This window comes from Apodemus sylvaticus, chromosome 17, assembly GCF_947179515.1.
Source record: "Apodemus sylvaticus chromosome 17, mApoSyl1.1, whole genome shotgun sequence".
NCBI classification, from domain to species: Eukaryota; Metazoa; Chordata; class Mammalia; order Rodentia; family Muridae; genus Apodemus; species Apodemus sylvaticus.
Window position 1 is genome coordinate 43,643,208 of NC_067488.1, and position 140,813 is coordinate 43,784,020.

The 140,813-nt window shown below is 53.4% G+C and overlaps 2 protein-coding genes across 4 annotated transcripts; one reads left to right on the forward strand and one right to left on the reverse strand.

The window, feature by feature from the left end:
• Window positions 1–17,419: 17,419 nt before the first annotated feature.
• Window positions 17,420–76,717, forward strand: Adgrb1 (adhesion G protein-coupled receptor B1). 3 transcript variants are annotated; one of them, XM_052160788.1, is made up of 30 exons: window positions 17,420–18,203; window positions 26,527–26,688; window positions 27,404–27,514; window positions 27,898–28,062; window positions 28,258–28,422; window positions 28,668–28,865; window positions 29,387–29,551; window positions 29,649–29,750; window positions 31,004–31,110; window positions 31,264–31,458; window positions 32,022–32,090; window positions 32,705–32,813; window positions 35,373–35,516; window positions 36,022–36,097; window positions 36,268–36,370; window positions 37,623–37,666; window positions 51,744–51,885; window positions 57,517–57,620; window positions 59,005–59,107; window positions 59,715–59,865; window positions 60,457–60,526; window positions 61,830–61,896; window positions 63,561–63,646; window positions 68,351–68,522; window positions 70,217–70,312; window positions 71,684–71,723; window positions 74,046–74,746; window positions 75,432–75,467; window positions 75,630–75,737; window positions 76,094–76,717. In XM_052160788.1, exons 1-30 carry the CDS (start codon window positions 17,420–17,422, stop codon window positions 76,289–76,291), a joined length of 4,773 nt encoding a protein of 1,590 aa, XP_052016748.1. In that variant the 3' UTR covers window positions 76,292–76,717. The 3 variants fall into 3 exon arrangements, with proteins under 3 accessions (XP_052016748.1, XP_052016749.1, XP_052016750.1); XM_052160789.1 differs by having other exon boundaries at window positions 60,457–60,508; XM_052160790.1 differs by having other exon boundaries at window positions 28,701–28,865.
• A 15,041-nt stretch (window positions 76,718–91,758) lies between these two features.
• On the reverse strand, window positions 91,759–118,167 carry LOC127667480 (maestro heat-like repeat family member 5). Its single transcript, XM_052160496.1, has 24 exons — window positions 118,078–118,167; window positions 116,852–116,944; window positions 116,530–116,646; window positions 116,188–116,307; window positions 114,885–115,007; window positions 114,715–114,791; window positions 114,011–114,146; window positions 110,598–110,693; window positions 107,346–107,450; window positions 102,551–102,686; window positions 102,310–102,404; window positions 101,093–101,242; window positions 100,508–100,662; window positions 99,415–99,559; window positions 98,090–98,274; window positions 97,745–97,882; window positions 97,481–97,592; window positions 97,139–97,282; window positions 96,453–96,629; window positions 95,340–95,495; window positions 93,808–93,930; window positions 92,311–92,413; window positions 92,046–92,120; window positions 91,759–91,859 (listed from the first exon to the last, which is right to left on the reverse strand). Exons 1-24 carry the CDS (start codon window positions 118,165–118,167, stop codon window positions 91,759–91,761), a joined length of 2,952 nt encoding a protein of 983 aa, XP_052016456.1.
• Between the last annotated feature and the right edge of the window lie 22,646 nt (window positions 118,168–140,813).

Here is a 140,813-nt window from a genome sequence, read left to right on the forward strand (position 1 = left end):
ACAGAGGAGGCAGTGCCTCGAGGGCATTATCTGGGAGAAGCCTCAGTAGGGTATTTGGAGCCTGCAGGATCAGCTCCCGAGGGCTAGGGCTACAGAAAGCTGGAGCTCTGGGGGGGTGGGGGGGGGGGGCTTTGCTCACTTCCCTGTTTAGGGATCACTCAGGCAGCTGGCCCAGTCTCCAAGGGGGTGTCCCATGGGGCTGGGAGTTAACCGGGAGGGCAGTCAGTTCCCAGACTCTAAAGGTGAGTAGGGGCAGGGAGTCTGGGTTGGCTTAGAAGAGCTAGTGGACTATTTGCTATAGATATGTCTGCTGCTCAGGCAAAAGGGTATAGCTCTGCAGACTGCACTGAGTCACTAGAGGACAGGGGTATCGGAGAGGTTGCAGAATCTGACCTGGCTGGTGGCTGAACTGAGACAGAAGGACCTGTGAAAAACCCAGAGCCACATAAGGAGACCAATGAGGCTTCCTAGACTGAAAGCCTCAGATTTCAGAATCATTTGATGTAGAGGAAGACTTCATGGACTAACCAGAGACCTGTTGGTATCTGGCCTCGCCCCCATGCCCACACTTGGGCCAGAGAACCCATGTGCTCACTTGGGGCTGTCATAGACCACGTGAGGTGGGGAGGCATCAGTACTGCCATCGTTTGCAGATGAAGCAGATAAAGCACAGATAAAGTGAGAAATACTCCTGAACTCACAGGCCTGGAAGACCGAGACACTAGGACACAGCCCAGCTAGCTGCAGGATTCATGAAGGTGTCATACCTTTACCTGGTGGTCCGGATGCAAAAGGGAAAGAGAGTTAGTGCTGCTACTGCTCAGTCATCTGAAACCATAGGATTGATAGAGAGAAGGACAAATGTCAGGCAGGCTGCCCTGCAGCCTGTGAGGAGGGGGCATGGTAGCACCGGCCCCAGCCAGAACACCAGTCCAGTCCAGCCGGCACCAGCTATGTGACACATGAGGCTGTTTACATTTAAATGAACTTAATGTCAGAAAAATGAATTTCCATCCTCAGGCCACAAGTGACATTTCCAGTTTGTAGCCACTGTGGTACGTGGAGCAAGCCAGAGTGGACTCTAGGCTTTGCCACTATCTCAGTAGGACAATGTTTATCTAGAGGCAGATGTTTCCCTTGATGCTGGGACCCAAAGGCAAAGCCCTCTCTGCCCTTTGTCACCCTGGGATCTAAGGTGGGGAATTTGGGAAGAAGGGGACTTGGGGGGACAGGGCTACAAAGGCCAGACTCCTATCTCCCCACATCTGACCCAGAACCCTGGGATGGTGGTTGTGAGGTGATCACTTCTTGGGAACTTCTCTTCCCTGTACTCGCTCTGAATAATGATGGTACCCAGAAAGTACTCCTTAGGCCCCAGTCTGTCCCTGGGGTGGATTGGTGGTACCAGAGATGATGAAAGAATTCTGTGGTGCATCACAGAAACAGAGCAGTGGTTGGGCAACTTCTCCTGGAACCCCTTGGGGTGTTTTGGCTGTCATTAGCCCTGGCTAGCCTCAAGGTGCAGAACCTGGAAGGTCTATCACCATCTCTCTCTGGGCCCAGGCAGGACCAGAGGTCCTTGGGCAGGGGGCACCAAGGAGATTGCAGAATCTGACATGTCTGGTGGCTGGTACCTGTGAAACACCTGGGACCACATAAGGAGGCCAGTGAGGTTTCTTAGGAGAGTCTCCAAATTCAGAACCTCCTCGACAAGGGAGCTCTTAGCATCAGTTCCACCAGCATTACATCCTGGCATTCTCACAGTTCAGTAGTATTAAGGCAGAGCTGGGTGGGGGTTGGGGTATCTGTTGGGGTGGGGCAGAGCTGGCAGAGGGCAGGCCTTGCATCTGCTGAGTTTCAGAATGGAAGCAGCACTCGGAGCCCTAGCTGGAAAGTTTACTGGAGGCATTATCATCGCTTGCTGCATAATGGGCTCAATAATCAGTATGTTATAGGATCATGGCCGACTAGGGTCAGAGTTCAGCTTTTGAACAGGATAAGGGCTCTGTGCAGCCCAAATCAGGACTCTGAGTGTGACTAATATCAAGGGTTTAGAGTGTGATCAGGGTCAGAGTTCAGGTTGGAGTAGAGTTTCTGGTTGGTGAGTTCAATGTCATGGTTGAGTCTAACTGTGGCCCTAGTCTGTTTTCTGGTGCTAAGAAGGTGCTAAGCTAAGAGTCTCATTCTCTCTGGCTTTATGAGACTCCTAGTCAGGACCCACCTATTGAGGCTTGCTCAGGAGACCACTCAAGGCAGACTCAGCAAGGGCCATATCCTTGGAATGATTTGGATATAGAATGGTACCTGGTGGATCTCGGCTAGTGCTGGTTATAAATTGGTGGCAAATCCCCTGGTTTAGAGTTGTAGGATCCTAAAGTAATTTTGCTGGAGGAATGGTTTCAAGTTACTTGTGTCTGGTGGAGGGGGCTCACAGGGGCTCACAGGGGCACCGGGTCAACTGAGGTTGTAGTTGACTTGGCCAGTGGCTGCTTCAGGCATTCCCTGCCTCTGCCATTGTTCTCAACTGCAAAGATATAAGGGTGCCCCGTTGAGGTCTTACCTTACACTGTCTGGACTCTGGATCAGAAACTTGGGTGAGAGAAAACTGCTGAACGCAGCAGTCAGTGGGGCACGTAGGGAGAGGAGTGGTTAGCCCTGTATCCCCCAAGAAGCCCCAGTGTGGGAAGAGAGACCACTTTGCCCTGATGTCCCAGGTCAAGCAGGTGTCATCCTTGCCCCAAGAACCTCCAGGCCAGATCCCCATATCCCTGCCAGGGACTTCTGCTGCCCTCTCTTATCAGCAAGAAACAAGTGTGGAGAGCGTTTGGATCCTGACTCATACATAGCCTAGCTGCGGCTCAGCTGCCTCTTGGCCTGATATCAGAGGCCCCCTGGTGACCACAGGCTGTTACTGCAGCAAAGAGGCCAAAGCAGGGCTAACCAAACTCCAGAGGCTGGAAAATTCAGAGGCCCAGCGGGAGCAGATGAGGGTCGTGAGAGGCCTCCTGCGAGGGGTACTGCCTCCTTTTTGTGATTTCAGATACCTCGGGAAGAAGGAAATTTCTCAAGAAGTCTAGGTGAATAGGATGGACTGGGAAGGACATTGCTGGACTTCAGTGTGGTCCTGCTCTAGGTTTCTCAGGAAACCCTGCAAGGTGAGGCCCTGCAGGAATAATTGGTATGCAGAGTGCCACGTTCAGTGCCTGAGTACCTAATTGGCTTGAGGCACTCCCCAACACACACACACACACACACACACACACACACACACGCAGGAAAAGTGTTGACTGCGATGTTGATGGAAGAAACTGATCAGATGTTTGGGTGGGGTTACAGGACAGCAGTGTGGGTCCTGACACCCCGCAGGGAGAGTGTTGACAGTGGCTGTGAGTTTGTACTGTTATCGACCATGGCCCTGAGGAGAGATGCAAACATCTGGGCCAGATGTGTTCCTCGGTAACAATGGTACTAGTGGTCTGCTCAAGTGCGCAAAGTAGTGGACTCTGTCTGTACAAAAGGTCTTGAATTCAGGGCGGATCACAAGTTGCAAAACGGGAACAAGGGCTCTGATGCAGAAGCATCCTGGTAGTATACGAGGACATGAGGCAACTTTCCCGAGGCCCGGGTTCCAGGACTCTTGGTTGTCAGTCTAGACCCTGGAGTGTGGAACCTCTGACATTGGAACATGGCACTGTGGCCTTACACATGTGTTGGGTCACATTCATTGCTGTCCTGGGATATATGGAACTGGCAAGCTGCTGGGTGAACATGCCTGAGAGAGAGAGGGACCCCTCTGGGCCCGACAGAGGGGGAACCAGGGATCTTATGATGGAAGACAAAGCAACTGAGGGGTCTCTCTCCACCTTTGCATGGAAACTGGCACTTGGGGACACTTTAAAACCCACCCCCTTTTGACTCTGTCCCCGGCGGGCTCCTCTCCCCTCAGCATCACAGGACAGGAAGTCTAGACTGGTCAGACCCAACTGAAGTGGTTCAGTGCCCCACCCCTGCTGTCCCTGGAAGGGCCCCAGTCCCTGCCTCTGACTCCATCTCTTTACCCATCACTCATCCAACCCTCCCACCCACCCACCCACCCACTCATCCACCTATGTGTGCATCATCCTTCCATCCGCATGGCCCACCCATCTATGTAGCCCTCCCCATAGTGCCACCCACCAAATCCACTTTCTTACCCTCACCTGCCTGTGTAATCCACCGACCCTGACAGCTATCTGTCCATCCATCTCCCCTCCCGACAGCCTCTACCTCTATTCACCTGCCTCCGCCACCCACACACCTATAGGTCTGTACACAGCCCTTAACTCCTCTTCTCCATCCATTCGTTTGTTGGTCCACCACTTGTCACCCAGATGCAGCCACTCCCCTGCTCCTGGAGCAGAGCACAGTCCCAACTCTTAGCTTTCCTGCTGCGTGGGGCAGGAGTCTGCTGTCTTAGGTGCGCGCGCCTGAGCGTCGCACCCCTTCTCCGTGATCCCGCTCCCCTCCCCCCCCCAACCCGCCCCCCGCTCGCGCTCCCCCTCTAATGTGTGATCTGGAAGCTCTATAAAGCCTGATGTAATCCGTAATGCAGTCTCTGGCTCCCGATTCGGGATCCAGTTTCAGAGAGCGAGAGATTGGGGAGCGCCGGCAGCCGGGCGGGGGAGCAGCTTGCCTCTCTCCTCCTCCTTCTCCGCGTCCTCGGCCTCCTCCTCCTTCTGCCCGCGCCGCCCCGCCCCCGGCTCCGCTCCCCCCCCCCCCTCAGGAAGGGAAAAAAGGCGAGAAGAGCCGGGCAGGCGAGAGGACCGGAGCGGCGGCGCGGCCGGAGAGGGAGCGGCGGGCGCAGGCGGTGGTGGTGGCGGCGGCGGCGGCGGGCGCGGCGTTGGCGGCGGCCCCGGCAGAGCGAGGGGAGCGGGCGAGCCGGCGGCACAGGCGTCCGCGCCGCGTCCTGGCCGGGCTCCGGGCCCGCGCGCCCAGCACAGCCCGCAGCCAGGGCATCCGGACCCTTCTGGCACCCGGGGGGCTCCGCCAGGCAGGGGGTGGGGAGGAGCCTGAGAGCGCCCGCGGGTGCGCTCTGGGAACGTCTCGGCGGGGCCCAAAGCGAGTCGGGGGCGGCAGCGACAGTAGCCCCAGCTCGGATCGGGCGCGCGGCTTGGCTGCTGGCGACGCGGTGCGCTCCGGGGGCTTTGCAAGTCGCTGGATCAAGTCCTTGCTCGCCCGTGGGGCCTCTGCTGCTGGGGAAGGTAAGAAAGGCTCCGAAGGGGGTGGGGGCGCGGCGAAAGGGGGCGTCTCGCGTTGGGAGGGGGTCGGAGGAGGGGTAGCCTCCCGGACTTCCCAACTTCGCCGTTTGGGGCTTCGCAGCTCTCAGGATTAGGCTTGGAGCTCGGGAGTTTGAACAGCCGCCCCCCCTCCCCAAGCCTCATTCCCCCAGCCCCCTTCCTCTTCCAGCGGCGGCAATGGAATCTGGCAGGTCCCTGCACTCCCGCATTGGGCGGGCTGAGGAGGGGGCGCCCTGGACGTGGGAGAGGCTTCTTGGTGCTCCTCACCTCCCCCTCATCCCTACCAGGCAGAGCCTGGCCAACCTGGCAGGCTGAGACAGAGAAGGACCCCCTGCTCTATCACCCCCACAGACCCAGGACGCGCTGGGGAAGGCGTTCCCGTGGTGCTCCGACACAGGGATGCTAGCAGGGATCTGCCCCACCTGGCTCCCTATGCCGGCCCAAGGAGGCTTGTGAGAGACAGCCCCATTCGCTGATCTTACCCAGAGCCCGTTACATATATTATAGGGCCCGGCTGCATCTCACCCCAACCCCCAGTACAGAGCTGGAGGCGGGCAGAAAAAGCCCCCAGACTTCCCGTCACAGCTCTCACCTACAGACCCGACAATGGCAGAGGAGACCCCCGGAGGCTTATCTCCAAATTCGGAAAAAGGGCTGTCCTCGCGCCCCCACCATCACAACTGCCACGCGCATACGCCCTAGCTCTTTCCTTCCCGGTGTTCTTTTCTGTTCGGTTGGACAGGCGGCGCAGATAGGCTGCCCTGAACTTTAGGTCGGCCCTCTGCCCTCTCCGACCGAAGCAGCGGGGCTGGGCACCGAGCACTCCCGGTTGCGTTTCTCCAGTGGCAGAGGCCACCAGCCTCCGCTGCCGCTGCGCTCTTTCGGAGCTGCGTGCTGCTGCCTCTAGGAATGAGCATGGCCCCCGCCCCCTCCTGAAATTCTGAGGGCTCGGGATCCGGGCTGGGAGCCCTTTGCTTTGGTCCTCTGCGCAGTCTAAAGCAGAACAGAAATTATCCCTGGCCCCGGGGAGGTGGGCGGCTGAATGGAGAATCGCGGCGAAGCTAGGTGGCTTGAGGGTTGGTCGGAGACTGTGCATCTGAGCTTAGGTCCCTTTGCCTGGCCTGGTGGCTCCTGCTTGGTCACTCCCAGGCAACCCAGAGGGCTGCACCAGCTTGGCATTCTCTCGGGCCTGTTGGGCACCCTTACCCTTTCCACTTTTATTTTGGGCTTCCAAGTTTCTCAGAGCGCGCGGACTGGTCTAAGACAAGCCTAGCCCTAACCCACTCCTTCCGCGCCCTTCCCTCCCTGAAGTCCCCAGTACGTTCCTCTCCCTTGGGTCTGGGGCGCAGATTCCTTAGTGGCAACTCGGAGGGAGTTGAAAGGCATGGAAGACGCGTGGGTGGGCACGGGGCGCGCACTCCCGCCCCAGAGGAGCAGCTCAGCATACGTGTTGGGGAGGGGGTTGGGAGGTCTGCGTGTCTGCACCCTGGGGGCCCAAGGAGACCCTCTGTGCTCTGTAGCCATAAACATACGCCCCTCGTGGGAGCTACTGCAGGGACACAAACAGCAGGCGGAGGCGTGGGAGTGAGGCTGGGGTCCTTTTTCTTTATCTGAGAGGCGGTATCCCGTATTTGGGATCGGAGAAAGCCAGTGTAACATCTCCCAGAACCTTCAAGCCTTCCATTTCTCTGAGACCCTTGCAGCAGCCGCAGCAGCAAGGGAGGTTGAGGAGGTAGCTGCTCCTTTCTCAACCGCGGGTGGCCTCAAAACTCTGCTCTTGGACGCCGCCGGGGTGCCATAGGGTCTGGCTTTGAGTACCCAAGCAAGGTCAAGCAGGCGAAGGAGGGGGCAGGGGCTCCTGGGCGCGTCCTCGCGCGCGCAGATTTTGGGGCCTTGGAAGGGGGTGTGGGTTGCCCGCCGAGTCAGTCCCGCGAGCCTGCCTGCTGGCTCCCGGTCCCGAGAGGTGGACGTGGCGCGAGTTCGGAGATCCCGGAGCGCCTCACGCCGGGCACGGGGCCCTACGCCCTCCCTCTCCCCTTGATCGCAGCTGTTCGGCACTGCCTTTAGACTTGTTGCGCCTCAATCGGGGGGACTGGAAACCGGCAGGGTAGCTCCATAGCCCTTGAGGCCGGAGCAAATCCCCTAAGGCCAAGGGATGTGCCAGGGCCCGCGGACGCGCGATGCTCTGGGAGCGCGACCAGGGAGTTTGCTGCCTCGGATCAGGAGAGAAGGACGCTTGTCCCTGCCTCGATCCCGCGCGGGGGCGGAAAGGAGGCGATTTTGTTGCATTTGGCTTCATACCGCACTCCTATAGACCTTGAGCCATGGAGGGGCCACCGCCAACTTGCTGAGCCCTCCGAGACCCTTCCTTTGCTCATAGGCTCTTGGGCCTCGGTAGCTGGGACCGCGAAATGGGAACGCGCTTTATGTTCTTGGAACGTTTGCAACCCCGACCCCCGGCGCTCATCTGGAGATCCGACGATCCGGGTCCGCAATGTGCTGGGTCTGCGGCGTCCAGGCCGGCTGGGTTCCGAGGCGGCTCTGCGCCTGCGGACACAGCGGTTAGGCCAGGGAGCAGCGGGCCCCAGGCAGGGCCCAGCGAGCGACAGGGGCCTGGGCAGCTTCCCATGGCGCCCTGGTCTCTGGCTGCCCGCCTGGCCCAGTTCTACCTCCCAAAGCGGGTCTGGGGACGCGGAGTCAGTCCCCAGGGGATGCCGCGGGCTCCAGGCCCAAGCGACCGGCGCCGGGCTGCGGTGGTGGAGGGCGGGAGGGCCCGGCGCGCTGCTGCGGACGACCAAGAGAGGGCGCCCGAGCTGCGCTGCGCCGCGCCGCGCCGCGCCGGCCCTGCCCGCCCCTTCCGTCTCTTCCGCTGCGGACCCGCGCTCCAGGCCCCATCTTGGGCAACCCCTAGCCGCCCTCTCTGGTCCCTTGGCTCCTGCTGCCAGAGCCAGTGACGCATCTGGTGTCTCAGAATGAGCCTGCATCACCCTCTCCCAAACTCGCCTTGCCTAGGTGTGCAACGCACAAGCGTGACGGTGTGTTCGTGGGCACGTGTACATACGTGCCCATGGATGCACGTGCTTATGGAACAGTCTGCAGGCTCCAAACATGTGTGTGTGAGCCTGCAGTCTTCCACATGTATGCAATGTACGACCACTGCATGAAATAGACAAGCACCTCCCTCCCTGAGTAAGGGGAGGGTTCTGTAAACCTGACTCTACAACATGAATGGTGCTGTAACACACACACACACACACACACACACACACACACACACACTGAAAGTTCATTTGCATGGCCCTGTGCTGCTCCGGGTGCAGCTGGCATAGACCTGTGAATTCGGGGTAAACAGAGAGCCTGTAGGACCCTGTGCACAGCCCACATACACACAGAGAAAGAGTTGTACAGCAAACGCTGGGGTGCCCATCTTCAAACATGCTGAAGGTATAGGGTTGGGCAAAGCCCCTACACACACACACACACACACACCAAATGCTTTGGTTAATGGGAATATAGGACAGGGACCTGACTATCTCCCAGGGGCTGAGGTAGCCCAGAGGTATAGCTCCCCTAGGAACGTCCTAGAAGGGCCAAGACTAAAGGGCCTTGAAACAGGGTTAAGATGGTTGAGAAATAGCAGTCCAAAGGCCCTGGGAGAATGAATGCAGGTGTGAGGACTAGTCAGAAACTGGTCAGGAAGGTGAGGGACAGGCAGAACCCAAGAACCCTAAGGGCTTTGGCCTGTGCTCTGGAAACTAGGAGGCATCTGAGAGCCATAGACAGGACTGGTCACTTGGGCTGATAGACCCACCAATACATACCCCTTTGGGTGGTAGGTCTCAGGGACACGAATCAAGAGACCAGATGTATGTTCTGTTGTATGGGGCTGCCATACCCCAGCTGTGTGGCACAGAAGGTATAGGGAATTATATGACCCAAGGTAGGCCATGTGGCAGTGTGCAACAGACCTAGAAATATCCCACAGAGAGACACACAAAGGACTCGCATACCACTGCCCAAACCCTGTACCTACTGTGGGCTCGCTGAGATTCATGTCCGTGTAAGCACACAGCAAGTGGAACCTATTTCCCATGTGCCCATGTGTGTCCACATATGTACACAGTGGGGTGTGGGAGCGTGCTCCAGGCTCCAGGGGATGTACTGGCCGTTGGGAAGGCCCGGGTTACTAGCTCCAAGATTATCCAGTCTGGGGAAGAGCATGCTTCTGGCCTCCTGCGCCCTCTGCCAGTCAGGCTGTGGCGGTTTCCACACTGCAGTCCATACACACACTCAGCCCCTTGCACCCTTCCCTCCCTCCTTACCAACATCAGCTGGCATCATATTGGTCTCTGAGGTTCTTCTCACACCACCCATCAGCCCTACCATGCACAAATGCCCCTCATTGTCCCACACCATCACCCCTCGGTGCCCTCCTTCAGAACTGTTTGAGGTCCCCAACTTGTCTACCACCTATTTTCCCAGTCCCAGAAGGTCTAGGGGTCCATGCTAGGTCAAGCGTGCTGTGCCCCCGCCCCATTCTTGCTACTATAGGGCCTGTCTCTTCCTTGAAGCCGTCCTCTGCCCAGGCTCTTTGTATGGCCCAACCCTGCCTCTCAGTTCCCTAGAATCCACCTGGCTGAGTCAGCATGTCACTTGTCCCTGGAAAGACCAGTGGCTTCAGAAGATCAGCAGTTGAAGGCTGTTCTTCCAAAAGCAACTGCCTATGCCTTTGTGTGTGTGTGTGTGTGTGTGTGTGTGTGTGTGTGTGCGCACGCGTGTGTGCACACGCGCGCAGATAGGTTATGAATCACACAGTTCTGAGTGTGAAGGTGTACCTACAGTATATATGAAGATGTTTGTATGCGTATTAGTGTAGATAGCATATGTCTGCTCTCTGCGTTACAAGTATGTGATCCTGCTTGTGTGAGAGTATTGTGCGTGCAGTGGTATTGTGCATGTGCTACCACACACATGGGTGTAAATCCAAGTGTGCAAACACAGTATACTGAACAGTACATGAGAGACTGACCACTTGGCAGGTGCAAGGAACCCAGGTGACAAGTCTGTGGCATGCTGGGGCAAAGTTTTGTGCTCTGGGGGTGAGTGTGCATAGAGTGCCCAAAGTAGGAGTGGAAGACCAGGCGTGGTGGACGGACCTCTGAGAACTCATTAGATGTTTTAAAATCTGAGTGGAAAAGAATACAACGTCAGGGCTGGAGAGATGGCCCCCTGAGCCTGTGTCCTGCCTGTCTTCTACACGTTGCTGCAACCCAGCCTGAGACTCAACCTCCATGCAGCCCAGGTTACCATGCCGATGGCTCTGGCAGCATCACCCAACCCCCATCCACCTGCTGTGGCAGAACAGTCGCTTGTCTAAAGTCACAGTGCCAACAAACATGCCTAGGTTTCTGTTCAGTGACTTCCGACCTGCTGAGGGTTCAGAGGTATGGAAAAGTCTGAGTATAGATGTCAGAGACCAGGCCTGGAATTTTGTACCCTTCCCTCAGCATCCCCACATCTGAGCTTGTCAAGGTCGGGCACAAGAGTCCAGGATGCCCCTCACATGACCTGGGGGAATTCTGAGGTCATACCTTGGGGTTCTTCATCTATCTGTCATTCCACGTGTCCTTCAACGCCCCAGCTGAAAGTCAGCTCCGCAAAAATGGTCAGCACAGGCATATACATCCTAGGCCCTCAGGGCTTAACCTGCAGAACACGCCCTGTCTTCCTCAGCCATGCCCTCCCTAGCAAGATGCTTCTAGTTGCCGTTGGTCGTGGCTGGGGTGGGGCCTGCTCTCAGGCCTCCCGTTACACCCCCATCTGAGCACTGACTTAAGGGGAGTCCTGGTTGCAGCTGAAGAGAGGAGCGGCCACTAAGAGACTTGCCAAAGATCCTGGTTCAAGAACATCCTCCCTTTTCCTCTTCCTAGCTCCTGGGCTCTTCCAGGAGAAGCCCCAATCGTCCGCCACAGCTCAGACCTACCTGGGATTTCTTGGGCCTGAGCAGCAGGGAGGAGACATGGTATAGGCACAGGCCAAGGGAGTAGGGCACTTTGAGTGCCTTTAGTGCCAGGTGGGTTGGGGTGACGGATAGCACACAGGAAGGAGGGCAGTAAGGCAGGGGTCAAGGTGCAATGGGCGGGGCGGGGGAGGATAACAAGGAACGACAGCCTTTTTCTTCTGATGGGACCTGGAGCAAAGGCTTGGCTTCCCAGCGGTGGAGGTGACTGTTGTGCTGCCCCCCTCTGGGTGGTCTAAGCCAAGGCAGATTATGCACTGGCCTAGAAAGAGCTGAGCACAGGCGAGCACCTCTAGATACTGGCAGAGTGGCCTCATGTTCCGTGGGATCTTTCCTCCCTGCAGCTCAGCACGGTTTCCGGCACATCCCCTTAGTGACTCCTATCTCTATTTCAGGGTCTTCTGTCCCATGTCTCTTGTGGGACTGAGGCGTGGACCACCTCACATCTCTGCTTGAAGGGGCCTTGCTGGCCCAGGCTGTGCCAGGCAGGTAGACCTGAGACCGTGCCTGGGCAGTAAGCCACGCAGATGCCCTGTCTTCTTTGTTTTTGTACCTCCTGGAAGGGCCTTTCACAGATTCTTTGCTCCCTCTGACCCTGTGCCCTGAGGTCTTCACACAGGTTGCCTTTAACCTACATAGGAGGCCCCAGTAGGGCCCCATAGGCAGGTGGCAAGGCCACCTCTGTGACTGGTGACTGAGGCTTGGGAGACCCATTGGAGTGGGGGTAGAGAAAGCATTGTGAGTAAGAAGGACACCCCCGGCCCTCCCCCGTCTCCTGGGCAGTCCTCAGTGCCCAGGGCGCCTGCCCCTCCCCCATTGCAGCCTCATCTAGTACACAGGCGGGCACTGTTTAGATGCAGCAGGATTACAGAGTGGCTTTTGTGGCTGGTGTCTAGGATGCCATTGGCAGCCTGGGGCAGGGAGGGAACACCAGGCGCAGGCCCCTGTTTGATCTGTTGATATGGGCTAGCGCAGGGCCTTGAGAAGAGATGGACATACTGAGGCTGGAGAAGGATCTCTGACAGCACCCCTGGAACACGATGTGGAGACCAAGTTACTGGGCCTGATTGCTCTGTGTGTGTGCATGTGCGTGTGCGTGTGTGTGTGTGTGTGTGTGTATTTGCACTGAACTGGTTGCTTCTTAGGCTTGGGTGGATCAAGGAGGGAATCTCTGGTCTTTGGATATAGCTTAGAGCCCTTAGCTGCCGCCCCCACCCACCTCCCAAAGACTTGAATCTAAGGTCATGAGGTGCTATGCTTCTTCCTGCCTGCAGGTGGCGCTCAGGGAGCCAAGTCACCACTTCCCCTTTCTTTTTCCTCATTTCTGCTCTTCCACTTGCTGAGGCACCTATGAATTCCTTCAGTGGGACCTCCCCATTGACACCCTCCACCACCTCCTACTCCCTGAGGCTTCTCTGGGGGCCGTAGAAGATGTCTTGCCCCATAGCCAGCCTTCTCTGCAGAGCAATGATGGCTAGACAGTAGGAAGAACTTCCTGGAAGTAGCACAATTGAGCCTTAGGAAAGGCTGAGAGGAAGAGGGGCCTGTGGAGGGTCTGGTGCAAACTGGACACTTCTTCTGGGAACCAGAGTGGGTAGAAGGCTTATATGCCACCAGTGTTACTCAGACCTGGAGATGGCTACTCTCTACTAGAGATGTGGCCTTCGCTCTAGGAGGCCAAGGTCACCTCTCCTTTTCTCAGAGAGAAAGAGAGAGCCAGTGGTAGCTTTATATTAAGTTGGGAACATTTAGCCTGAAGATCCCTTAACACTTGGGATAGGAGACACGAACCATCTCTAGCCTGTCCTGAAGCTTATAGGCTCTAAAATTATGTGGGGTGCCCACGACAGGCCAGGCTGCAGCTCCTTTCAAGGTTCCTGGCAGTGCTTGGAACATCTCTGGGGAATGCAGCTGTTGAGCTCCTCTGAGGGCTGCGAGGCATTCACCAGGGAAGTGGGAAGCATGAGCTTAGGAGGTGTGGAGCTTACGGAGCCTCACCCAGTCCTGGGGAGCCCAGGTACCCTCTCAGGGTACTCAGCCTGTGTACCAGCTGCGGCAGAGGAGAGGGACACAGGCTACATAGGGCAGAGGATCTGTGTGCGCACCAGAGTGCCTGCAGGGGTCACTTCCTGTGGGCAAGCATAGGACTCAGCTGTCCTTTTAGCCTAGCTCCTGGCCACCAAGGTTTTCTGAAACTTGCCGCTCAGGTAATTGCAATGGTCCCAGCCTGACTGGCTCAGCTTCCTGTGGACAGCCCAGTGGGTATACCTCTGAGGCTGGGTCCCCCAGCACACCTTGACTGTGTGTGTGTGTGTGTGTGTGTGTGTGTGTGTGTGTGTGTGTGTGTGTGTGGTGTGTGCCTCACTTCCCCAGCCATTATTCACTGCCTGTAACCCTCTGTCCCCGCTGAGGAAGGCCTCCCCCATCCCACCTCTTTCTCTGCCATTGTGTCCCCTAAAGCCACAGAAAACTTGAATGAAGATCCGATGAGGCCTGAACTAAAACTTACTCTCAGAACCCCCCTTGGCCTCTGCCCTCCAAGATGCCAGCCTTAGGTTGAGCTTGACCTAGCCCCTGCCAGCAGGGAGCCAATCTTTGCTGAGTCCTGCGCAGAATTCTCTACTAGAGGACTTGTTTGGGCTGAGGGGGATGAGAGAGGTCTTATGGGAAGAGCCTGGCAGGTGGGTGCAGAGGTCACTGGGGACAGACTGGAGTGTAGGCAGAGGCCCAGTGTGCTGGTGCTGACATCCAGACTTCTTCCTCTTCCTACCTAGCAACAGAGTCCAGCCAGGCCGTGCTGTGGCTCTCTCTTGCCTTGGCTGTGATGCCCTTGGGCGAGCTGTGACTTTTCCAAGGCCGAGGGTGAAGCAAGCTCAAGAAATCTGAGATGATTTAGGGCAGCAGTTCTCAACCTGTGGGTCGTGACCCCTTTGGAGGGGGGTTGCATCTAGATATCCTGCATATCAGATATTTACTTGACAATCCGTAACTAGCAAAATTATGAAGTCAAAATAAAATACTGTTATGGCTGTGGGTCACCACAACTTGAGGAAGCATACTAAAGGGTTGCAGTATTAGGAAGGTTGAAAACCACTGCTTTAGAGGATGCCTCTGGAAGAGGCAGAGGCCTCAGCACCTCCCTCCCTTGGTGGCCCCATTCCCCTCCTATAGGAGTTTTAGGAACCCTGTTTGAGGACTCTGTAGGTGGTATTTGTTGAAGGCTTTGGGGTTTTCCAAGGGTTAGGGAGCCCGAGAGGACATTGGGTATCACTCTCACCTGCCCCCCTTTCCACCTCTCTCACCGTGACCTCCTACATCCTTAACAACCCGTCTAGACATGTTTCCCCTACCTTAACTGTCTCTGAATTTAGGCCCTGCTTCCTGCCTCCTCTGTATCCTCTTTTGGTCCCCAGCCTGCAAGTGAGCCCTTGGATGTCTGATGGCTCAATTAGGGGACAGCTCTGTGCCTTTACTGCCACTGGCCTCCATGGCCACCTCCTGTCCCTGGAACAGACACTGGGAACCTATGTCCTTGGCCAGTACTCAAGGAGTAGTTGGCCATCTTACAGGAGCTGACCGATGACAAGAATCTGGCCAGCAGGGACATTGGAAGGGCCACTGCTCAGCCGGTGCTCTGAGGTCCTGGGTTGGTGGCACGTAAAGGCAAGGCAAGGATCTCCCCTGGACCTTACTGGCCATCTGTGAAGTGGGTCCCTTAGGCTCTCTGCAGCAATAACAGAATGCCGGCATAGAGCAATGTGCACCATGCACTGTCCTTCCAAAAACTCAAGATGAGCTTGCCTGTGTTTCTCACCAAGCTGACCCTTGGAGGCCAGTGTCACTTGGCTCCGTGGACACCACTGGTACCCTCACACTGCCTGGCTAGGTTGGGAGCTCAGGATATATCCCAGGCTGTGCCCATTTTCCAAATGGGATACTAGAGGCCTAGGGGCTGGTGATTCTATCTGACCTCAGATCTGGAGGTGGGGGTTCCAGAGCCAATGCCCTCCTATGAGGAGAAAGCCCAGGAACTAGTAGTCCTTTCAAGCTATATAGACCCCTTGATAAAAGGGAGTGGATTTGGAGATCATCACAGCCATCACAAGATGACCTGAGCTTTCGCAGTACCATGAGCGAGGCAGAGCGAGGTTGGCTTGTCTGGGATAGAATACTGAGCATGGGCAGTTGTACCAGGCTTGGCTAAATGTCTCCTGCAGACCTTACCAACGCTACCCTGGGCCTGGAGCTGAGCTCTGCTTTTCATAATGGGAGTGTATGGCCCTGGGCAGGGCTCTGCTGAGGGACTGGTATCAGGAACAACAGCAGAGTAGGGGACACACTGTGGGACTCAGGCCATGACTTCTCTGGTTCTGGAACGGGGAGGGTGATCAGGGAGGCTCTGTGAGGCCTCATCAAAGGTCACCCCTAAAGTATTTACCTCAGAGCTGGCAGAGGTAGAAAGAGGAGACAAGGAGAGGCCTTCCCAGGGTGTGTGGGGTTGCCATGGTTATAAGTTAGCAATGCAGGTTTAGACTTCTTAAAGACCATGATGGGACTAGAGTGTGTGTGTGTGTGTGTGTGTGTGTGTGTGTGTGTGTGTACTTTGACCCTCCTTCTGAGGGATAGTTGGGATCCTACCCATTCTACAGAGGCACAAACAGAGGCTTCTGTGAGGACTGTCCAGCTTCTAGCATCCTGGCTTCCATCACCTCAGAAGCCTCCACCCAGGTTGGGGCTGAGCCTGGAGGCTGCTGCCTGCTCAGGAAGCAGTCCAGGAAGGACACCAGGATGGAAGGCAGAGCTGGGACTCATCTTGAATTGCTGGTCAGTTGGGCCCAGGCTGCAGGACACGGAGAGTCCCTGGGGTGGGGCAGGCTGTGATGTACACAGAGTCAGCAGCGCCAAGAAATCTGCATCCAGAGGCTGAGAGGACAAGGAAGGAGGAGCCCAGCAATGACCTCCCTTCTTCTCCTACTGGTTCAGCTGTGGAGGGACAGTGGGGAAACTGATGTCTCTAACAAGGCAGGTCTGGGCCAGGTGGCTTCATCCTGAGCCCAGACTAGCTCTCAAGCTTTTACCCTCAGGGGTGCACGAGGAATCTCCTTGTGGTGCCTGCCAGTCCTGTGGATGGACGGCCTTCCCCAGAGACACCCAAACCCATGGTCAGTCCAGAGTTTTAGGTTGTGTTCTCTTATCCACTTCCTGTGACCTTGAGGAAGCCACATATTCTCTGTGCAGCAGCGCCCACATCATGAAGTGTGGGGTAACTGTAGCCACACAGAGCTAGAGGTAAGGCGAAGGCACAAGAGGCAGACAGGAGACTGAGGAAGGGAATCCCCAGCTGTCGTGCATAGGGCGGGGACGGCCGTGGATGACAAACAGGTAGTGAGTGCTGTCATAGCAACACCATCTCCGGAGCCCTTCACCTCCAGGGCTGTATCCTACCTCCCTTGATGGCAGTCAGTACCTGGTCCAGGTTTACGGGAAGGTATTCGGTCTGTCGGGACCCTGGGAATACCATAGCTACCTCTCTCCTCTTCTCTTCTGCCCGTTTTCGTGCCTGTATGATTGACAGATTTTCAGGAAGGCGAAAGGCCACTGAACTGGAAGTGAAGGTCGAGAGAGGGTCCGAGAGAGTCAGGCTCTGACTCCTGAGGCCCAGAGTATGTGAGCAGATTCAGGGCCCGTAATTAACCAGGCATGGCAGGAAAGACCCGCGGAGCCAAGCTTGTCCTCCTGACTCAGGAAGGGAGAGGAGGAGGTCCCTTGGGTTGGACACTGGTGGAGACACAGGAGCAGGCAGACAGAGGAAGTGCCATACTGTCCAAAGTCTCATGCCTCACCAGCAGACTAAGTGTCTGCCTTTTTAAGCCCTGAGACCATGATTTTTCTTTCAGCTACCATTGGAAGCCACAGGCAAACACCAGGAGCCTGGACTTTAGAAGTCATCGCTGCCCTCACTGTCTCCTGAAACCCTGCCCTGCCCCCACCTTGCCTTCACCCAACCCCTGCCTCTGGCTCACTGCCCTGGACGGCCCTGCCTGCTGCCGGACCCTGGCATGTCAAGACCTGGCCTGCACTTGCCTGCCCAGCCCGCGGAACCCCAGCGGCCCCGCGAGCTAGGATGAGGGGCCAGGCTGCTGTCCCGGGCCCCATCTGGATCCTTACTCCACTCCTGCTGTTACTATTGCTACTGGGGCGCTGGGCACGTGCTGCCTCTGGGGCGGACATAGGGCCTGGGACAGAGCAGTGCACCACGTTGGTGCAGGGCAAGTTCTTCGGCTACTTCTCAGCGGCTGCCGTGTTTCCAGCCAACGCCTCGCGCTGTTCTTGGACCCTTCGCAACCCAGACCCTCGTCGTTACACGCTCTACATGAAAGTGGCCAAGGCACCCGTGCCCTGCAGCGGCCCTGGACGAGTTCGTACCTACCAGTTCGACTCTTTCTTGGAGTCCACACGCACCTACCTGGGTGTGGAGAGCTTTGACGAAGTTCTGAGGCTCTGCGATCCCTCTGCACCCCTAGCCTTCCTGCAGGCCAGCAAACAATTTCTACAGATGCAACGCCAACAGCCACCCCAAGACAGTGACCTCGGTCCCCAGGGCGAGTTCCCCAGCTCTGGTGACGACTTCTCTGTGGAGTACCTGGTAGTGGGCAATCGAAACCCCAGCCATGCTGCCTGTCAGATGCTGTGCCGCTGGCTGGATGCCTGTCTAGCCGGCAGTCGCAGCTCACACCCATGTGGCATCATGCAGACTCCTTGTACCTGCCTGGGTGGAGATGCTGGAGACCCTGCTTCCAGCCCCTTGGTCCCCCGTGGGGACGTCTGCTTGAGGGACGGCGTAGCTGGTGGCCCTGAGAACTGTCTCACCAGCCTGACCCAGGACCGGGGTGGGCACGGCTCAGCAGGTGAGTGGCATCCAGAGAACTTTGTACATTTTTTTGCAGCAGATGGGGTGAGAGCACGCGGGAGAGTGCAGTCCTCTAAGCTGGGGTGTGTCCAGCATCTGGGTTGAGAGACCATGCCGTGCATAGACTTCAAATCGCCCGTGGCTCTGCATTCCCAGGATAGAAAGCCTATCCCACATGGGGCGTGGCATGGGAGTGAGTGAGGAAAGCATCAGTAGCCAGTTTCCTCAAGCCACGCCCTCAGTTTAAATCCTCCCCAGTGGGAGGACACTAATCTTCAACAATGGCATTTTCAAGCATCCCTAGGCTACAGTAACCTGGGGTCTGGGGGCTAAAGTGGAGGTCAGCACCGTCTCCAGGGTGGCACATGGGAGACAGTAATCATAGGGCTGTTGCCAGGAGGAAAGGCTCAGTGTAGCGTGTCTGCAGCAGCTGCCACTGAGGAGTGTCAGCGAGAACAGGAACAAAATGCCATCCTCGGCCGGTGGCCACAGGAAGAAGACACACCACCCAACAGTATGTGGCCACCATAGGCAGAACCAGGGTGTCAAGGGCACCCAGAAGCCCAGTGTGGAGGAAGTCATCGTCTTTACTCAAAGCTAGAGAGGTCTCATGGGCTGGAGACCTGAGGGCGGTGCTCTGAGGATGGCAGGGTCCAGGCCTGATGGGGGGGGGAGGGGTGTGGGGCTGGTCCTGGAGCTATCAATGTATCTTTATGAGTGCCCTGTCTGTAACAGAAGGTAGGCCCTGCCTGTGGTGACCCGGAGGAAAGACGAGGTAGGGGTGTCCAAGATCTGAGCTGGACACAGCAGCTGAGTCAATATCAAGAGGACGCTAGGAAATAAGAAGACAAGTCTATTCCCTGCCTGGTGTGTAGGGCCAAGGCGAGGCCTGGCTGAGGACTTGATACCAGGAGACTGAGCGGGATGTTGATGCCCTGGGGGCCTCCAGCAGCCTTAGCATTTCGGAGACCATGAGGCCATACAGGCTGCAAAGGAATTTTCCAACCCCAGGCACATTTCTGGTCAAGACCCTATGACAGGTCCCAGGTCTGGATCTCTGTGAGGCCAAGGCTGAGCCGACCTCTCCAGGGTCCTCAGAAGAAATTCTGAGCACGTCATTGTGAGGGGAAGAAGGGTGGAGGACCAGCCTTCCTGCTGGCTAGGCTGGAGGTCATGGTGACCTTGACAAAGACAGGTTTCTTTGTGTGACAGGAATGGGAGTGGGCCCAAGGGGGAGCCTCGAGGAATGCAGTGTACACTCCCTGGAAGTCTGGAGAGATGGGGTGGGAAGACGCAGGAGGACAGGGCCAGCTGTCACAAACAGGTCTGGCCATGTCCCATTCTCTGCCACTCCCCATCATTTAACTACCATGAGCCTTGGTTCCTACATCTGCAAAACTCTTCTCCGGTTGCACCATCACCTTGACTTGATTTGTTTCTGGCTGGGGGCCACAGTCATACCCCCTGGGCAGGAGCCTGTCCTCGGTGGCATATTGGGGCAGCTACTGTGCCAGGGAGCTGCTGAATGCTGCTCCAAACCCCTTGACCCAGCTGCCAGCAGCCAAGGCCTCCGGGGCTGGCATGATAGATACTGGGGGCACCAAATGGAGGTGCTTGTGTGCTATGGGGCCAAAGGCAGTGTGTTGCTGCATTTATTTCCAGAGGAATGAGTATGTGAGCGCCTTGCTGCGGGAGCCTTGATGTGGCCAGGTTTCTCTGTGGAGTGTTTACATGACCTTGAGAACAGAAGGACTTTAGGAGGCTCAGTGCAAAGGAATGATGTACCGGGGCTCCTCACAGGAGCCTGGATGGGGAGGTGACTGCTGTTGGCCTGGTCATTCGCAGTGGTAAGGAGGAGGGAGGACGAGGAGAGCTCTTGGTGCAATTGATGGACTGTGGATGAAAGGGTGTGGGTGCGGAGGCAGGAAGAGCAAGCCTGGCCCCCAGCATCCCGTCAGGAATGAGGACATCCATGTGGGACAGAGGAAGCAGGACTGCGGATGCAGTTTAAGGACAATTCTGAGGTCAGGGTAGAGCTCGAGGCTGAGAGACGTGTGTGACACAGGTCGTAGGGTATGTGAACATAGCTCTGGTCCCCGGTGAATGCGAACAGGCCCAGGCTGGCACATTGGCCTTGGAACCCCACTTTGGAGTCTTGGGTCTGACCCTGGCTCATCTGTGTTTCTCTGACAGCCCCTCAGTTCTCATCTCTGGGGGCCTGAGAATGCCTTCTTCTGTCTCTGTGGGGATAAGAGTGGGGCGAAGCAGCCAATGGTGAAGGATTGGTGTTCTTGTTTACTGCTAGGCTGACTCTTGGGGCCTAGGAGCAGAGGCAGACAGAGGCAGGGGTGTGGACAGGTTGAGCTTGGACAATTTGAGGATCAGGTCAGTATATGGTTTCTGACAATGTTGGCAAGTAGGACTCAGAGGTAATTGGGAGGTATGTGTGCATGAATGTACATGCATGAATTATACAAGTGTGTATGGTACAGTGCACTGTTTGTGTGCACACATGTACAAATTATGCATATGTGTATGGTGGCTGCACCCGTATATGTATATGTGTATGTGTATGTATATATGTATGTATGTATGTATATATGTATGTATATATATATATATATAAAGTGTATTTTGCACAATGTGTTCATATAATCACACGTTCACATGTATGACACATGAAAATCCAGTGGGTATACTAATTTGATTGTTGTGTTTACTGTTTCTTGCATATGTGTGTACAGTCTCATGAGTGTATGTCAGCATTGTGTGAGCCCACCTATGTTCTTATTTATTGATAGGCAGACTCCTAGTAATACACACACACATACAAATTGTATGTGTATATGTGTGAACACATGGGTGTTCTGTATATGTATCTGTAGGTATATGTATATATGCCTGGTATATATGTACCATGCACTGAGCATGTAGGTTCGTGTGTGCATAGTGAGTATGTGCATGTGTGTCCAGGGTAGACTCTGACTGTTTGACTTGCTTGGCTGCTGGTCAATTGGAAGATAGTTTAGAGAGCAGAAAGGCTGGGCCCCAGCATATGAGGCAGGGGAGTGCGTTCTTATGGGTAGGGTAGACTGACCACTTAGCTCACAACAGATGCCTGCATCTTGCATTCAGGCTGTGTCACTTCCTGGCCGTGGGAGGGGAAGGAGCCCAACAGTGACAGCAATGGTTGGTCACTGAGTGCAGACTTTGTTCTAGAAGTGTCGCATATAGGTGAGTTTCCTCTTCACATGACCATGAGTCAGGCTCCAGCAGACGCTGTCCCTGCCCTGCTCATCTTTTTACAGTTGTTCTGCCTCCCGAGGATCCCCTCCGCAGGCCCTCCCTAGGCTCTTCCCTGCAGCCTGGTGTGCCCTGCCCAGTAAAGCACTCTCCCTTCCTGCCTTCTCTGAGAAGTATCACTTTCCAACATGCCGTATAACTCCTCTAGTGGGCCTTTTACCCGCTGTCTGTGTTAATATGCGAGCACCACAGACACTGGGCACACACCACATTCACTGATGCTTCCCAAGTGTGGAAGACTAGGCCCAAAGGAAGCACTTAGCACATGCTTGTGAGATTGGGCCAGAGCTAGGTCAGGTCAAGGGATGGACTAAGAGCAAACTTCCAGATGACATCCTATGTACCGAGTTCTGCCTCGGTGGTGGCAGCAGCAACTCTTGATGCTGAGTCAGGGTGTGCAGCTGATGCTCTGCTCTTGCCCGCTGAGCTCTGTGCCCAGGCCTTTGTCCTCGCCATCTTCCGGGAGGGGAGCGGGCAAGCTTGAGCACCCATCCTCTCCTAAGTCAGGCAACGGATGGCTGGCATGTAGAGTCAGCAGGCACCCCACTGAGTGTGTGGCCCGTTCTCCGCCCTGCCCCCACACAAGGCCTGTCCAAATGCCACATGGCCGTGCCACCCGCTGGATTCCAGGCCAGGGCAACTGTCCCTGCTGCCTAGTCTTCTAAGGCCGCCAGGCCCTGGCACCGACCCTTATCACACACCGTCCCCAACTCTCTGTCTCTCCGTTTCCTCCTCCATCTCTCTCATGTCTCTGCCTCTGGTGAGATGGATCATTTTTCTCAAGGGCTGCTTTAAATATTCATGTTTTAATTAAAGAATATTATTGCAGAAATGACATGTAAGATAATGAAAAAGCAGGATTCTGGGGTGGGGGGGGGGTGCTGGGAGTTTCTGGGAGTCTGTGAATGTGTCTCTGTGTGTTCTTATGTCTCTGTGTGTCATTGTATGCCACCATGAGTGTGGCCCATGAACCCTTGTATATATATATGTGAGTCTGTCCCTTCGTGTCTTCATGGGTCCTTGTGTGTATGTCTCTGTACCTCCCCATGTGTTCCCATGCCGGTGTCCCTGTGTTTCCCTGTGAGTACCCTTGGTTGTATGTTCTTGTGAGTGTGTCCCTGTGAGTGTTGCTGTGGGTGAGCACCTAGCATATGTGTGAGACCCCGTGCGTATGCATTGCTAAATGTGTCTATGTGCACATGCCTCAGGCGGAAGGCTGGGCTAAGTCTCCACATCAGGGGGTGTGCACAGGCTACCGTGGCCTGAGGGCCCTGGAGTGCTCAGGGGCTCGAGACTTCCTAAAGACTAGAGTAGATCCCCCTCACAGTGCCTGTAACCCCTGGTCCTACCTGGCCAGGGATCCCCCAAACTGTGTATCTCAGCCCCTCAAGACACCCAAAGGGAGGTGAGGCAGTGTGTAGAAGTAGAGGCTGGGCCCAGGGAGAGCCTTGGGGTGTGGTTTGGGTTGCAGTAGAGTTTGTAGGGATGATAAGGAAATAGAGAGGTACCATGGCCCATCTGTTGCCATCTTGGCTCGTGTGTGTGTGTGTGTGTGTGTGTGTGTGTGTATGCAAGCTTAAGTGCACATTACAGACAACCCTCCTAGAAGGAAAGTACAGGACAGGACCCTGTGGAAATGCTGCATGTGTGAGTACCATCAACCACTGGGAAATTCCTTTGTGCTCCTGCTGTGACACCTGCCTCGGCTCTGTGCCAGAGCTGCACCTGCTTGGCTAGGGGCAAGAAGTCCTTGTGACCTGAACTTAGGTCATGCTTCCCACGATGATGGGAGGAAGGTCAGCAGCCTCTACCACCCACTCTGGAAACTGACGACAGAGGCCACTTGTCTAAGGTCTCCGACACAGACTAAATGTTTTGAGCCTTTAACTAGGCACCATCTCAGGACAGGAAACACCCAGCAGCAAGGGTTTCCTACAGATGTGGCTTGCTCGTTCGTCTAGTGCCTTGTTCCCTCCCCCCCCCCTGCCCCCAAGAACTGGGGTTGGCACAGTACTCGTTAGCAGAGTCTGCCTAAGGCCTAAAGGAGATAGATATAGGGCTATAGGGGACCAGGGACACCAGTGCTGCACAGTCGACCGTAGACTTGGCCTCTCAATCTACCCTGGGGTCTGAGTGCTGCTCCCTGTCGACCCCGACAGTTGTTGGCAGCTTGCAGCTGGCTGAATCAGGATCTGACCAGTGAAAGACTACCGGACAGGTTCCTCTGCAGCTCCTGGTTTTACCCTTAGCATCTCCCTGGTTCCTGGTCGAGGAGCTCCAGACTCAGCTGTTGGTACCAATGTCTAAGTACTTCGTGGCAGTCCTGCTCCAGCTGGGTCTTGCTAGCCCTCTGGGCCAGGACTGTCCCTGGATCTACCACCACCAGAGTCTGGGGAGCCAAGTGACAGTGTGCAAGAAAGATCTGCTGTTCAACTTGCTGGAGTAGGGATCCCTCTGCTGGACGAAGTTGGAAGTGCATGGTTCCCCTCCTCCAAAGGGGATCCCAAGAACTGAGGAGAGACTGGCTGGGGGAGGGGAATCTCCTTTCTTCTCCCTGTTTCAGCTCAGTTGGGGTGCAGGATCAGGGGAACCCACCACCCTCAAGCCAGGGCATTAGGGTGGGAAGGGTACCAGAGCCTCTTCAGTACACACCCTCCCTCCTGGGTGGCCGGCCTGCCTGGCCGATAATTGGCTCTATTCATGCCTGTAATGAGATGGAAATGAGGCCGCCAGACAGAGGAAGCATTGAGCTAGGAAGAATGACAGCTTCTTTCCGGGCCTGGAGGGGCAGCCCACCCCTGAGCCCTGCTGCTCCTTCACTGCCCTCTTGTGCCCACCCAGCCCTGACGCACCTCTGTGTCCCCCGGTGCCCTTCACTTTGGCCCCGGGGCTTCTTCCTTCATAACGCTCCCTCTGGCACGGATACTTTCAGTCTGGGCAAACATTTATCATGTCAGCTGTGTGTGAGGACACACATTAAAAATGAAAATGATAATAAAAACAGCAGTTACCATTTTCTGAACATTCATTAGTGGAAGGAGTGTGGCCAACGTTGGGGAATCAGTCTGTGGCTGAGATCAGAACCCACATGAGTATGTAATAGAGGATCAGGGATCATCTGCCTAGGATCCAAGGATCAGGGACTAGTGCGCAGGGCCAGACACAGGTCTGTGACCAGGGTGAGGAATCAGTATATGTCTAGGATCAGGGCTTAGTATACAACCATGGTCAGGACTCAGTGTATGAACAGGGTTAGGAATCAGTGTATGGCCTGGATCAGGGTTCAGTGGGGCCAGAGTCAGGGGTGCGCCAGAGGAGGGCATTCACCCTCAGACACAGGGTCCCCTCTCCCCCAGCTTCTGATGCGCCGCCTCACCTCTTCTCTCCCTCCCCCTCCCACATCCTCACCACCTGGGTCACCAAGGTAACCAGCCCCGAAATAGTGGGTGTTTTGGCAGCTGAGGCCTAACCTGGGTCTATCCTGAAAGGCTGTGTGCTGCAGTAGTTGCCATGGGAACTGAGTGGCATCCTCCGATTAGCCCAGCTTGGACACCCTCTCTCCCACCCACTGCCAGTTTTCACATCACTCAGGCTTCCTCGTGGGGGCTGGGCTGTGGAGCAGTGAGGGGGCACACGCAGGATACAGAGCCCTGACCCCACCCTGGGCCTGCCTCAGAGACTCCTGGCTCCTTTGTCTGGAAGCATGCAGTGGGAATATGGCTGCGGCAGGTGAGACTCCCGAGGCCAGAACGCTGAACCATGGTTGGTCCTGGCAGGTAGCCTTCCTGGGACTGGCGGGTGGGGCTGAGATCTGGAGTCAGATTTGGTTCAGGACCCGGGGAGTCTGACCTGCTTGAGCTGCTCCTGCTTGCCTTGAGTTAGAGCATGTGACCAGCAGCCTCAGAGCGGCCACCTGGGTCCGTTCCGTGAACAGCTGCTGTCCTGTCTTCCCTATTATGCATGCGAGGCTGTGCTGGAGACTCTCTGCCCTCTGCTCTCAACTTTGTCTTGGTTGGGTGGGGTATCATGGCTTATCTTTTCCTGTACCCTGGTTGTGCCCTTGGCCCCACCCCTGGGACCTTCTGGTGAAGGTGAAGACGGTATTGATGATATAGCTATTACTCAGATCTTGCAACCCTGACTCGTTAGCTTGGCACCTTGGCAGAGGTGGAGGTTTGGGGAAGGTAGCCCTTTCCGTCCTACCTACCAGCCTCAGAAGAGTGAGCTCCCACTAGACGGCCAGTCACTCCCTGGAATCCCAGCGCCCCCTGCTGGTCCAGCTGAACACAAGCAAGGGACTTGGGGCCAGCTCTAGCGGTGGTCCTTTCCAAACGCTGGATTTGGCTCTCCTTGGGCAGATGATAGTGCCCAGGGAGATGCCCATGGTCCGTGGGGCCATCAGGTGGGACTGCTCACATTCTGGAACCTACCGTCTCGAGTTCTCAGCTCAGACAGGGCCTCTTCCTACCACCGTGCAAGCCAGGTGTGTAGGCCAGAGTGGCCTGGACCCATTAATCCCGTTTTGCTCAGTAGGTGGGCAGATCTGTAATCTAAGGGAGGTTTCGAGGCTACCCTGGCTCTGGAGTGAAGATGTGCAGGAGACCTTGGCAGTGACCTCACTGGATAGGAATACCAGGGAACAATGTTAAGGTTTGAAGGCCCATGGGGGGAGGGGCTAGATCCAGACGTTTCTGTATGGTAGCCCACATTGATCATGAGGCCTCATACTAAGAGGCAGCCTAGGATGAGCAGGAAGTGACTGTTTCCTCAAAACGTCAGCCTGGAACCACCGTAGGTCTTATCCCAGACCTACGTAAGACCTCCTGGCTCAGGGCGGACACCAACTCTCTAGAGGGAGTCTGGGGTCAAAGTTTCCCACGGCCTTTCCCTACCTTGCTGTCTACCCCTGCCAGACATGGCTTTTCCTTACCCTTTCAAAGCCCATAGCTACGCTTTCTGGCCTCTGCGGGCCCCAAAGATGGCAGGGCCCTGAACCTCTCTTGTTCCCCCCTCCCCAGGTGGCTGGAAACTGTGGTCCTTGTGGGGGGAGTGTACGCGGGACTGCGGGGGAGGCCTACAAACGCGAACCCGCACTTGCTTGCCCACCCTTGGTGTGGAGGGCGGAGGCTGTGAGGGCGTTCTGGAAGAAGGTCGCCTGTGCAATCGCAAGGCCTGTGGTCGTAAGTGGGCAGGGCAAGGGTGGGGCTGAAGCGGTGGGTGGGACTAAGTGGGGGAGGAGCCAGAAAGGGGGCAGGGCAGAACGTCAATGGGAAGAAGGTAGGCGGGGTTTTGATGAGACAAACTTGGTTGGGGACAGGGATGCCTTAAAGGCATCCTGACTAGGTAGAACCCCGGAGGAAGCAGGGTACCTGGAGGTTCCTGTGAGTTCGGATTCTTCTAGAAGCACCACAAGCTAGCAGCAGTCAAGCCAGTGAGCTCCAGCAGGATAGGCCTCCGGGATGTATTTCTCTAATAAGGTTTTCTAATGACCTCATGCATTTTTTAGCTGCTTCCATAAAGTTAAATCAAGTTCTAATGAGACTGTCATTCTTCAGGTCTTGTTTTGCTTTTTTGGATGCTCTTTCCTGAGGAGACAACTCTTCTCAGGAGCCGGGAGAGGACCCTGTGTGTCTCACACGGAGGGAGGCATGGGATGCTGGGTAGGAGGAGGCAGCAGACACTCTAAGGAGCTGTCCTGTAGGCCCGGAAGCTGAAAGGAGGAGAGGCAGGAACCTTATAGATGGGCCATAGTGACCAGAAGAGCGGGGAACGTGCTCTGCATGAGGCCTCCCAGTCGTCCATTGGGGTTAGACTGCTCTGGTGACAGTAGGTGGCCAGCTGTGGCCAAGGACAGGGGGAATCCCACTGGGAAGCTGACCTGAGCCCATCCCACAGCCACTGGGCGCAGCAGCTCACGGAGCCAGTCCCTGAGGTCCACGGATGCCCGGCGACGTGAGGAGTTTGGGGACGAGCTGCAGCAGTTTGGGTTCCCATCTCCCCAGACTGGTGAGCTGGCAGGGTGGGTAGGGCTGTCCTACACACAGCCCAAGGCAGGGAGGGGAGTGTTGACTTCCGGGACCAGGTCAGTAATGGCTGCTAGCTGCCAGTAGTAATTCTAATAACTTACTGCTATAATGCACCTCATCTAGTTGGTGCCAGACCTCCTGTTCCAGGCAGACTGCCTTAGGGGAGCTGATAGGAGAGTTAGGAGCCTGCCCCAGCCAGACCCAGACCTTGGGGAAGTAGGCCATTTTGAGATCTACAGAACCCCAGCCTGTGGCCTGCTGCCCTAAAGCAAGGTCCTGCCTCCCCAATGGGTCTTCAAGCCTGGCACTGCCCTATGGGAAGGGGCATGGCAGGTCCATGATGCTGCAGGACTGGACCCACAGGTGACCCAGCAGCTGAGGAGTGGTCCCCATGGAGCGTATGCTCTAGCACCTGCGGTGAGGGATGGCAGACGCGCACCCGCTTCTGCGTGTCGTCCTCATACAGTACTCAGTGCAGTGGACCTCTGAGGGAGCAGCGGCTCTGCAACAACTCAGCCGTGTGTCCAGGTGGGTGGGGCCGACCCTCGAGTGGGCGGGGCCGATCCCCGGGTGGGAGGGGCCGATCCCCGGGTGGGTGGAGCTGAGCCCAGGTGGGTGGGGCCGAGCTCTGAGTGGGTGGGGCAGAGCCCAAGATGAGGCTGAGGATGGTGGGGTGGGGCCTCTGGGCAAGAGGACCAATTGTGGTTTCCTGTCTCTCCACAGTGCACGGAGCCTGGGATGAGTGGTCACCCTGGAGCCTCTGCTCCAGCACCTGTGGCCGGGGCTTCCGTGACCGCACTCGCACCTGCAGGCCCCCTCAGTTTGGAGGCAACCCCTGTGAGGGTCCTGAGAAGCAAACCAAGTTCTGCAACATTGCTCTGTGCCCTGGTAGGTGAGAGGGAGTGAGTGGCTGCGGGTTGGGAGACGGGAGAGGAGACGGACCCAGCAGGCTCGGCAGTTCAGGACCCCAACTTAATCCACCTCAGGTTCACCTCAGGGTGCTCACACCATACTAGTTTGAATAAGACCCTGTGGGATTCTTTCCCTAATCCCAGGTGGGTTATTACATGGTACCCCTGGGATGTTCTTGTGTGTCCCAGGCCAGGCCTTGGGGTTCTGGGTATTCACACCAGATTCGTGTTCCCTTCCTCCCCCGGGCCGGGCAGTGGATGGAAACTGGAACGAATGGTCCAGTTGGAGCACCTGCTCTGCCAGTTGCTCCCAAGGCCGCCAGCAGCGGACCCGAGAGTGCAATGGCCCTTCCTATGGAGGCGCTGAGTGCCAGGGCCACTGGGTGGAGACTCGAGACTGCTTCCTGCAGCAATGCCCAGGTCAGGATGCCTGCCCTCTCGGGGCTCAGGGGGAAAGGGGTGAGGTCCCCTGGGGAGGAGGTATGGTTGTTGGGGAATGGGATAGGGTAGAAATGGGGGTGGAGTTCAGGTTCTGGTGTCAGGATGAAAGTACAGGGCAGAGAAGGTGGAGTTGAGGTCAAGGGTAGTATGGTTAAGGATCAGGGTGCAGGGTAAGGTTTTGGGGTCAAAATGCAGGACAAAAATGGTGGGGTTGAGTGCAGTTTAGCATGTGCTTGGGTGGGGTGAAGTGTTAAGTAGGTTCAGGATGGAGTAGTGGAGTAAAGGTCAGGTGACAGGGCTCAGCTGCACGTGAGATCCGGCTTCTTCTCAGAGTCAAGCTCATTCCAGACCTCTCCTCCACTGATCTCAATTCTCTGTATCCTCATGTCTCATCCCCATGTCTCTGTTTCTCTATGTCCCCCTGACCCCACTTCCCTGGTGATCCTGGGCCCTACCTCCTCTTCCTGCCATCTGTGCCCTGTGTTTGGCCACCCTCGCAGTGGATGGGAAATGGCAGGCCTGGGCATCATGGGGCAGCTGCAGCGTCACGTGTGGCGGTGGAAGCCAGCGTCGGGAGCGTGTCTGCTCTGGGCCTTTCTTTGGGGGAGCCGCCTGCCAGGGCCCCCAGGATGAGTACCGACAGTGTGGCGCTCAACGATGTCCTGGTGAGACCCTTCCCACTGCATTGTGGCTCAGAGGGCTTGGGAACAACTGTATCACAGCTCCGCGACCCTGTCCACCTCATCATCTGGCCCTTTGCAGAGCCCCATGAGATTTGTGATGAGGACAACTTTGGGGCCGTGGTCTGGAAGGAGACCCCAGCTGGAGAGGTGGCTGCAGTCCGGTGTCCCCGCAACGCCACGGGTAAGAGCAGTGGTCTGAGAGTCCCTCTTGTCTTTGGACAGCTGTCCCCATAGGCCTTGTCTGAGACCCAAAGCTCGTGCTGCTCCTGGTATCCAGGACATCATGACGTTCATTGTGTCCTGAGTTCATAGGAGCAGGGCACATGCCCTTCTGCTCGAGAGGCCTCTTTGAGCATAGACAGCTCTGTGATCCTTATACCATTGCCCCTGTATATGAGGGGAAGCAGGCAGAGGGCAATCAACATACCTACCCTGGGATTGCAATCTACAGGACAGACATTAATCCCATGTCAGCCCAGAAGGCTGATGAAGTACTTTCGGAGAATATGAACAACAGAGTAGGTGCCTTGCCCAGCCACATGCAACACATTCTTCACATTGTTGAAAGAATGTGGGTAGTTTCTGTATCTGGGGAGGCCTTGAGGAGGGAGGTTGGGAGCCCAGTTGAAGGCCCTCCTTCGCTGTATTACTTTGGGGGAAGTAATTTAGCTTCTCTGAGCTTCAGTTTTTTGTAAAATGAGGACTTGAGGTGATCCTTTGCATTGGGCTGCTGTGGGCAGTGGGTAAATTGGCCCACAGGGGCAGGGAAGGTAGCGGGTGCTGAGAATTGTGAGCCATGCTGGCTGTTCTCGGCCTTGGATACACCTTCTAGCTGGCATATAGAACAGAAGAAAGGGGACACCCATCCCTCATGGCGTCCTTTCCTGGCCTCTCTACATTCATGGCCACACAGTATTCCCCTCATTTCTGTGCATGTTTCTGCATCAGGGCACACTGAGGTTCCTGTCTGGTAACAGCTTAAAACACCCCGTGTGGTTGTCTTGTATTTATTTACTCTACTGTCCCTGCTCAGAAGTCTTCTGCGGGCCCTTCTATCTGAGAGTGGCACTTTATGTTTTGGGGGTGTTGTTTTTTTGGTACCAAGTGGCTCCTAAAGGCTGTAGGAGTGTCTGGGGGCCAGGAAGCCCCCTGAAGCTCCGTGAATGTGCCAGCATATGGCAAGGAGCTAGAGGGCAGATGTCCCTAGGTCTCTAGATTGCAAAGAACTCCAAGAGTGGCTCTGGATGACCCCAGAAGCCCCTGCTTGGCTGAGGATCCCGGAGTAGGGCTGAAGTTTGTGGCACACAAAGCCAGCACAGCCTGCTTCTAGGTCCCTAGGGTCCCAAATAGAGCGCTTTGCCTGCCTGAGGGTTGTGGGGAGGATCCCCAGTGCTTCTTGGTGAGCGGTCATGTGAGGAAAGGAGGTTTCCCCAGGCCTCATCCTGCGCCGCTGTGAGCTGGATGAAGAGGGCATTGCCTACTGGGAGCCACCCACCTACATCCGCTGCGTCTCCATCGACTACCGGAACATCCAGATGATGGTGAGGTTGACCCCTGGGGCTCCAGGGAATCGTTCCCACTCTTTGGACATGAGGTTGGGGGCTGTAGGGACCTTCGAGAATCGGAGGTCCCTGGCCCTGACCTGGCTGTGACCTGCAGCGGTGACAGCACCCAGCTCTTTTCTGTTTCCCTAGACCCGAGAGCATCTGGCGAAGGCTCAGCGGGGGCTGCCAGGGGAGGGGGTCTCAGAGGTCATCCAGACCCTGCTGGAGATCTCGCAGGATGGCACCAGCTACAGCGGCGATCTGCTCTCCACCATTGATGTCCTGAGGAACATGACAGAGATCTTCCGCAGGGCTTACTACAGTCCCACGCCCGGGGACGTGCAGGTGGCTCCCAGGGGCAGCTCCAGCGGAGGACACTTGGGGAACTGTCAAAAGAACTAACCCAGGCCCCAGCCAGAAATTAAGACTCCAATGTTGAGTGTGGCCTGGGCTGTGACCACCATAATAATGAGCCTTAAACATGATCACACACTGAATCCTGCCTGGCCTGGTTGTAGGATGGTTTCTGTTCCAGGACATGTACTGAGTCTTGATCCTGGTCACAATCTCTGACCTTATTGATAGACTAGGTCCTGTCCTTGGTCAAAGGCTAAGCCTTGACTCATGTCATACTGGCCATAGATTAAATCAATCATCCTGGAATCTGCTCACACACTGAACCCTGGCTTTGGTTGCATATATGCCCTCACCCTAATCACATACTGAGCCTAGATCTAATTGTGGTTACACTCTGTGCTCTGATCCTGGTCACTGACTGAGTCCTGATCTTGGTCATTCGTTGAGCCCTGGTCCTAGTATGAACTGAGACCTTACCCTAGTCATAGGCTTAGCTGTGATCTTCCTCAAGTACTGATACCTTTTTCCATTTCTCTGGGTCTTGTTTCCAGAACTTTGTCCAGATCATCAGCAACCTGCTGGCAGAGGAGAACCGGGACAAGTGGGAGGAGGCACAGCTGGTATGTGTGGCGGTCTGGCCCCCTCAGTGCTAGCCACAGGGATCAGGATAGGAGCAGGCAGGTCTAGGCCTTCTGTATCCCAGGCCAGCCATGGTGGGACCTTGCTGGGTCTTCGGTTTGACTCTCAACACTGCTTCCTGTTGATTGCAGGACCTTGAAAAAAAAGCCCCTTAACCTTGTGGATTCTGTTCCTCTATCCATGAAAGTATAGTGGCTTCTCCCTGGGGGTAAATGAGAAGAGCAGGAACTGTGTTAAGATCGCTGGGTATATCCTGGGTAGGATGGGGGATGGCGAGTCTTCCCCATCTGCTGTTTTTATTCCAGCTGACCACAAACCTGCTATCACACTAACCCCCAGGCAGTAACCCTCTCGGGGAGTATTTGGAACACATTCTGTTCCCTTGCTCCAGCTTGGGAACCCCTGTGGTGTGCCCGGCTGCTTCTCTGATCTTATCCATAAACTGCAAGGGGTCAGGAGCCTGCTACCCTGCTGTGCAAGGGAATGACCCATGGGGCCCAGAAAAAGAGGTAGCAGAGGAAGGGGAGAAGGCAGGAGGAGAAGGGGGCGCAAGCACCTTCCCTGGCTTGAGATTCCCTGCTTCTCTTCGTCTCAGATGGGCCCCAATGCCAAGGAGCTCTTTCGGCTGGTGGAGGACTTCGTGGATGTCATCGGCTTCCGCATGAAGGATTTGAGGGATGCCTACCAGGTGACAGACAATCTGGGTAAGCCCCACCATGGCCTGGTCCCAGGACTCTTGGCAGAATCTCTGCCTTACTTTCCCCTCATCTGTAAGATAGGAAACCACCACGCCCTTCTCCAGCCACAGAGTAGTCTGGGGTTGATATCAGGAGCCCTTTGGGACCTCAGACTCAGGCAGGGACCTGGAGATCTCATGCCAGGGACACGTTCAGGGATCCAGCCACCCCTGGGGTTGAAGTGCTCTTCATTCTATCACCCCAGAGCCACCTCTGCGGCTGCAGCTTTTCTGCCCTCCAGTTCTACAATGCCTCGGGGCAGTGGGGCAGGAGACTGGTTTGCCTGCTCGCTGTTTCCCCCTTCCTGTATCATAAGAGTGGAGATGTAGACTGGGCAGTGGATCTGAGGGTAGCTGGTGGCTGTCCTCACTAATATATAGACTGGTGCTTGAGATGATCTCCCGTGCAGGCCCCACCTCTGTAGCCCTAAGGATGTGACTCCAGCCTCCCACTCTGAGTCTCCCCCAGCCCTTGGCTTGACTCTTTCGCTGGCTCTGCCTCCAGCTCACTCACTAGTGCGCTGGCTCTGTCCCCAACTCCTTCAGCATGAGACTGATGTTTTCTGGCCTCGGACCCCACTCCACCCCAGACTGACACCTGTCTCTGCCCTCCTTTCCCCCTTTACCTCCACCAGGTAGGACTGGCCCTTTGCACTGCAGGCTAACTGTGTCCCTTTTCCTCACTAGGCCTCTTGCCTACTTGACCCTCTAGCCAAGACTCCAGGCTCTACCAACCTTTAGTGCCATGCTTTTCCAAGCTATATGCCCATGATCTCATCCTTTCAAGGCCTGAAAGCCAATTGGACCCAAACCCCCAGTGTCTATCTGAGCCTACCATCCCAGGTCCAGAGAAGCCCTGACATGCCATCCCAGGCGTGTCTCTAAAACCCCAGGTCTGAACCCCTGATTCTGCTACCCCCCAAACCCAGGACCTAAGAGTTGCATACTCTGTGCCTCCCTACCTTCCACCCCAGGGCCAGCTTTCAGGGGGTCACTGTGCCACAGTCTGATCTCACTCTCTGCTCTCTGCCACTTATAGTATCTTTCTTTCCTTCTCTCCTCTCCCTGGGCTATGTCCCTCCTTTTCGGGTGCCCCAAGGTTTATGTTGAGTTGACTCTGCAGGGGGCTTCCTGGCTACTCTGTATGGGAATGTCACCCGCACATTTGTGGCCACCAGTGATAGGTCATGCGTCCACTCTGTGTGCCTACCCTGAGGGGGTCTGCTGCTCACATGTCCTCAATACCAGTAATGGCCCTGCACACAGACTCAGAACATGTGCCATTTCCCTGGGGAGCTCTCAGCACTAAGGGACAGCTGAGTGCTACCATTCAGAGGAAGCTTTGTCTGTCCCCATGGCCTCTGGTAAGGCAAATACCTTCTGAACACTATGGGAGAATCCTCAGGGTTCCAAGGCCTCGGAGTCCCAGGAGGGCCGGGCTAGGTGGGAGGCTACCGAGCCTGGCCAAGCAGGACAGGTGGCACAAAGCAAAGGTAGAAAGGACTCGGAGTGTGGCCCAGAGCTCAGCAGTTCCACTCTTTCATAACTTTACAAGTAGCCCCAGGCTATGGCAGTGGTTAAAGGGTGGAGTGTGTGCCTAGACTGGGTTACAGGCCATGGAAGGGAGGCGGGAAAGCCACCTTTCTTATAAGGGCCCTCTCTGTCTCCCAGCCCTGTCCTCCTGGGCCTTCGATCACTGGGTCAGCGTGCATGTGCTAGAGGAAGACAGTGTGGCAAACAGAGAGATCTAAGATGTCGTCTGGGGTAGGGAAGGGACTGTCCTGCTGAGGCCGGTGCTAGGCTGGAGCCTGGTCTTGAGTGAACTGGGAGGGTTCCAAGGCTTAGTTCCCCTGGCAGAGGCTTCCCAGGCTAGGTAGCAGGAGAGTACCATCCTACCTGACTGCTCTGAATTCTCCATCCAAACCTACTGCCCCTCACTCGCCCAAATAGAGAGACCCTATGCCGGAAGCTCAGTCACCTCACACGGGGTGGCACATGGGAGCACTCCTCCGCCCCCACCTTTCTTGACAGAGGGAGAGGAGACTGTAGAATGGATCTCAGAGTTGAGCCATGACCCTAGTGAGTTGGGGGGATAGTGGAAACCAAGATGAGTGCTTAGCTCCTGTAGAACCTTCTGTGCCCGCAGAAGTCACCTGATCATAGTGACTGCGCTTGAGTCTCAGTACTCTCTAGGCTGGACAGAACCCGCCCAGGTCTGAATCCCCAAGATAAGAATTCCTGTAGAGATTCTGATCTGCTGTCTCATACAGTCTTCATCGAGCATCTTTAGACTCTGGGGATTTTGCTCACGTGGGAGTAGGAGACTGTGGAGGAACTAGGGAGCGTGGGAGTTAGGGTCTACAGGCTTAGTGCTCATGCCTGACAGAAACCTGGTCACGTGGGCCCTGCCCACCCTTAGCCTCAGGAACCTTGTTCCGCTATCTTGCACCAAAGCCTGCTGCCTCGGTCCCAGCTGACCTTCCAGGTAGGTGACGCTCCATTTGTGTCGCCCCCCACCCCGCCTCAGTGCTCAGCATCCACAAGCTTCCAGCCAGTGGGGCCACCGACATCAGCTTCCCTATGAAGGGCTGGCGTGTCACGGGAGACTGGGCCAAGGTGCCAGAAGACAGGGTCACCGTGTCCAAGAGTGTGTTTTCCACAGGGCTGGCAGGTGAGGCTTGGGAACATGATGGGACTGCTAAGAACCAGGGTCCTAGAGCCTGAGACTCATCAGCCTGAGATATTTTCTTATAGGGTTCAGTGCATTGTCTCCAGTGGCGGGGCGTATCCCTGGGACTTCTTGTTATTCCCGAGGCCATCTCCTTGCCAGAAACTCTCGTTTTCCTACTAAGCTAAAAGGCTAAGCAGAGTCGAAGGGGTTGGGTGGATCACGCAGCAAGGACACAGGTTCCCAAGGGGAGAAATGCATCCTGCCTGCCCAATATCTCTTGTGAGGTCACGTGAAGAGATGAGCTAGTTGTCCCCCATGTAGGACCAAGCTGTTGCCCCAGAACCCGGCTGCACCTCTGCCTCTGTGGCGGGACATGCCTTCTCTTGTCAGGACCTTGGACATGACTGTAGAGATGAGACAGTGGAGGTCACAGCGGGGGTGGGGGCGAGGTGCAGGCTAGTGGGCAGCAGCAGGGGTTGGGGTAACATGCGCTTCCCCCTTCCAGAAGCTGACGATTCATCTGTGTTCGTGGTTGGTACTGTGCTCTACCGAAACTTGGGCAGCTTCCTGGCTCTGCAGAGGTGGGTAACTTGGGAAAGGAATAGCCTGAGCTCCTACAGGTGGCCAGTAAGAGACTCCTAGGTTGGGCATGGTGGTATGGGGGGGTGTGCCCTGAGGCTGGAGCTGGGCTACAGGGCTGGCTCAGTGCCACCCCACACCTCTGACAGCCTTTGTGCTTTGCTGCCCCCAGGAACACAACTGTCCTCAACTCTAAGGTCATCTCCGTGACTGTGAAGCCCCCGCCTCGATCGCTGCTCACACCCCTGGAGATCGAGTTTGCCCACATGTACAATGTGAGTGCTACCCATGTGTGTGTGGGTGCCCAGGGAACCTTTGTTGGTTCTGAGTGCCCCCCCATACACTCCTCTCAGGCTTTTGGGGTCACAAGCAGAGTGGCTCTCATCTGAATTCCAAGTGAGGAAACTGAGTCTTTGAGCACCCGGGGCCACATAGCAGGTGGACGTGGATGCTGAACTTCAGTCCATGTCTGACCTGTCCCCTAACCCTAACACAGTGCCTCCACTCCAGACTCCGATCCCCCAAGGGGATCTGCTTGACATTTCTTATGCCTATGACCCAGCATCCCGGGAGCTGTGTGACAGGCCATCTACCCAAAACCAGGTCATAGGAGTTGCTCCCTTCTCTATCCAGGTTTCTGGGAACATGTGGGAGTCACCTTATGCCAGAGTTTGACCAGCAGGCTCCATCATGCAGGGCCCCCGAGATGGCGGTGCCAAAAGCATCCTTCCAAAACTAAGACTCCAGGACACTACAGCTGTGTGACCCTGGCAGGTCCCCAGCTCCAGAGAGGCCTGGATACCTTGATGGGCATGAGGAGCCCTTGGTGGCTGTTAGTCCTCTTGTACGGCTTTGCAGAGCTGTAGCTCCTGCATCCCGCTGTCTCTGCTTCCGGTTGGGTTGAGTAAGAACCCCAAGGGGGTAAGGCAGCTGCATTACTCAGCCAGGATGTGGCAGTGCCAGGTCCTAGTCCTCAGGCGAGGGGTGTTGGAAGTCTCAGGAAGAGCCCAAACCTGTCCTTTGTTCCTCTGTGACCTTGGGGGGGGGTTGTTTACCTTCTCTGCGCCTTGGCTTCTTTCCTTTATTAAGCAGGAACACGTCATTTCCATGAATCTTCAAGGCCTATAGCTACTGTGAGCATAGACAGAGCCCACTGTGGTTGCTCCCTTCTCTCTGTGGCTGAGCCATGTAAATGCCCTTCAGGTCCTGCTTCCAGGACCAAGGACAGCAACAGGGCAGCTACCCCTCCTTCCCCCTCCCTTAGGCACATCCAAAACTTCTGCATAAGATATGGCTTTGTCTTTTAGCCCAGCCTTATCATGGGGTCTGGAGAGGAACTGAAGCCATGTGTTGGGCACTGGAGAGAGAGAGGGTCAAGCCAGGCCTACAGGTCCCCCACCCCTTACACATACAATCTTTTGGGGGAATGGTACCAGCAGTGTGTGTAGTGCCCTCATGAGTGGATTCAGCGACCCATTTTGGGGCTAAATGTGTCAGTGGCCCTGACCTCCCTTCCTTATCTCTTAGGGCACCACCAACCAGACCTGTATCCTGTGGGATGAGACAGATGGGTAAGTTTTTTTGGGCTTCACAGCCCTGGGGTCCTAGGATGGTGGGAAGAGGTCACGGCATGCGTAGGTAGTGGAGGGCAGGTTTACCGCTGTTCTCTGGACCTCTGGCCACTGGTACATCTACATGGTCCTCCATTTCTTCCTGCTCAGGTCTGGCTTCAGAATCAATTGCCCTGCCCTCCTTATTCTCCAGGGAAGTCCATGGCTTAGGGGCAGTGGTGGGGTGGGGATGGAGAGATGTGTCCTAGTTTGGTGCCGGAGTAGGGTATTCAGGCTATTCTGTCCTGGTGTTGGGTTTGGTGCAGATGCTAAGCACTAAGAATCAGGAATGTAGCTGTGTGGACTAAGACAGTTTTAGGGTTGCAGACCCTGAGACTCCAGCTAATCAGGTTGGGGGACAGTTCCAGGTGTCCCTAGCAGCATATGACCCTGGGCCCTGTGCTCGGGCCCTTTCAAGTACACAGTGGTCGCCAACCTGCTCCAGGGCACTCTGTCAATGTGTGGGGACCTCCTGGCTGGAATAAGGAGCCCAGGTGAAATGAAAGGGAGGCATGGAGGGACCTCCTGAGGGTGAAGGAGTGGAATAGAGATTGTGGATACCAGGAACTTGCTTGGGTTGAAGACTCGGAGGAGGCCTGGAGGTGGGCCTGCGCCCTTAGGCCTCGGCATGTGTTTAGGATGATCTGTGTTCCCTTCCTCTGGGTGGGTGGCATGGGAACTGGCAGTGTGTATGGCAAGCCTAGGTGCTGTTGGTCGTGCAGTTATGGATGTGACCTAGGCATCTGGAAAGGTCTCCTAAGAGGCTGGCTTGAGAGATGAAGAAGGCTCTGCTCCGGGAGAGGTGTAACTGCAGCAGCAGCAGGAAGGGAGGGGAAGGGGTGGGGTTAGGGGCGGGGCTCAGGGAAGCTGAGGAAGCACCAGAAGGAGGCAGGATAGAAGGGTGGCTAACAGTTAGCTATCATGTGGGGATAGTTGTCTATTGCAGGCATCTTCTGGTGACTGCGACCTCTGATGATGGTCCTGAGGTCCCAGTTGTTATTTTCTTCATCCCAGGGAAGAGGGACAGTGCACAGTAGAAAAGTCGGGTCCAGATGAGTGTCAAATCCTGTCCTACACCAACAGGGGGGTCAGAACAGCAGCTTGCGTGACACCTTTCCCAGCAGGGGAATAGTGGTCTCTGTGTGTATGCTGTGGGGGAGGCTGATTTCTACACAGGGTTCTGGCAAGCTCTGTGAGGTGGGTATCTGAGGAGTGACCAAGCTGTTCACCCTCTTAGTCCATCCTGGGACCTTGCAGAGTCCTCCCTCCTAGTAATGTGAAGAGCAGCCTCCTGGGGGGGGGGGCGTCAGTGTTTCTGTCTTCCCAGAGAAGCCAAGGACACTGTCCCTCCCCAGGCTATAACCCATCAGGCCCCCAGGAGTTGCAGTTCCTGTCCTTGGAGTTGGCAACTGCCTGACCTTGGGTAGGATCAGGACATCTAAAGGACCCTGGTGAGCCCTCAGATGTTATGCTAGTGTGGCCTCCGCCTGCCCTACTTTTGCAGCTGAGGGTAGTGACCTCAGCCTCACTGTTCTGCCCCCAGACCTAGAGAACTGGACCATGGACGACCGGTCAGGAGACCCCAGGAGAGCAGAATGGTACCTATCCAGTTGAGTGGCCTGCATCTAGGCAGAGACACAAGTCCTGGGTCCACTCCTCCATGCCTCTTTACAGATTACAGGAACTCCAGAGGCCACAACCAGCCAGAAGCCCAGTGGTGATTGCCGAGACTGCTCAGAACAGGCATCTAGAACTCTCGAGCCGAGGCTGGAGGAGGCTGACTGGCTGGTAGACAGGCTGGCTTTTGGAACTGCTCCAAGTCCTAGCTACCCTTCTTCCCAATGCAGAGTGGCTCTTCAGTCCACAGCTTGTGGCCATTACTTTTATTCTGACTTGTGAATGGGAGTGTTTTCCTATTGGCCTAGAGGGGGCAGAGCAGTGATGTGCTTCCACCAATGTGCCTGACCTGCCTGGTGTGGCCTGTGCTTGCCTGAGAATAGGCCTAGGGGCCAGGGAATGGCCTGGCCACTAGGGGGAGAGGACAGCCTTCTGTGACAGCTACCTGATAGAGGGTGACCTTTGTGTACTGTACTTGTGACCCATAACCAAACCATGCTAGTCTAGGGTAGAGTCCAGATCCCCAACTGGAAGTGGGCTGAGACCACATACCCGTCATACCTGAGTGCTGACCCTACCTGGGACATTGAGCTCTAGTTCTGCTCAAATTCGTATCATGGTCACAGATTCAGCTTTAACACTAGTCACACACCAAGTTCCTGTTCAGACGCTAAATGCTGACTGTCATCACAAACTGAGCGCTGATCTTGGTTACATACTGTGCTCTGACCTTAGTCACACGTTTATTCCTAACTCTGTACATACTGAGCCTGGATCCTGCTCATATACTGAACCTTAATCTAGCTCACACACTGAGCCTTGATCTAGCTCACACACTGAATACTAATTCTCATTCAATGCTGAGTCCTGATCCTCAGTGAGACCTGATTCTAAGCCCTGACCTTGCCCATGTTCTGGGCCTTAATCCTGGTTATACTCTGAGCCCTGATCCTGGTCATACACTGAGCCATGATCCTGGTCATACACTGAGCCCCGATCCTGGTCACACACAGTAAACCCTGATCCTGGTCACACAGTGAACCCTGATCCTGGTCACACACTGAGGCCTGATCCTAGTCACACACTGAACTCTGCCCTGGTCATACACTGAGCCCTGATCCTGGTCACATGCTGAACTCTGCTCTGGTCATACACCGAGCCCTGACACACTGAGCCATGATCCTGGTCATACACTGAGCCCTGATCCTGGTCACACACTGAGCCCTGATACTGGCCATACACTGAGCCCTGATCCTGGTCACACACTGAGCTTTGCCCTGGTTACACACTAAGCCCTGATTCTGGTCACACACTGAGCCCTTATCCTGGTCACACACTGAGCCATGATCCTGGTCACACACTGAGCTCTGTCCCTAGTCACACACTGAGCTCTGCCCTGGTCATACACTGAGCCCTAATCCTGGTCACACACCAAGCTCTGCCCTGGTCATACACTGAACCCTGATCCTGGTCATACACTGAGCCCTGATTCTGGTCACACACTGAGCCATGATCCTGGTCGTACACTGAACCCTGATCCTGGTCACACACTGAGCCATGATCCTGGTCACACACTGAGCTCTGATCCTGGTCACACACTGAGCCCTGATCCTGGTCACACACTGAGCCCTGATCCTGGTCACACACCAAGCTCTGCCCTGGTCATACACTGAACCCTGATCCTGGTCATACACTGAGCCCTGATTCTGGTCACACACTGAGCCATGATCCTGGTCGTACACTGAACCCTGATCCTGGTCACACACTGAGCCATGATCCTGGTCACATACTGAGCTCTGATCCTGGTCACACACTGAGCCCTGATCCTGGTCACACACTGAGCCCTGATTCTGGTCACACACTGAGCCCTTATCCTGGTCGTACACTGAGCCCTGATCCTGGTCACACACTGAGCTCCGCCCCTGGTCACACATGAATGCTGACCCTCATCACACACTAAACCCTGGTCTTGGTCCTAGGGTGAGTCCTGCTCCTTGCCTCCACTGGAATCATTTATCTCTCTTGATGCTCATTCCATGTATGACACATGCTTTGGGGATCACCTTCTCTTCCAGGCACATGTGACAGTTGATAGTGTGATACATTCATGTAGAGAGCTAGCCAGAGGTTCTCAGCTACAGTGTAGACCCTCTCCCTCCCTTTCCTCTAGGTCTATTGCCACATATGTGCAAGGACTCTGGTAGTGTCCACGTGGGAGATGCCTGTTTAGGTGCCTTAAACATTTGTCCAGAGCCTCTGATGTAACCCTATCCTTATGTAATGCCTGTCATCTATGTCACTGGATCTGGGTCTTGAACTCTAGGTTGGCAACAGGATTCAAGTGCTTTGTCTCTACCAGCCTAGAGAATCAAGGCCAGTAACTGTGAGAGCCTGGGATAAGAAGTGAGGAGAAAGAGGAGGAGGAAGGGGAGGAGGAAGAGGGGGAGAGGGAGTCTTTGCTGGAATATACTAACCCAGAAAGCCTCAGTTTTGTGTGTCTCCATTGAGGGGGACAGGGACAGTCACATGTGTATTCCCAGAGTCTCCTGCCACCTGTTAGGATGAGAACTAATTTGTGGGAATGGGTATCAGGAAGCAGGGCGACATGGATGAACGGGTCATGGTGGTCAGTGCTGGGCAAGGAATGAGCAAGGGTGGGGTGGAGTGGGGTGTGGACTGCGGGGGTACAGGGTGAATGACTGAATGGAGAATGAGATCAAGAGGACAAGCAGGTGCCTGAAAGGGGGGGCTGTCACAGGAAGAAGGCCCTTTTAATACAGAAAGGCCTGAACTCTGACCTCGGGCATTGACAGAGCTCCCTCTCCACAAAAGCATTCCTTTTCAAACTCTTGATCCTTTCCTGGGTGGATCAAGTCCCACTAGGTCCATCTCACAGAGCTCCTGCCCCTCTGTCCTCTGTAATCCAGGTTCATAGCCAAAGAGCCTGACCTTAGGCTCGAAGGTTCCTACTATGTTCAGGGACCTTCTCTGGACATCCTGGCAAAAGTGTATCTTAAGAGTCTGCCTCCTCTTTTTGTTTGTTTGTTTGCTTGTTTGTTTGTTTGTTTGTTTGTTTGAGACAGGGCTTTTCTGTGTAGCTCTGGCTGTCCTAGACCTCACTCCATACACCAGGCTAGCCTCAAACTGAGAGATCTGACTACCTCTGCCTCCCAAGTTCTGGTGTTAAAGATGTGTGTCACCATTGCCCAGCCCAAGTGTCTGCCCTTTAAAAAGTCCGTCTCCTTGGAGAGGGCAGATAGCAATGGCAGGCAGACTTGACAGGGCCACTTGTGCCTGTCACTCTTCACTGTGTTTGCTCCTACTGGGACAAAGAAAGCAGAAAGGATCAGGGCAGGGTGAATTTAAGGTGGCTTCCTACAGGGGCCTCTGGGTTGAGAGCTAGAGATGTTGCACAGGGTCATTAAGGCACATACAGGAACAAGACCCTCACCCCATCCAGAATTTGGGGTGGGCTGAAGCATCTGCTGCCCTGAACCTGCTTTTCTAAGGAAGTTCCCATCTTCTTGTCCTCCATCTCTCCATCAGTGATGCGGTCTGTCTCTGGTGTTACCTTGGTGTAGGCACTGGGGCTTATCCCCACAGGGTCCTGACTGTAAGGCACACAGTGGCCTTGCAGCAGATGCTGTCCAGGATATGAGCGTGCCCCATCTTAACAAGGTTACCGACTCCCCAGGAGAGTGGTAATTCACCTACTCATTCACTCACTCCTTGAACACTCACTCCTTGTTACCCGGCTCCCCTCTCCATGTGTGTCTGTGAATACACACAGCAGGATGCCCTGGGTACCCGGTGAGTCCTGTTCTCAGGGCTGCAGGTCTCTGGGATCCCATAATCCTACCTTTTCCAGCTACAGAGTGCTTGGTTCTGCCCACACTGGCTATGCAAGCCCAGGCTTCAGTTCCCAACTTTATGATGGGACAGGAAGAGGGGGGGTCTTACTCTCAGGCTTCTGTAGTGTCCTCAGGCTAAGGAGGTGACACTGTCCCCACCAAGATGCCCCTGCCTGACTTGCCTTCTTCCTCACCACCCCCACACTCCTTTGCCTCCCCTCTTTTCTTTAGTCTTTTTCTTGTGTTTGGAGACAGGATCATGTTCAGTAACTCAGGTAGCCTGGAACTCACGATAATTCTTCTGCCTTAGCTAGGATTACAAGAGTGAGGTTTTTTTTTTTTTCCTACAAGAAGCCTTACCTTGATACTCGGCCTACAGTTGCTTCCCTCAAAGCATGGCTGAGGAAGAGCTTCAGAGTGGATGGAGGATTTGAGTTGGGACAGAGTTGAAGGACTTTTCCATCATCCTTTGCCACTCCAGGGAACCACTTGTCCTGCAGGTTCCTACCTTGCCCCAGACTGCTAGGCTTTCGTCTGAGAAGTTCCCATTCACTCCCAAGGCTGAGCTAGTGGGGCATGTGGGCTCCTAATGCCCACTGCAAGTGAACCCTGGCCTGTACCTGTCCAGAGGCCTTTGTCAGACTACCTGGTTACATGGGCAAGCTTCTGTCACATTGAGCTAAAATGGAAGCTCTTGTCATAGTTGATGATGTGTTGAGGGTCAGAAGATCATCTCAAAGGACGACAGTAAGCCTCAAAGACACAATGCTATCCCATAAGCCAGCGGGGCATGCTGGCTGGCTGGAGTGCACCTTGGCAGGAAAGTGTGGGTGCAGAGTGCATAGAAGCCCAGCAGAGTGCAATCAGAGTTGGTGGACCTGCAAGGAGAGGTCCAAGGAGAGGGAGGTAGGGAGTGGGGCAGAGAACATACAAGCTGGTAAGTGGATGCTCAGGCCTGGGGGGTGGCCTTTTGTAATCACCATACCTCTTTTGTGATGTGGAGACTAGGCTCTAGCCTCAGACATGACTTAGGAGAGAGAGGCATGGGTCCTGTTCTCAGACTGCAGGGCACATGAATTAGGAAGACAAAACAGAAACACTTTCCAGTTAGCTGGGTGGTTTGAGTGGTACAGGAGCCTGCTCCCTGCCCTTGTCTGGAAGTGTTGGAATGATGGAGGTGACCAGGTCTGCTGGATCAGGTGAACAGTGTGGTGCAGCATGGAGGGTGGTCATGGCAAAGGCAATCATGAGGGTTGTCTGTCTGTCTGCTCTTACTGCCCTGGCCTGTCAGGGAGCACACGGAGGCTCCAGAGAATGAATCATGCACCAGCACTGTGCTGGGTACATCAAGCTGAAGAAGACTGTTGAAGTTTGAGAACAATGTCCATCCTCAAGACAGGCTGATGTTGTTGGCAGGGCAGTAACATACATGCTCACAGCAAGCAGCGGTTCACCGGAGCCTGTGAAGGAGAGATACCATGCTGTGGAGCTTCGGCTGGTGCAGATGGTCCCAGCATTGGTGATGAACACTGTGGACTGCTCTTGTGGATATGGTGATGATGTCTGTGCTGGTGCAAGTGATGTTGATGCTGACCTGAGAATGCGGTGATGAGGGAAGAAGAAGGCTGGGTCATGTCTATGTTGAGAGGAACTGAATAGGACTTGCTGGAGCTAGTGCACTGAGTAGGAGCAGTGGAAAATGGGTTGGCGTGAGAGACGCTGGTGACAGGGTGATGGTGGTCATGATCCTGTGATCTGCGCTGCTACTGCTGGTGGTGAAATCTGGGGTTGCTGCTGATGGTGAGTGATGCGCCATCAATCGTGATAGTCGTCGTGGATGGGAGTGATGGCTCTGTGGAAGGGTGTGTCGATGATATAACGGCAGTAATAACGGTCGCAGTGTTTTTGTTGGCGACGGCATTGGTGGTGATGGGGTGATTGATGGTCCTGATGATGTCATACTGATGATGACAGAGGTGGTGGTCTTGATTGTAAGAGGCCTGCTGGGAATGTGGGGCTGGCCGTGGAGGTGACGGCTGCTACATGATGGTGGCCACAGAGGGAGGCGTGTCTCAGAACATGGTAGTGGCCATGAAAGGAGTATTGGCAGCGACTGTGAAGGTACTATGATGGAGTGGTTATGGAGGTGGGATGGTATTGGTGATAAAGTGGTGAATGTAGAGGAGGGACCAGAGATGTGGTGACCATGCAGGGCGGCATGTATAGGTGATGCAGTGGTGGTTGTAGAGGTGGTGGTGATGCCATGGTGGTCATGGAAGTGTGATGACCATGGTGGTGTGGTGATGTGACAGGGGCTGTGGAGGTGGCAGTGATGGTGGTGGTAGCCATGGGGGCAGTAGTGAGGCCATGGTAGTGGTGATATAGTGGTAGTCGTAGAGGTGGTTTTGGTAACATGGAAGCAGTGACAGAAGTGGAGGTAGTGGAGTGTGCTGGGGGCGGGGATGTTGCTGGTGGTAAATGCTCACTGCAGATGCTATTGGTCTTGTTTTGTTCAATGTCTTGGTGATGAGCCTTAGGTATTGTGGGAGGGGGCTCTGGAAAGAATTGCAGGCCCCCCTATGGGCATTGGCTCCCTTCTTCATGGTATAAGTCTGGAGTTAAGCCACGGTGACTATTCGAACGTGATAGGGTAAGTAGGAGAGGAAGGCTTACACACGGAAGTCTGGGAAGATGTCTGGTAGATGAGGTGAGGGAGGCTAGGGTGGTTATGGGTATGCGTTGTCTGGACCTAGGGGAATACCAGGAGTGCACAGTGCCCAGCAAGGGTCTAGCTCAGCTGTCATCAAAACGATAGGGTTTGAGGGTTGTGGGGTCTGGACAGTAGCCTCTTGACTGGCAGGAGGGTGAGGTGACAAGGCCAGTGGATGTGTCTGTAGGAGCCATAGACAGAAACCTAGGAGAGAGACAAGGTCTCAGGTTGGTCATCAAACCCCTTTCTGAGCCAGGTGCAGGCAGCAGGACCCTATTCTCCATTTTTGCCAGACTGTGGAGTCATTGTCCACTGTCCTCAGGTTCCCCACTCTGTCCCACAGACAGCCATGACCCATGTGCCCTGCCTGGGTAACCCGAGAGGAGCCATTAGGGATAGAGGGGGACAATCTGAGACTAGAAGCCCCAGTGCAGTGTCTGGCGCCAGGTAGGAGAGAAGAAGAGACTGGCGTCTGGGTGGGGGGAACAGGAGAAGCCCCAAAGTCCCTGAACAGATGTGAGGTGCAAAGAAGGGCTGGCCGCATCTCTATAGTGAAGGGCACCAGGCTCCAGGTGTTTGGATCTCTGAAAGCCAGGCTAGGACTAGAATCTTAGAAACAGCACAGGAGAGGTGTCAGCTCAGCAGCAGGGGGGAATGGTCCTGGGGCTGGGCAGAGTGGTCAGGCCCTCACAGGAAGAAAAGACAAAGACCTGGCACAACTGGGTAGGCCTTCTGGAAGCAGCAGCAGCAGCAGCAGCAGCATCTTGATGCGGGAGAAGTCAGTAGATGGCTCTGGGAAATGGACACACCTGATGGAGGAGGTGTGGCTAAACTGGGACCTGGGATGGAGATAGATCAGGGGAGCTTATTTCTGGGGTGCAGATGGAGGCTGGCTCATGAGGGTTCTCAAAGACCCAGTTGAGAACCCCTCAACTGCAGAGGCTTCAGTCCCACCCCTGCCCAGAGCCTAAGATCCTCCCCCCCACTGGAGTGCACTGTGCCCACTCCTGGCTGTTTTATACCCTGTGGGTGGACACCTTATGAGTCATTCATACTGGGGTGTGAATTAGCCCATCAGATCCGAGGGGACCCCGACAGGCACAGTCCTAGAATAGCACCTGCTCGTGGGCTGGCGGGAGGCATCACGATGCAATAGGGCCCTTGCTCAGTGGGTGGGCTCCATGCACTGTCTGCATACTGTCCCCTGGTGTTCCTCGAACACAGAGGCCCTGGAGAGCCTATCATTCTCTGAAAAAAAAATCCAGGTTACTGCATACCCACTGCCTAGCAGGCAGCTGAGCTCTGAGCTGGGTAGGATCAGGAATCTCTGTTCACTTCTCCTGGGCTGGCAGGTACGAAGGGAGCATGAGAAGAAGCTGAGTATGTGGCCAGCTGCAGGGATATCCTCTCAGGGTCTTCCTAATTTGTTTGGTCCACCTCTTTTGGACACTCCTGGAGGCACCTGTAGAGGGATGCTGGGCAGTCAGCTGGGAATGAAAGTCATTCTTGTACCACTGTCCCTGGGACTTGCGGATAGGGTTGTGACTTTGCTCTTGGAACTGAGGGTGAAATGAAGTAGGGGGCTACACTGGCTCGGAGGCTACCGTGGGAGCTGTGGCTGCTCCCAGGTTTAGGGAGAGCTACATTGAGCTAAGGTTCTTGGCTGGTATGGCTGTGGTCTGGAAAACTGGGGCCAGTTCCCAGGAGTCCTGAGGCTGAGGTCCAGGGCTGAGGCGGAGTTGGGATGTAGAAGCCAGGTGGTGGTGGTGGTAGATCCCAGCAGGTCCCCTTGGAGAGCCAGGCCAACAAGAGGCAACCACTTTGACAGAGGCTGCTAGGGCAGGTGAACAGCAGGTGCCGGCACTGGGAGATTGGGGATGGACACATTCCCCGTGGACAGAGTGAGTGAGTGGTACTCACAGGGCCTTCCTGGGCCTTCATCTTTCCTCCCTGCCTTACTTGCCTGAGGTCTGTACTGGATACCCTACCCTACAAATATGCCCGCTAGGCAGGGGATGACGGTGACCTTTTAGAACCATGCCTGGCATAGAGGAAGTTGAGTCAGGCCAGGGAATCATTAGAAGTGGAGTAACGGGACAGAGAACTGCCCCCAGGGCTACGGTGACATGAATATCATTGGGCATCGTGGCTGGAGCCACATAGAATTCTCATGATGGAGAAAGGTCATTAGTGGCATCGAGAGAGGTAGGCAGTTTCCAGATCCATCCTGGCACCTGTCCGAGGGTAACAGGTCTCCACCCACACAGGAGGGAGTCCTCGTTATGATCCCTTGCTATTCTCTGTCCAGGAAGGGGTCACTGACCTAGCTCCTTCCCTGGATCTGGATCTGTTACCAGGACAGGAGGAGGGCAGGTATGACTGGCCCAGATTCCTTAGTCCTAGTTCAGGATAGGGACCTGGCTGGATGACTCAGATCACATTTCTGAGGCTCAGAGGACAAGTGGCAACAGCATCCACTGTGGGAGCAGCAAGCAAGCAAGAAAGGGATGCCTGTGTGTGCTGCAACTGAGAGTAGAGACTCTCACAGCAGGGTGGCTTTCAGTCAGACTCAGGGAAGAACTTCCAAATGTTAGGAACCAAAATTTTATGGCAGGGAGTTTGGGGTTCCCCCCCCCCGCCACCTTCAACAGGCAGGGTGTCAAAAGTACAAGAACCCACCAACTGGGGTATCCTTCACACTTGTGCTGAAATGTCTGTGGTCCAGGGCTTCGGGGGTAACTCCATGACTTCTCAGACTGAGCTCTCCTCATGGCTTGGGGCCCATCTGGATTCTGGGTTGCTGAAAGGGCCTGATCAGATCTACTTTCAGCCAGGGTTCAGATGGGGACAGTTGGGGGCAGCTGTGGAGAGAAGCTGGAATCTAGGCCCCGCTACCACCTTGCTGTGTGGTCAGCTGTACCCGCACAGCTCCCTTTTCGTGTCTACAAAGCTGACCTGAGGCTGCAGCAGAGAATGGGAGATGAAACACACAGGTGCCTCAGAGCAGAACAGAAGCTGGGGAGGGAGGTGAGGAGAGGACTTGTCCCTGGGCTGCACGTGGGGTGCCCACGATACTCCTAACACACGTGGCACTTGACTAGAGAGAGAGGTAGGCAGGCAGAGGCGGGCCCATATGGCAGTCTGGGCAACTTACAGAGGCTAGTTCTGCCCTCTTTCCATGCCAAGCCCGGCTGGCTGGCTGGTTCTCTGGGTCCGCCCAGGTACCTTCTCTGCTTCCCACAGCCTGGAACTGGAGAGTCTGGCCCTGGTGACCCTCAGCTGGGTAAGGTGGCAGCCACTCCCCCACTGCCCCTGGGAGGTCAAACTAATTGGTACCACAGCAGAAGTTCTGGGCATCTCTGGCTCTCAGGCTGGCGGTGTCCCAGGTGGTGGCCAGCCGTGGTCAGCCTGGCGCCCTGTGGACCCGACAGGGTGTCTGGGACATTGCCAGGCTGCCAGGCTAGCTTCCCTCACCCACCTCAGGGTGCTGTCCTCTGAAGTCTTCCCAGGCAGGTATGATAGCTGAGATCCCAGTGTCCTGTTCTAAAGAATGGCCACCTGGCCAAAAATGTGGACAGGCCAGCGGCGGCATGCTGGCCCAGCACACAGGGCTTTCTTGGAATGTGTGCATGCTGATGACATTTGTTAGTCTGTGCTAGCCTTCTGTGTCTGGTCTGTCATCTGTGGCATGAGACTGTCCCTTTGCCAGTCCTAACCTGGAGAGGGGGTACCATGAAAGCCAGGACTTCATGGCTCGGGAGATAGCCAGTCATGTCTGGCACATAAGAGTGATTTTTGAAAACCTCTAGGGATGGTGCAGAACCTGGCGTACTGTTCAAAACAAGGGGCTTTTGGGGGAACCCACATTTCCTTTCCTGTCCTCTTTGTATCCTACCTCCTTCCCAGTAGGATCTGCAGTCTTCTCTAGTGGGGGAAATATATTTTTGCCCTAGACTATAAGCAGGGACATATAGTGCTAGGTGTGTGCAAGGTAACAGGCTGGTGGGAAGGCTACTTGAGTGGTGGTAGTTTTGTTTCCCTGGAGTTGATACTGTGGGGACCTGCAAAGGGTTCTGATGGGACAGGATCGCAAGGCTCAGAGGCTTTCCTGAGGGCAAAGATTCTGCAATTGGAGGACCTTTCCTTGGCCTCAATCTACTCTGTATTCTTGTTCTTGCTGTGGAAAATGAGGGCCCTCGGGTAGAACCCTGGGCCTCAAATCCTGGCATTCATGGGCCGGGAACCTTGTAGTTCGGTGTGTACTGCATCTCAGAGTGTGCTAACGACTCTCCATAGGTAATGGAGAGGAGTTCACAAAGCTCAGAGCAGCACTGCAGCTCCTGGGCCAGCCCATAACCTGTCGGGGGTTCTCTGGAGTAATTCTTTCTGATGGGCAGAGGGACCCTGAGGGAGATGCAGATGCTGTGGGCCAGGCTCCCTGGGTTGTTGAGAAGAGGGGGAAGGAAGGAAGGAGTCACTGGGAATTAAGGGAGGGCTTAGAGTCCTGACAGCTGACGCTGCTGTTGGCTGCCAGCATATATTCCAGTCAGGCACTGAGTTGTGCAAGCCTTGTGCTGTGTTGGGGGGGGGGGTTCCATCCCCTCTTTAGAGACAAGGAAACTGAGGCAAGGGGGGTGATAGTAGTAACTGTGCTCCTGTAGGAGGCAGGTGAGGTACTGTTGGAATCCAGGTATCTGGCTAGTCCTTTGTCCTTAGCATGTATGGGCAGCCAGGGCTATGTGCTCGTCAAGGCTGTGCACAGGGCTGTTCTCCAATGCTACCAGGGAAAGCAACTAGACAAAGAAAACCCACCGCGGGTGTAGATAGGCAGGCCCATTCCTGCCTATGGATTTTATAGTCTTCACTGGCACTGTGGAGGTGTCCTGGAAAAGGCCTCAAGCCATCGTTCTGGCTAGGAATGGAAGCTACAGACTAAAGGCTTCCTGGGTGCACAGCGAGGACATCTGGCTGGCCTCCCAAAGCCTTGGACTGGAAAAGGGTGAAGTCTTCCTTCCCGGCCTTGGGTTCAAGAGACCACTCCCACCTGGGATTCTTGTTAGCCCACATCCTGGGGTGCTTCTGGGACAGGAACAGGAATGAGTTCCCAAAAGGTGGCCCCAGGCACTTCCTGCAAAGCAAACTCAGCCCCAGGGCCAGAGGGAGAAGGATGGAAGCTGGTAACTTTCTGTTCAGAGAACTGCCTGGTAGGCCCCCAGGGGAGGTAGGAAGGGGAGGAGGGGGTATTTGCTGGAATCCTTCAGATCCTGGTGCACCCAGAACATAGCTAGTACTTTGCTTCGCTGAAATGGGGCCAGCGGAGGCCTGGAGGCAGCAGGAGGGGCCTGGGTCAGCGCGCAGAGGGAACTTTCCAGCAGCTGGCCAGCTCCCTGCAGGGAGGGCTGTGCTAGTCTGGGACTTGGAGCCGCAGATACCCTGGCGGCCAGTCCTGGAGGGATGCAGCGGCGCGGCCGCGCGGGATGGAGCCATCCCAAGGTCACCAGCTCCGGAAGAGCCCTGGGCTGTGAGGCTGGGGTACTCCTGGGCGGCCCCTCGCGCGCCCCCGCGCCAGGGCCTCGGGCTCGCGCGGGCTCGCGGCCGGGCAAGCTGGCGGGCGGGGCGGCCGGGCCCCGGGCCAGCTCCCGCCTCCCTCCCGCCGCTCCCGCGGCCCGCGCTCCCGCGGGCCGCGCTCCGCGTCTCCAGCGCGCGGCGGGCGGTGCAGAGCGCGGCCATGGGTGCCGGGGCGGCGGGTCCTGGCGGCGGGGCGGTCGCGCGGCGGGCGCAGGTGCGGGCCGGGCCGGGCCGGGCGGGCGCGGGGCCCGCGCGCCGCCGCTGACGCTGTCTCCCGTCCCGCCGCCCGCAGACCCTCCTCCTCCGCCCCCCCGCAGCTCGGGCCCTGGTCGTGGCGCGGCTGCCGCACGGTGCCCCTCGATGCCCTCCGGACGCGCTGCCTGTGTGACCGGCTCTCCACCTTCGCCATCTTAGCCCAGCTCAGCGCCGACGCGGTGAGACCCGGACGGCGGGGGGCTCGGGGCGCGGGACGCGGGCGGGGACGTGAGCGCGGGCGGGCGGGAGGCACAGGGCCAGGCCCGGCCCCCCAGGGGTCTCAGAGCCTGGCAACCACAGTGTCCCATAGAAGTCCTGGAGATGGTGAGTGGGAGCCTAGTGGGTGGCAGTGTGGAGTTTAGAGACCCTCAGGAAGTGACTGTCAGGTGGGTCTTGGCTCCACTCTCCTTGGAGGCCTCAGGCCTTGGAGACCTTAGAACTGGGGCTGAGAGGCGGGCCTGTGGACCCCTGCGCTGAGAAGAGGAGCTCCTTCGCACAGCGCTTCTGCCTGCCCCCGCCCCAGTGGAGCCTGGGCTGCGGAGGTGGCTGTGTCCCCAGGCAGGGTTCTGGGGGTGGCTGAGGCTGCTGGGCCTGGCCCAAATCCCTAGACAGGCCCCATGGTCTCAGGGGCCTCCGTTTTTGTTCCTGCGATTCTTGTGGGGGCTGCTGGTTTCTATGGTGACAGCATCTCAGGCCAGCTTGCTGCCTGGGGCTCTGGGTGCTGGCCCAGTCCTCATGACTGGTGGGCTTTCCTGGCCCTACAGTCTCAAGAAGGCCAGGAGAGTGGGGGTAGGGGCTGGAGTTTCAGAGTTCTTGGGCAGGACTGGCCCAGGAAGGGGAAGAGCCAGGGTCTGAGCCCTGGCCCCTAGCCCAGCCCAGCCCAGCACTCTTGCGGAAGGGGCTCCAGGGATGGAATGGAGGACTCTGGGGAGAGGACTTGGCTCTCCCGGATGTGAGCAGCTAGATCTTGGCCCTCTGAGAGCCCAAGTTCCATGTAGATGCTTGGCCACCGTCTTGTTTTCTGAAAGTGAAGAGGGCATACTATGTCAGCTGGGGGTCTCATGGCCGGTCAGAACCAGAGGGCCCTCAGTAGTTGCTACCAAACTCCTCTTTGATAGTCATCACATCTGAAGCCAAGAAGCGCCAGTGCCAGGTCCCATGGTGAGTCTGGGTCCCATGTGCCTTCCAACTGGGCAGATCCTTATGTGGGACTGCCTAGACCGGAAGGTCTGTAGGCAGGATGACAGCAATGGCTGGGACCACCCTAGAAACTCCGTGCCAGAGGTGGCTTCTGTAGAGATGGCCACTGCATGTCCATTCCAGGACTTCCAGAGGCTGACCTGGGCAGCGTAGGTCCAGCCTGGGCTCCTGTGTTGCTGTGCCTTAGGACATGGAAGTAGGACCAGAATGGGGAGAATCGCAGAGCCACGTCCCTACCTCCTTTGTTCCAGCCCAGGACTGGGCAGTAGGAGATCGGAGTTGAAGACTGGAACAATGAGCTTGCTTCTTACACATAGCAGTATCCTGGATCGGCCTTCTGCCTGTTAGAGTTTCCCTTATAAAAAGGAGGGGGCCCTTTGTCCTTAAGGGGGAGCGCTGTTCTTGGGAGCTGGACCCCTGAAGCAGCCGTAGCTGGCGTACCGCTCCTGATGCTGGGAATGAGCAGAGGGTTTGGGTGTGGAGCCTTCCTAGGTAGAGCTGACTATGATAAGTGCCTGGGGCAGGGGGAATGAGGCCACCCTGAGGGGACGGAGCAGATGGACTGTCCCCAGCTCTGCTTTGTGTGGCTGGAATCCATGGATGCCCTGGGGGCTTCTGCAGATCAGGTCAGTGGTCACAAAACGGTGTCTCTGCAGGGCGTCATTTCAGAGCTCCCTGTCTGTAGCCCAGACCGGGCGGCAGAGGCTGAGTTAAGAGCCAGGTGGTACCTCCTGGAGCCCTTCGCCTTACTTGTGTGATATCATAGCAACTGGCCTTCCTAACTGCAGGACTGCCTTGAGAGAAGCTTGCCTTTAGGGTGGGGCTTGAGCAGGGAGAGGGGGTGGGCGGACCACTATTGTGGGAGTGGCTTCTGTTTGCCTCCCACCAGAACTCCTTTTGGTCGTTCTCTCCTTTCTGCCTAACCCCCTATCTCACCCATATTGACTTCCATAAGGGTGAGACCCTATTTGAGATGCTGGAGGGGAGAGATCAGAAAGTGCTCCCGCTGAGGTCTTCCTGACCTCTAGCTGCCTTACTTGGCCTAAGCTGACATTTGAATGGCCAGGTCTGGGGGGCTCAGGCAGAACCTGATGGTGTCCTCTAGGAAGACTGGGGGCCCCGGAAGCAGGCAGCAGCCTCCTTCCCGCAAAGGAGCATCTAGAAGGAGTTTGTAAAGAGGAGGTTTGGAGTGAGGTCCTGGGGATGCATAGGAGTTCACTAGCCTAGCTTGGGGTAGAGGGAGACAGCTATTCTATTTAGGTGAGAAAGGCACTGAGCTGCAGGATGTGAGAAAGGCATGGGGTACAGGACAGGAGAGACAAAGTAGACAGGGTGAGAGGGAGGGCTTAGCGTCATGCTAAGGAAAGGGAAGGCAGGAAAGACGGGAGACAAGACCCTGGCAGGGATAAGCAAGCAAAGGACAACCTGTCTGGCTGCAGAGAGGTGGCCAGAGCTGAGCTAGGTGGCTGGCAGGGAGAGACAGTGCTCCTCTCTCTGGCTGATAGGGAGACCATCTGAACCAGATAGTCGGAAGGCACCTCAGCCTTGGCAGAGACAACATTCCAGACACAGTGGCTCAGGGGACTCTTCTCTAGAGGGCCTGAGGTGGAGGTAACGTGTGTGGCACCCAAAGCTAGGGTTGCAAACTGGTCAAGGCATGCCATGAGGGAGACAGACCTAGGAGCAGGGAGCTGGCTGGCAGCCAGGGTGTGGGCGCAGATGCTGCTGGGCTGCGGCTGCAGGAGGTGAGTAACTGCTCTGAGTCACACCTGTGAGGAGGATGCACCACCTGCCTGAGCTTCAGGGACGGACTAGGCAGTGTGTTTATGGTGCCCGACCCAGCCTGGCCATAGTAAACAACGTGGGGCCAGATGTTGGTGTCGTTGCCTCTGGGACACGCATCCCTCAGTCTTAGCTTGTAGGCGACCAGGCCCTATTCCTGTTTGTAAGTAACCAGGATCGGTATCAGCATTTAACCTGACTCGGGGCTGCGTATGTCACCAGGATCAGGGCTTAGCATGTGACCAGGATGAGGGCAGGTGTGTGAGTAGGGTCAGGCCCAGGTGTGGCAGGGTCAGGTAGCAGTGTGTAGCCAGGGTTACACTCAAGAGTATGATCAAGGACAGGGTTCAAATCATAACTGGATTGGTCAGGGCTCAGAGTGCAACCAGGATCAGGACTCGGTATGTGAATAGGGCCAGGGTTCAGAGTGTGACCAGGATCAGGGCTCAGTGTATAACCAGGATTGTGGCTCAGCCTCTGACCTGAATTATGTACATGGTCAGCGTTCAACTTGTGACCAGGGTCAGGACTCAATATATGAATATGTCCAGAGCTCAGCCCGCGACAAGGATCAAGGCTCAACGTTCAGCTGGTACTCAGAATGTGCACCAGCTCAAGAAGCAGAGTGGAATTTGATTGAGATCAAGACTCAGTATGTGTTATTGGTGAGGGGCAATGGGGGAATAGGTAACATTATTACATATCTTAGTCTGAGGTGAGGTACTTTGGAGATGTAGATAACAGTGAGACAGGAACAGGAGGAAGCTGGCCTTGCAGATAGAAGCTATTCTTTAGGAGGTGAGGCGTGTAGACCATGCGAAGACTCAGGAGTTTACAGGGTGCAAATTGACAGCAACTGTGAAAAGTGCAACTGAGACATGCCGTCCATCAGTGAGTTATTCACCGGTGAGTGCTTGAGGGAAAGCGACAGGCAGAGAGCCCAAGGCTGTTCAGACCGAATGTTCGTAGGGTCTCTAGAAGGTGGTGACATCTCAGCTAAGAGAAGAGCCAGGCACACGAAGGTCAGAAGGACAGTGATGATGGGTGATGGGAACAGCCTGTGCTAAGGCCCTCGGGCATGCTGAGCTTGGCATTGAAGCTGATGTCCCATGGTGGGCCAGCCTGGTCTTGTCTTTTCTCTAGGATTTAGGGTCTGCTTCTTGTCCTTGGGGTTTCCAGTCTGACCCTCCTAATAAGACCTGGCATTCTCTTGACACTCCTGCTGCCCCCGCCCCTCCCTGCCCCACAGAATACAGAGTTGAGGCTTTCATGGGTACCAACTGGGAGAAGCAAGCAGGCTAGGGGTGTCTGGTGGCTGCCAGGCCTAATGAGGGCAGACAAGGCAGATGGCCTTAGAGGTCAGAAGTGGAGTCAGTGATGGCATGGGTGCGAGCCACTTGCTCAATTGACTGTGACCTTCCCAGAGCTTTGGAATCTTTGCTGGCCACAGCCCCCACCTGTCCCTGTCACCTGGCCTCCCCTCACGTGGGACCCAGGTTCTTCACTGGTAAAGGAAAGTATGATAAGACTATGTGACCCTAGAGAGCTCATGCCTGGGGAAAGATGCCCAGCATTTCAGTGTAGCGGATGCAGTGATGGCTCCACTGGCCATTCACAATTATGGCTAGAGACTTTTGAGGTTGCAGAGACACAGGGCTGGTCACCTTGGTCTTCTGCAAAGCCCAGGGGCCTAGGGTAATTAGAGGCTCTTGATTCTTCATACAGCAGGAGTTAAGCCTCTTTCCCAGAGTAGGTTTGGCTGGAGCATAGTTACCCCGCAGGCATAAAGATCACGCTTGGTGTTAGGGCCAGAGCAGGGGTCTTCCTGCTTGTGCCAGGGGTATATGTGTCTGTATGTTTATCAGGTAGGTGGATGTCTGTGGACCTACCTGTCAAGCACCCTGGGGGGGGGGTAGAGCCTAGTTAGGCCACCTCAGGTTTCTTTTCATTTGGGAAGAGGGAAAGGAAGAAGGCCTGAGGAGCTGGGGGTGATGCAGAGGTTCCGCTATTACTCCCATGACTTACAGCCTGCGGCACCACAGGGCTCGTGGCATGAGCCATGCTCTGTGTCACCATTTGCAGTGAGCATTCCCTTGTGTGAGCAGGGCTAGCTCCTGCTGTTTCTGGGCTGTGCTGGGCATGTGGTAGAGAATGGTGGGGTCTGTGCCTGCACAAGGATAAACCAGATCAGACGGGCCAAGGCCCTAGTCTTGTGGAGTTGGGAAGTGAGTTCGGGGCCAAGCGAATCTCAGGTACAATGATTGGGAGGGGAGCAAGGCAGCCCAGTGGCCTTTGCACTGGACCAGGAGTACTGAGGCAAGCAGGGAGAGGACAGGATATGGGGGTGAATCAAGGTACCACACAAAAGCAGGCGGGGGGACAAAAAGAGGAGCTCGAGTGGGGTAATGAGAAATGGAACTGTGGGAAGAACGTTGGGGTGGGTGGCCATGGAGTTAGGGGTGCTGGCTGGCTGCCCATTTAGATATAGTAGGAGCTGGAGGTGGACACCATCCTGAGGCCCTGGCCGTGCAGAACCTCAGAGCTGACTGTGGGCACAAGACTGAGTCTTTGCCTCTGTGATGTGAGGGCAAACCCTCCCAGAGTTGAGGGGCTATGACATGAAGGAGGTGAGGACTATTACTAGTATGGTTTGTGATTGTCATTATACTTGTGAGGTTTGTCCTCAACTAGGGACGAAAACCACCCAGCAGAGAAAGTCGGACTGGCGTGGAAGGGCACAAGACCCCTTGGACTACATGGGGCTTGGGTCAGGCCTCTGTTTGCCTGCCATGGGTCATGTCTCACTCCTTGTCTCTCCTGCTTTCCAGACCATGGATAAGGTGACCGTGCCATCTGTGACGCTCATCGTGGGCTGTGGTGTGTCTTCCCTCACCCTGCTCATGCTGGTCATCATCTACGTGTCTGTGTGGAGGTAGGTGCCTGCTCCAGAAGCCAGCGATCCAGCCCTTCCTCCCTCCCTCTTCCTTGTACCATCTACTCTGGACCAGCTGACCCGTTTGTCCCATGCTGTCTCTGTTTTCATTCCAGTTTCCTGATTGCTGGGTCACTCAGGGACCACAGAGGCAGAATGGGGGGACATGTTAAGTATTCAGGTCCTTGTTCCTATTGTCACCTGACTACATGCCTTGACAGACACCAGCTTTGAGCCCAGGCCCCAGCTGGACACATAAAGCAGTTATCTTTTGCCTATTTGGGTTCTTGTGGCTACCCGGTATTCCTGTGTACTCTCATACCTGGGCCTGCAAACTCCCTGGGGTCAGAATCCCAAGGCTACAAGGATCATCAGGACCTATGTCCACCGCAGGCCCTGGCTGCCCATATGGGTTATAGGGTGGCACAACCTGGCTAAACTCCAGGCAAGCGTGTATCTAGGAGACTTGCATCGTGTGAATCCTCTATGGATAAGGCATTAGGAGCTCACTCAGGTCACAAGTGTGTCAGTGCACATGCCCCCGACAGTAGGTGTATGTAACCACAGGTGTGAGGCAGGAGGATAAGGCTCTCCCTGCTCTCTCCAGCATCCAGTCCCACCCAGTCGTTTTACACTAAGGTACATTCAAGGTCATTGTACACAGAGCCACCCCGTGCCATGGCTGGCCCCTGTCACTGGCTATTCCAGTTCTCTGCCCCACGCGTGTGATGGTGGCCAATAATCGAAACTGGTGTGCTAGTCAGTGCCTGCAAGCAGCAGCAAGAGATGGATGTGACTGGGGAGGGGGGCGGTCTATGCAGCCTCGAGCATCAGGTGCCCTCTGTGTTCTTCCCAAAGGCAGAGCATCCAGAATGCTTCCCACAGGACTCCCTCTGCACAGCCTCTCAGGATCTCAGAGGCTGGCTTCGAGTCTGACCCGGACAGGAGGCAGCTTAGTGTATAAAGCACCTTTCTCAGTGAGCGTTGCTGGCACCACTGTGCCCTGCAAGCTGCAGACAGGAACTGTTCTGATGGCCAGTTAGGGAGTGGGGGACAGACAAAATGGTAATGGTGGTAATGGTGACTGTGGTAGTGACGATGGTAGTGATGATGTAGGTGATGATGGTTATGGTAGATGTGGTGCTGGTGGTACCGACAACGGTAGTGAAGATTGGGGTGGTGGTGATGATAGGCGTGGTAATGGTAGTGGTAATAGTGGTGGTGGTGGTGGTGATGGGGTTAGTAATGACTGTAGCGGTGGTGGTGATGGTGGTGGTGATGACAGGCAGTAATTTCAGGGAGGAAATGGGACTCTGGTTCTTAGGCAGTCCACATGACCATGGTCCTGTTAGTCGCTGACCTCTGGCCCTCAACCCTCTCACAGGTACATCCGCTCAGAGAGGTCTGTCATCCTCATCAACTTCTGCCTGTCCATCATCTCCTCTAATGCGCTCATCCTCATCGGGCAGACCCAGACGCGCAACAAGGTAGGTGGCCTCCTGCCCTGCCCTGACCTGCCCTGCCCTGCCCTGCCCTGTATTCTCTGGTGTGGTGAAGATGGCTGGGTGGCTCAGTGTGAGGGCTCTCCATTTGCCTTTCCTAGGACCCCTTCCTCACTCCTACCTGTGACCTCCATTCTCTGTCTTGCCAAATGGGACCCAGGGGCTAAGCTTTGAGAGGGGTCTTCACATGCCACCCTAATGTATTGGAGACAGAAAGAAGGTCTAGCCCCAGACACTGTTGTGTGCCATGACTGAAACTCACTGTCACAGTGGGCTTGCCTGTGACTTGATGTGGGTCTTAGGGTGTGACTCCCCCTGACCCCTGGGCCTCAGGTATAGACCTGACTGGAGCTTCTCAGTGGGCTCCTGGACCCAGTTTGCTGGGAGCTGGGGGTGGGGGGGGAGGATGAGCACCCACCCCAGGCCTTAGGCTCCAGTGGTCCATCTCAGGGTGAGGACCAGGTTGCTTCCTGCCTGGGAACTTGGCTGGTCTGAGTCATTGGGTGCTAGGTTTTTCCCGTCTGTTGCCACATGTACGTGAGGGATGGGTGAGAGCCCTCGAGCCCAGCCCCCCTGGCCCCTGCCTGCCCAGGTTGTGTGCACGCTGGTGGCCGCCTTCTTGCACTTCTTCTTCCTGTCCTCATTCTGCTGGGTGCTCACCGAGGCCTGGCAATCCTACATGGCTGTCACTGGCCGCCTCCGGAGCCGGCTCGTCCGCAAGCGCTTTCTCTGCCTGGGCTGGGGTAAGCAGGGCAGCTGGGGTTGGGAGGGGAGGGTGGACTGTGGCTAGGGCTGTGGGGGGGGGTGTGAGGGTAGGCAGTAGGCAGGGGTTAGTGACCAAGAGTGAGGGCACACAGTGGAGAGAGGGTGTACAGTGTGGGCTGGGGTAAGCAAAGCCTCAGGGGATGGGCAGCCTGGCTAAGATGATGGGCTAGCTCTGTTCTTGGTATTTTTGTCCTGGCCCCTGCTTGGTTCTGCCACTTCCAGAGTCTCTGTTTGCCATTCAGGCTTCTCCCTCTGAGCTTCCATTCCTTTATAAGGTTGCCAGAAAACACAGCCCAATCAGTCCCATAGGCATTCGGATGGCAAAGACAGCATATTGTACCTTCCATAGTACTTAGGACGCATGCGCCCAAAAAAGGCTATCCTCTTTCTGTGAGATTAAGTGGTGATAGACTGCGTCTCGCCCTCTGATCTGCAGTCACCCTGCACTGTCCCACCCTGTCCACCTCTTTCCTGTAGTACATTTGGGGCTCCCCTCATGCAGCCTGTCCCCCAACCCATGTGGAAAGGGTGTGGCAGGACTGATCCCCTTTCTTCCGCTCCTCTTCTAGGGCTCCCTGCACTGGTGGTGGCCATTTCCGTGGGATTCACCAAGGCCAAGGGGTACAGCACCATGAGCTAGTGAGTGGGGCAGGCGGGGATGGAATGGCCTTCTGCAGACCCGGGGTGCCTGGTCCTGCTGGCATTGTGTCACCAGGCTTAGGAGGGCGGGCCGCTGGGCAGCTCTCTCACTCCTAAGCAATCAGGTCCTGTCTAGCCTGATCAGGGGGATGAGACGAATGCCCGGGGCCACCAGAGCTTCCTCAGTGGGTGACCTTGATGGCCATGAGCCCCCGGAGTCATCATCGTCTTCATGTGTACAAGTGTTGAGGATAACTCCTGAGAACAGCAGATGCACCCTCCCCAAGGGCAGTGTAAGCGTCAGTCAGTTTCACAGATGAGGCCCCTGAGACCACAACAGCTGACCTAAAGCAGCGTGGGCTCAATTCGGAAAGTAGGATCCCAGGCTCAGGATAGAGCTAGAAAGGGGACCAGAGACCTGCAGGATTGGCTGGTTCACACTAGTTGGGAGCTGGGTGGCTAAAACCACCAGCGGGTGGGTCAGAGAAAACCTGACTTGCTCTGAAGCTCCAGGGAGGTGGGTGGCAGGGCTCTGGAGCCATGTTGAAAACACTGATGGGATTCTGAGAATGTTGAGCAGCATTGGCTAGAATGCCCAGGCCAGAGCTGGGGGCAGGCCTGTCGCATGCAGAGAATCCTCTCTGGGAGCCGTTCTCAACCTGCGGGTGTTAGCCCTCATAGGGGTCTCATATCAAATATCCCGCGTATCAAATATTTACATTACAATTCATCACACTAGCAAAATTACAGTTATGAAGCAGCAACAAAATAATTTATGCGTGGGGCGGGGTGGGGGCTCACCACAACATGAGGCACTGTATTAAAGGGCCGCAGCATCAGGAAGGCTGAGAACCACACTGCTCTAGGGTTTGATCTCCTGGTATCATGGATGGTGTCCAGGGGCTCTGGAGAGCTAGGCAATTGAACACAGGGCTAGTGACCTAGGCCAGGAACCTCATGTCCTGCAGGGTCTGTCAGAGACTCTGAGAGCAGAGCCAGAAGGGGCCCCACCCACAGAGGACAGAGGGGAGCCCCAGGGCTTCTGAGGAGGCGTATCCTTGCTCTGGGCCACACCTCCATTTGTAAGTGGAGGTAGCAGTGGCTGCACAGGGACCCCTGAGGATACAAACAAACAAAAATGTGTGTGCAAATTTTCTTTTCTGTCATGGCTGCCTGGCTCATACACGTCTCTCTGACTCTCTCTCTCTCTCTCTCTCTCTCTCTCTCTCTCTCTCTCTCTCTCTCTCTCTCTCTGTCTGTCTTGGGCATGGTCCTAGTTTCTGACAGTTTGTTTCTTTCCCAGTTGCTGGCTCTCTCTGGAGGGGGGACTTCTGTATGCCTTCGTGGGACCGGCTGCTGCAGTTGTGCTGGTACTGACCCACCCCTCCCCTCCCCTCCTCTCCCTCCCAGGCTGGACCCCTGGGTCCTTACCTTCTCCTAGGTGGCCTGCAGGGATCTGGTCACCAGCAGTGGCAGCTCCCCCACCTTGCCCCAGTCACTCAGTGTGGCACCTGTCACTCTCTTATCTCCATGAGCATGGCTTGCCTGGGTATTAGGCATTGAATATGTACCTGCCAGGAGGCCTTTGAGAGTTTGGTGAGTAACAGGGAGGTAGGGACAGACGGACAGATGGATAGCTGAAGCTACAGGGATTGAGTAGACTTGGCTCAGGTCACGCATGTCCACCGCAACTGTCAGCACCCAGACTGCCAAGAACTGAGGCTGCTTGTTTCCTGGTGTCAGAGGGACCTTGCTCTTTCCTGGTCCTTCAGTTGACATGCCCATTTGGAGAGGAGTCCAGAACTATAGCTGGGCACTGGCCCGGAGCCAGGACTGGCCTGGCTCAGCATGGGGCTAGATGCCCTCTCTCTCTCTCTCTAGTCCTTGTCACCCCAGCTTACCCTCTGTTGGGGAGGGGTGGTCAGAGAGCTTCGCTCAAGTCAGTGTGGTAGACAGGTGTGACTGACCCTGCAGAGTGTGAGACTCGAGTCTGGGGTGAGTGTGTAGGTGGGTAGAGACAGTTGGGTGGCTGCCAGAATCCCTGCTCCTTATTCCTCAAAGGCATCCAGGTGGAAGGCCAGGTGGACATAACTGGTCAATGTCTCTGAGGGGAGCTTCTGGGCCAGAATAGGTGTCATCTAAGAGCAGGCTCCAGGGGCTGCACCCTTGGATCCTGTGCATTGACCATGCCTACAACAGCCAAGCAGAGCTGATTGCAGGAGGGTAGCCAGTCCTAGAATACCTGCAACCCAGCGGTGTGGCCAGCGAGCTATGAGGCAGGGCTATGCCAGGAAGCAAGGTCCTGTATGTGAAATCCTGACTGTGCAGAGCCAGGGAAACTGTCAGCCCCTGGGCCACTGGGCATGGTCTGTGGCACAAGAGTCCACAGTATCCCCCCACAGTATCTCCTTTGCCCCTTAGAGCTGGGTCAAGGCCTTGGGATCCCGGCAGTCTTTCTACAAAAAAAGGAATTACCTAGAGGCTTTCAGGAATTCCCTCAAAGTGGGGATGAGAAATAAGATTTGAGCAACACCTTATCCCTTTTTCCATACCGTGGCAGAGATAATCAAAGACAGGAAAGGTGCCAGGGTCCCAGGGCATGGAGGCTCTGACAGCGGACTTAAGACCAATTCTTATCTTGGGTAGTAAATTAGTTAGTAGCTTAGGAGATGCATCTGACATCTCCTAAGAAGCCCTCGGGAGGCACCCAGTGACTATTGTTAATGGGGCTGAGAGTCAGTGGGATTGGAGGAAATCAAGAACAAGGGGTGGCTAGTACTTGCCAGATGAAGTCATTCTTAGCCCTAAGAATCACCTACAACTAGGAGCTTACCATCATCAGGGCCAGGGGAGGGCTGTTGGTGGTGTGGGCACATTGAGGAACAGGACTCTGGATGCATCCACTTGGCCAGCACTGGGGTCTGAATTGTGGGGGCACATGAGTAACCCTTAGAAGACTGTGGACATCCTGGGCATGGTCGCTGCTGATCTAGGCACGCATGGGCTCTGGCCCACTCCTGCCTCTGCCCGGCAGGTGAACATGGTGATCGGGATCCTGGTGTTCAACAAGCTCGTGTCCAAGGACGGCATCACGGACAAGAAGCTGAAGGAGCGGGCAGGGTAGGCCCTGTGGCCCTGGCACCTTGCCCTTCTTGGCTGGAAAGACCCAGAGCCCACCCACCATTAAGTCCCCAATCCAGTCTGACAATTCAGGTGTCCTGGAACAGGCTTGGAAACTGGGGCATAGAATACAAAGGCTTTTGCTAGCCATCTGGTCTCTGCTTTGCTCTGTGCCTCAGTTTCTCTAACTGACCTGTAATAAGGTGGGACCCTGTAGAGTCTCCAGAAACTATAAGGCTCATTTCTCGAAGAGAGCACCCCCTACTGGGCTCAGGCTGGTGGGAGGGCACCCCAGGCCCAAGGCTGGGAGCGCCTCTTCCCTGTTCCCCGAATCCCATCACAAGAGGCCTTGTCTATCTGGTGCCTTCATCACTGGAGGATAGCTAGGGACAGATGGGACAAGGCTCCTCCCACACTACTCAGGCACCTGCTCTGTGGGTTGTCCTGGGAGTGAGGGAAGACATGGGGGTCACTGCTGCCTCAACTCAGGAACATTCCAGGGGTCATAGGAAACTGGGGTTGTAGCCTTGCCCTGCCCAGAGTTCTCCCTGTCCAGCCTTCTACATCCTGGAGCTGGTGTGCTGGTGTCTTTGTGGGGGTCCTACCCCTGCCCCTCCCCCCCTGTGCCTGTCTTGCTTGGTGTCTCTCTCTGTTTCTCACTGTCTCTCTTTTTCTGGTTCCTCCTTTTCTGCCCAGTGACTTCCCTGGGTGCCTGGTGGACTCTGGCCCTGGTTAGAGCTCTTGAGCAGGCTAAGGAGCTATCAGTTTGCTGAGAGTCCCTCTATGGTGGGGAGCTTGGGCCTAAGCTTCTAGCCTCAGCCTGGCTGTCCACCTCAGAGTACTGGGCCAGCATCAGAGTCTGAGACCCAGACCACATGTAGGATGAACTGTGGCTGAAGTTGTAGGTGTGGAGGTCTCCCTGGACTCTCCAGCGCTGGCCTTCTTGATCTGCTGTCAGAATAGCCACAGGGCAAGCTTCCGTGTCTGTATCCCCTCATATCAGAGTGAACGGGGCTTTAGAGATGGGGAAAGTTGGGAGCTGGAATCAGATCCCAGCTATGGGTATCCTGGGCCGATGCCTAGATGAGGAGGCGTCTTCCCGCTCACACATCCATGGGCATGCCTGGGCGGGGCTGTCATACAGCTCAGCCTGTCTATTTCTGCTCTCCTTGTGAGGGCAGCCCATGTGATAACATCTGGTGTGCCTCTGTGGGAGGTGGAAGGGTAGCAAAGCCTCCTTCAGATCTGGCTGCTGTCCACCCCGAGACTGAGGTGTGCTGTCAGTCAGCAGATGCAGGCAGCCTGCAGTCCTGCCTAGTTTACTCCCTGCGCTCAGCTCGGGCCCCTGAGATGCTTGAGAGCCTCGGGCTGCCATCTCTGTTCCTTGCCTCGCGTTTCCGAGGGAACCTGTTTGCTTTTGTTTCAGCCTTTGATTTCACTTGCAGTCAGCTGCCCGTGCCCCCCCTCGGGCGTGCCCTCACGTGTGCTGAATGCGGAGTCCTCTCTGCGGCCGAAGCCACCTCCGACGCCACCAGTAACGCCATGTTAGTGCCTTGCCGCCACCTGGAGCAGCCCTGCATGGGCTCTGCTCCCTCCTGACTCACATTTATTTGTTTTTATGTTTTTCTTTCATTTCTTTCACTTCTGCGGTCCCCTCTGGGCTTTCAAGGCAGCCCTGGCCTCTACCCACCCCCTGCCTGCAGGCCTGTCTTTCCCGATTCGAGACCTGCTTGCTATGCAGCATATAAGATACTTGGGAGGCAAGGAGTAGGTCAGCTAAGGTAGCAGAATGGGACTGAACCCACGGTCAGTTGGGGTGGGCCTGCACTGTTTCCTGCCACCGCCCGAGTCCCCCCAACAGTGCTTGTCCAGAGCTTAGCCACAGCCCCCACCTCCATCAGACAAGTGAATAGAGGCTGGAGTCATGTGAGTGTGTATATATATGCGTGTTTGGGGGTATGAGCCTGTTAGCATTGCTCCTGTGTAAGAGTGGTTGGATGTGTATATGATATCTATGTGCCAGTGTGCACAGGGATGGTGCCTATGTGTGAGAGTGGGTCTGTTTACAGTATGCAGCTGTGCAGAGAGGTTCCCATGCGTGAGAGTAGCTGGGTGTGTGGACAGCGTGCTGCACGAGGCAGCGAGAGTGACTGGTGTGTGCAGACGAGAGGAAAAAGTACCCGAGGGTGAGCTGAGCTTGTAAGCAAGTGAATGATTGGTAAGTAGGTGTGAGTGTGTGTGTGTGTGTGTGTGTGTGTGTGTGGTGGGGGGTGTGCCTGCAAACATGTAACTATAAGAATGTAACTGGGCATGGGCTAGTGTGTACAGATGCATGTGTTATCCCCCATGGGTGCATGTGCTGTGTGTCTGTCTGTATGGGTGCTCAGAAAGATATGGCCATGGGAACAGGGTACTGAGCCCAAGGGGATGTTGATCACCTGACTTGGTGTGACAACATAATTGTGTTTTGGGTGGATGGAGCTCAGCATAGAAGGTCCAACCAAAGGCTCCTCCTTCAGGACATAGCAATAACAATAGCAGAGACCCCAAACACTAACCCTCTTGAGCAGACACTGGAACCCAGGACTCATGGTACCTCAGGCTGTGTGGGTAAGATGTGCATGGTTTAGAACCCATCCAAGTAGACTAGCCTGTTCTCACGCTGGGCCCATGCCTCTGTGAGCCCTGGTGCTTAACTTTTGGATCAGCAGTCTTTCTGGGTAGAGTGTAGACAAATTCAGGTCCAGCCTGAGCTAATCAGGTGAGGGTCAGAATTCCAGAGGTGAGGCAGCAGCTAGAGGTGGTAACACATAGGCCTACCTGGAGAGCTTCTGCCTTGGGGTATCTGAGTCTCCAGGGAACTTGTGGCTCCTCTTCCTCAGGGCTTCTGGGGAAATGATTTGGAAACTGGTAGCTTGGGGGAAATAGAGAAATGGCAGAGCTGATTTTGTGGGAAGCCAAGGAGTCTCTGCTGGTGGGAAGACCTGTTCCCACACTAGACACAGCTGCCATGAGGAGTCAGGGTCCCAGATTTGAAGGAGAGGGGAGATGTCTGTCCCTGGGCCCAGTGCTGTGGTGGGAACAAGTACAGAGCTGAGGATGAGGTGATGGGAAGTGACTTCCTAGAGGGCCAGCCTGCCACTGTTCTGTTCTAGATTCAGGGACAGGTGAGCTCACAACCGGGGTACCGGGATACCTGGGTACCGGGGTCTGGGTAGAGCATCCTGGCTTGTGCAGCAGGGGAGGGAGGTGGAGTAGCTGGCTCTGTGCTAGGAGGCTCCACGCTACCCTCCACTTCAAAACTATGAGTGGGGTCAGTATGGACCCAGGGGGGCTTCGTGCCTTACAGAGGTTCCCTCTAAGGAGGGAACGAGAGTTGGCTGGAAGTCGGGACTAGATGAGGTACCGTTTAGCAGCCCATACTTCAGGGCATCAGGGGAAGGGTGGGTCATCAGATTGATTCCTGACTTGGGTTTGAGTTGGGGAAGGTGAGAGGACAGAGATCTGGGCAGGGTTAAGAGAGCCAGTCCTGTGCACCCTGGCCACTGATGGCTACTGTGTTCACCCAGTAGTAATAGCTGTGGCTGCGGGCAAGGCGATCCCTGGGGTCAGAGTAGCATGGCTTCAGAAGGCACAAAGGTAGGCCTGGAAGAAGTCATGATAAAGGGCTACTGTAGCTAACTATATGGAGGCCAGGGAGGAGGTGACAGCTGTGTCCTTGTAAGGCCAGACTCTGCATAGGACCCCTGCCATAGCTGCACTCTTCAGTTTGGTGGGAGTTTGGGGGACCCTCTGCCTAACTGGGCTCTCAGATCCTCCTAGCCTCTCCCATCAGCCCCACTGCCCTGGATACCACTCTGTTCAGTCCCCTTCTCCCATCTGCTCCTTTGAGGGAACAGCAGGATGATCCCTCCCCGCCCCCAAGAGAAGAGGGAGAAGTGATCCTGATGTCACCCTGGCAACGACAGGGGCTACAGACAGGCCACAGTGACTCCTGGAACCACACGAGTGCTGGGGCTGGCTGGGGCCAAGGCACAGTTCTCGGGCACTTGCATGTCCCACAGCCTCGGGGCAGCACCATTGTCCCCACCTGAGCTTGAGTCAAAGCTCCGTGGTAGGTGCAGGCCAGGTACTGATGGCGGACTCAGGCTGCTAGGCTCCCTATGCCAGCCAGATACTCCAAGAAGAGACTGAGGGTGGATGGCAGGGGTGGCTCACAGGTCGGGGCCGCAGGAGGGCGCCGAGGCCCAGGAGAGCAGCTGCAGCCTCGGAAGAGGAAGGACACCCTTCTGTCTGTTCTGTCTGTCTTGGTCTCTCCTTTGACCCTCTGGCCTTGTCCAGCTGTACACTGTCTGTCCTGTCTTTCCCTCACAATTTCTCTCTCTCATTCTCTCAGTACTTGACTCCTGTCCCCCACAGCCATCTTGCATTGCAGTTGGAGCCCTGGGTCTCTGGGTCCAGGGCTCAGGCCTGGAAGATGGAATCAGGAACTGCTTCACCCCACACCTCTCCCATCCCAGTGTCCTTCCTGTCTGTCTCCCTCCCGTCTGTCACCCTCCTGGACAGGGTCCTAGTTTTCTCCCAAAGCGCTCCTCTACTTTGCTGGGTCCCTTCCAAGCCCTCAGGCCTGGGGATGGGGGGAAAGGGGTGTCCTCAGGAGAGGTGGAGCACCCATGGGGCCGCCCTGATGCCCTCCATCCCCAGGGCCTCCCTGTGGAGCTCCTGCGTGGTGCTGCCGCTGCTGGCGCTGACCTGGATGTCTGCTGTGCTTGCCGTCACCGACCGTCGCTCCGCCCTCTTCCAGATCCTCTTCGCTGTCTTTGACTCCCTGGAGGGCTTCGTCATCGTGATGGTGCACTGCATACTCCGCAGAGAGGTGGGCGTCCTGGGCCCGGATCCACCTGTGTCCCTCGAGGTGGGCTTGTGCCCATCACGGGGCCAGGGTTGCTGGGAACGGCACCCTTTTGGAGGATAGATTATCTCCCAGGATAGCTCATCAGCTGGGAGGTCTGCGGCTGACAGGGCAGGGTTAGGAGAGCCAGTGTTAGATGCTTCTAGTGTTTTCTGAACCTTTGGAAGGTGAGAATGTTTCTATCCAACTATGTCCTGATGGCCACCAGCAGGAGGCAGTAGTGAGACTAGGTGGTTGTCCTGACCTCAGAGAGGATGCTCTGTGATGGAAGTGCACCTTACCCCACTCAGTAGGCCAACTTCTGCTGCAGACAGAGCCAGGGCATGGCTGGGACCTAGAGAGAGCCTGTTGCCTCCATCTCTTCAGAACCTTCTAGAATGCTGCTGAGGGATTTGAAAAGTGGGGAGCTATGAGAGAACACAGTTGACTCCAGCTGCAGGAACCAGGGTAGGGACTTCAGGTGACAGAAAAGACTGGGAGAGTGGGGCAGTGAGGAGACCAGATGCTACTGTTCTCTAGGGAGGCTCTGGAGGAGCACCCTGGGAAAGAGGGCTACCTGAAGTCACAAAAATTATTCCCCCAACAAAGCCTACACCCTCCTTCCGCTTCCCTGTGCTAGTCATGTGTCACTCAGCTGTGGGAAGCCACCGTGAGAAGCCGCCAAGCACCATGGCAGCTCACAGGGAGAGACAAGACCTCTGAGCCTATTTGCCCGGCTACCTCAGTCCTGAATCCAGTTCTCAAGTGAAGTCTGGCTCACATCCTAAGGCCCCAGATGTGCTCCAAGGTTGCAGTCCCGTCCTCTGTTCTTCTCTCGCTGTTCGGCCTTCCGGGAGGTGGGCAGTGGCCTAGGAGAAAGGAACATGAGCGTCCTACAGCCAGAAGGAGCCTGAGCAGTCCCGGCTCCAGAACAGCAACTGCAGAGCTGGCCGGGGAGAGGGAGGCTCCTTCTGCCCAGCACATACGATGGGAAGGAAGATTGTAAGATCAGTTGGGAGGAGAGCCCTGCAGGACCAGCTGTCTCAAAGTAGGCATTCGAGGAAGGCAAGCAGGACAGATGTCAGAAGAATAGCAGACCATCCACTAAGATCTAGCCGTAGGGATGGATCTGCTGTGTAAAGCCTTGTGATCAACAAGTTCAGATGTGACTAAGTGCCAACAGGCCACAGCCCCAGGTTGGGAAGGGTGAGCACACAGAACCAGCTTCAGCCCTTGTCTGTGGTTCTTGATGCAGAGGCTGGGTTTTAGGCAATATTTCATGCTGTGACCTTCCTCAGGCTGGTTTTCCTGGGTGATTGGCCACTCCCTCTCGGTTCTGCTTGCTAAGATTTATGCTGGCCTTGTGGCTGTCCTTACCCTTGCCCATACAGCTGGTATGAGGATTAGGCTCTTCAGTGACAGTCAGTGTAGGTTTTTGGGGTGCAGGCTGGCCCTGAAGCCAGGGGTCTGCTTCAGGCGTACATCCTTACCGTGGCCTCCAGCCAGTGGAGCCTGCAGTTCCCTCCCAGCATTAGGAGCTCCAAATGCCTTGATCTTCCATGCTCTGTCCTCCTGTCCTTGACCACAGGACAAGGTGTGCTGCTGTGCTCCAGGGAGGCTCCTTGCAGAGGTCCTCTGCGCGGCCGTGGCTCCCTGCTGACGTACTTTCCCTCCTCCAGGTCCAGGATGCTGTGAAGTGCCGTGTGGTAGACCGACAAGAGGAGGGCAACGGGGACTCAGGGGGCTCCTTCCAGAATGGCCACGCCCAGCTCATGGTAGGACTGACTGCCTGGAGATACAAGCCATCCCACCGCGACCTCTAGGTCTTCCCTGTACCCAGAGTTCTGATGGGCCCTGGCAGCCCTATTAGATGAATTAGACCTCAGTTTGCAATTGGAGAAACTGAGGCCAAGTGGAAATCCTTGATCTAGGGTGTTGAGCCGGGAAAGGCTGTGGTGAGTTGGGTGGGGGCATTCTTGCCTTCCTCAAAGCTGGCCCTTCCAGAACTGTGCACAAGCCAACTGTGAGTTAACCAGTGCAGACTTCTTCAGCTATGGGATCTAGGCACAGTAGCCTTCCAGGGCTCTGCTGGCTGGCCAGCTCTCTGCCCCTCTGGCACCACCCCATATGTTGTCCCAGGTGTCAGCACCCCCAGGGGTGAGGCCCTGGGGAGTATCTCCAGGTGCTGTCTGCACAGGGCCAACCCTCTGGGCCTCAGTGCCACCATCTAGAGGGAACAAGTGTCAGCTGGACAGGTACTTTGTTATTTGGGGACACTGTTTTCCCTCCTCTTGATGTTTCTCCTGGCCTGACCTCTGACCTCAGGGGAAGACGGCCACCTTCCCAGCATCTTGGCTCCTGCATTTCAGGGAAAGACCTCCAGTTTGAGATTAAAGGCCAGACTGACTCCCCTGGAGCCCTGTGGCCTCTGGATGGGTCTTGTAGACCCAAGCTTCTAAGGTGGTCCTGGGTCACCACTCTGGCCTCCCCAGCTGCTGTCCTCAGAGATGCAGGGGGGACCATGTCTCTGCTCTAGGGGAGGCTGGTGCTGGCCCAGGTCTGTGTCTGTCCCCTGCTGTCTGTCTTGGATGGAATGGCAGAGGCTCTGGAAGCCCTGGTGGCTGCATGGCTTTGGGGAGCATGGCCAGAGGGGCAGAGGCCGGCTGCTCCGTGATGCCTTGGAGGGAAAGCACGCATGGTTGATCGCACGCACGCACGCATACACAGGCAGACACAAACACATGCATGGAGACACGTGTGTATGCGCCTTCACACAAATGCATAGAGGTCAACTCTGGCTCAATTGTGAGTCATACAATCCTCCTCTCAACATATATGTTCATGCTCATACAGTGTACTCCTCTTCACTCACAGGCAGACATAAACACACAAAAACACAGCACACACATGCATGTGAATGCGGACAGACACACCCATGCTTGCGCAGACAAACATATAGATGCATGGCCACACCCCGTGGCCCGTAGACTAATAATGTGGGCTGGGGTTCTCGGTGAGTGTCAACATCTTTGTGACCTCTGAGGTGTGGGTGTGGCTTTGGTGGCCCCATTCCCACGGCTCTGTAGCTTGCAGCACCACCTGCTACCAGCCCTGCCCTCATCTCGGCCTCGGTCTCTGTCTTGCAGACCGACTTTGAGAAGGATGTGGATCTGGCCTGTAGATCAGGTGAGCGCCTGACAGGTGAGAGCCACGGTGGCCAGTCGGCCCTTCTGCTTCTTTCTTTACTCCTAGCATCTGTGTGCTTTTCCTGTCCCCATCCCACACCTACTGCCATATGGTCCAGCCTGGACTCCTCCTCCTCGAGGGCTTCAGGAGGCCTGTGGGTGTGACTGAGCGAGTCCCAGAAAGCTGTCGTGGAGCTGGGCTGGGACCATCTTTGGTTCCCCTTCATGTGTCTGTCTCTCCCTTCTCCCCTCATAGGGCAGAGCAGATGGGCCAGCTCTGTGTGGGACCCAGCCCTGCCCCTGCTCTGCCTGCACACCCATTGACACCTGCCTCCTGCCTGCCCTCCCCCACACACCCGTGTTCTGTGTTGTCTTTGTTTCTTTGTTGTTAAACTGGGGTAGGGGAGGAGGGGTACACTTCGAGAATGAAAGACCTCTGTGGAAGCAGGAAGAACCCCAGGGGAAGGAACTGCTCCTGGGTGCTCTGCTAGTGCGGAGCTTCAGAGAAGCACAGGCAAGAAGGGACTCTGCACCTCCCCCATGTTCCCAGCATCAAGCCATAGCATCTGTGAACCAGGGGCTAGGGCAATGGCCAACAGACTCTGGCTGTGCACCATCTGGTTCCCAAGTGGGGAATATCAGCTGCTTCCTGGGTGAGATTCCTGGAGGAGGTGACTTTGGCATGGGGCAAACGAATCCTTTCTTAGTCTTCAAAGATCCAGCTCCATGGCCTACCCAAGAGTTGACCCAGGCTCTAGGGGTTGGATGCTGACCCAGCCATGGTGGTGTGCTCTGGGCTCCCCGTGCCCAGCTGTGCCTCGTGATGCTATGGGCAGAATGTTGCCGGTGGGCACACGATGGGCGTCTGTGTATAGATGTCCGTGGTGGGGCAGAGTCCCTACTGGAAGGAGTTGGGCTGAGCTGTGTGTAGACCGAGGAGGTCCTTGAGATGGTGTTGACCCTTGGAGGGGTGCATACACATCGATAGGAGAGATGGCTAGTTCACTGCTGGGGTGTTGGGCTCCCAGGGCTGGAGGAGGACAATGCTGGGTGACTTAGTCACTGTTCTATTGCTGTGAAGACACCATGACCAAGGCAGCTCTTATAAAAGAAAGCATTTGGCGTGGGGCCTGCTTAGAGTTTCAGAGTTTTAGTTCATCATCCTGGTGGGGAGCACTGCGACATGCAAGTGGGCACTGGAGCTGGAGCTGAGAGCCATACCCTGACCCATGGGGGTAGAAACCGGGCCTGAGACGGCTCCTGAACTCAAAGCCTCACCCTAAGGAAGCCCTTCCTCCAATAAGACCAAGTCTCCTAATCCTTTTCAAATAATGCTACTCCCTGAAGACTACAAATTCAAATATATTAGCCTATGGGGTTGTTTTTATTCAAGCCGCCATACTGGGTGACAGTATAGAAGAGCCAAATGCTGTCATTGGAGGTGAGCTGGGAGGGTGAGGGACCTTTGGCCTGGGAAGCTGGAATGTTGTGGGTGACCATAGTTGATAAGCTGGCAAGAGATGCTGGTGTGCCCCAAGGCTAGGTGGGCTAGGTGTGACCAGAACTGGCAGTATGCCGAGCTGGGCCAGGCTTCCTAAGAAGGGGGTGTGACCCTGTTCTGGAAAGAGCACGGAGGAAGGGCAGTGTGGACGGCTGCTTTGGGTGAGAACTAATCCAGTACTCAACTAGCCAGTGGGGCTGGGTTGATGGGCAAGTGACATACAGGATGTTTGGTGAGCTGGAGTACAGGCCAGATGTCAGACGGGACATAAGAGAGGTGTCAGGGCAGAGGCTTCAGGAAAAGAGTCTTTATGAAGGCACCAGGGAAGTTAAGGCAGGAAGGCCCTTCCAAGGGATTGGCCTCCTGTGCTAGGGCTCATGGTCCTTGGAGCTAATGTGACTGTGCCGTGTGCGCATCCTCCCCTCCTGCAAGGGCTTGTGTGCCTCAGAAGTCCTGGAGGGGACCAGGATAGGGAGCTCCCAGAAGGGGCTCGTCTTTCCGTCTGGAAGCGCCTCCATCTATGCTTTCCAGCAGAGGGCGCCCTCACCTGCCTTTCAGAATTGCCATGCCAGGCTTTGTATATGGGTGACAGGCCAGTCGTTCTGGGAGGCAGACAGAAACCCCCGTGGGCCAGCCTCACAGAAAAGCGAAGGAGCTTCAGCTGCTCAGGTGTCCCATGAGTCTGGAGTGGATGTCGGGGCTGCTGTGGGTAGAGCCCAGGTGGTGGCAGTGCTGGCTGGTGAGGCCCTGCTGCTGCTGCAGACCGTCCTGACCGCCCTGACCCCTTGTCCTCTCTGCTGTCTTTTCCGACCTCCTCACTAGTGCTGAACAAAGACATCGCAGCGTGCCGCACAGCAACCATCACAGGAACCTTCAAGCGACCATCGCTGCCCGAAGAAGAGAAGATGAAACTGGCCAAGGGCCCACCCCCCACCTTCAACAGCCTGCCAGCGAATGTGTCCAAGCTGCACCTGCACGGCTCACCCCGCTACCCCGGCGGGCCACTGCCTGACTTCCCTAACCACTCACTCACCCTCAAAAAGGACAAGGCCCCCAAGTCCTCTTTTATCGGCGATGGGGACATCTTTAAGAAACTGGACTCCGAGCTGAGCCGGGCCCAGGAGAAGGCTCTGGACACGAGCTACGTGATCCTGCCCACGGCCACAGCCACACTCCGGCCCAAGCCCAAGGAGGAACCCAAATACAGCATCAACATTGACCAGATGCCCCAAACCCGCCTCATCCACCTTAGCATGGCGCCTGAAGCCAGCTTCCCTACCCGAAGCCCACCTACCCGTGAGCCCCCAGGTGGTGCCCCCCCTGAGGTGCCCCCTGTCCAGCCCCCACCACCACCCCCTCCACCACCCCCTCCACCCCAACAGCCCATACCCCCACCACCTACCCTGGAGCCTGCACCTCCCAACCTGGGGGACACGGGGGAGCCTACGGCCCACCCGGGACCCAGTTCAGGTGCTGGGACCAAGAATGAGAATGTGGCCACCTTGTCTGTGAGCTCCCTGGAGGTGAGGATGGTTTGGACTCTGCTGAGGCAGAGATGGGTGGAACCCCCCACCCCCAGCCAAGGCCTGGTACTTCCCTGCCCTGTAGGCTCTGGGTATGTCAGAAGTGGGTAAGGCTGGCCCAGGGGCAGGATCCTTTTGCAATCCAGACCATTTCATAGTTGGTGGCACACAACAGTCTGTGGTTAGTCATGCGTGTACTTCCCCTGCACCTTCTTCAGCCTTCAGGACAAGGGGCAGAGGACAGGATGCCACCCTTAGGGAGCCCCTGCCCCACACTAGGATGTGCCACCATCTAGCCTTCTAGCCTTTAGGTGTAGCCAGCACTGAGTTCACTGTTGGGGGTCCAACCATGTGACCTGCATGGCCTGGCTGAGCTCGGCGCTGCAGAGGGAGAGCAAGGGCAAACAGGCCTATAGAGTGGTGGGAGTCTGCACTGCTCACAGAGACCCCATCCTCATTTCCCCATGCTCAAGGGCTTCCCTTGAGTCTCAGCAGCCCCTCCAACCCAGAGCTGGGCCTGGCCCCTAGGGAATAGGCAACCTGGGTACTTGGTGCACCCTCAGCATGTCCCCTGAAGGCAGGGTGGCGTCTCCCCACTTGTCAGGCCAGAGGGCCTGGACTTGTGATCTAGGATTTGTGATTTAGGGAGCACGTTGCCCATGCATACAACCCCTTTTTCCTGCAGCGGCGGAAATCACGGTATGCAGAGCTGGACTTTGAGGTAAGTGCAGGAGCCTCTCTCCGGACAAACAGGCTGGGCACCAGGGCCATTTCAGCAAATGGGAATGGGGGAGGGGCGCAAGCCAGGGGCCACCGACAGGCGGGACAAAGGGGTGGCTGTGGATGCCCATCCTGGCTCAGGACTTGTGGCCCCAACCCACAGAAGATCATGCACACACGGAAGCGACACCAGGACATGTTCCAGGACCTGAACCGGAAGCTGCAGCATGCGTCTGAGAAGGAGAAGGAGGTGCCAGGCATAGAAAGCAAGGTCAGAAGCATGGGCTGTGCTCCAGCCACCAAGGGCGTCTGTCCGCTCTCTTCACAGCCCCATCCCCTGGATTCTTTGGTTGGCCTTTCCCTGTGCCAGCTCTCCCTTCTCAGACGTGCAAAGGCCAGGGCAGCAGGATCCCGAGCCTGGCTCTGTCTGCCGGGTTCCAGACTGTCCTTCCCCACGGTGCATCATGGGAACTGCAGCTACTGCAGGACGCGGGCTGCGGGAGGGAGGCGTGGGTTGCTGCCCTCTCTGGGAATCCCTTCCTAAGAGCCTTCTCTCTCTTCTTCCTCCTCCCCCATGACATCACCCCCATTCGCCACTACCCTGTCTACACCGCTGGCCTTGAGTAGGCAGAGAAGCAGCAGACTCCCAACAAGAGGACCTGGGAGAGCCTCCGCAAGCCCCACGGGACACCCGCCTGGGTGAAGAAGGACCTGGAGCCACTGCCCCCTTCTCCGCTGGAGCTGCGGAGTGTGGAGTGGGAGAAGGCGGGTGCCACCATCCCGCTGGTTGGCCAGGACATCATTGACCTCCAGACCGAGGTCTGAGCGGGCGGGCCGTGGCCCCACACCGGGCCAGGAGGTGGGATGCTGCTCAGCCCGCTCCGCCATAGGACGGGCACAGATGCGCTCGCGGTGGCGGGCCGGGTCCAGCCCCGGCCTCAGGGCGCTCAGAGGCGGCCAGGCAGAGGGCCCGCGGTGCTGGGACCAGAGCCAGACACAGGACAGGAGGTGGCATGGCCGGCGGGCACAGGGATCCAGAGGCCAGATGGTGCCTCAGACTCTGCCCTCCTTGGGCAAACCCGGGCAGGCAGGCGAGCGGCTGTGGACACGGACAGGCCTGGTGCGGCCAGCGTCCCCAGGATGCCCACCTCAGCCACCACTGCAGATGACTGCCTGCGGCCCACCAGCCTGGCTCCGATTTTTAGACACCCCTACCCCTTGGGAAGCAGCCAGACCCCCCCACTCCCTTCCAGGACCCTGGGCCCCTCCCAGACCCAGGCAGAGAGCACGGTTCTGACCCAGCCCCAGGACAGGACTGAGACCACTCTGGGAAGAAGCGGGGTGGGGAATCTATTTTTTCTCTCCTTTTCTTTTCTTCAATAAAAAGAATTAAAAACCCAGCTTTGTAATATTTTTTTCTTCTTCTTTTTTTTGGTAGCAGCCTGGCTTCAGTGGTAGGTAGGCAACTCCTGTCTTGCCCTGCCCTGGTGCCTGCCCTCCATATGGTCCTCTGAGGCTGGGCTTAATTTGACTCCTAGTCATCTGGGAAGGACAGAGTTAACAATTTTAAACAGGTAGCAATTTTAAAACAACTTGAAATAGTGAAAGAAAGAAACGAGAGATGGGTTGCAGCTGGGTTCTGGGCCCCTTCCACCTGCAGCTCCCCGAGTCCATCTTGGATAGGCCTGCTCCACTCTTTGGTAGGGCCCAGTATTGACTCCCTTTGTCCTGTCCCCAGTCCAAGGTGGTCCTGCCAGTGGTGTGAACTTGGTGAACATGGTCAGATCACCTCACAAATTAAGCAGATGCCATCCCAGCTTCAGTGTCCTTGCATTTCCCAGAGCTTCCAGCAGGGGGCGGCCTAAGCCATTCAAGGAGTCTGGCTGGGCAGCTAGGAGGTCCCTCCTTTCCAGAACCCTGGGGCTGCACAAACCTGGACCTCTGCAGACAGAACCCTTCAGACCTCAATGTGAACTGGAATCCAGATGCAGACCGTTGGCCCTGAGGGACACGGGGAGCCCCCCAGGACCCCCAACAAAGCGCTAAGAGCTAGAAAAGGACTACAGCCCCATACAGGCTCCTTTTGTTTCCTCCTTTCATTCCTTCACTGTGTCTTTGACATGGCGGCCCCTCCCCAGCATCCTTTTTAGCGGCAGAGACAGGATAGGGATAGCGCTTGTTGGTATAATGACCACAGTGAGCTCAGGTAACTGTGGTGGCCATGCACACCCCTGGATGCACAAACACGGGTGGTGAATGGTAAGTGAAGAGGGACAAGTCCACAGATGGTCAGTGAAGGGCATGTAGAGCCCAGCATAGACCCTCGCTACAGACCACAAACAACAAAGCGAAAATCCCACCAATGCTTCTGTGAGATTTGGCAACAAAATAAGTCCCAGCCTAGACCATGCCATGGCTAATGTGAACCGTGCATGCGTCGGTGCATGCGTCCTGCAATGGAAGGCTTCTACGCCCTATCACAGCGCCTCCCGAAGGTCATGTGACATATCACTATCATGATGCACTGCAGTCTGTGCACAACGGCCCTACCTTCCGGGACTGGAGAGCTTCCTATGAGTAGAGTGGCCGGAGTCTCCTCTTCACCCCCTAGCTATTATAGAATGAAAGACGCTAAGAGGGCCAATTGGTGCAGGTAGAGAAAGCCCTGAGGTCCTAGCACACTGCCTAGGCAGGCAGCATGTGAATGTGGGTCTGGGTCTGGAGGGCTGAACCCTGCTCAACACTGTCCTCATGCAGTGACCAAATAGCCATCGCCATCTCTGTCACCTCCCTGTCCCTGTCTGTCCTCACCACCTGCAACAAAACACAAAGCAACACAAGAAGGGAGAGGCTCAACTGCTGGAATCAAAGCTCTGTCAAAATGCAGCGTGTGTCCAGAGGCAGCTCTCCCCGCCAACCCCCTCTGGAGGACTCCTGGCTCCTCTTCCTCCTCCTAGAGAGACTCATAACGGAAATTGCTGTCTACTTTTGGCATAGGAAGCTGGCCAGGAAAGGCTCTACGTCATCTGCCAGCGCCCCAAGCCTTGTTCCGGCAGGCCCCACTCCAGCAGTCTCCACGCGCATTCCAAAGCGGAGTCCGTACTGAGTCTGCCTTGGCCCAGAACCCTTGTGGGCATGGGAGCCTTTCAATGGGTCTCTTTCAGTTCTCTTTGCTCTGCCTCAGCTTTTTGGAGTGCTGTGCTCCTAACGCCTGGCAAGCTGGGTCAGGATTCCATCTGTCTTAGTCAGGGTTTTGCTGCTGTGAACAGACACCACGACCATGGCAACTCTTATAAAGACAACATTTAACTGGGGCAGGCTTACAGGTTCAGAGGTTCAGTCCATTATCAAGTCAGGAACATGGCAGCGTCCAGGCAGGCAGGGTGCAGGAGGAGCTGAGAATTCTGCATCTTCATCTGAAGGTTGCTAGCAGAATAATGACTTCCAGGCAGCTAGGATGAGGGTAGTTCACATCCACAGTGACACACCTACTCCAACAGGGCCACACCCTCTAATAGTGCCACTCCCTGGGCCGAGCACAGACAAACCATCACACTGTCTCTAGTGAGGATCCAGACTCGGGGTGAATGGAGGATGTTGCTGGTATGCTATGAGGCAGGAAGGGCTTCCCCTGCAACTCAAGTCTCCTGGCACCAGTTCCTGGAAGTTCCTCCAATGGGTGTCTTTCCTGAGGGCACCAACGCCATCCTTAGCTACCGCTACCACCACCACAACGCACTTTTTTCCTTTGGAGCCTCAGATGGCTGGGCCTCTAGAGAGATCTTCCTGGACCCTCCTTGTGTGTCTTGGCTGTCCTAGCCTCTCAGTACCCAGGTCACCCTTTTTAGCAGCCTGCCACAAGTGAACCTGAGAGTACTCTCTGCCACCCTCCACCTGCCATCATTAGAACTACCTTGCCTACTTGGAATGATGGTAGTCACCATTATGACTGGATCAGTGCTAGGGACGGGTAAACCTGGTGGCAAAAGTCTGAAAATCTATAGACACAGAACTGGAGATTTTACTAGTGATGAGTGTGATGATGGTGACTGTGATAGTGATGATGGTGTCAGGGATGGTGACAGTAATGATGGTGACAATGATGTAGTGAGGTTAATGATGATAACAATGGTGATGTCACAATGGTAGTGGTGATGATGTCACTGAGGCGATGTAGCAGTGGTGAGGCTGGTGAGGATGGTGACAATGGTGATGGAGATGATGGTGACACTGGTAAGGCTGATAACAGAATAGTGAAATATCAACAAATAGTCACGTGGTCGTGGTAATGATGCTAGTGAGGGGGTTGGTGGTGGTCACAATTGTGACTGACATTTGTCCTGGTGGTGCTGAAGACAGCAGTAGCTCTGTGGACGGTAGTGGTGCTGATGGGATTAGAACCTGGGTCTTACAGTTCACTGGCTCCTGGCTCTTATGGACTGGGGAATGTGAAGGAAGAAGGACACATGAGGACAATGAGTTTCTGCGTCAACTGGGGTGCAGCCAACTGGAGCAGCTGCCAGAGAGTACTGTGCTCTTATCAACACCCACACCCCTACAATCCGGAGGATGCCCCTCCTCACCTGCTTCTGCCTGCTCATTCCCACCTGTGACTAATGCAAACGCTGACGAGAGGGGCCTTAGAGGCACTCTAGTCCTTCCCATAATGCCTTGCCTCTAGGCAAGCTGGAAACCTCTGTGGCAAAGCGTTACAGTGACCTCTCTTCCACTTCCTGGCCCCAATGTGGCTAAAAGACTTACTACGAGCAAGTCCTTCACATCTAACCTGTCCGCCTTGTGCTCCGTCACATGAGGGTTCCTGTTGCCCAAGAAAATTCTACCCTTTGGTTTTCTCCTTCATCCCATTCTCCTCCCTGAGCCCTGCTTCCCCTGGGCTGGTCCCAAATGGGGGCAAATACACAAAACGACACTGGCTCTAGGACTTGTTCCAGAATCTTCTGCTAGATGGAATTTCCCTTCTTCGGCCTACCCTCACCTCTCTGTGATGGCCTTGGGAAGTGGGGGCCGTGTTGGAGGATGAGGGCTGAAGAGATGCCAGTTCCCTGTGGCTTCCTAAATGCCCATGAGGCTATGGGGCAGCTGATGAATCACACAGAGAACCCAGAAACTGTCCCCTGTCCCTCCCACCCAGGCTCAAGCACCCCACTTGGCGTTTTGCATGGGCAGAGGTGGCCAGGTAATCCTCTTAGATGTGAAGTTCTTGGTCCTGATTTGCTCAGTCCTCTGATCTTTCTAGTGCCTTCGTCCTAAGGAACCAGCCTCCTGGGGCGTCCAGGCAGAAGCATCTCAGACTTGACTTCAGAGTACCTGCGCATAGGGGTCTGAGCTGGGTGTACGCAGAGCAACCCTGAGAGGGGTGGTCTCTCCTGCCTCGCTGGCCACCCAGGGATGACCAGACAAGGTCAACTCTACTCTTGACTGTGTCTCACATTCCCCCTCTGGGTCTAAGGTCCCCTCCTGGGGCCACCACTCCCTAAGGACTCCCCAGATCCCCAGATTTTTAACACAGAGCTTCTTGGTTCCCCTTTGTCAGAGCCTAAAAATAACCAGGCAGGAGGAACTCTGAGCAGCTAGCAAATGTGCCAGCCGGCACCCCACGCAGAGGAAGCACCTCCAAATAAGGTCTAGGCAAAGCGGAAGACAGCACGCAAGCTCATCAGCGCTGACGTGGATTCCAGAACCTTCCCTCCCTGCACCCTGAGTCTCCCCCAGAGTCTGTGTAACTCAGGGACCTGGGACTCTGGTTTACACAGGGTGCCCGTTGCTTACTGGGCAATGCATTAAAACAGTCTGCTCTTGACTCCGGGTGTTTGCAAGGGCAGTTGGGGGATTTTAGAAGCCTCTAGCTGGAGTTGTGGACTTAGTAGTCTGGACTCTTAGGGCAATCAGTCGCCCCATTTCAGTGGACATTGTGTGAGCTCACACACGTGTCATGGGGGTTCAGGAGTTTCCCCTCACCTCCACTGTGGATTCACTAGGAAATGGGACCAGATGGGTGTAAGGAGGCTGACATGGGGCGGGACAGTGACACACAGCTGTCCTCAAGCAGAGGAGGTGTTGCTGGGTTCCTTATGGCTTCCTGGGAACGCCATATGTACTTCACTCAAGGATGGGGGAGGCTAGAGGCAGCCACCCCATTAACATTCTCCTGTTCTCTCCCTCCCTGGAGCTCCTGGAAGAAGTATGGAGCTGCAAGCCAGGAGGACCCGGTGGCTAAGCTTTACTGAGTTCACAGTGAGCATGGAGCTGGGGCCGCTCCTCACTGGCTAGTACCTGCCACTCTACCTGCCCTGCACAGCGCTGGTGCACCCCACGGCCTGCTGAGGTTCAAGGATTCCCTCAGCGGCTCCTCTGCTGGACTCTCCATAGAACAAAATTAACTCCCAATGGACAAAGACCAGAATGGGAGAAAGGGAGGGTGGACATGGGCAGGGGTGAGTAGGGGAGAGTGAATTGGGCAGGAGTAGATAAGGGTGAGTAAATTGGGCAGGAGTAGATAAGGGTGAGTAAATTGGGCAGGGGTGAGTAGGGGAGGGTGAATTGGTCAGGGGTGAGTAGGGGAGGGTGAATTGGGCAGGAGTAGATAAGGGTGAGTAAATTGGGCAGGAGTAGATAAGGGTGAGTAAATTGGGCAGGGGTGAGCAAGGGTGAGTGAATTGGGCAGGGGTGAGTAGGGGAGGGTGAATTGGGCAGGGGTGAGTAGGGGAGGGTGAATTGGGCAGGGGTGAGTAGGGGAGAGTGAATCAACCTAAGGGGCATGACTCTTTCTTCATATGCCATGGCTTTCTCTCAGTCTACCTACATCTGCCACAAAGCACCCAGCCCAGACTTTGCTAAGACCTCCCTCTCTGTGGCCTGGCATGGCCTGGCCCCACCCCTCCTCGCTCAGCCTGGTCTACCTAAACGCACTAAATGCCTCCTATCAGGCTGATTCTCAAGACATGGACCTTGAACCAAGCACACAGAAAGATGTGCTCAAAGGAAGCTCTTGACAGCACAGTGACTGAGAGGGACCCTGGAGCACAGGACACTCAGGTACATCCCAACAGTGGCTCCTGGTGGAGACTCTCAAGGGTCAATGAAGACCTTAGTCTTCCTGTGTCTGTCATCTTGTGCTGAGCTAACCAGACGGATGGTAAGGGCAGATGTTTGTAAGTGCTTCCAGCATTCTGAGGGGAGGACACTTACCATTGGTCTACTTTGTAGAAGAGGAAACTAAGGAAGAGGGTGGGTGGGGATGCCCAGCCAAAGGTGGAGTTAAGCCGGTGGGGTGCAGGCAGACACTGAGCCTCTACTCTTCGGTCCCCACAGCAGGTCTCCTGTCATGTGTAACACAATTCCCATTTCCAGGCTGACACCCAAGCGAGAGCTAAGACCGGTGCTGATCTGGTCCCGGGCTTTTCATGGACTGGCCCAAGGTGGCTCAGCACGGGGACAGGTAGGAGACCTTACTCACTGTCCCAAAGCCACACACGTCCCAGCACTCCGGCTGCCCCACTTCCTGCTTCTACTGGTTTCAGACCCCTCCTGGCCACCCATCCTAGAGTCCCCACCGGACCCTTCACCCAAGGCTGTCCCCCAACCCACACTTGGGGGGGGAGCTTTTCAAAAAAATAGAGTCAATTATTATTTCATGTGATGTCTTCATGTGATGATTTATCATGTGACATCACCCCGGTGACATTGCCTGGCAGGGCACATAATAGCTTCTTGTTACTCTCAGAACTGCTGACATGTCTGCCCCTCTTGTCAACCCCATGCCACATGGGAACTGTGCTCTCTCTGGGTCACCTTGCTTAGGAGGCAGCTGTGTGCCCTCTGGGTCCCTGTGCTAATCCTCCCTTGTCACTTCCTTCTTTGCCTGAGCGAGGTAGTGAATGCACACAGCCAGCTCAAGTTGGATCCCCCCACATGAGCTGTCAGCCTCTCTTAGTGCCTAATATAAGCATCTTAGGCCACCAGCTCCTCTCGGCGTGTCACTGGCGTCCCATCCTACAGGTTTCCGTACACGTTATTTTTATCATTCGGTTGTAATTATTCTTCTAATTTTATCAAGAGTACGTCCTTGGGTAGACAAGTTCTTTTATGCACGGTGTAAGAGTTCTAAACTGTAGGTTTTTGAAAACAAATCTGTTAATTTACAATTTCTTTTTCTTTTTTTCTTTTTTTTTTCTGACAGGGTGTTTCTTCTTAGGTACCCCAGGCTAGGCTAGACCTCTAGGTCATCCTGTCACCCCTCTCAAGTGCTAGGATCGGAGGCGTACGCCCCCACTTGTGAGTCCTGATTTAACGTCATGCCAGTAGAATGTGGTCTGTATGACAAATGCTCTGTTGCATAAGATGTGACCAACCATTCTCATGACTATTCAATACGCATTTTTCTCAGCCCAGAGGAGAGTGCGGCCACATCCAGGAAGTCAGGATGGTCAGTTTGAGGGCTCAAATCTATACTGTGATGTATTAAGATCCGGTTCCTGTCTTTGTTTTACACACACACACACACACACACACACACACACACACACTTGGCTCCCAGGACTTGGGAGTCTTGGGAGGTGATGAGCATCCTTGATAGGCTAATGAGAAGATTGCTAGCTGGGAACTCTTCCACAGCCTGAGGAAGGGCCGCTCACAGGGAAGCCCACTGGCAGGACTAGGAAGTGGAGACTGCCAGTCTCCTGAAACATCCAGGAAGGGAAAAAGGACAAACTGTGAAGGTTAAATTGACCACTGGTGGCCAAACAATTATTTGGGATGGGTGTTTTGCAGAGGCTGTGGTTCAAGATCAAGGTGTGGGTGGGTCTGGCTTCCCCTGAGGCCTCTCTTCTTGGCTTATGGAAGGCTAGTCATCCTCTGTGTCTCTGGTTGATGATTCACTAGCTAGCCATGCCTACATACTGTCATCCCCATGAAACTCCTAAAGGACAGAGGTCAAGAGACTTCCAAGTAAGCACTGCACCTAAGAAGAGGCTACAAGCCAGAGATGGGGGACGGGACCCAGGTGCTCAGAAGTCCCAGAGGACTGTCTACAGCTGGGCATCCTGGGGGATGGAGCCCTCTGCCTGTGGGGTCTGTCACTTCATACAGGTGCAAGATGTGGGAGGGAATTGACATGAAGGGCACCCAGCTACTAAAGATACAGCCTGTGTTCCTCTCTGGTAGCGGAAGTGACTAGTTAAACAGGAGACTCTTTCCTGCTGCTTTTTTTTTTTTCATAATCTTTTGGGATTTTTTTTTTTTTTTTGTATCTGCTCAACCATTCAGTGACTGCAAAAGACATATGGAAAATTCCCACTGTCGTAGTGGAAAATTCCCTGCAGTCCTGTCAAAGGCTGCTCTGTGTATTTGGAGGAATGCAAGGATCCAAGCTGTGTCAAAGAGGCACACACACACACTCACACTCACACACTCACACACACACTCACACACACACCACTCCCAATAGCACAAGGATCTCAGAATCCCTGGCTCTGGTCCCTGGCTGAGGCCAGGGACTCTTCCTGCTGTTTCAGTCCTGTATTTGATAACTCTGCAAGTGGGACACTATTGCCTCATTTCTGTAAACAGTGTAAGGTGCTACCTGTATGTGAGCTTCATCTAAGACACTGGCTGAACTGGTCCCAGGCTGGTTTCATGGGACATAAGCTTTCAAGCCTGCAGTGAGTGGTTATTGAGTTGTTATAGATCTCTCTCTCCCCTCCCCCATCCCTCCCTCCCTCCTCCCTTCCTCCCTCCCTCCTTTCCTTAGTCTGCCTCTCTGCTGTTAAAGACTGAGTTGATTACATCCACCTACTTCTACTATTGACTCTTGAGAAGCTCCAGGATTTCCTTGTGCCCCTGCAATCCTGCCCAAGCCTGTAAGAAGCTATTTGATTTTGTTGATGTGTGCGGCACCCATTTAAAGGTGTCTTCGAGATTTCTATGACCGTTCTAGGCATAGAGAAAAGTGCAAAGAGAGTGTGGTGTATTTGATGGCCCATTCCCAAGCGTCTCCTCCCACTAGCACCTTGCATAACCGGGGCCCAGTGATCAAAGCACCAGCTCATTTCAATATTGCTCTATATCTTAACCCATATCTAAAAAATTTCCACTAAAGCATATTTTAAAAGCCACCCATCTGGTTGTTCCGTGTGCATCCGATCTGTTACTTTTTCCTCTTTTCCGCTCTCAATGCGGGTTATTTTAATAAGAATACATATAGCCAAGCGCATAGCAAAATTACGCAAAGCTATACTCAACAGCTTTCTCCGCACATGGTGATGAATGCGGCCATAGGTTCTTGGGTTCCGCCATTTCATTCATGTGTAGCAGAGCACCATTCATAAATATACTGTAAACTGTACATTTGGAGTGTTCAGTGAGCTTGGTCTAGTGTGTGCTTCTCTGTGAGTTGGGCATGGGTAACTGTAGCAATGGACAGGACAAAGAATAGTGTCCCAAACCTCCAATTCTTTCTCCCATCAAGTCCCCTGCCCTGGGAACCTGGCCTGGTTTTCCTTAATTCTGTAACACTGTGGTTGAACCCAGGGCCTCATGCGTGGTAGGCGGACATCCTATCACTGAGCCATATCCTACTTGCTCTTTCCGCCCTGTCAGGGTCTCAGAAAGCTTCCTGCACTGGCCTGGAATCAGTGATCCTCTAGCCTGAGCCTTCCATAGGCCGACTGGACTTGCATAGCTGGCAGCCACTTCGGGCAGGCAGGTTCGGTTTATGTGCACACGTGTGTATGGGTGCACATACCCCAGTATGTGCACATAAAGACCCGGGGGAGGACACTGAGTGTCTTCCTCTATTCCTCTCTCCACATTATACCATCATCATTATTATTATTATATTGCTTCCACTAAATCTAAGCTCACTGTTTGCCTAGTGAGCTCCAGGATCAGCCTGTCTCCACAACACTGGAGTCACCATTGTGTGTGTATGGTCATGCCTGGCTTTCACATGAATGCTGAATTTAAGCTCAGCCCCGCCCCCTTGTTCTTGCCCACTGCACCATCTCCATCTTCCCAGTTCCAGGCTGGTGTTCTTTTACCCTCAGAATCTGCATATGAAGCTGCTGCTATGACTTAGCAGGTTGTCTGTCTTAGCAAACAATGTCTCACTATTCAAACACATCACAGTTAATCCATTCTGCCACTGAGAGGTACCTTGATTGCTTCTAGACTGGTTAGGAAGTTTAACAAAACTGTTGTTAAAATCCTTCTTTTTTCTTTTTTCCAATATGGTGGTCAGAGGCTTTCACCTCCTTCAGGTAAATACTCTGGATTGTAATGTCTAGACTAGAAGGTCAAGGCTGTATTTAGTTTGTCTTCCTCAGAGGCCCTGTCACCTGCCTTCCCTCACCAGCATTTGTGTCTAGCTGTTTCTAGCCACCTTGCTATGCAGTGTCTCTCTTAACTTCATTCTTCTATTTTTTTTTCCCCGCAGCTCAGGGCCAACCTCTTCCTCCTCCAAGCAATGTCTTCTGTAGACCAGAATATTCTGTGAAGAGATCTAACATTGGGAAGGGGGTGATTTTTGTGTGTTGACTCTTAAGGACTCATCACTAAAGTCTAGGAGTTTCTAGTTCGGCATTCTCTCTAACATCCACTCTGATGGTTTTGGTTTGGAAACAGTATCTAATCCTTTAGTCTAGGTTGACCTGGAATACAATGTGTAATCCAGGCTGGCCTCAGTCTCAGGGCACTCCTCCTGGCTCAAGGGTTAGAAGTACAGGTGTGAGCCACTACCCCGACACAGACCCTCTGATAACTTCATTTTTAAATTCAAAGCAAATTAACCTTTATTTTTAGTTTATGTGTGTGGGTGCTTTGCCTGTGTGTATGTCTGTGCGCTTAAGTGTGTGCCGTGCCTACGGAGTTCAGAAGAGGGTGTTGGGTCCCCTAGAACTAAAGTTATAAATGATTGTGAACCGAATGCATGTGCCAGGGAGCGAACCTGGGTCCCTTGAGGGAGCCACCAGGTACTCTCAGCCTCTGATCCATCTTTCCAGCCAATGTTCCCAATTTGATAACTTTTGGGCAAGAGGAAGCAGTACAATAAGCTGTACCACATTGCCTCGCTCTCTTTGTTCACACTCATATATAATCACATATATAATATATATGTATATATACACATATATTTTTTTCTGTCTTGTTTCTCTGTTTGGTCCTTGCTTTTCTGCTCAATCCTTCTGTCCTTCCCCTGTCCCTCTGTACATGTTTTATCAGTCTTCAGTGGCAGTGGATCTGTTTTCTGTCCACTGCATTACATCTTAGAGCAATGGTGATAAGGCTTGTGTAAAGTCTTTGAACATTCACCCGCGGGACCCTGCCTCGCCTGTCTGGAATCTGTCACCTCTCCTTTCCCCTGCAGTTGTTGAGGCTTTCCAGATTCTCTACAGGTCATTTAATTTTGGATTGCAAAACTGGCTTTCCAGACTGGGTCTTTAGAGTCTTGGCTCTGTGAGGCATCTGTGCAATTGGCCATCTAGTTCAGGCACCAAGGAGGCAAAGAGACAACAGGAAAGGAAGGGCATCCCCTGCTCTCTTAGTCCCCACGCCTGGCTCTGAGGTCTGTATCTTCAGTGCTGGTACTGCTCGAGTCATGATTTCCCAAGACTGGAGCATGAGACAGAAGCACACACAGAGCAGAGGGACATTTGCTTCCTATAGGAGCCGTCTCTGTCTCCTGGACCACAAACAGGTGGCTCCTTCTGAACCTCGATCAGTCTGCGCCTGATGACTGTGTCTAGGTTTTAGATAGTTTTTGAGTAATTGGTCAGGGAGTACCAGAGAAAAAGTGAGAGCAGTCCAGAGAACCACAGTTGCATCTAGCAGGAGAGATGTTTCAGTCTATCACATCCCCTTACTGCCTCACGATGCTTTATGTATTCCCCATGCTTTCTCCAATTACTTCAAACTCGATCTCACTGGCATTCCTGTTGGATGCAGCCTCACACAAGCCTGCTGGAGCCTGGTGTGAGAACGCAGGAGTTGGACCATGAGCCAACCGTGCTCTGCGGACTTCATCGGGTCACGTGCCGTCAAGCTGTGCTCCAACAGTAGCTATGCTGCTATTCCTTCACGCCACCCATGTATCTGTCAGCAACCACTCACCCAGCGACAGTGATACTTCCCAGGGTTGCTGCTGGTTTTTTCGGTTTGGGTTTGGGTTTTGTTTGCCGTAGCTTTTCATTTTAATTTTGAGGAAGCCATGTCGCTCAGGCTGCCTGAAACTTGCGATCATCCTCCTGCCTCAACCTCTTGATTACAGGAACAGTTTGTGCCTTTGAAGTTTGCTCCATACATGCACAGGTGACATCTGTTCTCTACCGACTCCTACTACCTTGGAAGCTATTCTTTGTGCAGCCTATCTTAGCCTGTGCTGGCTTTAGTGCAGCATTCTGGGAGAAGCAGCCAATTTGGTTTTCTGCATGTTTGGATAGCCCTTAAATCCCTATCTAAAGGGACACTGAAATAATTATCCCTGTCTCCATTGCTTTTGCCTTTCTGCTTGGAAGTTAGTGTTCATATTCCAGGGCAACCATTAAGAAATGTCACTGTACTCTCTCCCTGTGGACATCACCCCTCCTGGGTGTGTGTGTTGGGGGCGGGGGGGGGAAGTCTCTTCCTTTCTAGCCATTTTCAAGACCTTGCATTCTTTACACTGCTTTCTGTTACTTGGTATATATTATTCTCCTTGTGATTATGGACTTGTGTGTTTCTTCGGTTTTGGAGAGTTTCTCAGGATTTCATCCTGTTCTCTTTAGCCCTTTCTGGTGTGCTAATGTTTGTTCTGATGTTTCATACATGACTGTTTTGACCGTTGTTCTGTTCCTTGTGGTGTCTCAAGTGCGTGGGAGCCGAAATCTGCTGAGATGGCTCTCAGCTCCTATGGCGAGGCTGCTGACCTGTCTCTAAGTGGCTGTCAGGCATTCATGTGTGCTTTAACCCCGTCGTCTGTATGAAGAAAGCACATGGGAGGAACACCTCACCACGGGGACAGCTCTGCCCCTGCCTCTTGGAAATGGGTGGGTGCTTCTTGTTCCCAATCCTCTCCCTTTCCCTTATGGAGTGATCGGTGACCACAGCCAACAAAGCCAGAGAGGGGCAGTGAGGCAAGAACAACTGGGGCTCATGGAGACCTCAGGCAGTGAGTGAGTGCAACAAGAAACAGACTTCTCAGGAGATAGGCTTCAGGAAGAAGCTCTTTTAACTGGGGAGTGGGGAGGCTTTTTAAACCTTTGGGGTGAAAGGGGGCTATTGGGTGGGTGTATTAAACCTTTGGGACTGCGTTGGGGCTATTGGGAAGTTGAATTAAACCTTTAGGGTGCATAGGAACTATTGGGGTGGAGGTACAGCATTGGTCAGCATTGGGCGGGGCCAGGCTGCTGATGCTGCCTCATTTGCATAAGGAGGAATTCTATGTGCTGCTGGGCCTGATCTTATAAGAGGGGAAGTTTAACCTGGCTGCAACTATGTTACTTCTTCTGGTGTGGGCAAAGGTGAGGGGCACTGGACTCTGTGCACAGGGACGTGCAGGTCTAAGGCAGGGAGGGAGTCGTCACACTTTCTACCTCTCAAGAAAAGATCTCTGGGGTTGGACAGAATTTGACTCCACTCCTGCTCCAGACCATCTCCTCTGGTTCCATGGTTCCCTGCCCATACAGGTGCTTTGTTGAGGAACCTTTGGAATCATCCCAGTGTAGCCTGTGGGAGCCAGGGCCTGTCTTCTAACCCCAGCACCGCGATCTCCTCAGTCCTCAGAGAATCTGGATTTCTCAGTGCCTTCCCTTGCCGTCTCATACCAGCTCATTGTCCGAGGGCTCTTTAAGCCTCTTAAAGCCCTTAACCGTTCTTTTAAGCCTTTAGAATTTTTCAGCAACACATAAAAATAGTTATTGTAATGTGCCCAAGATGGAGGCAGGCATATTGTTGTATTTTGGTGGAGCCTTCTATCACATACACTGTCAAAGCTGCCTCTCCCCTCGCCGCCCCCGCCAAATAGGCTCACGTCCCTACTCGTCCCCCAGTGCTCTGGAGGGCCATGGCCTTCTCCTTCCTCTGCCCAGCCTCCAGCATCTCAGCTAGCAGTGGACTACCCCTCATGCTCTCTCCCCTCTTAGCTCCCACTGTCTACCCAGCCTCCAACCTGGCTGCTCATTCTGAGTGTTGTCTACAGAGAGGGTGTGCTCCAGGTGCACTGAGACCTATAGTGTCGATGTGCACTATTGTGGATAGAGCTCCAGCCCTGGCTTCACCTGCTGGGAAGAGCCAGGAGCTGGACAAGGCCTTCTATGAGTTTAGGATTGACTCAGAAATTCTGGACCTAGAGGGCACCCAGAGCCTCCTCAGCGCCTTCCTGTTTCTCATTTCTCCTCAATCCCGTTGTCTCCCTTTAGAGGCCCCACCTCTTCCATGCCTGCCCCCTTGGGACATGGATGTTTCTAGCAACTTCTGGGCATCTGATGTGACTCAGCACTTCCGGCCTGAACAGCCACTCAATACATTTGAGCATCTCTTAGGAAGCTATGTGCCCTTGAAAAGCCACACCCAAGTCACTGGCTGGCTCTGCATTCAGTTTCTCATCACTGTCTGGTGGCTTTGATCCAAGAACACCCTGAGTCCACCCTAGTAGCCTCCACAGTATCCTAATGCCACTGTGAGAGGCAAGGGCACTGGGCATAACTGAAGGACCTAGATGGGCTTAGAGAAAGGTGACTTTGCCAGAGATCACACAACAGCAGAGAAGCAGCCAAGCTGCTTATGAGAGGGTGGGTCGTCCCCAGAAGCCCAGAAGTCCCACCAAGGTATAGATGTCAGATAAGGTAAACAAAGGTCCTTGGCAAGTGTAAGAGGTTCAAGAGATCGGTCGGTGATTTAGCAGGTTCTCGTAAGACCTACTTGGAGGCAGGATGGGTGTGGACAGGCAGATGAGTAAGGCAGGCAGGCAATAGGACACGTGGGACAGCCTGGCCTAGCTAAGGACATACGATGCCTGGGGAAGGAACTGCTGAAGGTAGCTCTGGGAGTCTTAAACTCTTCTTGGGCATGGCAGCGCCTGCTCTGAAGGCCCTAGTGCTTGCTGCCTATTGGAACGCTATGCTAACTTCTGGAGCTCTGAGTCTTGAGCCCTTCCCACTGGGCAGCCTGTGGAGTTGAGATTAAGCGGAGAAGCAGGCCTGGCCTGTTGCACACGTGTGGTGAGAGGCCAGAGATACTCTGAGGCATTTAATAAAGATAGGACTCAACAAAGACAAAAATAAGAACAATCGCAGGTGCAGCTAGTCTTGAACATAGTAAGACAGCTCCACGGCATCATTCCAATAGTTCAGGTAGAACCTTCGGGTCCTGGAGTCCGTGTCGTGGCGGAGGGCCTCCAAACCTGCAGCAGAGACCACGTTGTGCCACCAGGAGCTCACTGAAGAGTTCAGGGCACGTGAACCCACAGTCTGGACGGAAAAGCAAGCCCCCCCCCCCCAAGAGGCGTCTTCCCACCAGAAAGCTCCTGCACGTGTCAGGTGAGACAGGCCCCAGCCACCCCGAGGGGACAAAGGCTCTGCTTGCTCACAGTTCTTAAGGAAGATCACATCGTTCTTTCTCAAGTACAGGCATAGGTCATTGAAATAGTCCTGAAGCAATGCCCCTGGGGTAGTCAAGGGTGTGGTTAGCAGTGGCAACCCTTGTCCACTGGTCTGCAGGAGTATCCCACCATCCCACCCCCTAAATAGCCAAATCTACTACTGCCCCTGCAGTGGACCCAGAACCATCCACGGTGGCAGCCAAGGCAGGGGGATACCCGAGATGGGGGTTGGGGCTGCTGGGTCAGTATCTACCGATGAACTTCATGGCCGCCAGCTTCACTGTCATGTGGGAACTGTCCAGATACATCAAGGCCTGACTGAGGAACTGCTGGTAGTTGCCGACATTGCTCTCTAGCTGAGGAGAGAAGAGAGGGCCTGTGACCCTATTGAAGGTCTGCGTGCTATCTCACTTGAGGGACATGGCATTCCTGAGGGACCCCTAAGCACTTGATTTCCACTTCCATTGCTTGGAAGGGAGGAGGGAGGGCATCTGGGTCCCCTAGGAGATGGGGAAGGGCAGCTGGAGGTGATGGCCCAGTTACTTCATTCAATCCAGTGAGGGGAGCCCATGCCAAAGGATCTGGGAGCACCCACATGTGTGGCCCTTCTCAGCATCACCCTGGAGACCCTCCAGGATGCCTCTTTCCATCCCTGCCTGGTTGTCATCTCACCACAAACAAAAAGCTTTATGTCCCACACTCCCGAGCCCCCTGGGTCCCCTGCAAGGGCCGTGTCATCAAGAGGGGAGGCAAACTCATCACAGGCAACTCCTGTATCTTCTTCTCTGCTGTTGAGGGAGCAAAGCTGTCTTCGGGGCTTTCCCTAGGCCCTTGCCTTGGGGGTACTGTTATCATGATTGCAGACATGACACAAGCGCCTGTGTCACATATGGGCCCTGCTGCTCTGCAGCCTTCAATGGCCTTCCCAGTTCTAATTGCCCAGACTCCAGTCCTCTCTGCCATACTTTATGAAATTTTCCTGTTTCATTGGCCCTCACTGCACCTGATATTTAAAGTTAGGCCACTTGAAACAGCTGGAGGCTGCAGCCCTGGGTCTCTCAAGGGCCATGCTTCTAATTGTCACTGTCCTCAAGGTACCACATGGTGCACTGCATAGGGTGGATAAGCAGACTGGGAGTTCAGTGTCCCCACCCTGTCCAAGGATCATCTTGAGATCTTTGCAGCCACAGTTCTAGGCTTGTCCCTAGTGGCTGAACCAGAATCTGTTGAAACCTGAAGACTGAGGCCAGGCCTGTCCTGCCTTGCCCATGTGACTGTGCTCCTATTCAAGAGGCCTGGATTATGCTCCCTGACAGCCTAGACCCAGTAGGGCAGAAGAACCTGGGGCCAGAGATTAAACTGGTGACTAAATAGCAAGGGGTGCTGTTTACTACTGGCCTCCCACTCCTGGGCCCTGCAGTGTATGGGCTCAGAGGCTCAGGTGTGTCTGCCTTACATATGCACTGGAACACCAGAGGGCACTGTGTCCTCAGAGGCCCTACTAGGCTGGCCTTGGGCACCCTCTGGGAACATGGAAAAGATTCCCTTTCCTCCTGGACAGCCCATTGCAGAGAATCTGAGCATCATTTGAAGGAGGAAATGTTCCTCACAGACGGCGCCATAATTAAACACCCTCCCCTAGGACTGCCTCCCTTCCCCATTCCCTACCCTCAGAAAGGTCTGAGGTGACTGCACAGCCACCCCACCTCTCCATACTTAGACCTCCCCTGGAAAGGTGCCCAGACCTTACCATGTAGACAAAAATGTCATTTGCAGCGCCCAGCCCTTGGCCCCAAGCCAGCTTGCCGAACAGCTCCTTCCGGAACTCCCACTTTAACAAGATGGCACAGCGCAGGAACGTGAACTTGGCCTTCTGTAAGTGGGGAACAGAGCGTCTCTGCTCCCACCCATCATCACCATCCCTCTCATCTCAGAGAGACCTCAAAGGAGAGGTCTCTGCAGCAGCACCACCTCTGTGGGGACACTGAAAGGTACGATTCACCAGAGGAAGCGGTAATCCACTCCCCAGTGCAGGCTGTCCTGCTCTAATTCACATAGAATTATCCAGAAAGGCAGCCTTAGCCTCCTTCTGAGAAACCAGCTTGGAGTAACAGCCTTAGAGGGGTGAAGCCTTAGTCTGTGCTTGGAAAGGGACCTGACTTCCTACGGTGGATATGGGCCTGGGCCACGTTCAGGGTGTTAAATGTGAAATCTTACTCTCAGAAGGCTAGGAGAACTTATTCCAGGGCCAGAAGAGGCCAAGCTTGGCCTGTGGGTAGTGGGTAGAGACTAGGCTAGCCTTGGGGAAGAACAGAGGTGGAGGATGGATCCAGGAGCTCAGGGTACCTTGCAAAGGCATGGCCTATAAAATGCAAGGTCCTCATGACATGGCCAATGTTTCAGGGCTAACCCCAAGGAGAGTTGCACAAAGTTCCTCTGGCTTGGGGTTCTGCCACTAGGCAGGCAGGATACAAGTCAGTACTCCAGTGCAGCACATGGTCAAACCACTGGCTGGGGAGGGTAGTGGGTGGTCCTGATGCTGTTTGTATTCTGATGTTAATTCTGCTTCCTCAAGAGGGGTTACCCACAACTGAACAGTCTATCACATACTCAGGCATGTGAACCTTCTCCCCCATTTTAACTGGTCAGTTAAGGCTAGAGCTTGTGTTTGGACAGCGGAGGGAAAGGTGGAAACTGGAGGTTTGAGAGTGGGAACAGGTAGAGAGGAGAAGAGGCTGGAAGGGGAAGGACAGAGGATAGAGGAAGAGGAGGAAGAGGAGGAGGAAGCCACAACAGACCGGAACCACATGGCCAGGAGAAACCACAAATAGCAAGGGGTCTTATTGCTGTGGAAGAAGTTAGTAGAGTCTTAGATCTGCCCAGTCTAGGCATATACCTTATAATTATAATAGCTGGATTGTGTGTGTTTATTATATGGAATTATTGGGGTTGGAAATTCCAGCAACAGGGAGAGAGAAAGTAGAGGTAGAAAGTTCCTGAATGCTGGATTTCTGTAGCTGGTTTTAGATGGTGGTGAGGAGGTCTTCAGCCAGAAGGGCTGCCCAGGGGCCCGCTGGGATGTGAGTGGAGAGCCTGAGGCAGGTGGCCGAAGAAACACCACCAAGATGGAGTCCACTCCTTTTCTCTGGTTGCTGGGTTGGCCTACAAACCCAGCCCCAGCCCTCTCTGTTACCAAGGTGGCCTCTCCTGAACTCTGACCTCACTCTGTTCTCCATCAATCTGGCCCTCCTAGCTGCCCCAGCTGAGCTGGAGCACACTCACCATGGCTACTTCTTGGCAGGGGTCAGCCATATTGAAGAGGAGGGGCACTGTAGCCTGAGAAGCCACATCCTTGAGGCTCTGCCGAAGTTTCTTGCCACCATAGTGGATGACATCTCCAAACAGGCAGATGGCACCTTCCCGAACTGCCGCCCTTTCCTGGGAGAGGAGACAGGTCTCCTGGTCAGACTTGCAGCCAGCCAGGCTCCTCCCTTCCCTCTCTTCACATGACTCCTGGTTGCCTCATTTTGGACCTGCGCAGCTCAGGACCAGTTGTCATTGTCCCTAACAAGCCAGGGGCCACTCAGCAGGCCCTGACTCCTGCTGACTTCTGTCCTGAACCTTCTCACTTTCCCATTTCCTTAGCTTCCTTCACCCTCTGGGATTGATTCATTCTTCCTGGTTTCTCACTTCTGCCTTTCTCTGCCAGTCTCTGGGGTGATAGCAGCCATTACCTCCTCTCCTCTGCCAACCTGACTACTGGATCTGTGACAGTCTAGCTTTATGACCCTGAGTGAGGCTGTTTCATCTTTTGTAAGCAGTCGCTAACAATGGCACTCTTGTCCTTGGGTTGAACCCAGCACCCAAGGGAGAGCCTGCTAATGTCACCATTTCTCCTAACACTACCTCCATTAAGACCCACCCTTCCCTCTATGAAAGACATGCCCTACACTGAGTTTGCTGGCTCCTCCTCAATTCCAGATGTGCAGTGGCCACTGCCTGCCTAGCTGTCCCAAGAGGGGTTCATCCTTGCATTCATCTCCTTGGTTCTAATCCATCTCAGAGGCTCCTTGTGGTGGTTTTACTACAACTGCCCATGCCAAGTTCAAGCTTTCCTCATTCCCAAAATCAATAACCTGAAATCACTGGGTCCTACTCCACAATATGAGGGGTTCATGTTGCTTTCAAATGGAGTCATTTGTCTTGATGGCTTGGGAGGCAGAATCCTGAGCACGGGACCTGTACCTTCACAAACTTCAACTAGTAACAGTCTACAGAAACTATATTCTCTGGTAGGTTCTGGGGATGATGCTGAGGACAGGTACTAGTTTCTGATTGCTATCTGCAGCCCTGCCTTGTCCTGTCCTGCCACCCCAACTCCCCTGTCCAGCTCACATCTGTGAACAGTCTGAGAAGGTGCTGGGCGATCTTGAGGCTGACAATTCCAATGCCCTGGACACTTAGACAGTGCAGGAGGTGGCCCATGATCTTCATCAAGCCTGCAGGGTCCTTGAACTCAGGTTGTAGAAAGTTGTCCAACAGCTCCATCAACTTACTTCTTAGCAGATTTGCCTGCAGGGAGACCAGCATCCTCCGATAAGGCCCTTGTCCAGTGTCTTCCAGCTGCCCCAGTGAAGCAGGTCATAGCTCTGGACCCCTACTGGAGCTCCTGGCCTTCTCAGAAGGCATTTTCTACCCATCTCTGAGTCCGTCCAGGTGGGGAAGAGGTCTAAGTGCTGAAGCTGACTCTACCCAAACTCACCCTCTACCTCCCCCTACAGGATAGACAGGAAAACAGACAAAACCACGCCACATGTCCAGCACAGGACAAATCTGCAGCTGCATTTCAGCCCATCCTGATGGCCATCTCAAAACAGGCCTACTCTGGGAGGTTCAAAATGGTAGGATATTGGGTACCTGGAGTTATCATACGAAGCAATTAAGCAGGGCCAACCAGGCCTGATGGTCTCTCCACCACCCTTGCGAGAAGATACTCTTCCAGCCACTTCTTGTGTGCCTAGCCCTCCCTGTGATCCTTCTGGGATGGCAGAGGGTATGTCTCTCAAGTTCCTCCCCCTCACCTTTTTAGGGTGCATCAGGGTGCTGCCCAGGCCCTTCAGGCTCATAGCCCTCACCATCTGGTTGCGACTAGAAAGGCCCAGGTTCAGAGAGTTGTACATGGTCTTCCAAGACACGTGCTGGGAGGCATCTGGGCTGTTGAGAAACTGGGCAGGGGTTGGCACCATCAGTCCACCTGTTAACCACAGCTGGCAAGGAATCAGTTTGCCCCAAGCTGTGAGAATGAAGTTAGACTTAAAGCAGCATGTCTACCAGCGAGCATAGCTGACACACAAGGGCCAGACGTATGTGTTTTGTATCAGAGACCTTGGAAGGGAAGGCCACCAGAGTGGAGACAGGCTGACCTCAGTGATGATGCAGATGCCCACAACGTTGTCTCGCTCTTCAGTGCTCTTCAGGGCGATGAGAGCCTGCCCCAAGACAGCCTTGATCTCGCAGTTATAGTGAGCCATGGACCTATCACATGTGAGAAGCAGACACAGGGTCCAAGAGGGCTCCATTCTCCAGCTAGATTTCTGAGTCTGGAGTGCAGGACCCTGTATAGGGAGAGTGGACTGGGCTGCCACTCTCCCCCTCCCAGGCAGAGGGTGACCAAGCTGAGGGCTCACCTGGCCAAAAGGGTCACTCCCCTTGGGAAAGTTTCCAACTGCTCAAAGAGTTCCCAGCCCTGGATCAACTTCACATCAGCAAACACTTCCCAGTATTGGTTGGTCCAGAAGAGGCCTTTGAGCGCTTCCATGCAGGTCCTGAGCAGAGTGGAATAAAACAGGTGTCTGAAACTCGTCTGCTGTCACCTACTAGACTCCCCGCTGCTCAGATGTCTTCCTACTGGCCAGTTTGGGAACTCTGCCCCACCCCTATCCCATCTCCACTCAAAATCCTTCCCTTCTTGGGTCCATAGCATGGCTTAGTGAGTACAAGGGGGGGGGGAGGTCACAGATAACTTAGCTCACCTGCACGGCCCCAGGGGCTTAGAGCCTAGATCATCTTCCTGGTAGTCAAACATGCCTTGCACGAGGCCCACCTCCAGCAGGTAATAGAGCTCTGTGAGGAGGCCCAGAAGGATCCCCGAGAAAGCCCAGCAGACTGTGTCCCTGTACTCCTTGGTATAGAGGAGCTCATAAATGGTGCCCAGAGCCTGTGGTGGGCGACAGAGAGGACCTCTGAGCCGAAGAGCAGAGACAACAGCTACTCTAGTCTGGGCCTTGCTCCTTCCTCTGGCCTCCCATGAAAACCCCTTGGATAAATCCCCAAAGATCCTTGCACAAGCCCTGAGGCTCAACCAGGACCCCTGTGGTCTCTGGGGCCGGGCCCTGAGCTCCAGGTTTTGCTCAACCTGGCTCAACACTGTTGATTCTATTTTTCTTGGCTTGGCTCCACCTTCTGATGAGCTGGATCACTCCAAGTGCCCATCCCATAGGGAGGTCCTTCTCAGACTCTCCTTGGTGAAGGCCTCTCCTGGCCCTGAGTTTCTGGTGGCTGGCCCCATCTAGCCCTGTTTCTTAGAAGTTGGGCTGTGTTTGGCCCCAGAATCCCCTGGCTCTGGCTCTAACCCCTCCCCCCCCCCCCCGGCAGTCCTCTGCTCCTGTGCACACTGTCCTACTTTGTCCTCCCCTGAATATAAGGGTCTCAGTTCATGGGGCAGAGATAATAAATTGGTCACTGCCAATTCAGGCCCTTCTAAAGCAAGTCCAGTAAGCACTGATTGGCCTTGGCTCCCAATCAGTGCTAACCATCTTACCTCCCACTCCTGCCCTGCCTTCTCCTTCAGGAATCCTCCTGCTTTCCTAGATCCTGGGGCCTCTCAAATGTCACCCCTCCATCTCTCTTTATTGTTCCTTTCCCCACAGCTAACTGTGGCCCAGTGCACAGTCACTGTGTCTCTGAGTCATGTCAGGGCAGCCAAGATTCTCTCCTACTTCCCACTGTGGGACTTTCTGTTCTGGTCTGGTCTATGATGAGGCATCTAGCAGCAGCCAGTAGTAGTAGTAGTAGTAGTAGTAGTAGTAGTAGTAGTAGTAGCAGCCAGTTGGCTGGCCCATCAGTGACTACTTCAGACACCTACTGAGATCATGCCTGCTGGGTGAGAGGCTCACCAAGAACAGGTAAAATACATTGCCCACCGCCACAAATGACTACAGACCATGATAAAGACCTGAGGGTGGGGCCCTTGGAGGCAGCACAGCCCCCCCCAACCCCAGGATCCGATTGAAGCCCTGGGCACTGCTGCTGCCCTGGGGGAGCGTGCTGGTGGCATGTAGCTCTGGGTTCTGCTCACCATCAGAGAGACCAGCCGGGCCCGATATGTGGACTGGAGGAGCCTCCTTGGTGGGCGCAATTTTAGCTTTATGTAGAGCAGGGTTATAACATCCCGAGCCACATGGTGGTTAGCAGCCAGAGCCTTCCACAGCGGTAGGATCCACCTGATGAGACAGGGACCAGGACACCACTGGGAACACTGGGCACAACACTGCAGAGAGGCCATTATGAATGCTGGCCATCAGAAGGATGTGGGAAAGGGAGCCCTGGGGTTAGGGGTGGGGGTGGGGGTTAGTAAGTGAGGGGCCCCAAGGTCTATACTTTATGATGCTTTGTTTGATATCTGCATGAGATCCAGCCTTACAGCCCTTCTCCAAGACCCTGAACAAATAGCTGCTCTATAGCCTGTCTTTTCTCTTAGAAGTAGGGGCAAGCCCCCCACCCCCCACCTCACCCCCACCACTCAGATAGTTTGAAGAAGGAAGCCAGCAGAGCCAGGAACCAATCCAGGAAGAGCTCCTGAGTCCCCGGTTGCACTTGGTTCCCTGTCAAAGGCTGTGTGTTCGGAGATCAGCCAGTGTCCCTGCCATGCCCCACACTGCCAACTATATGCATGTATTCATGAGGTGCTTAGCATATGGATGGCCACCTAAGGACTGACAAGCTCATGACTCTGCTGCTGTTGCCAGCAGCCCCTAGCCATGTTCTGAATTAGTAAGGCTTCATTGTCAACAGACTGCCTCTTAAAAGACTATCTAGTGTGGCAGCTAGAATCAAGACTCACTGGGGTTCTGGGGCCATGGGGAACCTGTGGATAGGTGGAAAGGCATCTTTGTGTTTCTTCACAGCCTTTGACTGGTCTAGGGCTCTGTGTACAGGTCAGCCTCTGGTGACTGTGAATCTGAGATTGTTTCTACACCAATGCTAGAACCCTGTTTAATTCCCAAACACCTTCAGAGCCCCTCTGGCCATAGTCCAGAGTCAAGAAAGAGACGGAACCCTCCAATGCCTATGCATGCCTAGTGTGCTAAGTGAACTATGGCCTATGTGGTGGGCCACCACATGCCAGGGTGAGGACCACATTGGGGTGTCTGGGTCAAGGGAAGATATACCTCTCTGAGGGCTGACATAGGGATAAGATCACTTCCACCACTTCCTGAATATGCTGGGTTCCCAGAGCCAAGGTGGCCTGACTTATGGTCTGCTGGACACTCTTGGACTGGATGTTCGGTAGCTCCTGGAACAGGCCTTGCAAGAGCTCAGCTACCTGCAAGGGGGAATGCAGCTTCAAATGGGGCAAAGCCCTCTGAGTTCCTGGTAGGACTTAGCGTTACAGCTCAGCTCCCCCGTCGCCATCACTGTTGTAAGGAAAGTAGGGTGAACAAGCCAAGAGGCGCGTTGTGGTTGACCCTGTAAGAGGACTCAAGTAGATGGGGCAGTCCCCAAGGATAAATTTTCAATTTAGTTGGTGAAGCCAAATTGGAGGGCAATTTAGAGCTGCCCTCTCCCACAGGCCCCCTGTGAAGTAGCAAAAGTTGGACAGGGGATCCGCTGGACTAAAACAGCTGGCCAGAAGTCCATTGGGACATCACTCATGGGCAACTGGGGTTGTCACTCATTGTCTCTGTGATTACATGTGAATGCGAGGGTGAGCAGGTACTCACAGTCAGAAGGGAGCCACAGTCACCCGGCCTCACCTGCTCCTTCCTGAAGCCAGGCTCCACACAGATCATCAGCAGGAGCTTGGCAGCAAGGTCACAGCGGAGGTAATTACAACTGCTTAGACTGTGCACCAGGGTGAGGATCAGTTGCGTGTGCTGCGCTACCGTCAGGTCGTCCTTGAAGACCTGTGTAGAGGCAAAGGCCAGGGACAGGGAGATCTCTGGTTGGCAGTAGCTCAGGCCAGGCAGGGGGGTCCTCCACCCTCTTACCACAAAGGGAATGAAAGTCTCATGCACAGACAGTTATATGAGAGCTATGGACAAAGGTTTGCAGGGTTCCCAAGACCCCATCCTGCCCTCGCCCCAGGCCGGTGTGAACTGTATAGTTCCTCCCCTGTGAGGCCATTGCTTGGTGACTGCACGTGCGCCACCCATAAGCTCTCAGCTGTCTATTCTCTGAAGACTTTCCTGGGGACACTGGTGGTTCAGAGCCTTGTAGGGAGTCCCAGCATCCAGTTCTTGCTGGATCAGAGCGATGGCCAACTCCTGTCCAGACCTAGCCCTTCTCTGCCTTGCTTCCCTATTGCACCACCTCTGAACGATGGGACCCAACCTGCTTTCTCTTAGGAAGAGGCCACTAGGACAACAGATCCAGCCTAGGGACATGAGCCCCGGAGACACCAGATGCTGGGAGCCATCACCGTTCTGACCCAGCCAGTCTCAGGAACAGCAGGACCCTCACTTGGAAAGTAAGGAAAATGAGCTCAGGGAGACAGGATGACTGGCCCAGGGACATCCAGTCACAGAGCTTTGATCCAAAGCCCTGATCTTCTCTATCCGATGTAATAGGCAGGGCGAGCCCGGGAAGAATGCAGGAAGGGGGTCGCATGAAAGGCCAGAGCAGGGGTGTCCCTCAAGCTTACATAGAATGGAGGGGCAGCGCTATCCCCAGAAGAACAGGATAGGCTGACTTCTCTTGTCCCCAGAGGGAGATACTAGTGAGAATCTTTGCCCCTTGGGTTTAAAGGTCCTGTCTGAGCAGAGGCTAGGAGGGGAGATACAGGCAGAAAAAACTTCCCTGGAAAGAGCAGAAGTCCATCCCATCCTGGTTCTGCCCAACCTCCTTGCCTGCACAGGTCCCTGGGACCCTTAGGACCCCATCTCCTCAGGCATTGGAGCAGGGAAGAAGAAACCATATAATCACTGTGCTCCAGGGGCCACCAGAGGCCCAGGCGCTACCTGAGCAACCTCACCTTCACCAGGTGATAGAGCTTCATCTCCCAGTCTCTAAACAGGTTGCTTTCAAAATGTTTCATCTTACTCCACTGTGCGTTCTCGACGGTCTTCCCTGTGTACAGCTGTGCTCAGGAAAGCTGCTTCTCCCCCACCCCACCCCGCCCCGGGCCCCGCCCCGCCCCGCCCCCAGCTCCCAGTCCCGCCCCCTAGACCCCAGCCCAAACCCCATCCCCGAACCCCTGCCCCTGCCCCACTCACCCTTCTGCTGGAAAACAAGCTCCATGAGGAGGTAGACACACAGATGAGAATGCTGCTGTGTGACTTTGTCTTTGTCCCGCCACAGCAGAGTCAGTATGCCTATCTGGTGACCCAGCGTGGACGGCACGGCCTCTTTCTGGGGAAAGCGAGGGAATAAGCAAAGCCAGGTCTGGCTTCTTGGTACCGCTTCTTGCTTCCACTCCTGTTCCCAGCATCATTGGGAGACACTCTGGCTAAGGTTTGAGAGGGGCTTCTGTCTCACCTAGCAGAGCACTTCCCCTCCCTGACCTGTCTTCTCATCGGGAAAGGGCATCTCTGTTTGTAACAATAAAAGGCTGGGTGTACCCATCACTTCCTGCAGGCAGCTGTGTGCAGGTGTGCCTGTGGGTATGTGTACATTCGTGTGTGTGTGTGTGTGTGTGTGTGTGTGTGTGTGCTAGTATATGTGTATGCATGCAGGCTTGCCTCTGTGTGCATATGTACCTGCATGATGGTGTATGTACCTGTATGCATTCATGACTGTGTGGATATGTGTTTGCCAGTGAATGCATATGTGTGTGCACATGTATGTGTGTGCGTACATATACATGCATTCCTGTATATGCGTGTGCATGTTTTTGCCAGCGTATATCCATATATGTTGCTGTGTGGGATTCATTTCTCGTGCCTCCCTTGGACTCTCCTCTCACTGGTCTTGGACACTTTGGGTTGTGGTGTGTTCCTATGTGTTTTCCTTTGAGTGTGTTCTTCTTGGGATTTCTTGATGTTCCTATCTGGAGGTGTGTACTTTCTCAGCCAAGCTGAGCAGTTTCCACCACGGCAGCCCCACCTCCGCCACCCCCAGCACCGTCTCGCTTCTCCAGGGAGTCTGCTTGCACTCCACATGGCTCCACACCCACTGGGCTTTTGTCCTGTTCCTCAGGCTTCCTTTTCCCTTTGTCCTGGTTCCACTTCTGTTTCCTTCTGTGGTGACTGAGCTGCTGGTTACGGGAACCAGTGGCTTTTCATCTCAGATGTGTGCTTCCTTTGCAGTTTAGAATGTCCCTCCAACTCTTTCTTGTGGTTGCCATGAGTTTCTTAGTATCATCAATTTCCCTTGCAGTTGTGTGTTTTTAACACACTGCGCGCTCTTTCCTCGGTTCCTTTTACCACAGGCGAAGTGGTGCAGAAGAGCAGTGACAGAGACTTCCTGGCAAGCCTCACAGAGGTGATAGGGAGGGCATGTGCCCTCCTCTCCTCTGAATGTCCAGTCTCTGGGATCTGGAGGGTCACATGGTTGACCTTGGTGCCCAAGTAGGTTAGACCCAAATAGAACCATCCCATTCTACACTGGTGGTATCTGTGGGTTTGGAAAGTGGTCTGATGATGATTGTAAAGTGTTGGGGACAGGGCCTTGGGACGGGAACAGCCCTGATCTGTAGAGTTTCTTTCTCCTCATGTGGTCCACACTGCTGCCCTCTCAGAGAAGCCTCTGCTCCAGGGTTGGGGGATGACAGGCCAGAATAGCCTGCTTAGTGTCAGCGTAGGACTTTTTGTGTCATTGGTGAAGCCATCACTCTGCGACGCCCAGTGTCAGATGCTTTTTTTCTGGTCCACAGGCTGAGCATCTCACAGCTCCCTGCCAGAACCCAACACCCAGACTAGCACCGTGGCCTGAGTGTGTGTGGCAGCCATCACGCGCCTGGCTAGCCCACCCCACCTGGGAGCACATACCCAGTGCAGATGCAGCAGCCACCTCAGTTGGTGACAGGTGTCCAGGCTGGTGCCTACTCAGGACCTCCTGTGGTCTCTACTTGTATTGTGCCCAGAGTCTAACCACACACCATTACAAATCCAAGCTTACCAAAGTCTTCTCTCAAGAGGCTCCTTAGCAGGGCCATTTCCACCTTCCCTGACTGTCCCTTCTCTTCTGGGGTCCAGAGCCACCCCCCTCCCCGAGTGTAACCCTGAGCACAGAACAGTGTACCTCTCACCCTTCTCTAAAGGCCAGTCCTTAGGTCCTGAGTAGAACAGGCCTCGCTGCCCCAGCCAGCCCCAGCCAGCCCCAGCCTGGATCCCCAAAGCCAGCTTCATAAAGCCCAATCCTCAGTTTCTTGTAAAATTCTCACCTGCATCAAACCTCAGTCAAATCTAACTGTGTGAGGAAGACCTTAAAAGCTATTTCACTTTCAGTACAGGAGCTTTAACTTTTATTTCACTTCAAACATGTGGAAGAATAGATCAGAGTTCCTGTGTATCCTCTGGCCACTGGGTCCCCTTAGTTATAGTCTGTTCTCTTTGGACCCCGCTGCTCCCCTCCCTTCTGAGAGAGCACGCTGGACATCAAACACCCCTACTGTGTATTTCATACTAATCAGGACACTTAGTGACAAATGCAACAGTCACAGTCACAAAAATCCAATTCAATATCAGCATCTTTATCTAATCCATGGTCTATATCCAAAGTTCAGCAGTTGTCCCAATATAGTGATACTTCACACACACACACACACACACACACACACACACACACACGCACACGCACAGGCACATGTGTGTGTATTAAGAGCATCTAGTGTTCAAATCCATCTCTAGTACAAAGCCACATGCTCTTTCTCTGATGGAAGTCCTAGTCTGTTTGCAGGAGACCCTCCCTTCAAGACCCCCACACACACCCTTTATCATTCATAAGTTAAATTTCAGAATATTTAAAATATTGTTCAGAATGAAGTTCCAAACCAATCATATTGCAAAAACCAAACTACAGAAATTTTTAGCAGTTTTTATCGTAACTTTTACCTCAGATTGCAGTTGCAGAGAGGTTACAAACAAGTAAGTGAAAAATTCAATAGTTTTGGAAATTTGAAAAGATTCTCATGTCTTGTATCCTCTTTCTGCTGCTGTAACAAAGTGCTTGACGCTGGATGATTGGTAGAGCAGTTTATTTAGCTCACAGTTCTGGATGCTAGGAGGCCTGGCATCAGGCAGTGCCTTCTGGAGAGGGCCTTTCTCACTGTGCACTGGATGACTCTTGGCACTAGTGCAAGCCGCATCAGTGTGTGGATGACAAGAAAGACATCTGGTCTCTTAAGGGGTAACCAATTCCTGAGAGGGGCCAGTTTCAAGGTAAAGACATAATTCCCTCTGACGGAGCTCACCTCTCAACACCTCCATCAATTTCCACACTTCAGCCATAGCACCCAGCACTCTGCTTCTCAGCCGCATCTCTTCAGTTCACCCCTGTGAATGGCTGGGTGGGTGTTGCCATAGTTACTTGTCTGTTATGATTGCTGGACATCTACAGGGCTCCCAGCTTGGCTCCGGCATGAATAAAACCATATATAGGTGTTCTTGCACAAGCCTATTTATAGATATCAATTTTTATTCCTCTTTGGTAAATACCTAGGATCAGACCTATGCATTTAAGGCATAAGTATGTATTCAACTTTCAAAGAAACTGCTGGAAGCTCTGCCAGGCAACTCTGACATCCTACACTCCCCACACTGTGGGAGACATTTCCGGGACTCCACACCTTGGCCAACACTTGCTGTTCCCAGTCTTAATTTTCCTCTTCCAGTGGGTGGGTGGTGGTAACTCGTGGTGGTTTTATTTGCATTTCCCTTTTGACCAGTTATGTGGAGGCGCATTCATTTTCACGGGTTCTGCAATGCCCCTTCTCATCTGCTGCCCATTTTAGGGGCTGGCTAGCTTTTTACTGAGCTATAGTTGATCACCTTTTCTGGACACGAGTCCTCTATGAGGTACACACATTGCACACACTTCTTGCCCATCTGTGTCCTGTGGCTGCTGGGTGCACAAAAGTTCTTCATCTTGATGAGATCAATTTTTATCAATTTCGGTTTTCAGATGGGGGGGGTCTCATATAGTCCAGGCTGGCCTCAAACCCAATATGTAGCCAAGGATAGCCTTGAACCTCTCCCTGATCTCCCTGCCTCCACCTTCTGAGCTCTGCGATGGCAGGCTTACACCAGTCCTAGGGGCTCCAGCCTAGGACTGGGCGTGTGCTAAGTTAGCGCTCTACTAACTGTGCTACACTCGCCCCCAGCCTCTTTCGTTTCATTGGTAGTAGCTTCTGTCTTCCGAATGCCGTACAGCCAGTCTGCCTGCCGTTCCTTTATGAGGAGGGTCTGACTTCTTCTAGGGATCTGGAAGTTCTCAGCCTGCATTTTGTCATCCTTATCCTCTTCTTCCTTTTGTTCCTCCTCTTCCTCTCTTCCTCTCCCCCTCCTTCCTGACAGGATTTCACTACATAGTTCATGCTCACCTCATACAGTTCTCCAGTCCTTCTTCTGAAGGCTGTGGCTGAGCTAACCATACCCGGCCCATGAGAAGCCTGCTTCTGGGCATGTGGTGGTAGCTGATGCCCACGGCCCTAGGAACTCAGCTTGTCTCTCGGCCCTTCCCATCTAAGCCACATGCCTCCGTGTGAAGCAGCTGGAGCGTGAGGGCACAGGGACAGAGTGACTCTCTTTCTCTCAGCTTCTCCATTCCCAGCTGTCAGATGAGCTGTTTCCCGGGACTCTTTGAGACATGGTTCCTCCACGCTACAGCTTTCCTGACCAGACCTAGGCTGTTTCCTCAGGCCTTCTGCCCCTCTTACTCCTGCAGTCTCTGCCCTCTGTTGGGTCTCTGTTCTTTCCTTAGGGATTTCCTCGAGCCGCCCGGCTGAGGTGTAGCCACAGCCCCCAGCCTGAGAGCTCCAAGAGAGCCTATGGCAAGACCTCGTGTTCCTGGATGCTGACCTCCGCTCCCCCATTAGGTGCTCCCCGTGGTTCTGGGGTATAGGGAACTCACAGCAAGCTTCAAAGAGTCCACCACGTATTGGAGAAGCAGGTAGGTGGACTGGACGGCCCGGCTGCGCTCATGGATCTTGTCAGACTTCAGCCAGGTTTCTATGTGCTGGGATGGGTGGAGCAGAGCGTGAGAACCTGGGCCCACAGGCTGCATCGTGCCCAGCTCTAGATGAACCCCGAGGAGGATGGCAGGGAAGGGTAACAGCTGCCCAGCCAGAGCACTGGCCTCCTAGCCTGTTCTTCAATCCACTCCCTCAGCTCTTGGGTGCCTCACAGCTTTGGGCCATCTTAGATATGGAGAAAACCTAAGAAACCTTCGTGTTTTTCATAGTCAACACAATTCTGCTAACACCAGCTTTAAAAAAATCCTATGATAGACTTCAACTCAACTTCAATACTGCCAACCTGCAGGCCATGTCAGATCCCACAGGTTAAGGGCTCTGTTCCCATGACTTCCCTGACTCTGGAGCCAGTCACAAGCCTCAATTGTGGCTCGTGCTTCAATCCAACTCACTATAAATTATATCAGGCCACCTTCATTACTGTAACAAAATACTCAAAGCTGACTACTTTACAAGGCTGTCTGGTTACAGCAGTGCTTGGCTCTGGAGGACTTAGAGCGGTGATGGCCTTGGTTACAGTCCTGGAGATGCTAAGGAACACCGCATCGTAGAGACAGGAAACAAATGTGCCTGGTTCTTCCCAACGCCCTCCACTTCTCATAAAGGCCTTCACAGGAGGGCTTGGGATACGGCTCAGAGTTAGAGCACTTACCTAGCATTACAAGAGCCTGGGTTCAACCTCTACCTAGTACTAGACACACGCATGCAGCCACCAGGGTCCAACCATGCAGTTTGCTGCCTTACTCCCAACACCGTCTGGCTTAGGCTTGCAGCTTTTAACGTGCCTCACAGTGGGGACCAGGTTTCAACAGATAACAAAGGACAATAAATCTGTGTTCTACCACACCCATGGGGGCCCCACCGCTCCTTCCTTAGGGCCACTCAATTTACTGGAGCAAAGTACACAACCTGGGGACACTCAGGTGTGTTTGCCCATTTATTAAAGACAACATGACAAGGTCACCAACAGACATCACACAGAAAGAGCACAGAGGGCCACAAAGCTCCCACATTGTCCCTGGTCTTGTGCCAGGTCTGGACCTCAAAGGTTCAGTCACTGGGAAGTCTCCTAAGCCTTGAGCTCTGGGGGTCGAGGCTTTGGTATATATTCCTGGTTGGTCACATAGCTGCGGTGCGCACACCAGGCCAACCTGTCATGCCCTCAGGGTGGGGGATGGGACACAAGTGCAAAGCCCTCTGATGGCTCCATCTGCCCTGGCATCCAGGAGCCCAGGCTGCCAGGCCTCACACGTATGTGCAGGCACTCGCCAGCCTCAAACCTAGGAGAGGAACTGTGTAAAGAGCAGGGTGAGGACCAGCTACTGCTTCAAAATCATGCAGGAACATGGCATCTTCCGAAGACTTAGGAAAACCTGAGTTCAGGGTAAACTCTGTACGTGAATGGCTTGCAGCTGGGTCTGACACAGAAATGGCACATGGGAGAAATGGTCTTTCTTCCCTGGGTGCTTCCTAAGCCACTTCAGGGACAACTGCTGGGCTGAGCAGAATTTTTTCAGATGCCTAGGGCCGTCTGCTCCAGTGACCTGACCCTTCCTCTTTAGTCCGAGGTTCTGGGCCAGTTCTCTGACATTGGTCCTATCACTAGCCTCAGACTGTCAGGGGTAGATGCTGACTTCTGACTGACATGTGCCCACACCTTCTGGGTAGCGGGCAGGGTCCAACAAAGCTCCTGTTCAACTTGGCTAGGACAGAGAGAAATGTATCTAGCCAGATGGATCACCAGGGGTTACCACTTGGGATGAGCCAAGCATCCAGGCAGCGTGAAACCCTGGCTAGTGGTATGCACAGTGGCATTGACTTGGTACAGCCTCAAATTGAAAGACGCCTTCAATAGTGGACTTGGACTTTGTTGGTAACTCAGTTCAGCCTCCCTCACATTCTCTGACACGCTCATCAGAGCTATAAAGAGAACTAGTCCTGATGGCTGTGCCTAAGCCTCTAGCCCTACGCTGGCCTCCATCTCCTCCTTGCTGAAATCCACACCCAACCTCATCTGATGTCAAAGAACAGGACCAGTCTGCTCCTACCTTTCAGAGCTCAGGAAAGGGCTGGGCCTGGGGCCTGGAACCTTCTAGGGACACACTTTATTCTGATGCTGTGCCAGGGGGAGGGTGGGACCTGGGCTTATAGAAAGGACCTTTTCTCTGTCATCTTGGACTCAGTGGCCAACAAGGCCCACTCCAACCAATTTCCTTAGCTGCAAAACAGAGGTTAGTGTGTTCTCCTGGCCTGTGGGGTGCTCAGGGCTGGCAAGGAGGCTGCTACCCCTCAGTGAGGGGTCTGGCCTACTCACACCCACCAGGATAGAATGGAACAAAGCAGAGGGATGTGGGGCATGCAGTGGAGCCCTTCCTCCTGAGATTCCTCAGTTGTATTCGTCCTAAGGCCCTTTACTCCCCCACACAATAGTTTTCAAGAGTGGTATGATAGTTTGCATATGCTTGGTACAGAGAGTGGCACTATTAGAAGGTGTGGTCCTGTTGGGGTAGGTGTGGCACTGTAGGAGTGGGCTTTAAGGACCTCATCCTAGCTGCCTGGAAGTCAATATTCTGTGAGCAGCCTTCAGATGAAGTAGAATTCTCAGCTCCTCCTGTACCATGCCTGCCTGGATGCTGCCATGCTCCTACCTTGATGATAATGGACTGAACCCCTGAACCCTTAACCTAGCCCCAATTAAAGGTTGTCCTTATAAGAGTTGCCTTGGTCATGGTGTCTGTTCACAGCAGTATAACCCTAAGACAGACACGTGGGGAACCCGTCCAGGCACCAGGGAGGCACCAGGGAGAAGTATTGTGACCTTGCTTCCAGTTGGTAAGTTGGTAGTAATACCTCTCTCTCTCTCTCTCTCTCTCTCTCTCTCTCTCCCTCTGTCCCTCCCCCTCTGCTGTGTCTTTCTCTCTCTCTTTCTGACTCCTTATCTCTGTACATCTGTCTATCTGTTTTTTATCTTTTTCCCTACTGCTATATCTCTATGTCTCTCCCATCTCTATCTTTGTATCTTTCTCATTTTTCTGCCTACCTTGATCTATTTTTGTCTCTTCACCCCCCCCCACACACACACACACTTCCCACCCCATAGTAGCCCAGACTGGTTCACAGGCCTCACTCACCTGCAGGAGGAAGCAGACCTCATCCATGCTTGGATTCTCAGAGATGAAGTTCTGAAGCAGTAGGTCAAGGGCACGTACTGTCTTCTTGTACAGCAGCTGGCAAAGGACAGGGCTAGCTAGCATCACATAGCCAGGCCACCTCTTCATCTCTCCAGTTCCTCCATGAGGGTTGAGAGCTATCTACTTTCCTGGACCTAACTCTGGCACCATTGGCAGTGGCTGCAATAGTGAGATCTGCTTCCTGACGAGTTTTGTTTTAAGAGGAGGCATGGTGTGAACACACAGGTCCCTCAGGCACGTCTCCCCTCCCCACATCTGCTCACCTCTCTCCTGTACCCCTCTCTCCTGCATGCTTTCCTGCCCTTTCCCAAAGAGGATTTTTGGAAGATGTCTCAGCCATTGAGAACTTAGCAGATACAAATAAAAGATCTTAGATGGTTGGTTGGTTAGTAAGTTTTTGTTCATTTGTTTGTTTTGTTTTGTTTTAAAACTGGGTATCTCTTGGTATCCCTGGCTGTCCTGGGTCTTGGTGTGTAGTACAGGCTGGCCTTGAACTCAAGATTGTCCTGCTCCTGCTTCCCAAGTACTAGAATTAAAGGTCCAGCTTTCCCCCCTCCCCATTTCTGGTAAAGATTAAAAGAGAAGAAAATAATTCTAGATGAAAAGATTATTTTAGATGACAATCTTCTCTCAAAGCGAAGGAAAGTTCCAAAATGGAAATAAAACCAGAAAGGAGAAACACAAACAGATCCAGAAGACCTGAGCAAGCCACTGAGCAGAGTCGAGAATTCCAGCACAGTGACACCAGCCACTCTGAAGTTTTCTGACGCGGAGGCCATACGCCTGTGTAGAGATTTTCCAAATAGGAATACAACACAATAGTTCCAGGATAGCCAGGGCTACACAGGAGAAAACTGTCTAAAAACCAAACAAACTTTTGAAAAAAAGTGAAAATAGTCATGACCATGCTTAAAGCTGAGACGATCCGAGGATGGCCTTACTCCTTTCCCAGATTATAAACTTACAATTTTCTAGAAATCTCCCAAGCAAACTAGGAGAACCCATTTCCAGTGAAAGATACAGCTCCACCCCCTCATATAACGCTAGCAACCCACAATCTCACGGTATCAGACCACAGGCCTGAGCACCTCTGGAAGCACCTAAGAACCTCATTTACCTAAAAGAAGGTTCTCAGTAATCCGTTGAACTGGAGCTTGAAAGTGGCTGGTGTCATTTTATGTGCCCACAGCTGACGTGCTTAAGCCTGGCTTTTTCAAACTTGGGTGTGTCTTCGGCTTCTTTGGCTACCTCTATTTCTACCAACCCTGCGCTAAGTCTACGCTAAACTCTCTTCCTAACAATACACGACTCTGTTTCAAATTGGCTGCTCTTGAATGTCCTTTCTGCACAAAGTCAAGAATCTTGGCTTTTCCTGAGCATGTGTCCCTGAGAGGAATTTCTCAGGCCTCTCCAGGCAGCAGCATGGGCCTGTGTCTCTCTCAAGACCAACAATAGCATCTGCTACTTCGTTGTCACCCTGACAGAAGCAACTTCAAGATTTGTTTAGGCTCACAGCTCAGCCCACACAGTGAGTGAATACATCATGGTGTCAAGGCATGGTGGGAAGCATGGTGACCCTTGCAAGCTACTTGGGCTGTGGTGACAGGAGCTTGCAGTACACTTTCTCACATGACTCACAGAAAAGAGAAAGCTCAGGCTAGAAGCAGGGCCAGGCTCACCCTGGTGACCCACTGCCTCCATCTAGGCCCAACCCCAAAACCGCACCACCAGCTGGAGATCAAGAATCAGAGCCATGGGCTTACTGGGGATGTTTGCAGCTGCCAGAGCTGTGGGGTGTGGCGTCCTATTCCTTACAGCTATAGTACTTCCTTTTAGCTGCCTCCACAAAATACAGTGCAAACCTCATACTACAAAACTTGTAACAGAAAACTCAACCAAGTGACCCCTGTGGTAAGCCAACTTCCTAGGTGTCACATCTGAAGCATAGGCCATAAAAGAAAACCCAGCAGGTTTTTTCTAACCAGTAGCAGCTTCTCTTCAGAAGTCATGCTCCTGATGTTCAAATGCGGACTCCAGGCTTATAGATAGAGTGCAAGTAGAACTTTAAGAACTGCATGTGGGTGGGAGTGGGGGTAAGGGTAGGGGGTGGGGGTGGGGACTGGCAAGATGCATCATGGGGATAAAGATCTTTGCTGGAGACCTGAGTTAGATTCCTAAGACCCACATTGTAGAAGAAAATTTCCTCAAGTTCTCTGAGCTCCACATGTGCACCACAGTGCAGTATAGTACAGTACAGACAGACAGGCAGGCAGGCAGACATACAGACACACAACGCACGAGTACAAATAAAGCTAGATTTAAACAACCTACATAGAAGCCCATTTCAAAGTTAGTTGTGAGACCTGAATCTACATTTCACTGAGGCTGAGCATGGGTCAAGGTGCTCATCCCAGTGGCCAACAGGAAGGTAAGGAAAGCTATGGCCGACTGCCAGGCATCAGCTGGTGCGGTAGCACATGGCCCCATTTGAACTCCACACGGGCATGGCTGCCACCTCCCTTGTGACCACATGGAGGTGAACTTCCCTTGAGACTCATCTTTTTCAGTTCTCTGGGCTCACCTAGCATGGCCTTTGGACCATCCACAAGGCAATGTCTCACTAGGCCAAGAGCACAGTTCAACTCCCTGTGTCCACCTGATATCTCTGGCTAACCTGCCAGGAAACAAATTGGCTTCAGAAGCTTTGTTTTTTTACTTCCTTATTCTGCTGAGCAAAGCTCAGTCACCCTCAGAAGCCAGATGGCTTTTTTGGGTGGTTTTTTTTGTTTGTTTGTTTGTTTGTTTGTTTGTTTGTTTTGTTTTGTTTTCCAAAGCAGGCCTCTTCCCTAAACGCTGTATCTTCCCTTCATTCCCAGTGGACAGAGCTGACAGAGCATACCATCCTGGGTGTGGCCTGGAATGGGGCATGGCCTAGCTGTATGCTAAATGTCTGCAAGAATGATCAGAGGCACAGCAGTGACAGACAGCTCTTTTCCCGCTTCAGCTCCCCTTGAGATAGCTTGAGACAGCAAGATAGGCCTAAACAGCCAAGGACCAGGATGCGTCCGTCACCTCAGTGTGAGGGTTATCAGCTCACTAGAAGTCACTAGAGTACAAAGTGTGGGAAGGCCGTACATGGTGCCAGCACAGCACTGAGACCAGGGTCTATTTGAGCGGAAAACCTTGAAGGTCCTGAGCCTTCTAAGATTGAAGAGAGCGCGTGCTCCAGGCAAGAGGAGTCTACACCCAGACAGAACTCCTCTTCCTGCCAATCACCAGACAAGGCTGACCCCTGGTCTAGCACTAGGAACCCACAGCTCTGGGAGGGAGACATGCTAAGCCCAGTGCATCACCGTGGTATCTGAGGTTGGCTCCATTAGAAACGAGTCACTCTTCATGTCCTTGGAAGGAGGAAGCAGATACACACTCTGCAGACAAGTTTTCAGGACCTGGGACTTGAGCAGGGGTTTGAATCTGGGCCGCAGGTTACTGCAGGAGAACAAGAGTGACAGGCTGGGGTGCAATGCTGGCCCAAGGGTCCCCCAGAAAAAAAAACACATCAACACAATTAGAATATGAAAACAGGCGTTGTCTCAGCTCAGAGCAATGGCGAAGGCTAATACAAAGTGGGTGAGCTGTTCTGATTCATTGGCACTTGCTTGGGGGAAACTTAGACACTTTCTGGAGTCAGAATCAAAGCTATGAGTAGGTCAGCATATGTCCAAACAGAGACAGCAGTGAGATCAGGCCCCAAGGGTGAAAAGCTAGGCCTCATGCATAACCTGGGTTGGCGCCCAGACTATGCCTAAGACTATGCTCAGTGTGTGACTATGGCCAGACATTAGTTTTTGCCATTATTAACAATTTATCTTTGCCATGACTTAAAGTAAACATAGCTTCTTAGGCAGAATCCACAATACACAATACTCCTTAGCAATCCACTATTATGGTGCCCGTCCCCCCTACCGCCTCAGGCCCCAGCCCCTCACACACTGATTCCATCACAAATTCAGGACTTGGCCGGTCTTCCTTCCCATGCCCTGGGACAGTGAATTACCTCAGGCCTACGATGACCAGTATGATCTTCTGCCGTAAGAAAGTGGTCAGGGAGTTGGGCTCCTTCTGGAGGATGCCCTGGAGGGCAGAGGGAGAGCGAGTATGGCAGCTGCCTCTGGCTGGTTACCCTGGTCCTTGGGAGAACCCAATGTGGACCCCAGTGTCACTCACCAAGAGGCACTGGATGAGCTCTGGTATCTGCGTGAACTTGTACCTCTGGGAGCCGTACTCCGCCTGGAGCGATCTGGTGAGCAGGATGGACGCAGAGAGGAAGCTTGACTTCAGGATCTCATCCTGTCCCCCACAGATGAGCCAAAAGGCCAAGTCAGGGAATACTTCTCTAAAATCCTGTCGCACAACCCAAGCAGCCCCCTCCATCAGGGCACCAGGAAGGTGTGTACCTCATGCACAGACACCCACCCCACCTACATACAACATGCACAGTCCCTCACACACAGGACACAGAGCTATCGCATATACAAGGCAACCTTACTCATGCATACGACTTCTCTACCAATTGAGGACGCTAACTATGGGGTTCCCTTCTCCCTAGGGCAGCCTCACTACCCTGGAAAGACACAACCTTGCCCCAACCATCTACCCGCCAAAGCACTGGAGTACGAGAAGCAGACCCCAAGTGGGCTCTGTTCCTAAGACACCAGGGACGCCATGCTCAAGGGATTGCTTCTGTGAGTTAACCCAGGTGCCCTGCCCACCCACCCTGCCTTTCAATGGAGAGGTGGGGCAGGCCTCACACAGGGGCCACAGGAGTAGTAGTACACCATCCTCGAGGCGATGTTGTCCACCCAGGGCAGGATCTGCTCCTTGGTATATTTGGCTATCTGCCCATAGCACAGCAGGGAGGTGCTGCTGACCCATTTCCATCGAAGGTTGTCTGACGGCTGTGGGTGGGTGACAGCTAGGCTGGAGGACGCCAAGATCTTAACCCTCCCAGCCCCCACCTCCCTCTTGCCAAGGAGAAAGTTGAAGCCTCTGTAGTGACTTAGGGTGATGGACAACACTATCCCTCCTCCACAGGCCCAGGCCTAGGGCTGACACTAGTCCTCTTATCTAGGAAGTCCCTCTAGCTGGTTTGCCAGGCAAGCCTCCTTCTTTGGGATTCCTTTGTAGACTCTTCGCTGCACAGTTATGAGAACTGGAACTGGCCAGGATCTACTAGGTCCAGGGCATATCTGAAAACTCGAGGCCCAGGCACGGTATAGTCTCCCAAAGTCTTGGGAGGTTCCTTGGTTCAAATCCTTAGCTCACTCCTGAGGGTCTTGGGGAGGGGGACTCCTATAAAACATTGGGCACAAAGTAGACCCTTCATTCATCCTGTGCCCCCCCCCAACTAGCCCCTAAGGCAGTTGGCCAGGCAAGAACCCTAGTGTTTCCAATGGGCATGTGTAAGCAGGCACCCTCTCTGTCCACTGCTGCCCTGTTCAAAATGCTCCAGTACTCGGGACCTCTGTACCTGGCTGTTCTCAGTCGCAGCAGCTGAACGCAGAAACTTGGTACGGCCCAGGTGTTCCAAGAGGGCCCACACCTCCTCCAAGTGCTTGGTGGAGGCCAGACCCACAGCCAGCGCAATGCCCTGTGTATCAGAGGACCCTTGTGAGGCAGCCCCCAAGTGACAGCACAGGTCCTCATCCAGCTCTCTGGGGCCTGTTCTTCCACCAGGAGCCGCCTCCCAGGGTCTGGGCTGGTGGAAAGCTGCTGAAGTGTCCGGTGCAGTGAGACAATAGCACAGTGCTGTTGAATAGGGGCATGAGGGGCGGGAACTGGTAAGGAGACGCAAGACAATATCCTGACCCACCTCCCGCTGTCTGGAGTGCTGATGGGACAGATCCAGGAGGCTGGCCAGGTGGCACTGCACCTGTTCCACGGAGGGGCACTCGCGCAGGATCATGCCGTAGAGGTGGAAGAAGAAAGCCTGTGTGGCAGGGCAGAGTGGAGAGCAGGTTACTGCTGCTCAGAAACCCACGTCATCTGAGCACAGCAGGGCTGTGTGGCCAGAGCCTCCACCCCTGAGAGGGAGCCCTTCTCCTCCCACTGTGTGGGGCAATGCATGGAAGGTCACCTTCCCGAAGCATTTCCACAGGGTGTAAACGGCTGCAGTTTGCCTGTAGGGCACTGACCTTATCAGTAGCCTTCCTGGGGTCCAGGCTGAGAAACTCTAGGAGCTTTTGAACAGAGGCATCCCGGAATGAGACCTCCGGCTTTTCCCAGAGCTGTGGGAAAACTGGTACTCAGGCCCTGCCTATCCCTACCCAACCTCCAGGGTAATATGGAGTTTAGAACCAGCAGAATAGATATCATCCTACCAGGATCCTGAGTGGATGGAGGACAGCCTTCTCTCAAAGAGTCGAGGAAAAGCAAAAGGTAAAGTCCCTCTGGGAGCCAGAGTCTCAATCGTAAGTAAATCTGGCTGTGTCTACCTCTGCAGTAGCGCCCTAAAACCCCTAGGACAGAGACTGATATTCTTGGCAGGCACACAAAGTCCCGTTGGCATCTGGGCATGTCCCTGGTTATTGTGCCTCCGTGTTGATTGACCCTACTGGTTATTTGTCCATTCTCTTCTGACTGGATGGCTTCCCCTCCCCACCTGAGCTTAGGTTCTCAGTCCCTATGCTTATGAATGCTTTGGTAGCCTCCCTAGTTTCCATCTATACGCACACAGACCTGCTGTAGCCCTCAAAGAATGTTCTACTCTGACCCAGAAGAAGTGGGCAATGAGGGATATTGGTCATAAAAATTAATTTTTTAAAGATTTATTTATTATATGTAAGTGTACATCAGACACACCAGAAGAGGGCATCCAATCTCATTGCAGATGGTTGTGAGCCACCAGTGGTTGCTGGGATTTGAACTCAGGACCCACAGAAGAGCAGTCAATGCTCTTAACCACTGAGCCATCTCTCCAGCCCATAAAAATTAATTTGATAGTCACGCACCAGGAATAACCCCATATATCCCAAGACCTCAAACACTCCAGCTATTGACTCTGACCTTGAAGCTGGCATTAGGGAACAGGAAAGTTCCAGGTAGACAGTCCTGCAACACCCTGTCACAAAGGCTTTCAGAGCAGTCATGGGCCTGGAAATGTATTGGCCAACCCTGACAGCATGAGACCATGGGTAGACTCTGCCTTTCCACCAGTAGGTGGGAAGTAAGACATCTACCCAAACTCCCTGAAGCCCTCCAACACCTTCCCATAGAGGGTTAGGAGTTTCAGAGATGGCCAAGATCGCTGAGAGTCCAGGAGTAGAAGTTGATGAGTTCAACATGGTGGCTTGGGACAGGTTCCACAGAGTTCCTTGACTTCCTCCCAACCAGTGGGGAGCATCAGTCTCCCTGAACCTACCTGGCTGTGCTTCTCTAGGAAGTGGCAGATGGTGTCCAGCACTAGGCCCTGCTCTGTGACCAGCATGTTCTTGATCTTACTGACCACCATTTCCTCCCAGAGTGGGTCGATATCCAAGTACTCTCCCAAGAGCCCCACATCCAAGTTATCTGTAGAGATTCCGGAAGCAGAGGGGGGAGTACAAGCCACACCCACCAGTCCCTCAAGACCTAAGGACCACCCCAGGACCACCTAGCACCTGCCTTGCCAGGTTCCCACTTGGCACACTGAAAGGACAGACACTGAAGGCAGACTTGCTTCCATCAACACAGACCCATCAAGGGGGCCTGGTGTCCAGCTCAGCACTGGAACAGGGTTTGCCCAGTTGGATTGGGAGCAGAGGCTACACAGAGGCCAGGAATGTGGCCTCAACTGCAGGTCACTTGGAGTGACCTGCTGACATTGCTCCTGCCTAGTCTCAGTAGTGGAATGGCTAGCTCCTCCCTTGTTTAAGTCATAAAGCTGCAAAGAAGCATCCAATAAATATCATCATGGGGTTTGTCATCTACAAGCCTAAACAGAACTCTAAAGGGCAGGCACTTCCGCAGTGGTCAGTCACAGACTTCCTTTCCTGGACCTTGCCATCCACCTCAGTGAGGAAGATCTGGCTGCATCTATGGTAGGAGCTATGTGGACACATGGAGAGCTCTACCTTGCCATCCAGTCAGGGTTCCTATTGTCGTAAATGCATCCAAAAGAACCACATCTATTATCAATGGGGTGGGAAGGTGGCTCCTGGAGCTATAATTTTCTATCTACTTGTAAGACAAAGACAAGAATGTGTGAGGGAAGACAGTTGCATACTATAGACATGGCTAGAAAGTGAGTCTTTCTCTGAAAACCTCCTCAGTAGCTATCTCCAGGTGCAAACAGGAAAGCACATCTAGAGCCACACCATTATGGCTTCCATCTGTCCCCCCAAAAGACTCATGGGCTCATGTCTTGATCTACACAGATATCTCCCATGTGGTCACGAGGGCTCTGACCCACTTAGTGGCCTTATCTGCTGCTGATGGTGTCAGTGACGTGTTATTGGGAGATGAGGTCTGAATAGAAAAGGAGGTCAGTGGAATGCCCCTGGAAGTGTGTCTTCTTCTTGGTCCTTGCTTCTTGGCCACCATCTGGTGAGAAACTTTGCCTACCTGGACTTTCCACCATGTTGTTCTGCTTAGCATAGGCCATGGCTACAGAAGTAGCCCCACTGTGCACCAAATGAGTCTGAACACATAGTTCCTCCTTTGCTAATGCCAGGTATTTTGCAAACACCATGCAGAGCTAAAATATGTAGGTATAAAAGTTTCCTCCCTCATTAACAGGGAAACCCTAGAAGTTTCATGACAGCTGTATGTTATGTCTAGATTGTCCAGCGTTTTTACGAAGGTTGATATACAAAGCCAGTCATGATGGAAGTGGAAATAAAGCAGAACTCTGATTCACACCCATGGCTGCCTCATCACAGGGCTCTTGTCAAACTCAACCTTTGTAAACCATGACCTACTGGTACCAGAAGTGCTCTACAGGGTCCTCACCTGAGCCTTGGTCTTTGCCCTGTGCCGTTATGGCAGAAAGAATTCTGCTGTTGGCATCTAAGGGCATCACTCATCCTACCTTGAGCTGGTAGCCGAGATGCTGCACAGCCCACTGGAAGTCAGTAATTCCTTCACTCATGCTCACACTTCTGGCCATGCAGTAAAACATTTGCCTATTACTTGCCAGGCATTGAGACCCTCGGTAGGCATAGCTGTTTCTTAACAGGTCACCCCATATGTCCCCAGAACCATAAGAATGACACAGGAGAAGCTGTGAGGTCCCTGTTCAGCTGGATGACAATGGTACCTAGTCTGCCCCACCTAAATTCTTAGACATAGGGATAGCACCATTTCAGCTGTCCTTCCTAGGGATGGAGGCATGCAAGCGAGTGGGTTCTGCCCAGTGCCCTACTTCAGGAAGTCAGAGTCGGAATGACCCTCAACCCACACTCTGCTTGGATGTGAGCACCTGCTCTCAGCCCCCTGTTCATCCCAAGGGGCCTTGACCTCCCTCGGCAGTGCACCCACCCCCTACCTCCCACTAGCTGTGCACCCCACTTACTAAGCTCCAACTCTTGTTCCTGCCTGGGCAATGGGCGACTGGTCTTCCTACGGGGAGAGGATCTTTTTGAGGAGCCACCGGGTGCCATCGCCAAGCATATCCAAAATGGAACCAGTGATTCTTTGGAAGACAGGACCTGGCAAGAACAGGGTATCCATATCTCTTACCTATCTGGGGACAGAGCAAGACCACAGGGACTCTCATCCTCCCCAAGCCTTCCCATCCCCATTCCCTTGATCAACTCAAGCCTCTCCTGGGCCCCCCTTATTCACTCCAGAGACAACATAGTTGGTCCTGGAAGAAGCAGTGTAATGTCCAAAAGGCCTTGGTCCAACCTTTCCTGCTCAGCTACTGTGGTGGTCCAGCTAGGAGTGATCTCCACGGACTCAAATATTTGAGTGCTCAGTCATCAGGGAGGGCCACTATTTGAGGTGTTTTAGAAAATGTGAGTTTTCAAAAACTCATGCCAGGTTCTATCTATCTATCTATCTATCTATCTATCTATCTATCTATCTATCTATCTATCTAACTATCTATCTATCTATCTGGCTACAGATCAGGGTAAAAATTCCCAGCTACTGCTCCAGGGCCTGCTGGCATGCAGCGCTGCTTCCCTCCATGATGATAATGTGTGCACATGGCTATGAGAGGGGACGAACATGAGGGCCTACCTTCTGAGGGAAGAGCCTCCAGTGGCACTCTGGCCTATTTGCCATTTTTGTGCCCCATCCTGGCCAGTGCCAGGAGCAGCTGAGTGTGGCCCAATGTTAGTGGCCTTAACACTACACCATTTTGAGAAGTCCATTGCCCATCTGGGGCCTCAAGGTCCTCCCTAATAACCCAAGTGTCTGGCCCTGCTATGACTCCAGCTAGAGCCCCTCCCATCTGCTTTAAGTTATTGCCCACCCCAGCCAGAGCTGACTCTGGATTTCCAAGTCACAATGGCCATGCCACTGTCTGGCCAATGCCACATGTGGCCTTAGCAACTTCAGCTGTTCTGTACTGAATTCTTTCCATCATCTAGAGCTCTTAGTAGCTCCACCCATCAAGCTAGGGTGGGAGATTGCCCTCAGGCTTCAAAAAGGGCCCGGGGATGTTGAACCTCTCGCCTTTGCAAACTGTGGCTACAGATGTCAGATAGGTCTATAACAAGAGGCTCGCAGAGGATAGAGGAGACACCTCTATCTCTTCTACCCACCCATCCCCTCCTGCTCTCCTTGCTTGTGCTAGTTTCCCCCATGCACTGTTTTTCCTCTTCAACCTAATCCTATAAACTTGCATCTAGCCAAGATATCCAAGGAACCTAGAGATCAGCTTTTCTGGGTTCCAGTGTGCCCAGGGATTCTCGTCCCCTCCCTCCCTCTCTCAACCCTCTAGTCCTCAGCCCCGTAGGCTCCAGAGCCCCTGCAGAGCTCCTGCAGCATGGTTCACTCAGCTAAAGCTCCCTGCCAAGTCTCTTGTCATCAGCCACAGTCCTGTCTCCATGAAGTCACAGCCCTCTTCAGTTCTTTGAAGGGAGGCACAAGGGTCCCATCACCGGCTTTGTATAAACTGTCTTATTACCTGGAATGTTTCTGTCTTGACTGTCTACACGCCCCTCGCTCCTTCGTCACCTTTCCATCCCTCTCTGCTGTGGCCACTCCCACCTGAGTTCTCCAGCTGTCTCTTTATTCTCTGGCTCTGGGTTAGTGCTGTGCTCCTACACGCAGGGAACTTCTGAGGGCCACCAGGAGATCAGTGCTCAGCCCGGGCACTCTGCAGCTGCTGCAGAGAAAACATCTTTGGTTGATGAAGAAAGACTTCTGTGTGCTGAAAGGCAGCTCAGAGGTGACCTCCAGGCTAGCCAGAGAAACAGAAACACATGATGGAAAAGGCCTGTTACTCACGCCAACACATGGCTTGGATGATAACACAGAGAACTGTCATCACCAAGATGCCCCAGAGAACCCCACTGGTCACCTGTACCTGCATAGGTCATTTGCTCTCAAAGATTCCCTTATCCTGGGGCATCACGCTCTGCTTGTCCTCAACGCCCACTTTCAGGAATTTAGCCCAAGGACTAAAGAGTAAAAATGCCCCCAAATTACTATTCACTGATTCTTCCTAGGTCTTAAATAACCACAGGATCAAAAAGAGATGCTCGGTGGGCAGTGCTGAAAACCTGCTCCCAAAATGTTGACTAATCACATGGATGTCATCTGGTTTGGGGGCAAAGACCCAGAATTCTAATGTAAGATCCACTTTCCCAAGATATTGTGATCCCAGACTTTCTTTTCTGAATGAATCATCTTTTAAAATTTCAGGGGGGGGGGACATACAAAGGAGCATATTTTACTATTATCAGTGCTACTTAAAATTCAAAAACTGAGGTGTTTGCTTGTTTGATTGGTTGGTTGGTTGGTTGGTTGGTTCTTTGGTTGATTCGTTTTTGAAAGGCAAGCAGAAGATGTTCTGTAAAAACATACCTCTGGCTTTGGGGAGGAAAACTGAGAGGCAGGATCTGGTCCAGGGCTCTGCCAGCACCCGAAGTCTTGAGCCTGGTGGCCTTGGGCAGCCTGGGAAGAAGGGAGGGTGAGTGACTGAAGGTTGTTTGTGCCTAGCCAAGGGTAAACTTGAAGACTTTGGGCCCTGTGCGTGCCAAGATTCAAGGAAAGAAATGAGGGTAAAGTCAGCCAACAGTAGAGAAGTTGCCTTGGGACTCCCAACAGCTCCCTGGAGGAAAAATAGGCTTGGTGGGGGATAAAGAGGAACTCCCACTAGGTGTGCCCCCTCTTTCCTCTGACTCCCACCCCATTCCTGAGAAGTTTGAAATTCTCAATGTTGCCTGGCTATCCAGAGAGGGCCCTCGACTGGGGAGAGATGACAGAAGACTGTAAAATAGGGCAGGTGTACAGAACGTGATAACCTAGAGAGTTAAGGAAGAAGAGGAAGAAGGTATTTTTCATCATTCAGGGTGTGGGCATATCCACCCAGGATCTTTCTGCCATCTACTTAGTTGAAGCTTCTAAGGGAAACCACAAGCCACTCTCCTTGGCAAGGGGGCAGACTTGAAAGGTATCCTGAGATGACAAAATCTGGACTAGTCCCCAGTTGGGGCTTAATTACAGGGAAATGCCTCCTCAAAGACAGACCTGTCTTTGAGTTACTATCCCCAAGGCTCAGTGGGGACTGTGCCCCCAAGAAATCCAACCAGAAGCCCCAGAAGGCTTGAATGACAAATTCCCAACAGCCACTGCCAGGAGGTCAGGAGGGAACCTCAGCCCTGAGGATTCCGTCCTAACCGACACTGAGGGCAGTTGAGGAGCAATGGAAATTGGGTAGAGGCAAGACGTGTCGTCCTCGCCGGTGGCCTTTGTGCTCTGTGTCATGTGCACAACAAGAAGGGCTACTGGAAATAGTGCCATCAGAGATCTAAGGGGGAGCTCCTCTTGGAAAACCTTTGCCCATCTGGCATTCTCAAAAGAGACTTTGTTCCCCTAGTGGGCTTGAACACCATGTGTAGCTGCTTGGCAGAGCAGAGATGGCCCCGGGGGACAAATGGTTGGGACCCTGCCTAGAGTCCCCTGTAATGTCTGCAGCTCTGCTTCTGGCTTGCTTCACTGAGCTCCATGTCTGACTTGAGGACCTGATGGCCAAAGAATTAACAGTCTACATGTTCTTGGGACATAGACAGTCACTGTGGACGCACCTAGGTTCTCCCAGGGCATTTGGACTAGTCTACTCTTAGATCTGCAGTGCCCCCCAGAACGACAGTTGGAAGGGGTGTGGCTAAGGCAACTGCCACTCGAAGATCTGAAAGATCACCAGGAACCTCCACCCCAGTGTGACAGGCAACAGCTGTGTAGGCTGATGATAGAAAGGTTAGCTGTCTTAGAGAAACACACAGTCCCACGAGTCCCCTGACGCTGCTCTTGCTGGGCCTCCGGATTAACCCATGGTCTGGAGCTGTCTTCAGCATAGGCCTAGCGCATGCCCAGAATCCTTGCTTAAATAGGTGTGGTAACCCATCAATGGCAAGGTTTTCAATTGCTTATTTTTAGTTTTTTTTAATGAGGAATACTGAATCTCTGAGTGCGCTTCTGGAACTCGGGGCCTGTTCACGGCTAGGCTCTGGGGACTTTTACAGGAATCCTGATCAACGGTTTGACTCTCCATAAGTTGAGGCAGACAAAAGCTGGCAGATGGAAGCTTTGTAGGAAGACAGGGACTCTCTGGGTGCAAAGCTACCTACCCCTGAGAGAACAAGAGGCAGGCCCCACTCAGCTCAAGCAGGTCAGACTGGTGCCTAGAATAGTGACTATTGTCAAGGGCCAAGGGACATCCACGTGTTATGCAGAGAGAGGGTTCCTCTGAGAAGAGCTGGGGTCTAGGGCTTGGTTCTAGTCTCGGGTCCCCAGAAAACCTCTGAATGAGACACTCCAGGGTAGCTTGGGCCCTCTTGAGAGACTTCCTTCCTCTCCAGAAAACCCCCCTGGATGCTGTCACTGAACCTTGCACACTGTCCCCCTCCCTGAGACATTTTGGACTTTGCTTCCTGAGGGATAAAGACCTTCCTTCTGAACCTACTTCCTGTGGAGTAAAGGAACTGCTCAAGGATCACTATTGAATGTGTCAAGTGTCTAGCCTGAGATAAGTTTGAGGGTCTTTAGGGGACATGTCAGTTTGTCTGTACCCCATGAAACGATTTCTCATCTACATTTAAGAAAAGGCTGGAGTCAGTCAAGAGTGCAAGGTCTACAGCAGAATTTTTATGAGGGCTCCTGGGGGGGGGGGCCTCATAGCCCTGATTGAAACCTGGTTGAATTTGGGGGAGATTTGTTTTTTAACTGTCCCAAATCTCTGTGGAGAGTGGAGTCTTCTATGTCATAGATCCAAGTTGCCTCTTCCATAGTGCCAGCCGGGATTCGACCTGACACACCAACATAAAAATGTCATGATGTATTTTCTGGTACATCCCCACCCCCTGCTCTCCAGAAGGTGATGGGGCAAGCCAGAAACAACCAAGACTTTAGAGGACCTGGGGTTTGTGGAGTAGCTTGAAATAGAATCTCATTTTATCTGTGAGACCGTGACAATGGCTGCAATCTTTTGAGTAGTGGTTGTGTTAAGAATATTCCTCCTGTTAGGACAAAGGTCCCCAACAGACTATTTAGTCACTGCCTCACTATGTCAGACACCTTCCTTGAGCCCCACTTTTGAGAACTGACACTAACACATTAGAGTCACTGTGGCATTGAGCATATGTGTAGCTTGGGTATCTGGATCGACTCTTCCCACACGCCCACAGTCCACAGCCTTCAGATTCCCTTGGACTTAAAACCTTAGTCTTAAAACCACAGAGGATCCCCCATACTGTTTTTAAGGGTCCCCTAAGAACATGGAGATTCACCTAGGCTTGGGTCAGTGGAGGTTGTGTTTGAGGTCAGGGCCACTGGCAGCCATTTTTTATTTTGTATTTGGCAACTAGGAATAACTACAACTGGAGCCTATGTGAGCCATTAGCTGTCCTAACTTCTGAAAGAGTGTAGTGACAACCTGGGACCTGTACCGTTTGACTCAAAAGACCTAATTATTAAAATTATTGATACATCCAGTACCAATGACTGAGCACACAGGAGCACCATGGAGACTGGATACGTTTTCTTCCAGAGGCCAGGAGTCAGCAGAACTGTCTTAGCCAAGTTTTCCTGGTTAGACCTTTTGACCCCGAGGGGCACAGAGTTCACCATACCCTATGCATGGTCTCGAAGGTTGTGCAGGAGTGAGTGCGGTGGTTAATGTAGCAATGAAACGCTTTTTTAAACACCTAGACTCTAATGCGGAGACTTCTTAATCTTCGACCATGTCTTTTTATTTCTTTCTTTCAAAACTGAAGCAAAAGATAGCTTTGAGCCTGACTGATCAGCTGATCATATAGATCATACTGGAAAAGGAAGCAGGCTTTGGGAGTTGTGAGAGTAAAAGTGCGAGGCTTACAGTTAACAGACACGGGATGCCTCTTTGTCAGGCATTCCCGACAGACAGAGAAATTTGAATCAGACCAGTGTGCTGACCAGGTTCCAGGTTCATTTGGCCAAACTGGCAAGCTTTGCCAGGGAGAGCTTGTGTCGCAGAGTCCTGTAAACGTCTCTCTCCACTCTCTTCCAGCTGCCCTCCCTCCCCATAGTAGCAGACTCAATATGACGAGTAGAATCTGTCCCCAAACTACGTCGAGGAAATGGCAGCACTTCTTGTCTTACAGGAATCCCTGGGCAATGGCTGAGCCTGGTCTCTGGATCAGCAGCAGGCAGAGGTCAGACAGGGAACGGCTGGCGAGCTCAGATGAACGGTCCCATCTGGGCTGTTAGTGATTTGCAGTAAGGACTCAACGAGACTGTTTCTTGGTGCAGCTTAAAAACCGAACCGTGAAAGCAGATATCACGGAAAGACTTATCAGCAGGAAATGAGGACCAGAGGTGGACTGGTCCTTTCCAGGCGCCATCAAACCCATTTGACTCTCCCCACCTGACATGTTACAGAACTGAGGCCCAAGCTCCTCCCTGGCTGGAGATCTCGATGTGTTAGAGTGAAATTCCCTTGTGGTATTAGCTCACGAAACCATCAGCTCCGAGGAAATTTTGTTAGAAAAATGAGCATCCCAGGGTTGGCACTAAAGAGGCTGGCGTGGGGGCTTGGCAGAAGGTCTCGTGCTGGCTGCCAAGTCCCTCTATGTCACAGCCGGGGGCAGAGTCTCAGGAGTCTACTTCCTAGCAAAGGGTACCAGCACAGTGTGGGAGTCTGATGCTTTGTCCCTACAGCGAATACTTGGCCAACCCAGGGAGGAAGATTTATTTTGGCTCATAGATTCAATTGTTTTATCCCATGGACAACTGAATCCATTGCTTAGCATGGGAGATGGGCCAAACTATTTACTCCCGAATGGCCAGATATTTTTTTTTCCAATACTCTCCTAAATGACATCAACTTATGGCTCCAACAACAACAGATTAATCCATTGGTGAGGTTCAAGTCGAGTCAGTCACCTCTCAATGACTGGATCCACCAGTTGGGCATGAAGGCTTCAACTCTTCGACCTTCTGGGGACACTTCACATCCAAACCACACGAGGTCACCCTCAGCCCTAACAGGGACCTGAAGAAAAAAAGCCCTATCCCAAGGCCTGGGCTGTGTACAACTTGACTGGGGCACTTGAGACTGCTCCCTCCCCTTACAGGCACAGAAATCCAGGGTGGGGCTTGGTTTTCCAGAGGCTTTATTTTTTGACTGGATAATTTATATTTCAAATATTTTCCCCTGTCCCAGTGTCCCCTTCAGAAAGCCCCCTATCCCATATGTTGTACTATGTTTTGTTTTCTTGCGTTTGCCTCCATTACCTATGGAGGTGGGGCACGAGGGAATTTGAGGCACAAGGGAACAAGATGGGCCCGTGCTGGAAGGTAGCTCCCATGCTTAGAGAGAGAGAGAGATGCGGGGTGAGGGGCTCTTCTTGGCTTCCGAGTCTACTGTGTCCACTGTTACCTTACCCACCAGGCTTCCTCTACTGCGTCTCTTCTTCTTCTGCATAAAATAGAGAACACAGGATGTTCTGTCACCCAACACATGGGAAAGGAGGGAGGCAAAACCTAAGAGGCAGCAGGGAAGATTTCTCAAAAACACGGGGCAAGTGAGCAGAGGAGGGGGCTCTTCTGCTGGGAGAATGGGTGCAGGCCTCACGGGGGAGCTGGGAGCTGGGAGCTGGGACCTGGAGCACATATAGGCATTTGCTGGGTGGTTGGGAGGGAACCGGCTTCAGAAGCAGGAAGGCAGCCCAGGCAAGCGGGAGGCTGAGGATACTGGGTTGGGTCATGATGACCAGCCTGGCCAACATAGCAGGAGGAAGAAGTAGGCTGGTACCCACTGCAAAGTTGTTCGAAAGTACAAGGTGGCTTATGAGATTTGAAGGGCAGGAAATGGAGGCGGGTGACATCTCTGGGCCCTTTCAAGAGGAAAGGCCCATTGAGGAGGAGGCGCAGGAGGTAGCCACCCTACTTCCCCCCACCCAATTGAGCTGTCACTCAGCACGGACCAATCAATGTCCAGTAGCCCAGGCAGGGAGCAGAATCACCCAATCACGGGAAGCCAGGCTATCTTGTTGGGCCCTTCCTCCCATCTCTGGGCTATAACAAGGAGAAGAGGCGACTCCCATGATTGCCTCCTCAATCTTCCCAAGAGAGTGTCCCTCACCTTTGAATCTGAGTCCCAGATGGGAACTGGAAGTCGGGGAGGAATTCTGGGAAGTCCTTGTGGTGGTCTGGGGTGAGAATTCAGGAGGCACCCTGGTCAGGCTCTCCTGGACGCAGCCCTCACCAGCAGCAGCAGATTCTCCCCTAAGCCCACAGGGCTGGACCGGAGGTTGATACCCACTCTGAGCTCCTGTGGAATCCACACATCTCCACTAGTGTCGTGTTGTCTTGTTACTGAACCTATAAGTCCTCTTGCTCCTCGTACCCAAGGGCAGATACTCCAGCAGTCCTGAGAACTGGCAGAAAATTGCCTCTATGGCCAGGGAATGAGGAAGGAGGCCCCACCTCTAGAAAGCAGGCTTTTGAACTCTGAGGCTTCTTCAAGGAGAGGGTTGTGAGGGTGTGGTGTGCACACTGTCTGTCATTGTCAGAGTTTTTCACAGAAAGGGAACCTTCAGGGACCAGGCACCTCCTCCTCTTCCTCCTCCTCCTCCTCCCCCTCCTCCTCTGATTTGGTTGAATCTGTTATGGAGATGGTGGTTTTTTTGTTTTTTTTTTTTTCACGAGGCGATGGTAATGAGCCGGAATAGTCTGGAGTGTTCATGGCAGTGTCTGAGCCGCTAGGTCCAGAGTCACCGGTAGTGTGGTTGGCAGTTGGAAGTGTGTGGTCATCAACATCTGGCTGTTACTTCTCCAGCGAACAAGCAGCATCTGTGAGGGAACACCAGGCCCCCGGTTTTGAGGGTCAGTGCTGGAAAGATCCCTGAGCTACTTTCCCTGCATAGAGCCTACTGCATGAGGCTGTGATGAAGGCTGATAAGTGCTTGGTCAGGCTTGGGACACACAGAGCCAGTCTCCAAAAGACTGTGCCATGGGTGCCATGATGATGGGCGGCATTACATAATGTGGGGTGGAGAGTGACTGGGTTAGGCGAGACTGTAAGGGTGGTAGGCACATCCCTCTGGCTAGGGGCCTGGGGTGTTCTGGAGAAATAGGGGAAGCCTAGGAGAGTATGTCTGTGTCAAAGAGCCAGGAGTGCTGGGGGAGGCACAAACGATCCAAGGCCACTCTGTACATGGTTTCTACCCCTCTGTCTGCCTCTGTCCATCTGACATGTGGCATAAGTCCAGGCTGAAGGCTGGGCCCTAGGTTGGAAGAGTGCAGTGGACAACGAGGTAAGCAAGGCATAGCCCTTGTCCTACTGTGCCAAGAGGGGCACAGAGTTGGTTAAGATAAAGGCTGTGTTGAACACAGAGGATGTTTAGTGGGCTCACAGCTCCCAACTGGGAGGGACTGGAGGCCCATTAAGCTGAGAAGGACACCTGGGCATGGATGGCCTCTAAGACTTCTTTTAGCACAGAATGCCTTCCCATGCCCCAGGAGAGGCCAGGGGTGGGGCTCTGAGGTGCTGAGACCCTACTTATCCCCCAATCTGTCTTCAGTCTAGACTTCATCCTCCAAGGGTCAAGCTGGAGGCTAAGGAGAATGGAGTGTGTAGCAGGTTAGCCCACTGCCACACCCACACACCAAGCTTTTCCTTCTCAGTAGGCCCTCCCTCCAACACGGATTCAGTGTTCTTAACAGGTTGCAGCAGAGGTGAGCTCTGGGCCCCATAGTCCCTTGGCTCATGCCTGCTGAAGGAGTGACCTTGTGAACAGAAAGGACGTGGACAGCCTGGTCACAATGTAAGGTTTCCAGAACAAAAGATGTGGAAGGCCAACGATTTGGCCCTCTTTCCTTGACATCTCTTGCTGAAGGAAACAAGTGCTCTGCTGCTGCCTTCTGTGCAGGAGCTGCAGGCCCTTGACCAGCAGCAGCCTGTTGCCTGAGAAGTCTTAGAGCCCTGAGGTAAAATGATCTTGCCTAGCTTCTCGGGCACTTTGTGATGCTCTATGCTGAGTGTATGAGTGAGTGACGGGAGGTACTGACAACAGAGATGGAGGCACAGGACCCATCGGAGCTGATGGTGGGCCAGCTGAGGATAGGTATCTCTTGGAGGCTTTAGCTGCAGCGTGTTTGCCTGAGGGCAGGCAGATGGAGAAGGGAACCTTCCCTAGACATTCTCTGAGGGGAGCTGGGGTGAGCATCAGCAGCCTTGTGAGTCTCAGAGATGGGACCTGAGTGTGTAGAGGAGGCCAAGGTAGCCTCTAGGATTCAGGCTTACCTGTAGAGGTGTACAGAAGGTAGGTGTGTTCAATACTAAGCACACCAACATCAAAGATATGACCCACAGTTTCAATACCCCTCACCATTCAGGGCACTCATGAATGAGCTATCTACTCTTACCGTCCTCCAGGGCATGCAGCCAAGGCCACTTGGGGTACAGTGGAGTCACGGGACTCCCCGCACTCAGTAACCAGCTGTCCTTCACTAAGCAGGCAGGAATGGCCATGCATTTCTGTGTTTTCTGTTTTATTCTCTGTGCACATTTATCCCCTGTATCACATCAACTAGCCTCTGTCGCCACAGCTGTTCAGTAAGCCCTGAACATGGGGAATCAAACCCCTTCCTCTTTTGCCATTTTTTTTTCCAAATTGTCAAATCCCTTTCCTTCCCAGGCAAGTTTTAAGGTGACCTTGTCTTTCATGTTGTCTCTGGTCCCAGTATTAGGGGAAGGGGTATCATGTCCTCTCCTGCTTCCTTCCTGAGCCGTTCACAGAGACAGAGCCATCCTCTAGATATGGGGATGGGGGGGGAGGGTTATCTCTAGCAAAGAGAGCTCTTTCATGAGGCCTGGGGTCTCTAAACTGAGAGTCAGTCTGTCTTAATGGCTTCTTCGTTCATTTGGGACTTAAATAAAAGCCTCGGAACCCCCGTTCGCCTGACCTTTGAATGAACCAATTCTAATTTTGAAACCTTTTTCTTCAAATATCTCTTCTTCAGCCGATGAGGCCAGAGATCTGATTCTGGTCTGTGTGCTTAGAAAGACTCTAGGAGAACAAGAATACCTAACTGAGGTGCTGAGGCCATGGAGTTAGTTAGGCCCAAAGGGTCCATGGGGCTTGGCTAGAGGTTGCTCCTTCCCGGCCTAGAGCATCTGCTCAGATGTGGCCACACCCTCATCTGCTGTCTATCTTATCCAGGTGGACATCCACCCTTCCTCCCAGCTGCAGAAGCCACAGTGCAGCCACAGTGGCAGAGGTGCTGGGTGCTATGACAGGTTATTTCCAAAAGTGCGAAGCAGAAGTCTAGGAGAGTGGGAGGAGTCTTCTGGGCGAGAGGAAGACAACGGTGACGGTGACGTCTTGTTTCCACTTTCCCCTCCAGGGATCCTCATCTCAGGGTCCCAAGTGCAGGGCTCTGCGGGGCTGGAATCTACCTCCTGGAAAGTTCTCCCTAGTGCTTCCCTAAGGCCCGTCTGATGAGAGCTAGGCAGCAGTGGCACAGCAGACGCAGTCGCCCTTCCCACCTGATGAGGGTGCCTGCCAACACCCCAGCGTGGCAGCTTACACTGTCCTGGTGGCAGGCAGGGACCATGTGCATCTCCCTGGCCTGGAAACTGTGACGCTTCTCTGGCATAGTGACTACTTATGTCTCTGGAGGAAGGTATGAGATACTGCTGAGCCTCTGGAGCCAAGAGGCCACCAAGCCTTCTGTCCTACTCCCGTGCCTTTTCAGGCAGGTTCTCAAAGAGAAGAGAGATAAACTGAAGGGCACAGAGTTAAAATTTGCCTCTGGCCTTGTACTACCTAGGGCTCTGGCATGGTCATTTCTTTCCAGAGCAGCTGCTGCCTTGTAGGATCCCTAGACCTGGGATTAGGGGTTTGATTTGGTGGGCTTTGGTCATATACCATCCCTACTTTTGTCCTTGGTGTCTTGTCTAGGCCTTGGCTGCTATGCCGGGGAGGGGTAATGCTGTCCTAAGATACCTGTCCAGTGGAGGGAAAACCACATTTGTCTATGTACAGACATGGACTCAGAGAGCTGAAGGCAAGCTCTGGGAAGCAAGCAAAACCATCCCCTTCTAGGGTGAAGCCACCAGACACACAGCTGCTCGGAACTGTGGAGCTAATTATAAAGGCATCCCCTCTGCCATTTTGGACACCCCAGGCCTCAGTAGAACCCTTTTCAACACAAAGAATATGGATATCAGGTTGTGTCCTGCTCTAAGTCGCTTCATAATTGTGTGAGCAGTGACTTTCAGGCTGAGCCTTGCCCTGGGTGACTGCATTTTACAAGAAGCACTTGGATCCTTTGAAGTGTACACGTAGCTCAGAATGACTCTGCACCTCATTATGTACACAGACACCACATGGCCAGCACCACCCACATGATACAGACTGATAAACGCTTTACTTTTAAAGTAAAAAGTTACCAGGTATAAACACACCAAAGACGCTGGAAACACATGGGTATTGCACAAGGGCTTATTGAAACTGGAGCAGAAAGATAGGACCTGAGAACTTACCTTGTTGTGGGGGTCTGGGGTAAGGAGTGGTTATCAGGGGGTACTACCAAGTTTATTCTGTGGGATAGACAAAGAACTGTACATTCTGGAAGAAAGACCTGCATAGTGAAAGTGACTGGGGAAGTTGTGTGTGTGTGTGTGTGTGTCTCCAAAGGTCTCCTCTATCGTGATTTCCAGTCAATCATAATGACCTTAAGTGGAGGTCTTCAAATCCTTGTGGTTGAGGGGTTGTCTTCAAATGCCCTACAGCTGTTCCGGGAATCTGGGTGAGAGGTGGTCATGTAGAGGGTACCACCAAGGTCATTCTATAGGATGGACAAAGAACTCTATCCTGTATCCCCTGGAGAAGACCAATGTAGAGACAACAAAAGTGACAGCCTCAAAGGATGTTGTGACAGGTGAAGTGGGGAGAGCAGCCACAGGAACGTGAAGAAAGCCCTCTTAAAGGGGCCCATCTCTGCTTAGTCAGGCTAAGGTGCCCTGGCCCTGCTTCATTCTCCCATCTCAGAAACTGGCACCACCTCCACTGGGAATGAGGGCAATGACTGTTCTCACTGGTTCCTGCTGTGGTGGTGGGGAGTATTTTATGGTGCAGATGAGAAAAAGGAGTCCCTCAGAAGCTGGGATCCTGGGGCTGAACCAGAGGGCTTCGGTAGAACTAGTCAGTCATAGAGTCATAGAGCGAAGGCTAGCTAGCTGATGACAGTGTCTTCCTTACAGTGTGTGCAAGTGAGGCACCGTCTGTAATACAGAAAAGGTCAAAGTGTTTGAATAACTATAACTGCCTTCAAAAATGTGGTTTAAAGCAGTTGGATATGCTTTGCCCTTCTTGGGAGGAGAACAGGCAAGAAAATCACCCCAAGAGCCCTCTACGGGCTTTGCCATGAGCGTCAGTGAGGGTCATGATTTCCTTGATGCCTTAGTCCTCTGGGAGGCATGCCGTGAGGCAGTGCACTGACTTGACTTGAGCTCATCAGCCACCTTAAGTTCAGAGGTCAATCGTGGTGTGTCTCCTGTCACCACCTCATGAGGAGCACTGAGAGCCAAGATTAATGGAGAGAACTCTTTGACATTGTAGCTAATGTCTCATTCAATGAGATGAGCTGCAAGAAGGCAACAGACTCGACTCACATACCAGTGCCCTGAAGGTGGAGAAGGTCAGAGAAATGGTCCTCTAGTTTTGACAGACCTAGGTGTGACTGTGCAATCACCTTATGCACCAGACTCCTGTATAGCAAAGTGGATTCCGGAAACTTCATATGTGTAGTCTGTCAAAGTAACTGTCTGATTGGCAATGCCCTGCCAGCACCCGATAACCCCACCCATGTCCCAGATGTAATTCCTGGTGAGGGTTGGCACCATGAGCCAAACCTGAATAAAATCTGGATTCTATTCTTGTTGAAAGCATAACTAGCCATCTAGATTGATAATCTAAGAAATAATCCCACTGGGTCTTGCTAAATTGACTCATGATGTCCCGTGGACATTGTCTCCTATCCTGAATGATTTTCCCAAGTCTATTGAGGAGTCAATAGGGGTTCTGTGATAGTCTCTCTTAATCAAGGAACATGGGTGCTGAGGTTGCAAAAGGTATAAGTTTAAGACTATGAAAATTAGTCTTCCAGAAAGAGTCTGCTATAATTGGTAAATGTATTCTTAAATCTAGCCTTTACCTTTAAGAAGATGGGTAGGCAAGGGTCTGTTTTCCTCAACTACAGGCGGACACTGCAGGGTTGAATTGAGTCGAGAGAATGAGGTCCCGCATTTGAGCAACATTTTCCTTATCAAGAAGAAAATCCTTAGTGTGAAATAATTATCTAAATAAACTCTCATATGGTTAATGAGATGTTACTAAGCCCCACCTACTCTCCAGGGCTTTTTAGGGTCTTTTGGGTTTCTTTTTTTTTTTAAGAAAGACAGAGCAATCATTGGGTTCTACTTTGCTTTTGGGTGTTTAAGAGCATTGGGCAGGCAGGGCTGGCTCCTTTGTTCTTCCTTTACCACCTGTTCCATCTGTGTGAAAATAAAGCGAAGGCCTTGCTTGATGGTGACCTTGCTTGAATATATGGAGAGAGGTTCCTTTCTGTGTTGATCGTCCTCTTTGTAGATTGGGCACTGGTTAAAGGTCCCCACCCCTACCTCCAGTGAAGTCTCTGTGGCCTCCTTGAACAAGAGAACTGATGGCTTCCCACATGTACAGAACATTTTGGGAGATGTTCCATAGTCCCCTTGGACCTAGTTGACCTTGCGGGGCCGAGGGCAAAATACTGTCCCTCTCCCCTTGTCCACATTAGAATAGCCTCCAAGTGTGGTTCATAAGCACCCAGAAGGCCAGTCCTACCAGTCTGGCACTTTTAATTACTGTATAATATTTGGATAAGGCTTGTTTGGAAACAAGAAACCCCAAACACTTAAACTTTGATCAGTAAGTTTCATGGCAGTCAGTCCCTGCAATAGTTAAGAGAAGCAGCCCAATAATTCTACTAGTGTAAACAAGAGTTTGACATAAACATATTGGACTATTTCGCCTTAAAATGTTAAGACCACGGGCTTCAGAGATGCTGCCACAGTTAAGAACAACAGTTTGATTCCCAGCAACCATATGGCAGCACTCTTGTGATTCTAGTCCCAGGATTCTATTGTCCCTTTCTGGTCTCTTTGGGTATTGCATGCATGTGGTACACAGACATACAGGCAAAATACCCACACATGTAAAATAAAAAGAAAAATTTTAAAGGAATTTTATTATTTTTAATATATAATTTATTTTTATATTAATTGGTATTTTGCCTGCATGTATGTCTGTGTGAGGGTGTCAAATCCCTTGGAACTAGAGTTACAGACAGCTGTGAGCTGCCATGTAGGTTCTGAGAATTGAACCTGGGTCCTCTGGGAGAGCAGTCTGTGCTCTTAACCACTGAGCCATCTCTCCAGTCCAGTAGAATTTAATACAATGTACCTAAGTCATCTCTAAATCTCATCCTTTCCTTTCTTCTTTAAGCCACCTACTCAGACCTTCAAAACCTAAATAAATACTGTGGTTCTCCATTCCAGAAGCACCCAGTTATTCTGTTTTCTCACCATTTCCTGTTACCTTTTGTTATTTGCCCTCAACAGTCACCTTCTTATCCCTTCGCCATTTTCTTTGCCTTTAAAATCCTTTACTTTTAATCCCTCCTGGATTCTTGATTCTGGTCAGTCCTCAGCTCTCTGCCCCATCCCTCCTTCCGTTTTCCCTATCCTTTGCTTTATTTGAGTCTCATGGTTCCAGAGGTTAGAGTGCATGGACATCAAGGTGGGAAGCATGGTGGCAGGTGGAGAGGCAAGTGGGTGGGCAGCAGGCAGGCATTGCACTGGAGGTTAGTTGAGAGTTTGCATCTCAATCCACAGCATGAGGCTGAGAGAACTGGGAGTGGCAAGGATTTTGAGACCTCATAAGCCCATCCCCAGTGACATACCTCCTCCAACAAGGCCACACCTCCTAATCCTTCCCAAACAGTTCCCAGCTGGGGACCGAGTGTTCGCTTATAGAGGCTATTCTCATTCAAACTACCACATTCCACTCTCTGGCTCCCCACAGTGTCTTAGCTGTACTATAATACAAAATGTATTTAGTCCAATTTTAAAAAAATCCCCCATAGTTTTTATAGTCTCAACACTGTTTAAAAGTCCAAAAGTCTCTTCTGAAACTCAAAGCAATTGTAACCCCTACCACCACCATTTAAAAAAAAAAAAAAGCAAATTATATGCTTCCAACATACAATGGCACAGATTATATATTACCATTTGAAATGAAGGGAAGGGGGTATAGTGTGGAAATAATGGACCCAGAAAAACCAAAACCCAGGAAAGCAAGGATTTCTCTGTGCATCAAGAGTCTGACTCAAAAGGAACCTACTCCAAATCTTGTTGGTGCACATCTGATGTCAAATGGCTCTCCCCATCTTTGCTGACTGCAACAGACTTCCCTCTCTTGAGCTGATTATACTCTGTCTGCAGCTCTGTTTAGCAGACATTTCACAACTCTGGGATCTCCACCTACTTCTGGTCTCTAACATACGTCAATATTCGCTCTGACCGCTTCCCAGAGGGCCTCTCCAGGACTCCATGTGGGCCTTCCCTTGCCACAGGCTTGGCCTCTGTGATTTTTCTTAACCAAGAGGGATCTTCCACAACCCCTTTACTCCCGCATTATTGACTCCAGTGGCAGAACCACATGGCCAAGGCTCCAGTGTTTTGCCACCTGGTTGGGATGGAACCTGCCTCGCCCTTGAATTACATTTGCAAACATTTTGATTTGTCATTGCTTTTTTTAGGAAGAGGAAATTCCTTAGGCCTTTCCCTTTCACAAGTTTCAGGATGAGGCAGATAGGCTCTTGCCTTGAGGGCCCGTGCCCTGTACTGCATTTTGCTTCCAGCCTCTCTCTGTCTCTTTCAGCTCAGGCCTTGGCTACAACACTAAATTGCCTTTCTCCTCATCAAACTGTACATTTTTTTAAAATTTCTTTTTGCTCTGCATTAGAGTAATCATAATAACAGAGAAAGTAAATATTAAGTTGTCTTAAGATCTCTTCTGACAAAATTATTCTAAAACTTTTCAATTTGGTCTCAGTAAGATTCTTAGGGCAAAGGCAAAGAGAAGACACATTGTTTGCCAAAATATCACTGGATGGTTTCCAGCCCAGTTACTAATATTATTTCCCTCTGACCTCGTGAGCTAAGCCCTCCCATGGTCCATGCTATTCTCAGCATTATGTTCTTCCAAGCTCCTCCTAGGTTGACCCATTAAGCCCTACTAAGACCATTCAACTACTTTCTTCATACAAAGTCCTGAACTCTTCCACATTCCTCAAAAAAAAAAAATGGCTGTGTCTGTCATAGCATTAGCCCACTTCTTAGTACCAACTTCTGTCTTAGTTACTTTTTAATTACTGTAATAAAACAACATAGCAAGAGCAATTTATAAGACAAAACATTTAACTTGACTTACAAAAGGTTAGAGTCCATGACCAGCATGGCAGACAGCATGGCAGCAGCCAAGCTGAGAGCTTACATTTGATTCTGTTGTCACGTTCAGCTTAAGGCTGGGAAGGAAGGACTTGAGTCCAGATACGATTTGATCACTACAATGACAAGAATCAATCCATATCACACACATGCGGTACCTGACTCAGAAGATAATGGCAGAGAGGCTCACAGGCAAGGCTTGAGATCTGTCAGTCACTCAGTCAGCTGTTCAGAGAGCAAGACATCATGATGGTTTTATTGCGGCAGCATTAAGGCACTCTAGTTGACAACCTCTGCTTTTATTTGTGTAGCAGGGAGTAGTCACACTCTAACCAATCATACTCAAGCATTACATCATTTAAGCATTATATTATGGGTTATTATTACTTCATTCTTATCTACTACACACAGCTGGCTGCTCATCTATGTAACATTCAACCCTGGTCTACTACATACACACTCACTGTTCATTGCTGTGACATCCAACTGGGTCCTGATCTTATTTCTTATTTATATACACTCTACAGATTCACTCTACAAGACAGAGAGAGCTAACTGGTAATGGCAAGAGCCTTTGAAACTTCAAAGTTTGCTACCAGTGACACACCTCTTCCAAAATGGCTGTACCCTCCAATGCTTCCCAAATAGTTCCATTAACTGGGGACCAAGTATTTAAATATATGCCAATAGGGGCCATTCTCATTCAAACTACCACAGATCCCTCTGAGTCCCCACAAACAGTTTTGGGGGCTGGAATATTCTCTCAATCCCTGCCTTTTATGAATCAGAATAATAGGCTTTAGTCCCCTTCTTGTCTCTGTTTTCAGTGGGTACTGTTCTTGACTGGGGAAATACATAGTATCCTTAAGATGTTATGAGGACTGGTAAAGCAGTTGTGACCCGGCCAAAAGTTTCCCAATCCATTCATCATTATTCTCCACCAGAAATAAGCATGAGTTCTCTTTTATGTGAGGAACCAACTGTACCTGGCACTGGGAGAAAATATGTATGCCCAATAGAGGGAAGCAATCTCAGGTACTATTAAAAAAGGACGAGAACTCATTCCCATTTTTTAGGCAAGAGAAAGCATTTTTGGAGTTGGCCAAATACTCCTCAAAAGGTTGGGATGAAGCTAGGCACTGAGCCTGGAGAAAAAGATAATATAATCAGGATCCCATATCTCCAAAGAAGTTGGTCATATACTGTCCTGATTATCAGGATGCCCAGGACCATATACTATCCTATTATAAAGATGCCCTGGACCATATACTGTCCTATTATAAAGATGCCCAGGACCATATACTGTCCTGATTATAAGGATGTCCAGGACCATATACTGTCCTGATTGTAAGGATGCTCAGGACTCTGAGTTGATCTGGTATGATGGGGCTTGGAGAGGGGACCTTGGTGCCTGCCAGTGTTCAAATGATGGATGTGATCTTGGGCCATTGGAGCTCTTGGGACCTTTCTCACGATTTCCTCTGCAATTAAAACAGGTTTGGGCAAGGGTCAGAACATTTCTCTTCTGGCCCTTTCTTTTTTTTTAGGGGGGCATCCTTTCCATAAGTACCCTAACGATCCACAGAGAAAGCATTCCCCAGAACAGCCTTTTGGCAAGGCCCTCCCTTGGTGGCCCTCCCTTGGGTGGGGTCTGGCTTCCCTTGGCTTTGTTTCAGGTCTAATTTGAAATAATGTGGCCCCTTGGATCACTTGGTTCAAGCTCTTGCCTGACTCACCCACCAGCTTTTTCTGTTTTCTGCAGCTATCTGGGGCAGACTGGGTCAGGAAGGACTTTGTCTCTCAGGAGAACCTCCTCCTTCAAAGGCCCTGGGCCCTTGCCAGTGTTCCTCATTATCTCTCTAAACCTCTGGAGAAATGTACTAGGAAGTTCCTTCTTCCTGTGGCAGACCAAAGCCAACAGAGTAGTTGAAGGACTTTTTCCTTTTTCCATCTTAGCATCTCCATTGTGCAATAAATATTGCTTCCTACCATGGACTTCCACCTGATCTGAAGTATTCTAAGAGGACTACGTGTGCACCACTACATTAGAACCATTGCCATGGGACATATGGAACTTATTGTGCATGTCAGTTACCCTCTTGTTTTTCCACTAGGGTTAGGCTTTGGTCTCTCCAACTTAAGTCATGGAGAGTTTTCAGTTGCTGGAAGGCCTGGACATACAGGTCTGGATAGTCAACAAAGCACCTAGTGTACTTTTTTTTTTTATACACCTCTTAGTTCTAAAAGAAAGCCTTAAGACAAAGTTGGGGTCTTCCCCTGTTTTAACTTCCTATAAAGGGCATGCATATTCTTGATACCTTAAAATGAGCACTAGGAGGCTCTGGATGAGCCTCTAAGGGCCCCCTAAGGAGGGACATCTGTAAAGGAGATGAAGTGGGATATGGGGATCCAAGAGATTTAGAAGAAGAGGAGGGGATGAAGGTTGAGAGCCAGGGATGACAGAGAGAAAGACCTTTGACATCTAAAGAAGAAAGATGCATCCTACAAACCATAACCAGCATAACATGTCTTGACTGGAATTTGATGACCAATTTAGGGTGCTTTGAGGCACATAGTTGGACATAAGGCTCCTCCAACCACTTTCTTTCCCTTTCGTGCTTACAGGGTTGTATTATAATTAGAGTTTTCCTAGAGTGGTATGCTGCCTAGTTTTTTAAGTCAACTTGACACTGTCTAGAGTCATTTGGGAAGAGAGAGCCTCAGTTGAGAATTCCCCCACTAGACTGGCCTGAAGACAAGTCTGTTGTGTATTTTTTCAATTATAATTGATGTGGGAGGACCTCGTTCATTGTGAGCAGTGCCACTCCTGGAATATTGGTCTTGGATGCTATAGGAAAGCATACTAAACAAGCCCGGAGGTGTACGCTAATAAGACGCACTCCCCCATGGCTTTTGCTTCAGCTCCTGCTTCTAGGTTCCTGTCCTGTTTGAGTTCCTGTCCTGACTTT

Bases quoted from the DNA above. Each gene is read 5' to 3' on its own strand.
- LOC127667480 (XM_052160496.1), bottom strand. From the start codon at position 118,167: ATGGTGGTCAGTAAGATCAAGAACATGCTGGTCACAGAGCAGGGCCTA. The intron at 96,630-97,138 runs GTGAGGGGGAGG...GTCTCCCTGCAG, and splicing joins CCCTGATGCACCCTAAAAAG to GCAAATCTGCTAAGAAGTAA. The intron at 93,931-95,339 runs GTGAGTGTGCTC...CCCCACTTACAG, and splicing joins CCTGCCAAGAAGTAGCCATG to AAGGCCAAGTTCACGTTCCT.
- Adgrb1 (XM_052160788.1), top strand. From the start codon at position 17,420: ATGAGGGGCCAGGCTGCTGTCCCGGGCCCCATCTGGATCCTTACTCCA. The intron at 28,866-29,386 runs GTCAGGATGCCT...CCACCCTCGCAG, and splicing joins CTTCCTGCAGCAATGCCCAG to TGGATGGGAAATGGCAGGCC. The intron at 37,667-51,743 runs GTAAGTTTTTTT...CGCCGCCCGCAG, and splicing joins CTGTGGGATGAGACAGATGG to ACCCTCCTCCTCCGCCCCCC.